Below are 141,693 nucleotides of genomic sequence, written 5' to 3'. Positions count from 1 at the left end.
TTGGCTGTCAGATGCTGCTCCATTAGCGCGCCACACATTTGAATAAAGCTATTAATAAACCCAGCAGCATCAGGTGCATCGTTAAGCTTTATAATAACACCAGAAATGGATTTTTGTGTTGACCACCGTCTGATACGTGGACTGTTATAGTAGCGCTGAAGCCGTAGTCTGTTCTGACACAGAAGGATCACCATGTTTTAGATGAATTAGCCTAATTAATGACCTAATTAGCATAACTGTTATGTTTAATTTATCATGGTGATTACAGTGGGGCATTAGGCAGCTTTATTCACCTCTTGTTTGTGCTTGGCTTAATGAATTTACCCAAACATGGACCTCATATCCGTGTGTTTGTGGGATTTAGAGAGAGGCTCTAAAGTCAGAGCAGGGAGGAGCTCTTTGTGTTTTTCTGCTTTGGTTCTTTTATCTGGAACAACTAATATCCTCTCACTAAATACATCCCATAGTTTATTCGACCTGCAGCAGGATTAGTACTTTCCTTTAAATGTTATTGAATTTTAAACCAATTTATTAAAATCTCTATGTGTCTGCTGCCCTCTGGTGGAAAAACTAAGTACTGCACGTTACAAGTGCAGAACTATAAATAATAAGAAACTATGTAAAGTTAACACATCATACATAATATATGGTTGTAAATTAAACAGTTTATTATTGTCATTAGGTCTTTGATAAACTGTCAGATTTAATATTTACCAAATATTTTAATGTTCAGGTTTAAATGGGGACGTTCTTTTAAAAATGTAATAGATAAACAAGAAATATGGTTGTTATAGTAACATCTGTCCCTGATCATTATCGGAAAATAATGGAAAATGTAATTCCTCTCTTTGCCACGAGATGGCATCATTCCCATCTGAGTGTCTGCCTGAAGCCTTGGTAGTGACTTGGCGACAGTAGTCTTTTATAGACAATGTGAGAGCTCCCAATGAGATTTTCACATAGTTGATCTGATATTTTTATTTCTGAGCCAAATTTCCAGCCTTTTTTAAAATATTTTTAATGTGTTTTATCTTTCCAGCTCATGCTCCCTACGTCTGCCATAGAGCCTGTGCTTATTGTATTCCGTGATGATTCCTGATCCAGGTTTACAGTGTACCCACTAAGAAGAACACAATACTCTTTAGCTCTGAGGACACTCATCTCTAATGAAGGACCCACTCTGTGTAACTCTGAACCTCACACTGTCACTTCACAAGTGTTCACCACCCACTGCATGAGCCTATATGAACATGGCATCTCTCTAATAAAGGTCTAATTAGATGTCCCATTCACTGCGTCAGTTAGCTGCAGAACAGATTTATGTCTTTGGAGGAATAATCGGAGGCCCTTGATAGCATTCATGAGAGGTAAATGTCAGCTGGCAGCAGAACGGTTGAGCTGCTGTTAAAGTCAGCTGGTCTGAAGGACTGGTGATAGTAGACATGACTCGGAAAACGTGAATGATTTCTAAATATTTGACAAATTCCATGAAGCACAGAGTCTGTGTTCTCCTCACCTGCCTGTGGCGTTCAACTGCAGCTTCTTTTTTCAGTTTAAATAATTAAAATACAAAATTCTAAGTTCAAACTTAAATGTCCTCATCTAGTCTCTCCTGTGTTCAACATGCAGGTTTCCTCAGCACTGGAGACCAGTCTGCTAAAGGGAACTACGGCCTGCTGGACCAGATCCAGGCTCTACGTTGGCTCAATGAGAACATCGGTCACTTTGGTGGAGACCCAGAGAGGATCACCATCTTTGGTTCTGGAGCAGGAGCCTCCTGTGTGAACCTCCTTATCCTGTCACACCACTCAGAAGGTCATTAACATGTCCTGTTCTCCTGTTGTGTCTGACCTGTTTACTGGTGCAGGGACTGGTTTAATCTACATGCTGTTTGGTTACTGGATTTCTCTAAATGGAAGAATGCAGTAGAGATTAAGGTCCAAAGAGAGTCCAATAGAACTCTTCCAAGAACCTTCTCATACCCTCGGATATGTCTCCTCTATCCTCAAAGGGAAACCCTGAAGCTCAGAGCTGTGGACTGCAAACCAGGGGTGGTGGACCCTGATCCTCAAGGATCGCTGTCCTGTATGTTTTAGTTGTTTTCTTGCTCCAACACTCCTGATTAAGTGGTTGAATCACCTGTTCAGCAGCTCCCGAAGCTCTGCTGAAGCCTGTTAATCACCTGCTGATTAGAATCAGGTGTGTTGAAGCAGGGAAACAACAAAAACAATTAGATCCTGGAGGAACCAGGATCCCCAACTCCAAGCAATCGTGTCTAATCAGCTGTTCAGGTTTGATCCCATCTCTGTTGCTCTGTGGAGAGCACGTTCACACACTACCTGCTACAGTCGGCGTTGTGTTAACACCTCATTGCTCTAAACCGAGAAGCTCCGCCCTTTTCAGGTCCTTACAGGTGGACAACCTGACTGTCTCCATTACCATGCACCCTGACGGCTAAGAGCTAATGTGGTCCCACCAAAGGCCAGAGGCCCACAAGTCAATCTACTTTGATCTTAACTCAGATCATTGTGGACAAATGGTCACGCACTCACTGCCTTTCATCATGGTGTTCTTGAACGTGTCCTCCTCTGATCGTAACGTCTCTGTTCTCGACTCGAGGACTCGCCTTCCGTGTCTCTCCTCTCTCCCTGTTTCCTGTTTCCTGTCTCACACACAAACTGCAACAGACAGAAGAAAGAGAGATCAGAGAGTGTGCTCATGCAACCATACATCTGTTCCAATTACTGCTGTCTCGCTGTGTGTGTGTGTGTATGTGTGTGTGTGCGTGCGTGCGTGCGTGCATCCTGTGTGGTTGCCACTAGTGTGTGTTATACCTTCATATCAACACACATCCTGTCTTGTTAGCAGGAGAAACCATCTGCTTTTATTCTTATTATTGGGGCAGCTGTAGCTCAGGAAGTAGATTGGGTTGTCCAGTAATCGAAAGGTTGCAGGTTCAATCCCGGCTCACGGCAGAGATTGCTGCCGTTGTGTCCTTGGGCAAGACACTCAGCACACCTTGCCTGCTGGTGGTGGTCAGATGGACCGGTGGTGCCTGCGTCCAGAAGCCTCGCCTCTGTCAGTGCGCCCCAGGGCAGCTGTGGTTACGTTGTAGCTCGTCACCATCAGTGTGTGAATGTGTGTGAATGGATGAATGATACACTGTGGTGTAAAGCGCTTTGGAGTCCTCTGACTCTGAAAGGCATTATTTAAGTGTAGGTCATTTGTCGTTTATTATTTAATTATATTGTACATAAGAACCTTTAATACAATGTTGCAGTAACTCAAAACCAAAAAGTATGGATTCATTAGGTGCCATAGCTGTTGAAGCAGATCCATGTGACTGAACCAACCGGACTTTGTGGTGGTGAGCAATCAGAGGACAGCTGTTGTGGTTGATGTGGCAATACCATGTAATGGTAACATGAGGAACTAGAGAAGGATCAGAGCCTCAAAAAAGAACTTGAGAAAGCCTGGAGAGTGAAGATCGGTGGTGCCCGTGATCATCGGGGCAGTAAACCCCAAACTGGAGGAGTGGCTAAAGCAGATGCCAGGAAAAGCATCAGACATCTCAGTCCAGAAAAGTGCTGTTCTAGGAACAGCTAAGATACTGCAGAACCCTCAAGCTCCCAGGTCTCTGTTAGAGGACCCGAGGTTGGAAGGATGAGAACGCCCACGGAGAGTGAGATGGGAATTTTATCCACAGGTGATGCTCATAAAATTAGAATATCATGACAACATTGATTTATTTCAGTAATTCCTTTCAAAAAGGGAAACTTGTTTGTGAGATTAATTCTTTACACACAGACTGATTTAATTCAAATGTTAATTTCTTTAACTGACAACTAATGAAAATCCCAAAGGCAGTATCGCACAAAATTAGAATATCAATTAAGATCAATGCAAATATAGGAATTTTAGGCATGTTGGCTAACTGAAAAGTGTGAAGATGAAAACCATGAGCATGTACAGCAGTCAGTATTTATTTGGGGCTCCTTTGGCCTGGATTACTGCAGAAATGCAGCGTGGCATGGAGTCCGTCAATCTGTGGCACTACTGAGGTGTCATGAGAGCCCATGTTGCTCTGATAGTGGCCTTCAGCTCTTCTGAGTCTTCTGGCATATTACATCTTCCTCTTCGCAATACCCCATAGATTTTCTATGGGTTAAGGTCAGGTGAGTTTGCCGGCCAATTAAGAACAGGGATGCCATGGTCCTTAAGCCAGGCACTGTCTGCAGGTCCCAAGTCCTGTTGGAAAATCAAATCTGCATCTCCATAAATTTGGTCAGCAGCAGGAAGCACGAAGTGCTCTAAAACGTCCTGGTAGATGGCTGTGTTGACCTTAGATCTCAGAAAACACAGTGGACCAACCATGGACGTAATATTTTTTTTTGGGGGGGGACATGTCCCCCCCACTTTTTCCAAAGTCCAGTTTTGACCCCTGCACTTTTTACCATCCAAAAACAATATCACTTTATATTAAATTGACACTGGTTGAGCTCCAGGACCAAGCAGAAAACAATTGTTTGTGTTGAAGCCGGTTTCCCATTAGAACATACTGTAAAGATACCCCCTGTGTCGTTGTCGTCCCCCCCCCCCCCCCCCCCCCCCCCACACACACACACTTCTAAAGTGAAAATAACGTCCATGGGACCAACACCAGCAGATGACATAGCACCCCAAACCATCATTGGCTGTGGAAACTTCACACTGGACCTCAAGTAACAAGGATTCTGTACCTCTCCTCTCTTCCTCCAGACTCTGGGACCTTGATTTCCAGAGGAAATACAAAACTTGCTTTCATCAGAGATCATAACTTTGGAGCACTCAGCAGCAGTCCAGTCCTGTTTGTCTTTAGCCCAGGAGAGATGCTTCTGATGCTGTCTCTCCTTTAAAAGTGGCTTGACACTAGGAAAGCAACAGCTGAAACCGGGTCCTGCATTCGTCTGTGTGTGGTGGTTCTTGAAGCGCTGACTCTAGCTGCAGTCCACTCTTTGTGAATCTCCCCCACATTTCTGAATGGGTTTTGTTTCCCAATCCTCTCCAGGGTGCGGTTAACCCTACTGTTGCTTGTACGCTTTTTTCTACCACATCTTGTCCTTCTCTTCACCTCTCTATTAATGTGCTTGGACACAGAGCTCTGAACAGCCAGCCTCTTTACTAGCAACCTTTTAGGTGTGTTTCAGTTGAAATTTTTGGAGTTTATGGACTTTGAAAACCACCTTGTGTAAGGTGTCAATGGTCGTCTTTTGGACAACTGTAAAGTTCGCAGTCTTCCCCATGATTGTGTAGCCTACAGAACTAGACTGTGAGACCATTTAAAGGCTTTTGCAGGCGTTTGAGTTAATTAGCTGATTTCAGTGTGGCACCAGGGGGTTTCATTAATGAACGTTTTCATAATTCTAATATTCTGAGATACTAAATTTGGGATTTTCATTAGTTGTCAGTTGTAATCATCAAAACTAAAGATTTTTGTAACTTTATTGAAGCACATTTTATTTATCATTTAAAAACTCCATGTCTGCTTTTGTCTTTTAGAATTAACTCATTCATGTTTGTGCAATTTGCATTCACGCCTCTATCTCGTTTCTTCTCAAATGAATGTTTTTTATTTGTTTGTTTGTTTTATGTTACTAAAAAGCAAAGTGAACATCCTCCCAAAAAAAAAAGAAACCTTCAAAATGAAACTGATATATATTTACTTCTGGGTAAAGATCATATCAGTAAGGTTTGCTTTTGTTTTCTCTGTGCAATCTTTTTTTTCTAAATATTTTAACAAAACAATAAATTATATAGATTAATAATATAAAAGTGTTTTAAGTTCCTATATTTGACTTCCAGCTTCAGGACATGACTAACCCTGCCTTTTACTGAAGGATGAGGCCCTACCCGTTACAGTTTTGGGCTTATATAATGAAAATAAGCAATAATTTGAGCTAAAACCTTAATTATACTAAATATTTTAATAGTTTGAGGTTTATTATTATAGTTTTTATTTAATGGTGTTCATAAACTATTGTGTTCTATTTTAATTAGATTTTAATTAGATAACGATTACTTTATGTCTTTATTTTAGCTGAAAACCAGAACAGATCAGGCTCATTCGTTTGTTTCTAACCATTTTAACCCCTTTGTCCTTTGTTGCTGCACACTGACTCACTCCTCCACTCTGTCGCCTTCCCTCGTCTCTGTTTCCATCGCCCCATCATCTTCTTCCTCTTCATCAGCATCTGTTGGTGTAACATCAACCCACTAGAAGCGACCTGTCTGTCATACTCACCTCCCCTTACCCCTGTCATCCATGCAAGGTAAGGAGTCCCGTCATGTGACCAGCAACACAAATCTAACTGAACAGCAGAGATGTGTAGGAACGGGGTGGTCATTTGAGTGGGAGGGGTTAATGTTCATATGAGAGACGGTGGGCAGGAGATGTTAAAACACCTGGTGAGGACGGAGAGACAGATCTGTAAACGATCAGAGAAGAGAGGAAACCAAATCTAAAGCCATTCCTAAAAGCCCTCTGGAATCGATGAGGAAACCAATCTAGCAGACCAATAAAATCCAGTTATCTTCTTTCTTCTAGTCCCTCTCAGGCAGATATGACTGTAGCTGTTTCCAAGTCTCTTCTCACCATAATTGATCTCCCAGGAAGGGGAGAACCAGTGGTTCTCCTTAATAATTGACTAACCAATTTTCAGCCCAGGAGAGGTAAGAAAAAGGAGCAAAAGGCAGCAGAGAGAGGCAGGAGGCCCCTTAACAAGCTTAGTCCTTGTTCTGCCTCTTTGTTTCAAGCTACACTTAGCTAGCTCTGATTGGGTGCTTTATGATCTGTTCATATAATCTCAACCATGTTGTCTCAAAAGCTCCTAAATTAAAGTTCTTTTCACTAGCTTTGTGTGACAGCTTTGCTTTTCTCCTAAATGTCCATTTAGGTCTGTTCCACCGGGCCGTAGCTCAGAGTGGTACGGCCATTTCCAGTTGGTCCGTCAACTACCAGCCACTGAAGTACACCAAGATCCTGGCCCGGAAGGTGGGCTGCACCTACTCAGAGACAGCCGACCTCGTCGACTGCCTCAGACGCAAGACCTTCAGGGAGCTGGTGGACCAGGACATCCAACCAGCCCGCTACCACATAGCCTTTGGCCCCGTGGTGGATGGAGATGTGGTACCTGATGATCCTGAGATCCTCATGCAGCAGGTGAGAGTCTGATGCTATGACCTCTGTTGGGCTGTAATTTCAGGTATGGTGATGTCACTCCAGATAAAGGAGCTCTTAGCTCTTAAAGAGCAAGTTACCCCCTACCTACTCTTACTCCGCTCCCACTTCATATTTGAAAAATGCAACAAATTATGTTGCCTGATAGACCGAGAGGGCAGAGCTGCCAACAAATACCCACACACAGGCTCACAACAGTGTTGTGACATCATAATGTACCAGCTAACATCATAGTGTACCTCTTAGCCAATAGCAGATTGAAATCAAATGTAGAGCAGAGTTTTTACCTGACGACAGTGCAACACTGATCATTTTAGACAGAATATTTGCATTTTAACTAAGATGCACTAAAGTGCCAAATTATTGACTACACGTGTCTACAGCATGATTAGACACTCGTTTATATAGTTTATCAGCACAAAAGAAGTTGATTTGGGGGTGACTTGCTCTTTAAAGTGGTCCTTCACGCACATTTTTAACGACTTTGCAGTGGTCTCTAGTAGGAATGAATGCTTTGTAAGTCATACTCTGGGATAAAAAAAAAAGCTCCGGTGCACCAGTTTCAACACAGAGCAGCCTCAGATGACAAAATTTGGAATCTTATTTCCTGATAATGTTTGGCTAACAGCAACACGACTTCACCACTCACTCTGCTCTGCAACGTGCATATTTTATCTCCACAAACAACACAAGCCTGAAGGAGTTCTGCTGTGTAATGGAGTAGCTAATGCTAATGGTTAGCTTTTTCTAGCCAAGATGGTCTCCGCGGTTTCCTGGATGCTCAAACAACAGCCTTCCTTGCCGTGAGTCAAGATGGGTGAGTCCATGAATGTTTAGTAGATCTGTCAGGGTTTTCAAAGAGTTTCATCATCTGTTTTCCATCAGAAGCTAATGCAGGAGGTAGGTGTAGGAGACTGTTTTCATGTTCAGCCTGCATGAAAAACATAGAGTGACTGATTTAAAAAAATCCTTCCATCCATTTTCAGCAGGTTTTCCGGAGTCAGATCGTGGGGCAGCAGCCTAAGCAGGGAGGCCCAGACTTTGCTCTCTCCAGCTACTTGGGCCAGCTCCTCTGGGGGAATCCCAAAGCGTTACCTGCCCAGCTGAGAGACATAGACCCTCCAACATATCCTGGGTCTTCCCTTGGGTCTCTTCCCGGTTGGGCGTGCTTGAAAAACCTCACCAAGGAGGCGGTCAGGAGGCATCCTAACTAGATGCCCGAGCCACCTCAACTGGCTCCTCTCGATATGGAGGAGCAACAGATCTACTCTGGGCTCCTCCTAGATGGCAGAGCTTCTCACCCCATCTCTTACGGAGAGCGGAGACAACTAGTTTTGGCCGTTTGTATCTGCAATCTCGTACTTTCGTTCACCACCCAAAGCTCATGACCATAGGTGAGGGTAGGAACGTAGATTGACCGGTAAAACGAGGGCTTTGCCTTCTGGCTCAGCTCCCTCTTCACCACGACAGACCGGTACAATGCCCGCATCACTGCAGAGGCAGCACTAATCTGTCCATCGATCTCATGCTCCAATTTTCCTCCACTCGTTAACAAAACCCTGAGATAGTTAAACTCATCCCCGTTCATTTCATTTATTTAATTTCATTTATTCATTTATAGAGCACCTTCCACAACCCTAGCAGAAGCCCAAGGTGCTGAACACAATAATACAAAAGAATCACAATATTAAATACAATAAAAGATTTAAAAAAAACATACTAAAAACAGCAAAAGTACAGATTAAATAGAAAACAAGTTAAGACAAAGTTGCAAACCCCAAAGGTGAAAACGTAATAATGGGCCTTCAGACGAGACTTAAAAATCTGAAGGGAAAGCACCTGCCTAACAGTCAAAGGGAGACTGTTCCACAGAGTTGGAGCCAAATCTGCAAATGCACGATCTCCCCTTCATCTGCACTTAGAGCGAGGGACCACCACCAACTCCTGGTCAGCAGAACGAAAAGAGTGGGTGCGGACATGTCCAAGGAGTAAAGCCAATACTTGAGGCAGGACCTCGTCTCTGACCTGGAGAAGGCCATGGCCTTGGATTTAGAAGAACTGGTAACACTTTACAATAAGGGTCCCTTTATTAACGTTATTTAGTGCATTATTAAGCATTAATAAACCATTAAATAAAGTATTAAGAACTGATTTTATGAATTACATAGCATTACTAAACACAGTATTTAATGTATTTATAAGCTGTTAACTATTACTAAACCTCAGTTAATGCAGTACTAAGCTTTACATAACACTTGCATTATTTAATTACTTTGCATCATGTGTGTTAATTGCCATGTTAGTTATTGTGTTAGTTAATCCTTAAGAATTATTCAAGTAATTGTTTATTGTGGTTGCGTATTTGCAGCAAATAAGCAATTAGAAACAGCTAACTAATGCATCCATTTATCCTGCCCTGTACCTTGGATGTTACGTGGATGTTACCCTAACCCTTACTAATGCTGTACTGTGTTTATCTTCAGGAAGCCCTTACCTGACCTTAGGTAGGGTGAAAACATTGATCCCATTTGGAAACACTTTCTAAATGCTTAATAGACTCCTAAGCATTACTTAACCATAATTAATCATTAATTAAATGTTGACCCTTATTGTAAAGTGTAAACATTTGTCCATTTATAAACACTTGCTAAATGCTTAATAGATGCCTAAGCATTTCTTAAGCAGAAATACAGTAAACATAAGACAATTATTTTGACTTTAATAAAATCAAGTTACTTTAGTTCATAAAAATCATGTTGAGTCAACATGATTTGTTTAAGCAGTTTCACGTGATAGTTTGACCCCAACAGGATGCAGATGTAGTAAATAACTTGACTCAACCTTGATGAATTTCTTTGGGCCAACACAAGAACTTTAAGTTAGGATAACAGAAATGCATGATGCTGAACTAAAGCTATTTAATCATATGGCAATCCTTTCCATGATCATTCAAAGAGTTATAGTTGTGTGTATTTAAGGAACTGGTACCCCATACTCCCGGAGTACCCACCACCACCACCACAGGCCCCTCCGAGGGATGCTGTCGAACGCCTTTTCCAAATCCAATAAACACGTGATTGGCTGGGCAAACTCCCATACATCCTCCAGGATCCCCCCCAAGGGTATAGAGCTGGTCCAGTGCTCCACAGCCAGGACGAAAACCACATTGTTCCTCCTGAATCTGATGTCCTCTTTTCCAGAACCCCTGAATAGACCTTACCAGAAAGGCTCAGGCGTGCGATTCCCCTGTAGTTGGAACACACCCTGCAGTGCCCCATTTTAAATACGGGGGTCACCACCCCAGCTTGCTAATCCAGTCAAACTGTCCCCGATGTCCACACGATATTGCAGAGCCCTGTCAACCAACACAACCCTACAGCATCCAGAGCCTTAAGGAACTTCGGGCGGATTTCATCCACCCCTGGGACTTTGCTACCGAGGAGTTTTTTACCATGACAGTGCGGTGGCGTGTCCAGATCTTTTAAAATGGGGTGGCCCATGTGAGGCACAACTTTGAGCATGGGTGGCACCAATGGTTATGCTTTTTTTTGTTTTACCCCCAAGCCTTTGTGGACAGTGAAAAGCCTATTTAAAGGTAAATTAGTGTGGTGGCACCTGGAGTGGCCAATCAGATTCCAAGGGTGGCATGTGCTACCCCAGGCCACTCCCTGAACACGCCCCTGTGACAGTGACCTCAGCCAAGTCCAACTCAAAGTCCCCAGACTCTCCTTCCTCACTGGTGGATATATTGGTTGGACTGAGGAGGTTAAAGTTAGGGTTAGTATTCCACCCACGATACACAATGCCCCAAATAGAGGTCAGCAGCACATCGTCCACACTATAAACAGTGTTGGTACCGCATTGCTTTCCCCTCCTGAGACGCCTGATGGTGGACCAGAATCTCGTCGAAGGCACACGGAAGTCTTGCTCCATGGTCTCATCAAACTCCTCCCATGCCCAGGTTTTTTCCTCCGTGACCACCCAAGCCACATTTCGCTTAGACTGCCTCTGCAGGCCCACAGGCAAATAACACCCTTGACAGCATCCGTAATTGCTGATGTTCACCAGCGGGTTCGGGGATTGACACCACAACACTCACCGACGACCCTGCAGCCGCAGCTCCGGTCAGGCACCTCAACAATGGAAGCACGGAACATGGCCCACTCGGACTCAATGTCCCCATGAGCACAAAACACAGTCAGGGCCAGTCCCCCCCCACCCCACCACCACCACCACCACGCACCCCCACCCCCACCCCCACCATAGACAGAGGGAGGCTACCCTCTGATTCACCAAAAGGAGAAAATAACACATTATTTTGGAAAAAGTTTTAGTAAGAGTAAATAAAAAGTGTTGACAGATTTTTTTAAACAAAGAACTGGAAAAAGTGATGCAAAAAGTCAGTTTTCTCACATGAAGACGTGCTGAACTTTTACCAAAAGACCCAAAACTCAAACTGCAGCTCTGACACAATTGTAAAAGGCATGAATATGTTAGAGTTTAATGTATTTTAGAGCCATTTAAATTTTGAATTACATCTCTACATCAAAGCAGAAGCTTAGAAACAGCAAGGAATTGGCTGCATTTAAAGGCTTCTAAAGTCATTACATTGTGTTTTTTTTTTTTTTTTGCAGATTTCTTTGCCATTTGCGTTGCCATGGTAATAGATATAAGCAAGCTGCTTCTGTATGTTAGTGTTCAATGTCTTATTATTTTTCTGTGTTAAAGTGTGTTGATAAAATACGCTCTGGTTTGGAGCAATCTGGTACATGCTGCCAATGGTCGTGTAAAACGAGTTACTTTTGAGTGAAAGAGTACGAAGTAACTATGTTTTGATATACAATTCATGTGTACTCCAAAAAATGGAGGTGTAGCAACCTTTTATTATCTTTAAACAGACCCTTCTCATAATCCAAACATCACAGAACTAAAAAAAGGACTACGGACAAAAACACATCGTGAACGCACAGAAGAGACCGTTCTCATGCTCTGAGGTCATGTGGCCTAGAGCGGGAGAGAAAGAAAAACATCACAGTATAAACTCATCAGTAGCATCATGTTATTAAAATGTTGGTGGCTTCAGATTAGTGGTTTTATGCTGAACTTGTGATTCCTCTCTTTGACCACCAGGGGGAGTTCCTCAACTATGATATCCTTATTGGAGTGAACCAAGGAGAGGGACTGAAGTTTGTGGATGACAGTGAGGATAACGATGGCATCTCTGCAGCAGCTTTTGACTACACCATCTCTAACTTTGTGGACAACCTCTATGGATATCCTGAAGGTGAGCCACACATGCATCTATTTTCTCACATAACCCTAATAACGTTCTCACCAGCTCAGTGGCCTAGAGGTGCAGTGTCAGCCCTGGAACTGAGAGATCAGAGGTCAAATCCCAGTCAGGTCATACCAAAGACTTAATTAAAAAAAAAAAGGTCCCAATTCCTCTCTGATGTTCAGCTTTAAGGGATTGGATTGGGGGATAAGCCACCAAATATTTCCAGAGCGTGGCCGTGTCTGCAGCTCCCCACGGTGCTACTATACCACCAGGGTGCGGTATCTCGACTACACCAGTGTGTGTGTGACAACTACGGGACTTTGATCGAAATCTTTTTTTGCATTAACATTCTCTGCACATAAATAAAAAATAACACACCATCTGTTCTAGAATCCCAGCTTCCTGCTGAAATAAAAGTCTTCAAAACAATATGGGGGAAACTGTGAGGAGATAAAGATGAGTTCAGTGAAGTGTAACAGCCGAGACAGGCCTACTAACGAGCTAGCTAATCATGGAGATCATCTTTCACCGCGGTGGGTCTGTGCTGTGGCCTTTGGGGTTCTGTGGGCTCTAATGCTGTCACTCATCAGCCTCTAGGGTCCAACTCCCAATCGCAGTACCGTTGCTCCTAACAGATCAGCCTGCAAACCCACTCACAGCAGGCTACCGTCAACATACACACATGGTAAAATAATATTGTCACAACCTCTCTCATGTACTTGTTAGACAATCTGTCATCTGAGAGGCTAATTCCTTCTCGGTTATTACATCTCACATTTTTATGTATTTATCCTAAGAATAAATAACTTTAGCCTTTCTCTTCACTCGGTTTCCTTTCTTCCCACAGGTAAAGACATTCTGAGGGAGACCATTAAGTTCATGTACACAGACTGGGCTGACAGGGACAACGGTGACATGAGAAGGAAGACTCTGTTAGCTCTATTCACCGACCACCAGTGGGTTGCACCAGCTGTCGCCACTGCCAAACTCCACGCTGAATTTCAGTCCCCAGTTTATTTCTACACGTTCTACCACCACTGCCAGACTGAGACACGACCCGAGTGGGCTGACGCGGCACATGGAGATGAGATACCGTACGTGTTTGGCGTCCCAATGATCGGTGCAACAGACCTGTTCCCATGCAACTTCTCGAAGAACGACGTGATGCTGAGTGCTGTGGTCATGACTTACTGGACCAATTTTGCCAAGACAGGGTAGGGCTCATTTTAAACTGACCTCTTGTTAATACTAGCATAGAATACTTCTGTTATGACATCAAGTGCCTTTACCTCAAGTTTGTGAGTGAAAGAGTTGCATTCTAATGAGCTTTGAAAGAAAAGCGTCTGGACTTCTTTGAGTTGCTTGAAGACGTTTCACCTCTCATCCGAGAGGCTTCTTCGGTTCTAAGGTCAAATGGTGGAGAGTCCCAGATTTAAACCCAGTGGGAGTTTCCCCCCGAAGAGGGAACAAAAGACCCCCTGATGATCTTCTACATAAACACAGAAAAGAAGACCAGACACCAGCGAGGGAGGATAAGAAAGACAGACGCAACAACCTTGTCATCCCCTATGTAGCCGGTGTATCAGAGAAACTCAGGAGGGTTTTCTCCAAACACAACATACCAGTGTACTTCAGGCCCAGCAACACACTCAGACAGAAACTGGTTCACCCGAAAGACAAAACTCCTAAACACAAACTGAACAATGTGGTGTATGCTGTACAGTGCAGCGAGGAATGCCCAGACCTCTACATCGGAGAAACCAAACAGCCACTTCACAAGCGCATGGCACAACATAGAAGAGCCACCTCCACGGGACAGGACTCAGCAGTCCATTTGCATCTAAAGGACAAAAGTTACTCTTTTGAGGATGCTAACGTTCACATTTTGGACAGAGAGGACAGATTGTTTGAAAGAGGAGTAAAGGAAGCCATTTATGTCCACTGTGAGCAACCATCTTTGAACAGAGGCGGTGGTTTACGACACAGACTGTCTGCCATCTATAATCCAGTTTTGAGATCCCTTCCCAGATGCCTCAACGCCCACGCATATCCTGGGCCATCTGACCTCAGGAATTCACATGATAGGGTGGGGCCAGGCTTCACAATGAGCTCACCCGAAACTCTGGCTGAATAGGACCCACACCCACCCTCACACCTTGGCTCATGTGTTTATGTAGAAGATCATCAGGGGGTCTTTTGTTCCCTCTTCGGGGGGAAACTCCCACTGGGTTTAAATCTGGGACTCTCCACCATTTGACCTTAGAACTGAAGAAGCCTCTCGGATGAGAGGTGAAACGTCTTCAAGCAACTCAAAGAAGTCCAGACGCTTTTCTTTCAAAGCTCCTTAGACTACAATGACCTGGATGACTGAGAACCTTCACAGACAAAGAGTTGCATTGTTTTCTTGGTACATTTATTCACAGCTTAAACTAAGATTTTCCTTCTGTTTTCCATCAGTGACCCCAACCTGCCTGTCCCTCAGGACACCAAGTTTATTCACACTAAGCCTAACCGCTTTGAAGAAGTCATTTGGACAAAGTTTAATCCAAAAGACAAGCAGTATCTCCACATTGGCTTAAAACCTCGAGTTAAGGATAACTACAGGGCGAACAAGGTGGCCTTCTGGTTGGAACTGGTCCCCCATCTCCATAGTCTACATGAGATCTTCCCCACCACTACCCGGCCTCCACTGGGCTCTGGCCCAGGCCCAGGCACCATCAGACCCTGGCCTAGAACTCCAGGCCCTCGAACAACTCGTCACCCCTATCCAACCTTCCCTTCCGAATCTGAGCCTGAGGGCTCAGAGCGTCCACACCAGGACCTCTTTCCTGGAGACACCCGAGACTACTCCACCGAGCTGAGTGTCACAGTTGCCGTGGGAGCTTCTTTGCTCTTCCTCAACATCTTAGCATTTGCTGCCCTTTACTACAAGCGCGATAAGCGGCACGAGATGCGACGACATCGGTTGTCCCCCCAGCGAGGCGTTCCGGCCAATGACCTGGCTCACAGTCAAGAGGAGGAGATCATGTCCCTGCAGATGAAGCATTCGGAGCATGATGCTCACCACGATATGGAGCCCCTCCGTCCGCATGATATCCTCCGACCATCCTGTCCACCTGACTACACCCTGGCACTGCGCCGCGCCCCGGATGATGTACCGCTGATGACACCGAACACCATCACCATGATCCCTAGCACCATCACCAGCATGCAGCCCCTTCATGCCTTCAACACCTTCCCTTCCACTGGCCACAACAACACCCTGCCCCACCCCCACTCCACCACCAGGGTATAGTAGAGACTGCCTCAATGGGGCACCACCTAAGGACCAGGAATACTGGACTTCCTCCTGATCTAGAAGGAAGGCCTCTGGATGTGGGCCTTTATTCTATTTCCTCATACTCTTGTTTCTCTACAAGGTACTCCGCCTTCTCCATCTTGTGCTGTACAACTTAGCAAGTCCCTCCACTGGTGGTGTATGAAGACCTCAATGAACTGCGTGGAGCAGCTGATCAGTTTGGAGGTGACTTAGATTTTTCAAAGATGCTGTTTTCGAAGAGGGTCCACACTTTCTAGTCTAGAGGAACTGTCAAAGAGACTAACGGGTTTTGCCCTTCGGTGTTCTGGTTTGTTTCTTTTTTACTTTGATGTCAAATTTTATCGGTCCTCTAGTGTGTTAAGTAAATTTATTTTGCTTTTCTACATCAGTGTCTTAACTACAACTTTGTTCCTCTCATATTTTAATTGTGATTCTTTTCATGACGCTGTTCTGCTCTTGATGTTCTACAGTGTTGGAAGGGGGTTGGGAGGGTAAATCACACGTATGGTAAACATGGCTATTAAACATTTTTATCTGTAATTTCATTCTACCAGCATTAATGGTGCCAAGTATGTATTAGTGTTTGCTTTCTCATAAAGGGAAGAAAAAAATCTAAAAAATATATCCTTTGTACCACCAACTAAGGGAGGCTGTTCTCATGACCAAGTGCCAAACTGGCTGTCTCGATTGTGGTTTTCTTTTATTCATTTTGTTTTGGTTTTTTATGTACTTGTTTAAATGTGTTATTGTGAAAAGATTTATTTTGCTGGAAATCTAGATCTAGAGAAATGCTACTATATATAGTTCTATAGAAATGTGTACAAAGGAGAAAGTCTATAAAGGGGGTTTCTCAGCAGGGATCTATGCATGAATTATTTTTAACTACGACAAAAAGAGAGGAGGCAGAATTATAGGATGCACGTTTCCCAAAACAAGTCAGATCCTTTTGATCTATTTGGAGTTTTCTCTCAGATAATAAGCACCTCTAAACTTCATAAAATCATTACATTTCCCTTTGCTACAGATTGTGTATCATTTTATTAGATTTCTAATGATTTTCTGGTATTTTACCAAGCAGTTAAAGCAGCAAACGAACAGAAAGCAGCTTCACCCAACTTCTTTATCCATCTGTCTGTATGAGGATGATCAGCTTTAGGCTACATTACATGCTAGCTTAGTTCTTTATTTCATTAAGCAATGAAACTTAAAAAAAATCTCCACCTTCCTCTATTCTTTTCATTGACCTGGTTTGATTTTTTTTTGTTTATTATTATTATTATTATTATTATTATTATTATTATTATTTATAAAAAAACATCAGAATCACTTCCCATTAGCCTCAATTGCCCCAGCTACCACTAATCTGATGAATTAGAGAGTACATCTGTGAATCTGGACCTGACGTAAACTCATTTTACATGTTTTCATTCTGGGTTCAGACCTGTTCTTGTCTCATTCAGGATTAGCTTTATGAGCTGTAGAACACACTGAAGAGGGCCTGTTAGTCGTCACCATCTGCAGAACACTCCTGGAGATAAAACTCATGTGGGGATCTCCTCAGCAGGGTAAACAGCTGTTTCTGATTGTGCTCCTTCTGTTTGGGTAAGAATACTTAGCTCTACAGTTGAGCCTAACCCCTTCGACTTCTCAGCTGAAGATATCAAACATGAATCATGGATAAAATTCAGATGAAACCAGTCTATGAACAGAACTGTTTGTGTCCAAAGGAACACCTGCAGGGTGGGGGAGTTTGTCACATTTGCTGTCTTTGCTTGTGCTCTAGCTTTAGCCTGTTGGTTTTCTATTTTACGGGGTGGGAGAGAACTGGAGCAAGGTGATGGTTTCTAAACCCACTGGAAGGGAGGTGTGCACAACGTAGATGACGGAAAGAGTGACATGAGTGAGCGGAAGGTGGACCCAAGCTGCTGAACAGGACAGCAGCTGAAGAAATGGGAAACTATGAGAGTAGAGAAGACTTTGTAGAGAGATGGAAAAGACTCAGAGCTTTAAAACGAACCATTAGAAACAGGTTCAGAAACATGGCTGCTGTTCTCCCTAGCCAAAAGGAGATCTGTCTACATGGACCTGTAGGTCCATCTGAACCCGTTGGTCCTCCTGTGGAGAAGAAGGTGTTGGGGGGTTCTGAAGTAAACCTAAACACTATCAAATCGCTGGAGACTGTAGACTCTGTTTTATAAGCTAACACTAGAGGGCGCCACTGGAGCAGATTGATTTGCTGTCAGAAGGAAACATGAAGAAGAAGAAACCAGAACAGGAGGTTTGATGGACAAACATCATCTAGATGAGAATCAAAACTGAACATTTTTACGTGTCAGAATCAAACAGATGAAATCTTTGTAAATATTAAGTTTCTTGTTTGTTTGTTTTTCTTTGTCTGTTTGAGGTTTTCTGAGTGAGTGAATGATGATTATTTTAGTCAGAAAAAGACAACAGGTGCAGTTTGAAACAACTAAAAGAAAAGGCAGCTTGATGGGAGCTTTTAAAAATGGTTTTCATTGATGATTTTTGATGACATCAGAAGAAACAGCAGTCATTTTGGTTTGTAGTTATATTATTGCTCATCATGTACCTGCTGTAGCTCCATGATTCCTGATCAGAAAAGTCTCTGAAGCCCTCAGAAGCCCAAAGATACTGGATTGGCATCTAACCCTGTCGCTCAGCTCCTCTAAAACAACTTGTTTCCATCATTTGATCTGAAATCAGCTTTGAAATGTTTCACTTTCCTTTGTGATCCAATTAGAGTCTAAATGACCTTAAGAGTGTTTCTAAGAATCAGAGCTCCTTTCACTGATTTCTGCTCAGAAACATCAAACAAACCTAAACTAAGACAAGTTTGTTGAGTCAAACATGAATGGACTGATCATGTAGCAGAGTTTCCATGTAGCCTTTGATCCACATGTGGGACAGATGTGAGGATTTGACACCAGAAGTGATCTGATGGAGCAGAAAACAGCAGACTGATGCAAACATGTCATCAACTGTTTTCCATGTTTAGCTCAGTTTTCTTTGTAAATCTGCTCCTGTTGTCTGGTTGTTGATCTCCTCTGCTGAATTAAAAAAGCAGAAGCTGAGATGAACAAATGTGTTGAATAATAAAACTTTTAAAATGATTATAAAAAGAAAAGTTAAATCATATAAATGAATGAGGTGATGATATTTCTGTTGCTTTAGAAGTTATTCTACACTGTATGCTGTGATTCTGATCTGGGAAACATTAAAGACATTCATAGTCAGACTGAATTTTGTGTCTTTATTCAGTCAAATGTATGTGACATGATAATATGGGAGTTAAAGGACCTGTATAATACTATTTTAAACCTTTTAGAGCAATGTTAGGCCCAATATTGTTGACACTATATTAAGATCATAATGTAAATTATTTACTTGAGACATTTTATCAACCTGGAAATAAGATGCTTATATTCTATGAAACCATGCCTCCATCTAATTGAATTCCAACTATGACAAATTGCCCATCAGAGAACGGAGACATTTCCCAATAACATGGTTGTCATTAAGTCCTCCCCTCTGGAAATTCTCCATCGGCAAATTGGATTGCTTACACACACTCGGACAGAGAAAAGGCAGCTGGGATGAATTATTGTCCCACTCCATCCCAGTGTTGTTTTTTGGCAGCCGGCTTAGTTTAATTCTTGGTTTATTTTGGACAAAAATGCGTTTTAGTTAACACAAATTTGAGAATTTAGTTTTACAAAAAAATCAAAGACCCCTTATGAAGAAAAACATAAATGTAAACAGTCTTCCCTCACCCGGATGCAGGTCACTGTGGCTCCCCTTAGAGCCAGGCCTGGAGGTGGGGCACGTTGGCGAGCGCCTAGTGACCGGGCTTTCACCTACGAAGTCTGGCTGGGCACAGCCTGAAGTAGAAATATGGGTCCCCCTTCCCATGGGTTCACCACTCGTGGGAGGGGCCAAAGGGGTCGGGTGCAGTGTGTGACGGGTGGTGGCTGCAGGCGGGGACCTTGGCAGTCTGATCCTTGGCTACAGAAGCTGGTTGCTGGCATGTTGAATGTCACCTCTCTGGTGGGGAAGGAGCCTGAGTGTGTGTGTGAGGTTGAGAGCTTCCAACTAGATATAGTCAGACTCACCTCAACGCATAGCTCTGGCTCCGGAATCAGTTTCCTTGAGAGGGGTTGGACTTTCTACCACTCTGGAGTTGCTCCTACTGAGAGGTGCCGAGCAGGGGTGGGCATACCCCCTTATCTGGGTGCTTGTGCGTTGAGGTTTACACCTACGTGTGGGGGGGACGGGTCCTAACTGTGGTTTATGCACCAAAATACAGTTCAGACTACCCACTCTTTCTGGAGACCTTGAAAGAGGTGCTGGAGAGCGCTCCTTCTGGTGACCACCTCGTTCTGTTGGGGGACTTTAACAGTCGTGTGGACAATGACAGTGAGGCCTGGAGAGGTGTGGTTGGGAGGAACGGCCCCCCTGATCTGAATTCGAGCTAGGTTATGTTATCAGAGTTCTGTGCTAGTCATGGATTGTCCATAATGAACACCATGTTCAGACATAAAGGTGTCCATATGTGCTCTTGGCACCAGGATACCTTAGGCCACAGCTCGACTTTGTTATCATTTCATCTAATCTGCAGCCGCATGTCTTGTACACTTAGGTGAAGAGAGGGGCCGAGCTGTCAACTGACCACTACCTGGTGGTGAGTTGGCTCTGATGGTGGATGAGGAAGCTGGTCAGAACTGGCAGGTCCAAACGTATTGTGAGGGTCTGCTAGGAACGTCTGGCAGAGTCTCAGGTCAGAAGGAGCTTCAACTCCCACCTCTGACAGAACTTCCAAAATGTTCTGGGGGAGGCGGCTTCTAGCACTTGGTTCCTCATGTCCGAGGTTAGACCTCCAATCACACAGGTAGGTGGCAGAATGGGGTTAGGTTCCGGATCCTGGTAGGGCAAATGTTGGCGAGATAGGGCATCTGGCTTGGTGTTCTTGGAACCAGGTCTGTAGGAAATGATAAAATTGAATCGTGCATTCAGTCCGAATGCGCCCTGTTCCATGGCTCCATTTTTGAGGCAGTCAACCAGAGCTGTGGCCGCAGGGTCTTCGGTGCCTGTCGAGACAGCAACCCCCAACACCCCCCTGTTGGACACCAGCGGGTAGAGATGCTGTCAAGCTGAAGAAAGCGTACTATCAGGTATTTTTGGCCCGTGGGAGTCCAGAGGCAGCTGATAGATACCAGCAGTCCAAGTGGAATGCAGCTCGGGTGGTTGCGATGACTAAAACCCAGGTGTGGGAGGAGATTGGTGAGACCATGGAGCAAAACTTCCACACGGCTTTGAGGAGATTTTGGTCCACCATCCAGCACCTCAGGAGGGGAAAACAGTGCACTACCAACACTGTTTATAGTGGGGATGGTGTGCTGCTGACCTCTACTCGGGATATTGTGGATTGGTGGGTGGAGTACTTCGAAGACCTCCTCAATCCCACCGGCACATCTTCCAGTGAGGAAGCACAGTCCGGGGACTTTGAGTTGGGCTCTCCAGTCTCTGGGGCTTAGATCACTGAGGTGGTTAAAAAGCTCTACGGTAGCAAGGCTCTGGGGTAGATGAGTTCCTTAAGGCTTTGAATGTTGTGGGGCTGTGTTGGCTGATGTGGCTCTGCAATAATGCGTGGACATCGGGGCAGTTTCTCGGGACTGGCAGTCTGGGATGGTGGTCCCCCTATTTAAAAAGGGGGACCGCAGAGTGTGTTGCAACTACAAGGAGATTGCACTCCTGAACCTCCCTGGTAAGGTCTATTCAGGAATTCTGGAGAAGAGTCCATCAGATGCAGCTCAATGGGGCTCCCCTCTGGATCCAGGCTTGGGAGTGGGGCATGCTGGCAAGTACCTGCTGACTGGGCTTTCACCCATGGCACTAAAGTCTGGCTGGGCACAGCCTAAAGAAGAAACATGAGTCCCCCTTCCCTTGCGTCAGGTGCAAAGTAGTGTGGGCAGAGGCTGAAGGCAGGGACCTTTGCAGTACGATCCTCAGCAACAGAAGTTTGCTCTTGGTACGTGTTTCCTCTATGGTGGGGAAAGAGCCTGAGTTGGTTTCATTTCATCCCATGACTTGGGCTCCTGAACCAGATTCCTGGAGAGGGCTGGGACAGTCTGTTGCTCTGGACTTGCCCCCACTCAGAGGCAGTGTTGGGACCAAAGGTGGCTCATCCATAGGGGGCAGTAGGGCGCCACCCCACCAGTCTAACAGGAGAAGGGAGAAGAAGAGTCTCAAAATATAAAAAAACAAACCATAACATTTTAACTAAACAACCTATACATCATACAAACTTTAAGTTCTGTGAATAATCTGCATTTAAGTGTTGTTTAAAAATGTTATTTACAATTTTAACACTACCAAAGGGTCTTGTGACATATTTCCTGTTATTTTGGGTGCAGCAGTCTCCACCATAAACCCAATCCCAATGCTCCCACTGCACCTTGCAGTCTTCAGCAAAGTGCACTTCAGGTGTGTGGTACACAAGTGTGCAAATAATTACCTAATTGAGACAGGGAGCATTGAGTCATCGAACGTAATGCATGCCAGGATGCTGGTTGCTGTGATACTTTTAAAGACTTCATTAACAATTTTCAAACAAACAATCAAACTATTCGTTGCTGCTTTGCCTAAAAGTTTTAGAGCATCAACTATTTGTCCTAAAATGAACTACTGTCATAGAAAATACATATGTTCAGAAAATTTACTTGAGCCTGTTGATTGACGGTAATGCAGGTTAGACCTATATATATATCCTGTCCACCCTCCAGCATTATACCATAAGCTACATCTCACTCTACTGCCCAGACTCTATTCAGGAGTTCCCTACGGTTCACCACCTGCTCTACAGTTACCCATCTCTGGACCTCACCTACTCTACCACCACTCCAGCTCCACTTCCCTCCCAGAATTCCTATGGGGGAGGTAGGGAAATCCTGAATTGCATGCCCTTTATTGGCAAGCGTTCTCGCGTAACCTTGTCCAACTTCCTTTCCCAGGTAAGTTACGATTGCTTTGACAAACTCACACTACGCAAGGTTGACTATTAAGCCGGCATCTGCCAACCAGCGAAACAAAAGATGCAATGTTTCTAAGTGTGAGGTTCAGGAGGTGGTATGAACAACAATGTCGTCTAAGTATGCACTGTAACTGTTAATGTTACCAAAAATGCTGTTAATTAACCTCTGGAAGGTAGCAGGGGCATTTTGCATGCCAAACGGCATGACGGTCTACTGCAGGAAAGCATCTGGTGTGACAAAAGTGGATATTTCAGATGCCTGCTTTGTTAACGGCACTGTCATGACTGTGGGGAGTTTCCTAACCCAAGAAATGCGGAATCAAGCGAGGAGACGTAGGTAAGGAGAAAAAAGCAAATGTTTATTAAAGGGGTAACTGAGGGTGCATAGCCAGACGTGGTGGTGATGCTGAACACAGCTCCGGGCGGGGTCTGCAGAGATAGACACTGGTGGGGGGTTTGGCAGAGAGAAACAGAACTTAAGACTCAGTCTCTGTGGACCTTACTGTGGACTGACAAGCCTGGGGATTTTGGAAGGGCAGGCAGGACTGGGGTGAGAAGCGTCAGAGGTTATCCAAAATCCAGTGGGGGGTGAGCTTTGGGAGAGCGGGTCGGTCCAGGCGTGGAGGGAGATCAGGCTCGAATGTGTTGTCCAGGTTATTGCAGAGGTGGTCTGAGGTGAGGATAAGGCAAAGTAATTTCAACAGCAAAACAAGTGAGCACAAGACAGGGACAAAGACTATAGTTAACTCTAGTTGGCGAGAGCTACCCAAAGTGAGTAATGATCCGGCAAAGTGAAGTGATCTCTCAGCTCCTTATGAACGCTGGACCGGTTGATTGGCAATAGCTTGCAGTTGGCCGCTCTCCGGAACCGCCCACCTACAGAGACTTGATGCAGAATGAACAGAATGGTGCTAACCCACCCCAGATCCTGACAGTGAGTCGGTTACGTGGACCGTTACCTCGGCCTGGGTCAGTCTTAAGTGCTGTAGCACTTGTGTACGAATGTCCCAGGTCAGGGCCCCGACGATGCAGGAGGGGGGTATGATGGTGGTAGGCTCGAGTTCCTTGTCTGAGGAGAACTGTTGGGAGAGGGCGTCTGGTTTTGTGTTCTTGGCTCCAGGTCTGTAGGAAATAATGAAGTTAAAATGAGAAAAGAACAATGACCAACGGTACTGTCTGAGGTTGAGTCTTTTTGCGTCCTTGAGGTAAGCCAAGTTCTTATGATCAGTCCAGATCACCACCGGAAGCTCCGCCGCCTCGAGCCATTATCTCCACTCCTCCAAAGCGAGCTTCATCGCGAGAAGTTCCCTGTCTCCGACATCATAGTTGCGCTCCGCTGGCAAAAGACGTTGAGAAAAAAAAAGCACAGGGATGGAGGACGTGATCATTAGGGGCTACCTGAGAGAGTACGGCTCCCACTCCAGTGTCAGAGGCATCGACCTCCACTGTGAACTGCCTGGAGGGGTCTGGTCGGATCAACACAGGGGCATGGGTGAACTTAGCTTTGAGCAGGGAGAAGGCGTCCTCGGTCTGGGTGGTCCAAACAAAGGTTTCTGGAAATGGAGGTCAGACTGGTTAGTGGGGCTGCGACCTAGCTGTAGTTACAGATGAAGCGGCGGTAGAAGTTTATGAAGCCCAGGAAGCGCTGAACTTGTTTCCTGGTGGTGGGTGTAGGCCAGTCCAGAATCACCTGGGTTTTCTCCGGGTCTGCCTTCAACTGCCCGTTCTCCAAGAAGAATCCTAGGAATCTAACAGATGGCACATGAAATTCCCACTTCTCAGCTTTCACGAAGAGTCTGCTCTGCAGAAGGTGCTGTTACACAGCCCTAAAATGCTCCTCATGTTCAGTTGCATCCTTTGAGAAGATTAAAATATCATCGAGATAAACAGAGACAAAACGTTTTCTGAAATCACCCAGCATGGAGTTGATGAGAGCCTGCAAAACTGCTGGAGCGTTGGTCAAACCAAACTGCATTACCAGGTACTCGTAGTGCCTGAGGGGGGTTTTGAACATGGTCTTCCATTCGTCCCCCTGCTTGATCCTGACCAGGTGGTATGCATTCCGGAGATCCAGCTTAGTGAAAATGTTGGTGTCCTGTATGGGCTCAAATGTAGAGGAGAGAAGAGGCAGTGCATAATTATTCTTAACTTTAATGAGATTTAGCCCTCGGTAATCAATACAGGGCCGCAGTGTACCATCCTTCTTGGGGACAAAAAAGAACCCTGCCCCCAAGGGTGATGTTGAGGGACAAATGATACTAGCGGCCATCTCTCAGTAATACATTTCTCCATACACTCCCTTTCTAGTCTGGAGAGACTATAAAGGCGGCTGGACAGAAGAGCGGCTCCTAGAAGCAGGTCAATGTCGTCGTCATCTTCCTCCGCTTATCCGGGTCTGGGTTGCGGGGGCAGCATCCCAACTAAGGAGCTCCAGACCGTCCTCTCCCCGGCAACGTCCACCAGCTCCTCTGGCAGGACCCCAACCCTAACCCTAACCCTTCGGTCATTACCCAAAGTTCATGAGCATAGGTGAGGATTGGGACGTAGATGACCAGTAAATTGAGAGCCTGGCTTTCTGGCTCAGCTCCCTCTTCACCACGACAGATCGGCTCAGCGTCCGCATCACTGCAGACACTGAACCAATCTGCCTGTCGATCTTCCGATCCCTCCTACCCTCTCTCGCGAACAAGACCCCGAGATACTTAAACTCCTCCACTTGAGGTAGGACCTCTCCCCCGACCCAGAGTTGGCAAGCCACCCTTTTCCAGTCGAGAACCATAGTCTCAGATTTGGAGGTGCTGATCCTCATCCCAGCCGCTTAACACTCGGCCGCGAACCTACCCAGCAAGAGCTGAAGGTCAGAGCTGGATGAAGCTAGGAGGACCACATCATCCGCAAAAAGCAGAGAAGAGATTCTCCTGCCACCAAACTCGACACACTCCACACCACGGCTGCGCCTAGAAATTCTGTCCATAAAGGTAATGAACAGAACCGGTGACAAAGGGCAGCCCTGGCGGAGTCCAACCCTCACCAGGAACACGTCCGACTTACTACTGGCTATGCGGACCAAACTCACGCTCCTCTGGTAAAGGGACTGAATGGCCCTTAACAGAAAGCCACTCACCCCATACTCCTGGAGCATCCCCCACAGGGTGCCCCTGGGGACACGGTCAAAAGCCTTCTCCAAATCCACAAAACACATGTGGATTGGTTGGGCAAACTCCCATGCCCCTCCGTCACCCTTGCAAGGGTATAGAGCTGGTCCACTGTTCCACGGCCAGGATGAAAACCATATTGCTCCTCCTCAATCTGAGATTCAACTATTGATCGGACCCTCCTCTCCAGTACCTTGGCATAGACCTCTCCAGGGAGACTGAGGAGTGTGATCCCCCTATAGTTGGAACACACCCTCAGGTCACCCTTCTTAAAGATGCGGACCACCACCCCGGTCTGCCACTCCACAGGAACTGCCCCTGATGACCACGCAATTTGGCAGAGACATGTCAACCATGACAGCCCTGAAACATCCATAGCCTTGAGATACCCTGGACGAACCTCATCCGCCCCCGGGGCTCTGCCGCTGTGTAGTTGTTTGACTACTTCAGCAACTTCTGCCCCCAAGATTGGACAGTCCATCCCCAGGTCTCCCGGCTCTGGTTCCTCCTAGGAATGCGCGTAGGTGGGATTGAGGAGCTCCCCAAAATATTCCTTCCACCGTCCGACTATAGCCCCAGTTGACGTCAGCAGCTCTCTATCCCCACTGTAAACAGTGTGAGCGAGTTGCTGCCTTCCTCTCCTGAGGCACCAGACAGTTTGCCATAACCTCTTTGGAGCCAATCGATAGTCTTTCTCCATGGCCTCACCAAACTCCTCCCACACCTGAGCTTTTGCCTCGGCAACTGCCACTGCTGCACCCCGCTTGGCTATCCGGTACCTGTCTGCTGCCTCTGGAGACCCACAGACCAGCCACGCCCTGTAGGCCTCCTTCTCCAGCCTGACGGCTCCCCGAACCTCTGGTGTCCACCAGTGGGTACGGGGGTTGCCACCACGACTGGCACCGGCCACCTTGGGACCACAGCTAGCACCAGCCGCCTCAACAATCGCAGAGTGGAACAAGGCCCACAGGGAGTCAATGTCCCCCACTGCTCTAGGGACGCGGTCAAAGCTCTGCCGGAGGTGGGAGTTGAAGACCATCTTGACAGGTTCTTCTGCCAGGCATTCCCAGCAGACCCTCACTATGCGTTTGGGTCTGCCAGGTCTATGCGGCATCTTCCCCTGCCATCTGATCCAACTCGCCACCAGGTGGTGATCAGTTGACAGCTCCGCTCCTCTCTTCACTCGGGTGTCCAAAACATACGGCCACTGGTCATATGATACGACTACAAAGTCTATCATCGACCTGCGACCTAGGCTGCCCTAGTACCAAGTGTACCGATGGGCATCCTTATGTTCGAACATGGTGTTCGTTATAGCCAAACTGTGGCTTGCACAGAAGTCCAATAATGAAACACCACTCGAGTTCAGATCAGGCGGGCCGGGCCGTTCCTCCCAATCACACCCCTCCAGGTCAAGCTGTCATTGCCCATATAGTGAAATATAGATCGTATATTTATACACTGTAATTAGATCTAAATATTATAATCAGAAGTGGTTGTTTTTATCATCAGGGAGTTTACTTAAACACTCTGTATTGACTGAGAGACAAGAAAAGAGAGAGTTGGGATAAAGAATCTTTAATTTCTATAATTATAAATTCTTACAATCTACCAGGACTAACTCCGTGATGGATGCATATGGATTGGAATGTTTCGTGTTGGTGTGTGTGTGTGTGTGTGTGTGGTTCAGAATCTCTAGGCTGACATAGGCGGATCTGGTTGTTATAACTACAAATCACAAGGCTTCAGAAGCTGATGACATGAGCAGCAATTTTGCCGTAACTACGTACCGTCTGGAGCCTTCCGTGTTAGATCAGGAAATGCCAGGTCCTCGGACCTTCAGATGTACTGGAGCTGGTAGAACAGCGGTCACAGCACGACAAAGCCCGTCGGCGGATCGACTCCCAGTAGTAGCAGCAGGCGTCAGCAAGTTCAGCTCTTATTCTGAAGGGACGTCGTCTTGTTGTTCAAACGACGGAAATCTCCAGCTTGACAGTTCTCAGCTTAAAGTAGGAAAGTGCAGCTGGCCAGCCTGCACCTTTCTTAGCGATGACAAAGTGGAACTCCTTAGGAACTCAGGCCCTGTCCACACGTAGCCGGGGATCTGCCAAAACGTAGATATTTTCCTACGTTTTGGCCTGTCATCCACACGAAAACTGAGTTTTTTTCACACGAAAATGGATCTTTTTAAAAACTCCGGCCAAAGTGAAGATCTGCGTTTTCTCCGTTTTGGGTGTCTGCGTGTGGACGGACAAAACCGGAGTTTTAAGGTCCGCAACGTCACTTTCCGCGACAAAAAATGCTGACATCACGTGTGCGACCTGTGTTTACACTAGCCGGCATCATGGAAGCCTTCAGAGCTGCGCTCTGTCACTACCCGATCCATCAATTGTCCAAGCGCTTTCTGCTTGTTTGTTTTTGCAAGCGGAATTACTGCTCCTTGCGGAAGACCACAGACGAAGGACGAGGTTAAGAACGGGGGAAGTTCTGCTGCCTAAAGGTCTGTCATGTCCTTAACAACGTATTTATCTGGGTACGTGTGGACAGTTTGTTTTTAAAACGCGGTGGTGTGGATGCAAGTTTTTGGAGGGGCGGATATTCGTTTTTAAAAAACCCCGGCTACGTGTGGACTAGGCCTCAGATTGAACAGAGCTGAGGTTAAAATGGAACTGAGGATAAAATGGCGTTGCCTTGTTTTATATCCCCTAGTTGTTTATAAATCTTAGTAAACCGGATTGGACAACTTCATTAAACAACCCAGATTCTGCCCTACGACAGACGAAAGTTCTGATTGGCTGAGAACAATGTGTCATGCGTTTCCATGTTAATGTAGATCAGTCTGTCTGGTGCAGTCCTGTTTATTCATTAAACACATAACTCATGACATCTTTATTTCACAGATCATTCACCTGATTATTATTGATCAACATATGTTTTGACTAGCTTTATCACAAATAAAGTACTTTGATTAATTAAAAGCGTTCTTCTTCTGTTCTTCTTCTTCTTCTGGAATGTAAACATTCTGAAACCAGCACCCGACCTTGGCGATTCTTACATGTTGTTACTGTGTAAAGGGGCAGCTGTTAAGGGCAGACAATTATAATATTCATAACGCTACACCCACGTGAGCATTGAAGTTGTTTGACTACCTCAGCAACTTCTGCCCCCGAGATCGGACAGTCCATCCCCAGGCCTCCCAGCTCTGGTTCCTCCTCGGAATGCGCATTGGTGGGATTGAGGAGCTCCTCAAAGTATTCCTTCCACCGTCCGACTATAGCCTCAGTTGACGTCAGCAGCTCCCCATCCCCACTGTAAACAGTGTGAGCGAGTTGCTGCCTTCCTCTCCTGAGGCGCCGGACAGTTTGCCAGAACCTCTTTGGAGCCGATCGATAGTCTTTCTCCATGGCCTCACCAAACTCCTCCCACGCCCGAGATTTTGCCTCGGCAACTGCCACTGCTGCACCCCGCTTGGCTATCCAGTACCTGTCTGCTGCCTCCGGAGACCCACAGACCAGCCACGCCCTGTAGGCCTCCTTCTTCAGCCTGACGGCTCCCCGAACCTCTGGTGTCCACCAGCGGGTACGGGGGTTGCCAACACGACTGGCACCGGCCACCTTACGACCACAGCTAACAACAGCCGCCTCGACAATCGCAGAGTGGAACAAGGCCCACTCGGACTCAATGTCCCCCACTGCTCTCGGGACGTGGTCAAAGCTCTGCCGGAGGTGGGAGTTGAAGACCGTCTTGACAGGTTCTTCTGCCAGGCGTTCCCAGCAGACCCTCACTATGCGTTTGGGTCTGCCAGGTCTACGCGGCATGTTCCCTTGCCATCTGATCCAACTCACCACCAGGTGGTGATCAGTTGACAGCTCCGCCCCTCTCTTCACTCGGGTGTCCAAAACATACGGCCGCAGGTCAGATGATACGACTACAAAATCTATCATCGACCTGTGACCTAGGCTGCCCTAGTACCAAGTGTACCGGTGGGCATCCTTATGTTCGAACATGGTGTTCGTTATGGCCAAACTGCGGCTTGCACAGAAGTCCAATAACAAAACACCGCTCGAGTTCAGATTAGGTGGGCCGTTCCTCCCAATCACACCCCTCCAGGTCAAGCTGTCATTGCCCACGTGAGCATTGAAGTCCCCCAGCAGGACAATGGAGTCCCCTGATGGAGCACTATCTAGCACTCGTCCCAGGGACTCCAAAAAGGGTGGGTACTCTGAACTGATATTTGGCCCATGAGCACAAACAACGACCCGAAGGTGCAGGGAAGCTACCCTCTCGTCTCCTGGGGTGAACCCCAACACACAGGCAGAGAGTCTCGGGGCTAACAAAAAGCCAACCCCAGCCCTCCCCCTCTCACCCGGAGCAACTCCAGCAAAGGAGAGTGTCCACCCCCTCTCAAGGACTTGGATTCCAGAGCCAATGCTATGTGTCGAGGTGAGTCCGACTATATCTAGCCGGTACTGATCAACCTCTGCCACAAGGTCCTGCTCCTTCCCCGCCGGCAAGATGACGTTCCATGTCCCAAAAACCAGTTTCCTTGTCAGGGGATTGAACCGCAAAGGCTCCCACCTTGTGTGGCCTTGTGATGGCGTTCACAACCCTTGTAGCCAGACGTCTCATTCTGCTCAACTGGAAGCAACCCCACCCACCCTCTCATAACCAGTGGCTTAAAGATGTACTAATACACACAAAATTGGAAAAGATCAGATATTCTCTATCAGGTCGAGTAGGACTGTTTAAGAAAATCTGGCAACCATTTCTTGATCATTTGGAAAGATCTGCGATCATGGCAGAAGAGAATTAACCAAGATGACCAGGATGGGCCAAACAGGGAAAAAACAAAAGGAAAAATAAAGAACAAGAACCAAGAAAGAAAGATTGAAATGGGTGCCCCCCCCCCCCCCACCCACCCACCCACCCACCCTTTTTATATTTTTCTACGTTTTGTTTTGTTTTGTTTAGGTATCTAGGGAAAGGAAGGGGGGAATATGATGTTATTACCGGTAGTTAACTCTGTACGGCTTACTGCAATTTGGACTGCACAATGCATCAACCCAAGGAACATTATCACTGAAGCAATGTGAATATTATGTGCAACAAATGTAAATTGTCATTTATGTGTTGTAAAGCAAAATATCAATAAAAAAAAAGATTTAAAAAAATAAAAGAAAACCACCATTTGTCCATTATTGTTTCACCTGCTCTTCACCTTTTACACTGTCTGATGACCACTGACCTATAAGTCATAGCTTAATTTCTTTTCAAAGACTGCACCAAAATTTGTTGTAATTGTATCTTTCTTTGCCTGACACAATGTACAAGCACAATTAAATAAATAAATAAATAAATAAATGCCATGTTTATGACAGGAGTGAGGATTAATCAGAATAGGAATTTGTAGCATATCATGCAGTTTTCACATTTTCACCAGCTATTACACTGAACCAGTGGTTTTTCTATTATCAATAATAAATTAACAATAGAACAACATACCTTTGCAATAGAACTATCTAAAGGGAGATCAGTTTCCTCACTATGAAGGGGATGCAAGGACAACGTATGAAGCCTCACTATGTCTGCTGTTCTGCTGTGTGAAGTTGTGAGAGAGCATGCTCCTCTTCATTCTGCACATTTTCACTTTCTAAATGACATTCTGCTGAAGCCACTTTTACTTTCTGATTTACAGGAAATCTCATTGTGACCTAGTGGATTGGATGCTTTGATCCTAAACCGTAGGTAGTAACACTTAAAGAGACCATAGCAGAGGCTTGTTCACAAGTTAACAATAATTTTATTAACAAGACACATCGAAAACTACAGATAAGATTTACTAAAAGCAGATAGGGATAAAAGGAGAGGACTAAATCTCTAAAGAGGAAGAGGAGGTAGGAGCTACGACAATGCTGGCCTTGGGAATACACACACACACACACACACACACACACACCAGCCAACTACTGTTTAAAAGCACAAGCTGCTGTAGGGAAAAAACACAAAAGATTGTAAAGGAAAACACCCAGTGCTCCCTTTAACTAAAGCTCATACACATGCCCCCGGAAGTGAGTAAAACCCTCGACAAACCCCTACAGCGGAGACACCAAATGAAGTTAAATACCCTCCCAGAGACAGCAATGTCATCAAGCTAACTACTAGCTTCACAGGATGGTCGTCCGTCCCCCCCCCCCCCCCCCCCCCTCCCTGAAGATAACTACCAGTAAGATAGAAACAAAAGAATAAATAGTAATGAAGGAACTGGAAACCAGTAGCAGGCTAAGATCTGTGAACAAACACACATTGTTTATTCTACAATAAAAATACACAAAAATGCAATAAATACTCTAAACCTCATCGGCATTCAGCTCGCCAAAGTTCATTCCTTGTTTGTTCAACCTTCAGTCCTGCTCACGCTTCACAAAATAGAAATGTTCAATTAAAAATACAACCTTTATTTAAAATGAAGCAAGGCCAAGTCACTCACCACTGTCTTAGCTGCACCCACATCTGCACACAAAGAGAGGCATTCGGCTTTCTGCAGCTTCGACTTCATTGAATTAGGCAGGTTGGACACCTAAAAGGCGTATTGCTGCCACAACAACCACTCCCACCACCGTGTCTGCACAACCCACCACACACAACAAGCACACGGACCCCCCACCCTGTACAGCACCCAACCACCGCCAATACAACCCCCGCACCAACACACACCCTCATAAACACACCCATACCCCACAGGGAGGCTCACCTCACGCTCATTACCCCTCCCTCATCATCATCACCCACCACCTTGGGTGACTTTTGGTTCCCTGTAGGCCTAGAGCACCCAGTCCCCCGCAAGCACGCAGTCCCCCAAACGTCCTCAGGGGATACCTCACTGAAGCCCAGAAAGGCCCCTGCAGCCACAGACACCTCGCGAGCCACATCAGACATGTTTGATGCCACACCCTCCACAATGCCTCCACCAGAAATGCCAGAAACTGTCTCTTATCCCTCACTACCACCACCCCCTCATCCCCACCACCAGTAGACTGAGACTCAGCACAGGTCTCACAACTTCTCAAGCTCCCGGGCCCGGTAGAGCTGGGTCTTCGTCCTACAGGCCACCAAAAACAACCCACCATAAACAACCGTTGCATCTGTCACATCCCCAATCACCCCTCTCAGCTCCTTGGACACCGCCAACGGGTTATTGGTAGGAAAACGTGCCCCACCCACCACACGTACAGTATACGAACCACAAAGCCCTCCTGTGCAGTCCTCAGCTGCTTCAGCTGCGGATCCCCATCACTATCCGAAGCGCCATCACTGCCCCCTCGGTCCCGCTTCGCCGCCCCCGACACAACCGGCTGAAGAGCCTTACTCACTCCCCTCCGCCCCATCCTCTACCACAACTGAGGCCGAAACGAAGCCGGACCGCCGTCTTACAGGGCCCTACAACCTGAACTTCCCCGGGCCTAAACTGAGCTGACAACCACAACCAAACACTCCTCAACTGTACGCACAGCTGCACGCAATCTCAGAGCCTCTCATCCTTTCTGCAGCTAGAGCCCAGCCTTCCCAATTATAGCAGCCTCGTAATGACACACCTGGCTCGGCGGCACAGCACGTCCAACCAGAATTACTTCCGGGATCTAGGGTGACCCGATTACGTCGGCCTTTAAGGTAAATTGCCTGACATCAATCATTACCAGAGTTTTCCAGGCTCTGTTGCAAAGTAAAGACCAAGTTCACTGAGAAACCTTTTTTTTTTACTTGTTAGTTTTGAAATAGGAAAATAGAAAATTAGTTTTTGTAACAAATTACAATTTAACAAACTAAAAAAACGTGATGAAGGAGATGGTTCATAAATAATTGCCTGAAACATATTTTCTGATTCATTTTGTGTTCCTAATCTGCCGTGTCTGACTGAATGAGGAAAATAGAAATTACCAGTTTTTTTAGGTCATTGAATGCAACACAGTGTTATACCCCCCTCAGTGGAACAGCTGTCTGCAATGACACTAATTTGTTTATTCTTCACCGTTGCTTTCCTCCATTATGGTCAAATTTACGAGAATACTAACAGTTTTTATATTATTAGCTGATTCATGTGAGGTTTTCACTGAGAAAAGTCGCTCAAAGAGCCCAGCAGACGGTGGAGTTCACGTCCAGTGTGGAGAAAGCAGAGTGAGAATAACGGTGAAGCGGCAGTTTTTTAAAGAAAGACGCATTCCGTTTAAACCAGAATTCATTCGGCTAGGATTCGATTCCATGCGGAAGAGTTCCTGCGGACCAGAAAGACCGGTATCTCAAATTGAGATGGTTATTTCCACAAGACTTCAGGATTGTGGGTTCGAGTCCAGGGTAAGAATGGCAAAAGATTGTTAGCTTAAAAAATAATCAAATAAAACTGAGGATGAAAGTATTTCTTTAGATGGGACACAGAGTCTAAGGTAAGGGGTATTTTTAGTACATTTTTTAATTTAAATAAACCAAAGCTAGGGGAGAAAATGTCGATATAATGGCAAGCTAAAGGCTAAGCAGTAGTTTCTATTAGCCTGATATTTTGGAAGTATATTCTGTTGTCAAATATTATTTTATACAGTGGTATATAACTTGCTAACCTGGTGTTGATTAGAACTTTTAAATATTATGTAAAAGGAAATTTATGGTTAACCCTCTTATGACCATAATTATAACAGGGCCGCCTGGTATTACATGTAGCACTATACTTCCTGTTCAGAGTTTCAAAATAAAATAACGGGGGAAAAATGTAATATATATTTTTATTGCCTCCACTGCTTGTTTTTAAAATTAATACAACACTGATACCTTTTTAAGCCCTATGCACTCATGACGTTTCTAATCAGCTCAGTAATACTTAAAAACATTTTTTTACTTTTTCTCTAGTAAAATGCAAGATAATTGAATAAAATATTCAAGCATATACATGAAAATGGATGTATGGTTTTTTTGGGTTTTTTTTTTTTTGGGGGGGGGGGTGTTTTGTTTTGCAAAATTAAAGACCAGATGCAACAAATTTTATTGTATTTTCAGGTTCGTGACAAGTGGCTTGTGTACTCCAGTCAGCTGTTGCTGTTTCCTGCTGTGCTTCCCACTTCTACAGGAAGTCTGATAGTTCGAGGAGCAACTACTGTCATTCCTGTTGAGTGTTACTATGAAAGGTGAGGCTGATGTCTATTTACATTGTTCTTTATAAGGTCTGTCCTGTATAAAAATAGTCAACTATTTCCATTGCTTGGTTCTCTTCTAAACACAGTGCAAATAATAAAAAGATATTTAGGACTTAAAGGTAAACACAAATCATTACTACATTGTGTTTAGAAAAGAACCAAGAAATTAAATTTACGGATCACACAGAACAAACATACAGAAGATATAGTCAACAATATTTGTATTTATGACAGGAAACAGACAGTTATTGGAGATCCGGTAGTGCCAACCTGGGTTCCTATGACCTCCACCATGCGTGCCTTTGGCTTTCTGCACTTCTCCATTCATATTATGGCAGGTGAAATTATTTTCTCAGTAATCCACATCGGATGATTGTTCTGACATTACTTTGTAACAAAATGTCCTTGAGGGAACTTTTGTACCTGTGGTTAAAAATGTGTCTGCTCTGATGCAGATGATTGCACGTCCCAACGCAGTTCCTCGGTGTATCAGCAGGGGGCAGCAGTGTTTTTTGAGGCCAGAGTGGAGGCTCCTCTGCACCCTACCCTTACTCTATATGTTGACTCTTGTGTTGCAACGTTAAAGCCTGATGCTTCCTCGGCGCCAAGCTACAAGTTCATCTCCAAACATGGGTTAGTTTAGCTCTGCAACAACAGAAGGTGTGAGATGTTGAAGCAACAGCACTTCCATGTGATGGCTCAATATTCATTCTCTAAAAAAATCATTCCACATTTAGTGTTGAGATTTTAGAATCTAATTTAATGCATGATTAATCTTCTAATCTGAATAAGTTGACCAGTTTCCCTAAAGAGAAGTGACCTTCATTCCAGGTGTCTTATGGATAGTGTATTCCCTGGATCGCCATCCAGATTCCTTCCCAGAAATCAGGATAACAGACTTTGCTTCAGTCTCAGAACGTTCCGCTTCAACCAGACATCCGAGGAGCAGGTCGCCAAACAATTTTTATATTCTAATCTATTTATGCATGTTTTCTAACCAGCTGTGTTCATTAAATCCCAGATCAATGCCTTCTGTGTTTAATCCAGATGTTCATCAGCTGCCATCTGAGAGCTGCTGTGAAACAGAGATCTCACAATCACCTTAATAAAGCCTGCTTCTTTGATAGACGCACGTTTAGGTCAGGATGAGCCACACCCACTAGTGAAGATCAGATTTGTGTTGATAAAGATGCTCCAGGGCTGATTTAAAAACTGTAATTCAGGTGGCGTGCTACAGAGGGCGACAGCGCTCTCTGTGAGTGTTGTGACTCTGACTGCGGGACTGAAGAGAAGAACGTTGGACATCCTGTTGCAGGTTCGGATTTTCCGTGTTCATCTGTTTATGAGTGACCATGAGAACAGCTTGGTGGTGATGCTGTGTGTAAATTACTTTTTTTGTCTTTACAGAAGAAATGTATGAGGCTGATAGAACAGCTGGACCATTTTACACTTGGCATCACTCCAACTGGGCAGGCCGACTGTCAGTCAATTAGGAATATTGTGTCTTTAACATTAGGTGGGTATAAATGCATCCAAGACATTTTAGGGGTTTATTAGTAAAGTTATTGCTATTATTTTTCTCTTTGGTTTTTTTTTTATGTTCATAGTTCTGCAGAGAAAACTGGCTATTTTGAAGCCATGATTTAGAGGTCTTTATCTGTGTTCTAAGACCCTGTTTGTGTTGTTTGCACCTCCTGTCCTGCCTCTGAATGAGAGCATATTTTGTGGATTTTGGGACTTTCTTGCTCAGATCTTGAGGCTTGTTTCTCCATTGGTAATAATTTAGCACCTTTAACGATTCAAATTCACATCCGTTGTCAGTGGTGGGTGCTTCAGCTGTGACGAGCTCATTGGTCAGCATCACATCCCGGCTGTGGGACATTTAAATGGATCATCTCGCTTCAAGCACAGGAAAAAATCAGCCATGCAGATTTTTAACGGTATACATATAATCAAAGCGAAATTTTAAATGTTAACTGTGTGAGAGCAGAAGATCTCTAAAACTGAGAGAAAAAAATACACTTTATTAAAGGAAAGAAACTAATGTCATCCATGCTCAAGAGGAGTGTTGAGGAAAAAACGATTGTTAAACATACATGTAAATGTGAGATGGCAGCCTACATACAGTACAGGCCATAGGTTTGGACACACCTCATTCAATGTGTTGTCTTTATTTTCATGAGCATTTGCATTAGTGGATTCTCACTGAAGGCATCAAAACTATGAATGAACACATGTGAAGTTTTGTACTTAACCAAAAAGGGTGGAATAACTAAAAACATGTTTTATATTCTGTTTTCTTCCAAATTGCCACCCTTTGCTCTGATTACTCTTGGCATTGATGAGCTTCAAGAGGTACTCACCTGAAATGGTTTTCCAAACATCATGAAAGAGATCCCAGAGGTGTTTAGCACTTGTTGGCCTCTTTGTAAATGGTCGTGGTCATTAAAATAAAGAAAACACATTGAATGAGAAAGTGTGTCCAAACTTTTGGCCTGTACTGTATGCCCTATTTTTGACTCTTTTTTTTTTTTTTTTTACACTTTTTTTGTCCCGATTCTTCTGCAAACATTTATCCTAGACTCAACTATTTTTCATCAGTGTCTAAAAAGCAAAATGATCCATATTTACATCAAGTTTCACCATCCATTTCCATTTTCATCCGCTTATCCAGAGTCGGGTCGCGGGGGTAGTAGCCTAAGTCGAGAGGCCCAGACTTCCCTCTCCCCAGCCACTTGAGCCAGCTCCTCCGGGAAAATCCCAAGGCATTCCCTGGCCAGGTGAGAGACAGTCCCTCCACCGTGTCCTGGGTCTACCTTTAGGCCTCCTCCTGGCTGGACGTGTCCAGAAAACCTCACCAGGGTGGCGTCCAGGAGGCATCCTGACCAGATGCCCGAGCCACCTCAACTGACTCCTCTCGATGTGGAGGAGCAGCGGGTCTACTCCGAGCCCCTCCCGGATGACCAAGCTTCTCACCCTATCTCTAAAGGGGAGCCCAGCCACTCTTTGGAGAAAACTCTTTTTGGCCGCTTGTTTCCGTGATCTCGTTCTTTCGGTCACTACCCAAAGCTCATGACCATAGGTGAGGGTAGGAACGTAGATCGACCGGTAAATCGAGAGCTTCACCTTCTGACTCGGCTCTCTCTTCACCACGACAGACCGGTACAACGCCCGCATCACTGCAGAATGATGCAGCACCAATCCGCCTATCGATCTCATGCTCCATCTTTCTCTCACTCGTGAACAAGACCCCGAGATACTTAAACTCCTCCACTTGAGACAGGACCTCATCCCTGACCCGGAGAAGGCATTCTACTCTTTTCCGAATCAAGTTTCACACAGAAATAAATAAAAATGGTTTATTTTAATATTGAGCAATGACTTTCTCTCGTCTGTACATCAGTAACGTTATTAAAGGTAAACATCCAGTGTGACAACATTTCAGTCAGTTCTGAGCTGGTCTCACTTCAGAAATAATAAATATTTGCATTCTCGGCTGAATAAAACATCAGCCCTCATTTAACTGTAATGAGACTAAAAGGATGTTCCTAGAGAAGGATACCAACCACAGTAGGCCTTAAAATAACCTGTAAGTAACAAGCAGTGTTCTGGCATGTCAGTCAACCAACAACCACAATTGTTTTTTCTCCATTAATTAGTTCCAGAGATCAGTAAAGGTCCACATCTGTAGTAGAGTATTTTTCTGAATGGATTGGTCACATTAACCTTTGTTCTTGTTGCACCATGTTGGTTTCTGTGTTGAACAGCTGCAGAATGTTACTCTATTTAACCAACCAGATCAACATCTAAACACTGGCAGATTAAAGCAGGTTTACTGGTGGATGTGGGAAGTTCACATTATTCCAGTTTTATGCTTTTATTCAGGACCATTAGCTGTTTTCTTTTTAAAGATCATTAAATGAGTTCAATATAACAGATAAACACCAATTGCCTTTGTCTGATTGTTTGATTTGTTGACTTTCATGCAAGTGCGGTGGTTACTTGGGTGTTTTTTAGGTCAATGGGCTGCTCAAATCAAGTTTTAATACTTTACCTATTCTTTTGTTAAAGTGTGTGTGTTTGTTCTATTTTAGCCTTGTTATTTTATTTTAGTTTTATTTTACTATCTCCTTACCTGAGCTGTCTTTAATGAGCACAACGTCAATTCCGTTGAACACCTGTGCAATGACAGTAAAATGATCTTAGCCCAGTGTTTGCCAAAACACAAGATCATTAACTGGACTAAGGGTCTCAGGTTGGACTCAAGAAAACCCTGGTATCCCGAGGAGTTTGTAGAAGAAAATAACTTTTCTATAGCATATCTCAAGATTAAAATCACGAGGCGCTTTCACAAAAACAAACCAAAAAAAAAAGTAAAAATCAAAAAAGAATTTAGAAAATGGTTCAAAATATTTTAAATGAGCAAAAAATAGGCAATTGTGATTAAAAAATGTAAAGAGAGTGAGTGAATAGATAAAAGAGAAATCAGTGGATCCTGAGGAAGGTGGAATAGGTGAGAACAGAATAGAGTGAGTGGTGAAGGTCATTCAAAAACCAGCCTGAACAGGTGAATTTTCAGCTGCTTTTTAAAGGAGACCACTGAGTCCACTGATCTCAGGCTCGGGGGAGAGAGTTCCAGAGTCTGGGGGCGACAGCAGCAAATGATCTGTCACCTTTGGTCTTTAGCCTGGTGCTGTACAACCAGTAGGCTTTGATTACTGGACCTCAGGGATCTGCTGGGGGTGTAGGGACTAAGAAGATCACCAATGTAAGATGGTGCTTGTCCATGTAAGGCCCTGTAGACCAGAATCAGGATCTTGAAATGAACCCTGAAGTTGACTGGCAGCCAGTGAAGCTGGAGGAGAAGCGGGGTGATGTGGGTGTGTTTGGAGGACTTGGTCAGAAGCTGAGCACAGGCATTCTGAACCACCTGTAGACGGTTCAGGGAGGTTCTGCTCAGACACGTGAAAAGAGAGTTACAGTAGTCTAAGCGTGAGGAGATGAAGGTGTGGAGAACTGTCTCAAGTTCAGAGCGAGACAGAATGGGACTCAGCTTAGCAATGTTCCTGAGATGGAAGAAGGAAGAGCAAACAAGAGAACTGCCATGAGAATCCAGGGTGAGAGCTGGGTTAAAGGTCACACCAAGATTCCTGATGGAGGGTTTGGTGTGAGAAGCAAGCTGACCAAGAGAGTCTCTGACTTTGGGAACCTGATTGTCTGGGACACAGATGAGGATCTCAGTCTTATCTTCATTCAGCTGTAGAAAGCTCCCAGCCATCCAGGTTTTGATAGAGTCTAAGCAGGTGTGTAACAGCTGCAGCTTAGACATCTCATGGGGCTTAAAGGAGATGTACAGTTGGATGTCATCTGCGTAAAGATGGTAGGAGATTTCTTTGAAGGAACTCAGGATGTGCTGAAGAGGAAGTAGATGGAGGAGGAAGAGCAGTGACCCCCAGCACAGAACCTTGTGGGACACCATGGGTAAAAGAGGAAGGTGGAGGACCTAAACTTGGAGATGGCCACAGAAAAGGAACACTCAAAGATGAGAGGAGAACCACTCCAGAGCAGTTCCTGAAAGGCCTACCCAATCTCTCAGCCTCTCCAGTAGCAGGTGATGGTCAACAGTGTCAAAGGCTGTAGTCAGGTCCAGCAGGACCAGAACAGAACAGTCCCCTGCATCACTGTGATTCAGAAGGTCATTAGAGACCCTAAGAAGAGCTTTTTCAGTACAATGAGCTCTACAAAAACCTGACTGGAAGCTATTATAGATGTTATGTTCATCAAGAGCAGCTGTGAGCTGTTTAGTCACAACCTTTTCCAAGATCTTGGAGATGAACGGAAGTTTAGAGATGGGTCTGAAGCTGCTATGGAGAGAGGCGTCAAGACTCGTTTTTTAAGAAGCAGGTGGATTACAGCGTTCTTAAAGTAAGCAGGGACCTGACCAGAAACCAGAGAAGCATTAATTATAGAGAGCACGCTGGGACCGATGGACTGAAAAGCAATTTTACACAAAGATGAGGGTAAGATGTCGAGGGGGCATGCAGAGGTCTTCATAGAGTTAACTACTTTGGTTAACTCCGCTTTGCTCCTGTTGCTTTGCCTATCTAGGATTATGGGCCTGGTTGGAGTCAGAAGAGGCAGCGATAAGGCTGAAGGAGAGATGCTAGATCTAACCTTATTGACTTCGTCCACAAAGACAGACAGAACGTTCTCACAGTCTGCAACAGAGTGGATGGAAGCTATAGGAGAGGCAGGAGAGACGATGCTGCTGATGGTGTTAAACAGCACCTTGGGGTTCCCTTTGCTCTGGGACACCAGGTTGGAAAAATAGGAAACCCTAGCGTCTCCGACTGCAGAGTTAAAGGATGTCAGAAGATCCTTTAGGTGCTGCAGAAGGACATGGAGTTAGGTTTTCTTCCACAAGCGCTCAATTTTTCTGCATTGACGCTTCAGGCTGCGAAGGCTGTCATTAAACCAGGGAGTAGGGTTCACTGCAGGAACTGATCTGGTTCTGACAGGACAGATGTTGTCCAGAATGGAGAGGCAGTGCTCGTTAAACCGAGAAGTTAAGGAATCTGGGTCATTATCAGAAGAACAGGGTGGATAAAAAGCAGCAGAAAAATTGTTAGCTGTGCTCTCATTAAGAAAACGAGAACTAACCAGATGACGAGCAGGAGGTGGGGATGCAGAAACTGACAAGTTAAAGAAAATGCAGTGGTGATCTGAAATATAAACGTCCTCAGGACAAACTGTCAGCATTTAGACTCGGGGTAAAAACAGGGTCCAGAGTGTGTCCCCTGGTGTGTTTGGGGCCAGAAACATGCTGGGTAAAGCTGAAGGAGTCCATAAGGCTGGAGAAATTCATGGCAAAGTGGTCCAAGGGATCATCAGCGTCAATGTTAAGTCACCAACAATCACCAGTCTGGACAGCTTCACAGTGGAGGACAGAAAGTCACTAAACTCCTGAAGGAAAAAACTGTTTGGACCAGATGGACGATAGACCACAGCACAGTAGAACGGGTCCTTACGCCCGACTTAATCAGCTGCAGTTCAAAGGAGGCAAAGTGACCAGAGGTTGTAGAGCTACATGGGTGATGGTCTCTGAAAACAACAGCTAGGCCTCCACCACGACCAAAACCCTGAGGCTGGCTAAAGAATGAACAACCACTTGGACAGAGTTCAATCAGACCAGAATAATCAGATGTTTGCTGCCAAACTTCAGTCAGAAACAGAAAATCCGGGTTTTTAGAGAGAACTAAATCATTGAGCAGGAAGGACTTATTGTTAACAGAGCGGTTGTTTAATAGAGCCATGCTAAGTGAGGTGGAGGAATCAGAAACTACAGAAACAGCTGGAGTTAGTGGACGTAAATTAGCAGTATTAGATCCACAGTGTTTATAAAAACCACTCATGGAGGGAACAGGAGGGGAAACCACTGAAAAGTAAGGATAAGCAGACCTACTGTTGTACTGTACCTGACTCTGTTATTTCAAGATTCCCAAACCCAGGAGCTACAAAACCATTCTGTCAAGTGTATTAGACAACTGGTATGAAACGCTGTGCGGTTTGGTTTTCGTTGTGCAAAGGAGATGGTTTCTCAAGTCTTCTGATATGTTGGTGTGCATGTGTTTATCTCCTAGTCATGGAGAAGGCACTAACTGTAGTTCTCCTTTTACATTTTAAATTGTGTATTCATTTATTAAATATGTAAGCAAGTTGCAACCCGCTAGCCACTGACTACTAACCAACCATAGCAAACTGCTTTGGACTTAAAAAAAATAACATTTCACATATCAGCCCGATTGCTATAAATAGTTGACTTACATTTAAACTTGAAATTTGCCCCAAAGTAGCTGCCGGCTTCTGATCCGCCATCCTTTTAAAAATACTGCGGTGTATTCTGGGAAATTTTTGACCAAGGCTAAGCTCCAAGGCACCTCCCATGTATCCTTGCTCAGCTAGCTAAACGGCTTATAAACGGAAAACGCACGCCTTGGCGGTTCATGTTGACATATCTCCTAGGCAACCTTGGTGCGACCAAGACTTAAAGGCAAGGTTCCTTGGCATTGAAAAACACCTCATGACTATCCAGATGAACTGGCAGATGGTTGTAGGTTTGAATCTAGGACAAAGTAAATAAAAGAGAAAATGATCTTTTATATAGCATTTTATTTCTTCCTGGATTCAATCCCAACAACCATGTTGCATGGTTTTAGATAATTATTTCACATGAGTTTATTTTTTTGACCAGACTATGCACAAAAACATAAATTTAGGAGGACAAAAATGCTTTAGAACAGGTTTAGCTGAAGCTACTTTCCATCTGCAGTCTCAGGGCGAGTGTGTACAGCTATACAGCACTTTCTAATATAACAAACAATACAGAATAAACACTAGCTCCTAAAAAAATATACATCCAACTGTTGCTAGTTTATATTTAATACAAATACTTTTAAAGGGCAAATGGCCTAGAGTACACATTAAAATCATTAGTACAAATAATTAAAAAGTAGACAATGACTGATAAACGAATTCAGGTGTTGCAGTAGCGTTCCATCCTGTTTAAACAACTGATTGGTACAGGGACGGATCGTGCTGTGGACTCGTGTAGTCAATAATTTGGCACTTTATTGCATCTTAGTTAAAATTAAAATATTCTGCCTAAAACTGTCAGCGATGCACCGTCGTCAGGCAAAAACTCAGCACTGCATTCGAATTTAAATCTGCCATCGCTATTGGCTAAGAGGTACACCATGATGTTAGATGGTACATTATGATGTCACAATGTTGTGAGTGTGTATTTGTTAGTGGCTCTGCCCTCTCGGTCTGCTAGGCAACAGCATTTGTTGTGTTTTTCAAACAGGAAGTGGGAGTTGAGTAAGAATCTGGTAGGGGGTGACTTGCTCTTTAAATGATTAAGCCATCGATTTAGTTTATTCCTCTTTTCTGGTCTAATTTGATTTATTTCTAAAATTCTAACCTCGTCTTGTGTCCTTTAATGTTCGTAATAAAGTGAGTAATCATATGTCCTTGGCATCGAATACCTCAGTTTCCACATGTTGGTTTAATGAATGAGAGGTTTGTCTTTCAATAGCAGCTAGCTCAATGAATCTGCTTACAGGTCAGTTTTAGCTGACTTGTTGAACCAGTTACAGGATTCTGCTGCTCCATTCTGGACCTGTTTACAGCCACATTGTTTACTCACCACTGGAGAATGCAAAGGGCCCTATACCTTCTCCTCTGTGGCATCTGTGGCATCGCCATTTTACTTGGTGATTTTAATATTCATATGGACAATATGGCCCTCCCCCTCAGCAAAGACTTCTCCTCATCTTTGGACAGCCTCAGTTTTCATCAATATGCCAATTTTCCCACTCACATTAAAGGTCACACCCTGGATTTAATCTGCTGCTCCGGCCTGACCCCCTCCAACTGTACAGCTGACCCGCTCCCTTTCACGGACCACTTCCTCATCTCCTTTTCTGTTCCCCTCCGTCTCTCCATCATCAAGTCACCACGTATCATTTCTTTTCGTAATATTAAGGACATTGATCTAGCCTCCCTGTCCTCCAGTTTTGCCACCCTGACCCCTAATTTGTCCTCTACTCCCGATGATCTTGTCATTCAGTACAATAACGGTCTGGTTTCTATCCTTAATTCATTTGCTCCCATCAAATCCCGCTCTGTATATTTTACTCGGTCTGCTCCATGGTTCACCCCTGCCCTACGCTCCTTGAAAGCTACCAACCGGAGGCTTGAAAGACTCTACAAGAAAACCGGTCTCACCATCCATAAAGACTTATATTCTGCTCAGATTTCTCTCTACAAGGACTCCATCTCCCATGCCAAATCTCAGTATTACTCCGGTCTCATCTCGTCCAACTCCAGCAACACTAAGACATTATTTTCCATCATGAACAGCATTTTTCAGCCTCCCGACTCCTTACCCATCCATCTTTACTCTTCAGAAACCTGTAACTCTCTCCTTCAGTTTTTTAATGATAAGGTCAATAGAATCCATCTCTCTTTACCTCATTCCTCCCCTCCCTCTCCTGATTTATTTGAACCTACCATTCAGTTCTCCTCCTTTGAACTTCCCCATCCCTCAGAAATATTAGATTACATTACCAAATCCAAACCTTCCACCTGTCAACTGGACCCTATTCCAACAGTTTTAGTTAAATCGTGCCTTTCTTCTCTGCTCCCTTTTATAACAGCCAATATTCATTCCTCATTATCCTCTGGTACGGTCCCATCCCTATTCAAATCCGCTTCAGTCAGCCCTATTCTAAAAAAACCTGGTTTAGATCCTAATGATTTCAATAACCTCCGTCCCATTTCCCATCTTCCCTTCATTTCCAAAGTCCTAGGGAAAACTGTTGCATCTCAGCTCCATTCCCATCTCACCCGCTATAACCTTTATGAACAGTTTCAGTCTGCCTTCCGTCCCCACCACAGCACAGAAACAGCTCTCATCAAGATCACTAACGACCTACTCATTGCTGCTGATTCTGGTTTAATCTCTATTCTCATTCTCCTCGATCTGAGTGCGGCCTTTGACACCATTTCTCATCCCATCCTCCTTAATAGACTCTCTTCCTTAGGCATCACTCTCACCCCCCTCCGCTGGTTTCAATCTTACCTTACTGGCCGCACTCAGTTCATCCAGTTAAAATCCTTTACCTCAGAACCCTCCCCAGTCAAGTCAGGTGTGCCCCAGGGCTCTGTCCTGGGGCCCCTCCTCTTCATAGTATATCTCCTTCCTATCGGCAAAATCTTCCGCAAATTCAATATCCAGTTTCACTGCTTTGCGGATGACACCCAGCTCTACATTTCCAGTAAGCCCAACTCAACTCTCCCACCATCCTCCCTTACACTCTGCCTCTCTGAAATCAAATCATGGTTCACCTCTAATTTCCTCAAACTCAACGGCAATAAAACTGAACTTCTTCTAGTTGGCACTAACTCCACCCTCTCAACATCTGACAGCTTTTCTTTAACTATTGACAGCGCCATAGTCTCCCCCTCACCTCACGTCAAGAGTCTGGGTGTCATTCTCGACAGCTCACTTTCTTTTCAGGCTCACATTAATAACTAATTCGGTCAGCATACTTCCATCTACGTTCCATAAACCGTCTCCGTCCCTCACTGACCCCTCACACTGCCGCCATTCTCGTCCACCGACTCGTCACCTCCCGTATCGACTATTGCAATTCACTTCTTTATGGTCTCCCCAACAAACTCCTTCATAAACTGCAACTGGTCCAGAATTCAGCAGCCCGTATTATCACCAGAATCCCTTCCTTTCACCACATCACCCCGGTTCTCCAGCAGCTTCACTGGCTCCCAGTTAAATTCAGGTCCATCTTCAAAATTCTCCTTCATACCTTCAAAGCAATCCACAACCTCTCTCCTCCATATATCTCAGACCTTATAAGTATTCACACCCCATCCCGTTCACTCAGATCTTCTTCTTCCATCCATCTTGCGGTTCCCTCTGCCCGTCTCGCTACCATGGGGAGCAGAGCTTTCAGTCGCTCTGCTCCTCGACTCTGGAACTCACTTCCACCAGACATCAGGAACATCGACAGTTTTACCCTTTTCAAAACAAAACACATATGTTTAAATCTGCCTACAACCTCTGATTTTATTGAACTGTTTCTCTCTTTGTTTTTTCTTCTTTGGGTTTTATTATTGTTTTATTGTATTTTATTACGTGTTTTGTGTAAAGTGACCTTGGGTGTCCTGAAAGGCGCTTTTAAATGTATTATTATTATTATTATTATCGCAGCTAATCATGATTGTTGTCAGAGGGGACGCCTGCTAACTGAAACAATAACTTCCAACCTCTTCGCTGTCTACTGTCTTGGCTCCTGCGCCGGCTCCTACGTCGCTTGTCGTCGGTCCCCCCATTCTTTTATGTCAGCTTCCTGTCTTGTGTCGCACCAGAAGAGGAAATCTAGCTGGCTGTGAGCCCAAAACCTAGATATGAAACCAATGCAAACAAACATATCTACACTGCTTATCATTACTTGTACTACCTTACACCCTCTATATGGTAGTTTTTTAATCTCTGATCATCTTTGTCAACCAAGATCACAATCTAATCCCATTTTTCCATCTTTATTTATCATCCTAAATTAAGTACTGGTCTAATTCTTAACCAGGAGTCACTGTGACTGTAAAGGGCCCTATACCTTCTCCTCTGTGGCATCACAGCTAATCATGATTGTTGTCAGAGGGGACGCCTGCTAACTGAAACAATAACTTCCGACCTCTTTGCTGTCTACTGTCTTGGCTCCTGCGCCGGCTCCTACGTCGCTTGTCGTCGGTCCCCCCATTCTTTCATGTCAGCTCCTGTCTTGTGTCGCACCAGAAGAGGAAATATAGCTGGCTGTGAGCCTAAAACCTAGATATGAAACCAATGCAAACAAACATACACTGCTTATCATTACTTGTACTACATTACACCCTCTATATGGTAGTTTTTTAATCTCTGATCATATTTGTCAACCAAGATCACAATCTAATCCCAGTTTTCGATCTTCATGATCCTAAATTAAGTACTGGTCTAATTCTTAACCAGGAGTCACTGTGACTGGACACCCCCGCACTGCCCCCACACATCCCTCACCTCCCACCTTGAACCTCTGCTCTGGTCATGAAGCATGGCTAAAAGCACGTACCTCGTCTCCCTCTTTCTCTCTCATGTTGGCTCAGACATAAGCAAACAGTCCTCTAAGCAAACAGAGCAACAAAGCTGTCAACACTCTTCATTTTAGCACAAGTGACACTGTGGTGCTGAGCTGACTCACAGCAGAGAACTGGGTGGTAATTCTATTGTGTGCATTTTTATTCACAGTTGTGGATTAAAAAAATGGGTTAAAATATTAAAATAGCATGGCTGCTAATTAAAAGGCAAAATTTTTAATTTTGTTAAAATTGTAAAATTTTAACTTAAAATTTAGATACTTTTTCCTCTTTTTTTACATTTTTATTTCTTTTGGGGCTTCTGTTTTGTTTCTTTTTGTGCAACACACAACTTTGGCTTACTTATGAAACTTTGTGATGCAAACATGGTAGCTTTAACTTGTCAGAATACCCAACTATTTGTTAGTAAATGTGAGTCACAACACATGCAAACATTCATTTACTTCCTCTGTCTCATAGAAAAGCTTTATATTGACATTGAGAAGACACCCACTGCTGTGACACACACACACACACACACACACACATATGCATGCACACGCGCCTTTCCAGGAAGCTTTGGTATGTATCCTTTACTCTAGCCCCACAAGCAGTGGCAGATTTAGCAATTTGGAGGCCCAAGGTGAACACAGACATGGGGCCCCTTTAAACTAAATTTTTGACAATCTTGTCTTTAACTGGATTTGCAAAACCCTACCCTCGTCTGACATGAGTTACTTTCACTTTTTATTAGTCCTCTTTTTTTCCTGTCTCTCTCCCTTTTGAGTGCCTTCAATATTTGCTCTGCTTTCTTCTTTCTGTTAGTGCTCCTGTGCTTTTGCCTTTTTTTTTCTATTTTCCATTTTGGTCTGTTTCCCTCCCTTTAAACATTTTCCATTGTCTTTCCTTTTCTGCTTCCTTTTGATGTTTACATCGAAAAATGACGTCACTTTTGAAAGTGAAGATAAAAGCTTTTTTAAAGCATGCTGCTGCTTTCTCTTACTAGAGCCTAGCCTAGTGAACTAGACCAAATTCTTGCTTTGCAAAGTTTGGTCTAGGAATGCTCCACTGGAACCTCTGCAGCCCCAACAGCATTCTGGCTGGCCAATCACAGCTCTCTAGAGGGGTTTCAAACAGAGCTGTGATTGGTCCATAATGGTGGGCCAATCATAGTGCTCTATCTGCTTAGTGAACAAATCACAGAGCTTTATCCGCTTTGTGAGCCAATCAGAGCACTCTATATGCCTGGTGGGTGGGATGATGCAACAGAGTGAAACAAGAGTATGTCACATTCATTTTCCAGTAGCATGCAGAGATCATTTGAAAGACAACGGTAGAACCCGCCCCACAACCGAGAGCCGTCAATGGAGCGTTGCCAGACTAATTAGAGCCACTAGGATAACTCCATTTCATGCTTAATGTTTTGACTACTTCTTCGAGTTTGTAGTGAACGCTCCTGCCTCTCTTCTTATTATTATTTGTGGTCTTATGGCACTTGGCAAACAACAATTTGGTGTGTTACTGCCACCAACTGGATTGGAGTGGAATGACTACCAATCACTTCCTGTTTGTGCATTGGCATCTTAAATGAAAAGTCCATCGTGGCATTAACAGAGGGGTGCCAGCAGTCAGGGCTAGGGGGCCCCCAAACATAAGGGGGCCCCGGGCGGCCGCCGACCTATGCCTAATGGTAAAACCGCCACTGCCCAGGAGGACTGGCGTGGTGAGGATATTGTTTGGTAAGCATTAATGTGTAAGGTGAAGATGATATTTGCTCTTGTATATTTATGTAACATCTTCACTAATCTAAATATTTTAATGTTTCATTTTAAATCTAAAATCTGACCTATGCACAAAATCATGGTGCCATCTTGTAACAACTTCAGTCCTCTTGAGAGAAAATCATTCTAACTGTGCCATAATGAATAAAGTCTAAAATTTGTTTTAAAATATCTTCTTTTGCAGAAGCTTTGGGTCCGTTTGTTTTGATGATGGATGAAGATTAGTTTCAAGGACCTACACAAGTACAGTTGTTAATTTATGATCAAAGTAAAGCATTCCCACAACCACAGGTTATTTGGCATCAATATTTTTTTCAGGTGATTCATACAATCAACATGCTGGATTTTGAAAGACTTGTTTGCTTTGCACATGTTGCCAGAGAAGCTTAAAAATGTACAAACCAGAAATGTGATTTTGATCATTTGTAATGTCTGAAAAAGCAAATGTCTAAACAAAATAATGAAATCAATGTATTAATGGCAACTTGGTAGCAAAATAAATCATTTTTTAAATCCGGTTTCCCTGGTTTAGTATAGAAGCTTAATGTGTGGAACATATGTTTAAATAAAAATATTGTTATTGTTTGTGCTGTCGTTTTTTTAAATTATGCAAGTGTTATGAATCAAAAGGGTCAACTTTCACCATCGAATTGACACAGCATAACTTTTCATACATGCCAGAGCTGCAAAGTCAAGGTTGCACCATCTGGAGGATCCAGACGCAAATCAATCTTTTAAATAAACTGTCAAGGTCTCCCGCAAAAGCTCTTCGCTCTCTGCCCAGACTGCTAGATACCTCACTCTGACTAAAAGTGAACCTACATGAATCCTACAAGGCTTTACATCTTATAAGTTAAATAATCATATGTGATGAATGAACAAGATGTTTAAATCAAATGTTTGAATAACCTGTGCTTAAATCAGTGAATTTTAAATGAATATTGTTCTTACAATGATCCATTTATATCACAAATCACTGTGTTTTAACAAGTTAATCATCTAAACTCATACACATCTTCATAAGATACAAATTAAGGTTAAGGTTCACCTCACATAAGTATTTTAAACCCTTCTCATTCACAGTGTTACAAACATTTTTGTATCTGAGGAGGATGTGGCTTTCTGAGGGATGTTGGTAAATACTCAAACGTGTCAAATTCTGATTGGCCAAACTTGGCCGGAAATCATAACAAAGTAGTTTAATAAAACAAGAATAACTTGCAGAATAATTCAGTTTCTAGCAGAGTTCTGAACCGGCCAATTCGGAACAAGCATCCTTGAGACCTATTTTGACATAAAGTCAAAACCTGTTTGCACGCTGCAAGCTGACACAGCCAGGCGGCTCCTTAAGAGCCACATCCACTTTGGATGCAAACAAGCATTCCAGCTACTGTTGTGACCTGGAGACATCTCAAGACTGAATGGGTCATATCGGAGTTAATCTATGCAATCCTGGTGCTGTGAGGTCCACCCGACTTCTGACAGTCCGGATCTGCTGGGTGTCTCCGCCAGAGTTTGTAGACACAACAGATTGTGTCTGATGCTGTTTTATTAATCAGCTCTCTAGTTTATAGCAGACAAATTATACCCAGATTTCACAATTTCTTTTAGATACAAAGATTCTGATAAACGTCTAACTTGCATCACACCACCTACACATCACATTCCATCACCGCATATCCAATCCATCGCATCTCATTTTTATCTTGTCATGTATAATCATTAGATTAGAAAAGAATAAAATGTCTTTTTAACTAAATGCTTGACTCTGTCTGAATTAATACGAAGTGTGTTTATGGTCCCTGACCAAGTAAAAGTAACTATAATCTTCTGATTGAACATTCAAAGATCAATCAGATTGATATTTCATATTTATATGGAATCATCACATTTTATTGGTCATAATTTAATTTGTAGTCGTTGCTCTATAAAGTGTGACCGCTACACAAGTTATACATTGTTTTTGCTGCGTGGCTGAGTTTTAAAGGCTCAGATGTACTTGATGTGAACTGTCAGCAGGGGCGAGGAACCCTGGTCCATTAAGGCCGCTATCCAGCATATTTCAGTTTCTGCCCTGCTTTATTTAACACACCTGGTTTCAATCAGCAGGTGATTAACAGGCTTCTGCAGAGCTTGATGCTGAACAGGTGATTCAACCACTGAATTAGAAGTGTTGGAGCAAAGACATGCAGGATACCGGCCCTCAAGGACCAGAGTTCACCACGCCTGACTTAACCCATTTTTACAAGACACACCATGCCGGCAAATCGGCATAATATTACCGCAATGGTATGTCTATAAATGCTCCATGCCAGCATGGTGTTGCGCAAATTTTGCGGCCTTCGTTCCGCCTCGCTTGGTAGTAATATTGCAGTAATGGTCTGTTGCATGCGCCCTGGCGCAACAGAGGCAGATTTAGGTCTCCCTACTTTGTTTTTGTTTTTATGTGCTTGTTGAATGCCTTGTGATTTGTCTTTGAAGACACTATACAAATAAACATTTCTTTGACAATCTTTGTTAAAACAAAATAACAGGTATTTTGTGCTGCATTTGCAGACATATCAGCCCATCTAGATCTTATATAATTGATTACTTAAATGCTTTCCCCTGCTGGCCTTGTTGTTCTGACTTCTGACTTTTTTTCAAGGATTATTTATTTGGATGGATTTTGACTATTCTTTCTGTACTAAAATGAGTGAACAAGACTGCAATAGTGTGTCTTATAGATGCCTAAAACAAACCACAAATCCCTCTGCTTATTTAGCATTTTGTTGTTTATATTAGTCTAATTTAGCAAAAAAAAAAGTTTCATTTTACAAAATTCTTGTACTGAGCCATAAATTGAAGGGAATGATGTAATACTTGAACTCTTCAAATTTAACATTTAATGCCATGTGATGTAAGAGTTCAGAACTGTCCAGCAGCAAGTTTGACAAAGTAAAAAGAAAACCCAAAGTGTTTCTGAGAGGAATCAAGTGTTTGAACATAACAGTCGCTGACAGCCCCCTCCCCTTTACCATCACTGAACACTCAGACCAGTTGTATACATGAACAATAGAATTGGCTTTAAAGACACCAGCTAAGAAGGACCCGTGGACTTCATGGACCAAGGAAACACGGATAGGCCTGCGTCAGAGCCTTTTTGGATCTGAGTATCATCGGTAAGTTAATGAGTTGCTTTACACTATATTCAGTCAAATGTGGAGTTAGGTTTCCATTGCTGTTCTGCTGACACTGAGCTGTGACTGAGCTTTGTTCTTGGGAAACCAGGCCAGTTTTAATCAACGAGTGAGTAAAGTCATAACATTTAACTCCAAACATGATTATTCTTGAGCTTTTCAGCAAAATGAACGTCCCAAGGAATTTTCGTTGAATAATAGCTGCTTTTTATTCCTGTGGTCTTCACTGAGCATCCTCTTCTTTGGATCTAAGTGTGACTGATCTTTTCAGAGGACAGCAGCTGCCTGGAAGCCACTGAACAACAATGAGCTGGAAGATGAGGACACTCGCAAAGGTGACCAGAGAGGTAGGCTATTTTTAAATGAGTGAAAACTTGATTTGTAGCTGACTGGAAACATCTTTATGATCAGGTAATAACTAAACTTAGCCATGTGGAAGGGGAGGGGTCTAAGTTTTCAATAATTTGCTTTGGTGAGACTGAGTTTTAAGCATTTCAGGACATGTGTCACTATATGATCTGATTAACAGGACAGGTACATGATGATTCTCTCATTCTGCTCATTGATCAGAACAGATTCTGTAACATGGGGCTCAGTGCCAGTCCCTGCCCTCTCTGATTTATGAATGAATCATACGTTTGCACATCTGATGGATGGTTTTCTGTTATTTCTCAAAATCGTGATAGAAAATAAACCCAATTCCCCCTCAGACGATGATGTTGAATGACGTTGCTTTAAGCCCCTTTTGAGGGAGGAGGGCGACTTCATTTAGTTTTGATCTGAAGGTTGATAAACAAATGATTTGGACAACAATAAAAGACAAGATGTTGCCCTAAGGGAGGAGTTATCATTGTCAAGGAGACAATGCAACCTTATTTTTAAAGTCATTATTAAACAAATAAAACTGCGGGAGTTTGTAGAAACACCTACCGGATAAGTGCACATGCGATCCACAAAAGAGCTGGTTTCTAATTAATGGGGAATAGACGGACCTGTTGGCCGGACGGCGCGGACCCTGACAGGGGGCTATGCGGACTCCGCTATGGACCGACCCCGTGAGTTCTGACATGCCTTCGCTGGTTTTCCCCTCTACTCTGCCTTTTGCTAGTTAGTCTATTTTCATGCTTTACGCGGTGGGGGTGCAGCGTCACGGGTTGATGTTTAATCGCGCAGAGAGGCGCGTGCTCGCTCGCGTTATCACCGTCCGGCTCCTCAGGGAGGTAAATAAAAGCTTTTCCCTGCACGCAGCAGTGATGAAAGTCCGGTAGGTGAGCTGAGCGCTCTCTCGTCCTGTTTGGATACCGGTCTGCTGTCCCGAACCGAACCGACGCTCCGTTTGTTCAGTTTTACCACGATGTTTGAAAAAGATGCTGATCTTTTTTGCGAATGTTGCGGAAAACTTGTAAAGGTAAGAGCGCAGATTTGCAGGTGTGAGCCACGTGCAGCAGAGCTCAGATTACCATGCTGGATATGAATGAACGCACGTATACTTTAGGGAGATGTGTATTAATGCAGATTGTTGGTCTCCTGAACGAGAACACTTGCACCAAAAGTCAGGTGATTGTTTACCGAGGTTAAATGCACGTGACCTCCAACTTTTATCTCTAAAAATAGATGTGAGTAGTAAATAATATACCTGAAACATTTTGCACAAAGAGGCGAGTCAAGAGAAGAAAAGCTTGAAATAGTTTCACAACACTGTTAAGATGGTTTTTAATATGCTGTTTTTGTACAAGAAATAGGACCAGATTTCCTCTTTGTATCAAAGTCTTCAGGATTGATCTTCTAAAACGTGAGAATGACTTTTGATAAATGAAGGAAACTGTTATGGGGTGGATCAGTCCGAGGAGATTCAACTGTAGTAACTATATACATTCAGATATACCCGTTCAATAATCTTATGTTGAAATAAATTGACTGCTAGTTGTAATGGCAGCAGAAGTGTGCATGGCAGGTCTCCCACGTGGAGTTGGCATTAGCATAAATTTTAGGCCTGAAAGGTTGTTTTAAATGCCTGTTGTGTGATTTTTTTTCTTTCCTTTTTTAAAAGTCGTCAAACTTGAGTTGGCAATGTTTCGCAGTAAAGATACTACGGTTTGAACTTTATTTCTCCTTCCATTCGTCATTCTTAATAATGCCAAGAGTTCAAAGGGATGAGGAATAGAATGGGGCAGCGAATGAAACTAAATCAGCTGGACTGTTTTCTGGGTCACCGTGCATCCAGTCATCCATTTTTCCATCGTCTTTACCTGCTTGATGTGGTAAAAGGTCACAGGGAGCTAATTCTTGTCTTCAGTATCAATTGGCGAACTCCTTGACCGGTCACCAGTCAATCACATGTCCAACTAATTAATTCATGGGAAAAAGTGAAATATTTCAGGTCAGTATAGCTTTCAAAACTTGGACTCTTTATGAATTTCACTCAAATTCTCCATGAAAGCTACAATGTCAGATATGCTAAACAAGCTAACTTAAACATTTTTTTCATGCATATTGACATTTTAACATTGTATAGCTATAAATATTTTGTGCAGTTGGAAATAATGAGGTGTTCTCTTGCATTTGTCTAAATACCTCTGCCAATAACACAACACGGCCTGAAAGCAACTATTGGACCACTCATTACACATTTGCATATTTTGCAACAGAACACCACTGGTATGAGAGGTACTCCACTCAATATCAGAGAAGGAAAAACAGCTTTAGAACACACTACCAGAGTCCCAAACAGAAAAACATCATTTGAAATCATGTTCAACAAAAGGCTTTTGGACCTAGAAAATGGCGACTGGTGTTTAGCACTCTCTCGGTTATTCTAAACGATTTCATAAGACACACCACGCCATCAAATCAAAGTAATACTGCCGCCACAGTGGGCCTTATGAAAGCGCTATGGCATCATGACGAAGCATGAACTTTGTTGCCACCAAGCTTGGTTGTAATATTACATTAACTCTGGACGTGTGAATGAAGATTTTGAAGATTAGCCATGGTGCAACAGAGGGTGGTGTCATGATCACGTGTGGAATGTCCGCAGAGCTGCTGCCGGCAACTATATTGAAAAGGAAATTACACATGGGCAGTCAATTTTACTTTTGTTAATAGAATCAGCTGAGACGGTAAACTGGAGCAGTGCAGAGCACCTGGAGCTTTTCTCCATTACAGCTGGAGCTCAGATCACCAAACAGTTCACAGGGTGGAGGATAGATTCCTTTAGAAGCGGCTTGTCAAAAAAAAAACTTAAGCAGCCGAAAATTGATGAATTCTGATCTTATCAGGGGTTGGGTCGCGGGGGCAGTAGCCTAAAGGTTGGTTTATGCTTGACGCGTCCGCGAGGTCCACACGGCTCTGCTCGGAAAAGTTGCGTCATTTTGCATCATCTTAACAACCACGCCCCTCCACCGCACCACCGCACGGCCCAAAATTTCCGCAACACGCACCTAGGAAATTTTCTAACCACGCGGACGGTCGGACACGGAAAAACATGGCGGACCGGCAAGAACTACTGTAGTATGGCAGAGGTTCGTAAATACAGACATTTGTATGATTCAGCTCTCAGAGATCACCGTGATCAACATGTTGTTAATAATTCTTGGAGAGAAAAAGCTCGCACTGACGGAAAAGACGAGGACGCTGTTAAAAATGCTGGAATGCCATGTTGTAAACAGTAATTTCTACTTCTACTATGGTGTAGTGTTGGATGCATGCTGTAGAGCTCCATGCTGCCCCCTACAGTTTGGGAGAATATTGGCTCACCGCAGAGACAAGCCGCACGAACCATAAACGCTGCGAGTTGTGAAGCGCGTTCCAGCCGCGAGCCGCATCACCAAGTGGAAAGTGAATGCGTCAAGCATAAACCAAGCTTAAGCAGGAGGCTCAGACTTCCCTCTCCCCATCCACTTGGACCAGCTCCTCTGGGGGAATCCTAAGGCGTTCCCTGGCCAGCTGAGACGTGGTCCCTCCAGTGTGTCCTGGGTCTTCCTTTAGACCTCCTCCTGGTTGAACGTGCCCAGAAAACCCCACTAAGGAGACGTCAAGAAGGCATCCTAACTTGATGCCCAAGCCACCTCAACTGGCTCCTCTTGATGAGGAGGAGCAGCAGATCTATTCTTAGCCCCTCCCCAGATGACTTTGATTCTCACCCTATCTCTAAGGGAGAGCCCAGCCACCCTGTGGAGAAAATCATTTCCGCCACTTGTATCCGTTATCTTGTTCTTTTGGTCACTACCCAAATCTCGTGACCATAGGTGAGAGTTGGAATGTAGATCGACTGGTAAATCACCACGACAGATCAATACAGAGCCCGCATCACTGCAGACACAGCACCTATCTGCCTGTCGATCTTGGAATGTCATTTGGACTTGAAGTGTGGTCGGATGGTGACAAAAAAAAGGGAAGGTATTCCACACAGCCTGTTGGTATTGCGCTCCATCTGTGACCGTTTTTAAATTTAAAAGCTAGCTTGTTCTGGGCTGCTTGGTGGTGCGGTTGTTAGCACTGTTGCCTCGCAGCAAGAAGGTTGCAGGTTCGAAACTCGTCTGCAGCCTTTCTGCCTGGAATAGCACGTTCTTCCCATGCATGCGTGGGTTTCCTCCAGTGTACTCCAGGTTCCCCTACAGATCACAACATGCCATATAGGTTAACAATTGTACGTCGCGTTGGATAAAAGTGTCCGCCAAATAAATAAACATAAACCTAAATTTGCTGAAGCAGCTTTAAAGGTCTCATTTACTCGTTTTTCTTTTTCCAATAACTTTGTTTTCAGTATGAATGCCTGGAGTAATTTTCTGTGGAAAAACTGCTCTTGTGCTCCTGCTTGAAGGGGTAGAAGTTTGTCAGAAGAATCGACTGGCAGAAAATGCCAGGATTACAAGTTTTACTCATTAATGTTCTTTATACGCAATAGCCTGTAGCCTCTATTTGGCCAACAACACTGCAGCTCTTACTCAACAATACTCAACTCTGCTGTTCGTTCTTTATTGTTGGCTGGGATGTTTTAACTCCACAAATAACGCAAGCTCAAATGTGTTCTGCCATGTTGTGGAGCTGCTAATGCTAATTGTTAGCTTCTATTAGCTGAGGCGTGTTCTGCTTTCCCCTGGCTGTAAAATCACCCACAAGCTAAGGTCGGCTTGACCATGAATATTAATGTTCTTTTGTTTTCCCATGTATTTTCTGTCTGTGGCTAATGCAGACGATAGGGCTTGAACATTTTCACATTCATCATGCACACTCAAGGACGTAATTTTCACTTTAGAAGTGGGGGGGGACACGGGGGGGGAGGGGTGGTATCTTTACAGTTTGTCCTAATGGGAAACAGGCTTCAACACAAACGGTTGTTTTCCGCTTTGTCCTAGAGCTCAACCAGTGTCAATTTAATATAGCGTAATATTGTTTTTGGATGGTAAAAAGTGCAGGGGTCAAAACTTGACTTTGGAAAAACTGGGGGGACATGTCCCCCCTGTCCCCCCCCAAAAATTACGTCCATGTGCACACTCAACTCTGCGACCAATCATATTTCAAAAAGAACAAGTATTACAGTTTCACCGTGAATGAGACCTTTAACATCTGGACATATTCTCTAGTGTGGGGAACAGGGTGGGATTCCATTTACCTTTTTGAAGCAAAGGGATCACATACTAGAAGAGGCAGTATGTGAAAGTTCACATACTGACCTCTAAAGCCACTTGACAATAACCTCTTGACATATGTTAAATCTGACACTTCCTGGAATGCTGCCAAATATTAGCTCATGTCGCAAAAATACAGAAGTCACACTGGTAATGGGTTGGGTCTTCACACTACCGATGCTTGATCTGCAGGTTTATTTTCAGTTTCTGGAAGTCACATCAGCAAGCATAATCACATGGGGAGATGCATTGATGACCATTGTTTTAATCAGTCTCGTTCACAAGGGAAAATTACAGATCTGTTTTTAAAGCATGACGAAGCAAACAGAAAAAATTAGGCCGCTCAATGTAAGAGCTGATTCTGCAGGTTTCAGCACAGCCTTCGCGTACTTCTGTCACCATAAAAGTGCAAGAGGTTATCAGAAACTGGCCGTTCTAAAGGATTCCTGCTGAGAAACACAGGAAATTATGTCACTTGTCATCTGATGACTGCTTTTTGTTTTAAAAACTGGATTTTTACATAAAACACCTATTTAAATTTCACAAAAGCCTTCAGAAATGTTGATAAAATAGGCAACCTGTGCTGATCTCCTGTGCTCTGTGTTGTTGAACTAGTCCCATGGTTGAAATGGCACATATCAAAAGTGTGTGCTAACGTGAGAAGCCAGCCCACCTTTCCAAAGCATCTGTCACATACCTGGAGGGAAGCTTACCATTGTCCAAAGTGGGACCACTTGTAGTCTACTCCTAATCTAAAATAGCAGCATTGCTTTTAAGGCATCTGATATTGGCAGACTAAGTGGTTTTATTGTTTCTGGCTACAGTCCTGGGCTGCAAATTCCACCACTGTGGTGAGAAAGTCACAACAAAGTGAATGTGTGAATCCACGTTTTGAATTGATGCATTCTCACGTAGGCAGTGGCCATGGTGGAAAGGTCACAGATAATCCTCCAGCTGAGTCACAGCACGTGGATAAAAAGTCATTCATTGGTCTGTGCAGTTACCATTGATCGTTTTATATGATCTGAATGAATCAGTAATTACTTCACTTAAAAAATATGACGATTTTTTTTTGAAGGGCAAAATTAAAACAAAGTTGTTGGTAGCTTATGGTCTAGCATTCCGTGAAGGACTGGATATCACTTGCCTAACTTTTATGCTACAGTTCAGTTAAAATTTTGCATGAAACATTTCTTTATTCAAGCTAATTTGGATGGGACCTCTGAATGAATAAATAAAGTCTTGTGTGATCTGCAAGAAATCTGAGATTGTATTACTAACTCTCAGCTTTTGACACATATTTCAGCTCAATGAACGTAAAAATAACACATTTCAAGCCGTTTCTGTATTGACTACAGTAGGGCTGCGGGTATCAAATATTTTAGTATTTGAATATTCTATCGAACCCTCTGTCGAATAGTTTAGTTTTATAGTTAATATTTTATGAAAGAAATTTGACCTACATTTTAACATTTTGGTTTGTATTAATATCACTCCTACTTGTCAAGATAACATCTAAACATTGCCAGTTACCATACCACATTATTTATGTAGCACATTTAAAATACAGCGTTAAAGCTGACCAAAGTGCTGCACAGACTGGTTCATTAAAAGCAAAATAAGGCACAAAAAGCAATGAAAGTAAACTGTGTTAAAATTGGATCAGTGGAAATTTTATTTATTTCATTATTATTTTAAACTGCTGAGTAGTAAGCTACTGGAAGTGCTAAAAACATTTAATTTCTACCGCTAATAATGTAATGGTGGCATATCTATTTTATTATGTACGGGCTGGTAATAATCTAATCTAAATTATATTCAAAGATAGAAGTGTTTGTGAATTACATGCTACAACGGCTTGCTATAGTTACAGTTGTATCCATTTTTGCATTTCTTAAGGTCAGTTAAGTGTAGCAGCATCAAATATTCAAATATTGATTGGTTGTTCTGATGTGTTGTCAAAAAATAATCCGAGTTTCATTAAAGTCCATGCAGTGGTTCATGAGAGATTTCACTAGCAAACATCCCCTTTGTTTTTGTGGTAGATTATTATTAATGTAATGACACTGTCCCAACAATGACACCAGATAGAGTTGTGCTGGAGATGCATTTTATAAACATAACCACACCTTTCACTTCTTCTTTACTTTTATCTGCACAAATTAACCTGCTTGTAGACTCATCCAGTAATTAAAGCTGTTATAGTGAATCTACAGTACAAGCTAGGGTTTGAACGCGGCAATCTTGCATTGCTGGACAAAACGTGATGGTGCTAAACACCAGTCGCTGTTTTCCAGGTCCAAACGTCTGTTACTGTCTGTGACTTCAAATGTTTTTTTTTCTCTTTGGGTCTCTGGTAGTTTGTCCTAAAGCTGAAGTGGTAGCAGCCATCTGTTTCTCCTTCTCTGATATAACTGAGCGGAGAGCCTCTCACACCAGTGTTCTGTTGCTAAACAAGCAAGTGCGTAATGAATGGAGGATCCAGGTAAATGTGGGAGTGAGGCAATTCAGACTGACATCTGGATGGTCCAGTAGTTGCTTTCAGTCTGAAGCATGTTATTGGAAAAGGTTTTTAGACAAACGCGAGAAAACCATTTCATAATTTAAGAGGCATGAAAAAATGTTTAAAGCTAATTTGTTTTCCAAAGTTGCTGCTGCAACTTTAAATGGATTGGTAGTTGTCATCGCAACAATGAAATAATCATAAATTGAGTTAACCCCAATACTGCAGATATTCTTGCCTTCTCTGCTCATGCTAGCATCGTGCACGTGTGTCCTTGAGTTGGTTAATCTTCACCCCTCCAATCTCGAGTAAGTTCACGTGAACACTTTTTTCTATTTGTACTACTTTGCAAGGATTCAATAACTATCATCACTTGTTTGGGGAAGATTCTGATTTATATAATTTATGTTAAATATTTATATATCTTGGTAGTTATGGTTATTGATTACTTTGGGACTATGTACACAGAGTGTCTCTGGTAAATGTTCTATAGACTCAGACCAATAAGTCACTTACAATCCCCTTCCTGACACAGGCGTTGCAGAAAAGGCAACATGGAGGTTAAGCTGATTGTACCTTTGACCCTTGAAGGATCAATGGTCATTAGCTACTTTTTATTGCAAACATTCATTATGCATCAAAATTTGAGGTTGAATTTCTTTTATACAAGTTACTTAAGAGTCTGGGAGCATTATCTGACCTGTTTCTGCTTCTGTCTGCTTGGGAAGATCATTTGAACGATTTATCATTCTTTTGCGTCACACATCCAGGCTGCTGTGAAAGAGTGCATTCAGCATGTAGCAGAGAGGAGTGCCCACATGACACGCAGTAGTGATGCTGTTGGCAGAATGTGTTAAGACTCAAGTGGATGCTAAAAGTATCTTTCATCCTTTCTAAGATAAGGTTTGGAATGACACTTATCTAAATGGCACTGACTTTTTAAATCATGATCCCAACGAGTACTTCAATGTCCTTCCTTCACCTTCATGATATTTGCAGGTTTCTACTCATAAATCAAGCGATCACGTGGTTTCTTTGACGGAAACTACTTTGTCATGCTGAATCATTCCTTCATGCTGACTTCACATGTCTTAGAAATCCCCTGTTGCAAATGCAACATTTGTTTGGGGGGGGGGGGGGGTGATTCTGATGGCTACATAATTCCTGGTGCTACTGTTTGAAAGACTGATCTTTGAGCAGCTATTGGACTATTTATCACTGAACTATTTCTTTCCCTCTTCCATTTTATTGCAGTCATTGAACAATAGGGTTGTTTCAAAGTTCAATTCAATTCTGTTTATTTATATAGCGCCAAATCACAACAACAGTCCCCTCAAGGCACGTCACAAAGTAAAACATTCCAACACAGTTCAGTTCATTATGCCAGTTAAGTTTAATATAAGGAACCCGGCAGATTGCATCGAGTCACTCACTAGTGTCGGTGTCTTTACAGCCATTCTCATACTAAGCACAGTGATGCAGATGACTGTTCTGTTCTGGTCCTGCTGGACCTGACTACAGCCTTTGACACCATCACCTGCTACTGGATAGGCTGAGACACTGGGTAGGCCTATCAGGATCTGTTCTGGAGTGGTTCTCTTCTTATCTGTCTAAGCAATCCTTTTATGTGTTTGTTTCCATGTTTAGGTCCTCTACCACCTTCCTCACCCATGGTGTCCCACAAGGTTCTGTGCTGGGACCTCTACTGTTCCTCCTCTATCTGCTTCCTCTTCAGCACATCCTGAGCTCCTTTAAAGGAATCTCCTACCATCTTTACGCAGATGACATCCAACTGTATATCTCCTTTAAGTCTAAGCTGCAGCTGTTACACACCTGCTGAGACTCTATTAAAACCTGCATGGCTGGGAACTTACTACAGCTGGATGAAGATAAGACTGAGATCCTCATCTGTGCCCCAGACAAGCTGGTTCCCAAAGTCAAAGACTCTCTTAGTCAGCTTGCTTCTCACACCAAACCCTGTCAGGAATCTTGGTGTGACCTTTGACCCAGCTCTCACCCTGGATTCTCATGTCAGTTTTCTTGTTCGCTCTTCCTTCTTCCATCTCAGGAACGTTGCTAAGCTGAGTCCCATTCTGTCTCGCTCTGAACTTGAGACAGTTATCCACTCCTTCATCTCCTCACGCTTAGACTACTGTAACTCTCTTTTCACGTGTCTGAGCAGAACCTCCCTGAACCGTCTACAGGTGGTTCAGAATGCCTGTGCTCGGCTTCTGACCAAGTCCTCCAAACACACCCACATCACCCCGCTTCTCCTCCAGCTTCACTGGCTGCCAGTCAACTTCAGGGTTCATTTCAAGATCCTGGTTCTAGTCTATAGGGCCTTACATGGACAAGCACCATCTTACATTGGTGATCTTCTAAAGGTTGGTTTATGCTTGACGCGTCCGCGAGGTCCGCACGGCTCCGCGCGGAAAAGTTGCGTCATTTTGCGTCCTTTTAACAACCACGCCCCTCCACCGCATCTCCGCACGGCCCAGAATTTCCGCAACGCGCACCTCGGAAAATTTCTAACCACGCGGATGGACGGACGCGGAAAAACATGGCGGACCGGCAAGAACTAGTATGGCAGAGGTTCGTAAATACAGACATTTGTATGATTCAGTTCTCAAAGATCACCGTGATCAACATATAGTTAATAATTCTTGGAGAGAAATAGCTCGCACTGTCGGAAAAGACAAGAACGCTGTTAAAAATGCTGAAATGCCGTGTTGTAAACAGTAATCTCTTCTTCTGCTATGGTTTAGTGTTGGGTGCATGCCGTAGAGCTCCATGCTGCCCCGTTCAGTTTGGGAGAATATTGGCTCACCGCAGAGGCGAGCTGCATGAACCATAAAAGCTGCGTGTTGTGAAGCGCGTTCCATCCGCGAGCCACATCACCGCGCGGAAAGTGAATGCGTCAAGCATAAAGCAAGCTTTAGTCCCTACACCCCCAGCAGGTCCCTAAGGTCCAGTGATCAATGCCTACTGGTTGTGCAGCACCAGGCTAAAGACCAAAGGTGACAGATCATTTGCTGCTGTGGCCCCCAGACTCTGGAACTCTCTCCCCCTGAGCCTGAGATCAGTGGACTCAGTGGTCTCCTTTAAAAAGCAGCTGAAGACTCACTTGTTCAAGCTGGCTTTTGCGTGACCTTCCTCCCCATTCAGCTGCTTTTCTCATATGACATAACTGCTTGCTACTAGGCAATTGAAAACAATTATTTTGATAATCTACTAGTGAATAACTATTTTGCCAGTTTGTCAACTAGTTGGACCATGTTTAAATTGTAGCTTATTGCACTGATGTGCTACTGCTCTACCATCAGGAGTCAGGACATCTGCTTGCTGAGGTGTTTCTGTGTTTGCCTTGGTACCACTCATTATTGAAGAGTAATGTTTTTTAAATATTGTAACACAGTGTCATAAAATAAAACATTAGAATTTATGTTACATCAAACACATGACGTGTGCTTACTGTCTATGTTAATGTCAGCAGCTAAATTAGTTGTCGCTCTATCTCGTCAACAGCAACAACGTGCTTTCTTTTAAGATGATCTTGCATCAGTGTTTTGCTGCCATGAAAGGCAAGTTCTACCTTGCAGAGTTTGCATTGCGCATGCTTTTCCTAAATTTGAATAAAAATACTCCCAAACTTTCCAGCTTCAACCCAAACTTGCCATGGAACTTTTGTTTGGGTTTTTCCAGTGACACCATGGATGACACCGTATGCCACTAAAATAAATAATAATAAAATGTGTGTTTGATTTAGTAGTGTGATGATTAACTGTGATTTGTGTACTTAAATCTTCCAGTGCCAAATGACTGTACTGTGATGGTTTAGTGTGAGATAACACAGCTAAGTCCTTCTCAAATGAGTACTTGTCAATTATTTTATTTAAGTTTCAAACAAATCATTACAATTACTTTACATACCGTAGATATTGTATATAACCATGTTTTAGTAGTTAGCAGATTCTGTAGTTTAAATGTTTATGTAGAGATCTGTAGTTCTGACATTTCTTGTTTTATGAGCACTTACACAACACACCGGATACAAAATCATATCAGAGGTGTTTTACGTTTAGAGCCACTTATGGTCATCAACCCTTTTATTAACAATGTTGTGGTTTCAAAATCTCCATTCAAAACGCTGACTTTAGTAATATCGCTCTTCTTTTCAAGTTTTCTCTCCATGTCTAGTATCTTTGGGAACTACATCTTCTCTCTGGCAGTAGCTTCCTGCTGGCTCAGGCATGAACTACAATGTAATACTATGTGCTGATAAGAGTCTTAAACCATCCCTACTGGGAGAATGAAAATCATTCTTAGAGGCCTCAAGCTTTTGTCTACTCAGAGTATGGCTGGTTCAAATTCAAATTTATAAGGTCCTTTTTATCTGTCTCCATAATAATGAAGTATGACACGTACAGCTAAAAGGAGACCTAAACACTCACTCATAGCTGCCGTGTCATTATGTTTAATTGCTCACAAATGCTTGAGTAACTGTTTGTGTGTCTGTGAACAGGACTGATTGCCTTGCTGTTAATAGTGTTGGAGTGGACCTGTCCAGGCCTACCATCCCCACCAAGGCCAATCTGTGACCTGCGGGTCCTGAACCATTTCATCCAGGAAGCACGAGACGCAGAAGTTGCAATGGTGAGAGGAAAATGTTTGCAACTCATGCACTGAAACCTGATTAGATGCATGGAAAGGCTGGTGCAGTTAGTGAGATTCTGGGATAACCCTTGTTAATGGTTTAGATAGAGTTATAACCGATTGCTCTAAATTTGATGCGTGTTATTTTTCACTAGAAGTCTTGTAGGGACGGATGTGGCCTGACAGAGTTGGTCTCTGTTCCCCAAACCACTGTTAACTTTGATGACTGGGAAAGGAAAAATGTAAGTGACCGCTGAAACTTTAAATTAAGTGCCCAATTACTCATTTATATCAACTTTAATGTGTAATGTAAATATGTAGAGATTTAATTTGTTGTATGTACTCCTTTATGTCCAAATGTTACTTTTTAGGGATTTCTAGAAATCATTGGCATTGCTTGATTGTTTTTCTTTTCCTTGACCCACAACCCCAGTAAATTCCTAACGGAAGACCTGATTACTTCCTACATCCTATGATCCTTATCATTTCCTAAATCAGACCCAAATATTTTTTGCTTCTGTTTATCTTTTGGAAAGGCAACGGAGCAAGCCCAGGAAGTCCAGACTGGCTTGTGGCTTTTACATCAGGCCCTCGGCTTACTACAGGCATCGATGACGGATGTAGACCTAAACAATCACATAGACAACAGTATAAGAAACCTGCTTAGCATTAACGCTGTGCTGCGAAGCCTAAACATTCAGGTGAGTCAACACGTGTCACTAATGTCTTCCAGCTGTCAAGCCCCCGTGCATTTATAATTTACTTCAACAGTTAAGCAATATTAACAATAATATGAATTTGGAAAAACCAATAAAACCACTTAATGTGCTTCACTTGCCTAAAAAATAAGTTGTATCATTCAAAAGTAGTGGTTCGGATCATATCACAGTTTAAAGTCACAGATCGGATCATTTTTTTGGATCAGCAGAAAGAAAAGATAAAGAATAAACAAATAGCTTTGCTCTCTCCCTTTATTTTGTAGAACGCTTAGTGCAACATTTTCTGCTCAATTGGCAACTTGCTATAAAAGCTGGAGTTAGAGAGATCTGATTGCTGATTAAATGTTAAAACGACTTGCTCTATTTAAACACGCTTTCCCTTCACGTCCAGCTTTCACTCATCTCACCTTTCTGATGCGCTGTTTATTTTTCTTTTGTCCTCTTTTAAAGATTTGTCCCCAACGACATTTACAGGTCCGACCACATTTGTAATATCCATGCTTTGCTGCTCTCACGTTGCTGGGGATGGAGATGGCCATTCCAGAATGTTCTGCTTGTTCCTCTGCATGAATGCCTCAGTAGATGTTGAGCAGTGTTTAGGGTCGTTGTCTTGTTGAAAGATCCAGCCCCGGTGCAGCTTCAGCTTTGTCACGGATTCCTGGACATTGGTCTCCAGAATCTGCTGATATTGAGTGGAATCCATGCGTCCCTCAACTTTAACAAGATTCTCAATCCCTGCACTGGCCACACAGCCCACAGCATGAAGGAACCACCACCATGTTTTACTGTAGGTCGCATGTGTTTTATTGGAATGCTGTGTTCTCTTTCCTCCATGCATAACGCCGCTTGTTACGCCCAAATAACTCCGTTTTAGTTTCTTCAGTCCACAGAGCCTTATTCTAGAATTAAGCTGGCTTGTTTAAATGTGCTTTAGCATACCTAAAGCAGCTCTGGTTGTGCTGTAGGCAGAGAAAATACTTTCTCTGCATCACTCTCACGTGCAGCATCTCCTTGTGTAAAGTGCACTCAATAGTTGAACGATGCAGAGTGACTCCATCTGCAGCAAGATAATGTTGTAGGTCTTTGTACTGGTCTTTGGGCTGACTCTGACTGTTCTCATCATTCTACTCTTCTGTTTATCCCAGAATTTTTTTGGTCTGCCACTTCGAGCCTTAGCTTGAACTGTGCCTGTGGTCTTCCATTTGTAGCTTAATTATTCCTAATTACCCTCTTCTAGGCTCAGCACAGTTCCTTCCAAATTGAGGGCTTCTTTGTATTCTAATCTGAAGACTCTGTCCCAGATTCTAATCCTTCTCTGCATTTCTGTAATCTGTGGCTTTTGATTTGCCTAGTTGATTTAGGTTTTTATGAGTGTTATCACTCATGCAATTCTCTATGTAAACTATGTCATTGCCAGTGAATTCACTGATGCCAATCTGAAGAGCACCGTGTGTGGCAGTCTCTCCAATCATGCTCCAGTTAGGGGTTGCAAAGCAAGTCATGATGTACTTCAAATGAATCTGTTGGCCATCTTCGTTTGAGCTCGGCATCAACGGATGTGCTGGAAAATTGTTTTATGTTTGTCTACACCAAGTCTTGTAAACTGTGAGTTTATGATAAATGTCTGTTGTTGCATCACATGTTGTTGATGTGCACGTTAAGTCAATCTCCTTATTGTCAATCCAGCCTTTTGTTGCAGAGGCAGAGATGTTGTATTGGAGCAAAGTTCTTGTCAAAACAACACAGTCTCTTACTTTGTGTTGCCTGTGTAATTGCATTCATAAGTAATCCTCCATGGGTGTCCACCCTTTCTAATATTTAGAGGGCACTTCAGGTCTCAGCAGAAGGAATGACCACAAGGGGAAAACGACTAACCCTATCTAAACTTTAGTTTCAGGCTCTTTTTCTTTCTTGGTAAACAAGCATTACCTTAAAACAGCGTTAGTTATGTGTCATCTTGTTGGTCTTAAAATCTGGTTATTTTTCCTAACCATTATATAGATGTGCATAAGAAGTTCCAAATTACTTTCATTTCGCACTCTTTTTTTATAAGGCTATCTTGGAAAGTTGCACGTTTACCAGAGAAGATGAAATGAGTTCTCTTGCTGCTTATTTTTTAAGTGATGAAACAGTTTGATTAGGTTATGTTGCTAGGAAGAATATAGATGTGGTGAGAGTTTTAGATTAAAAGCTGTGCAGGAACTTGACACTAAGCATAAAGCACCAATTTCATTGACTACAATTTTTTAATTCTTATTAAGTTTTAAAGTTTTCATTGAATCAGATTTTATTTGTGAGAGACCTGGTTTTGTTTTCTTAAGTATAGTGATCCTACTTTGGCTTAAATTTGAATTGAAAATAGATTTTGAATTATGGGCACTTTTACCTGTTAAAGTTGTTTTAACAAATTAAATCTTTTTTGTGGACATTTCTTTTATTAATTTGGCTTTTAAGTATTTAAATGATCTAAGCCACTGTTCTTCAGTAGGGATGTAATAATACCACTTTTTCCCAAACCGATACGATACCGATACTTGGATCTGAGTACTCGCCGATAGCGATCACAGATACCGATACTTCTACCACACAAAAATGCAATGAATACAGGTTTTATTTTCTTCTCTGCCTTCAACAGGAAAAGACTGACATAGATAAAAAGTAAAATATATGAATAGAAATGATCGCAAAACTAAATTATTAAGTGAACAGATATGACAAGTTACAGTGAAGCCACTTTCAAGCAACTGCATTGGTTACGGTTCCTGGTATAGGTTAACTTTTTTCATCCCTGTTCTTCAGCATGAGGTATTGAGGTTTGAGTATGAGATCATGTGAAGAACGTATGAAGGGTGTCAGATGTGTGTGTCTCATGCTCAATGCGTGAGAGTTGACAGTCCAGCTCATTGAGCTCAGGAGGTTGCTGAGTCTGCGCCAAGCTAATGCCGCTAATGCAGCACTGGCATTTGTAATTTGACACCGGCGGACAAAAAAACTCCAGAGGTTTATGCAGTCTAAAGCCAGTAAATCAGGGCGACCCAGAAATTATTTCTTACACCCCTAAGAAGCCATGGCATCTTTTTGTTTTACTCTAATATAAAGATTAAAATATAAAGCAGGCTATGGCTAACGTTCTGCTAACAATGCTAACTGTGAGTTAAAAGCAACTAGATGGTCAATGAAGAAGTAGCTTGAGATATTTTTAGAGCCAACAACTTAATATTACAGTGAAATGTTTTGTGAGGCTGCGCAGTGGCGTAGTGGTTAGGGCTATTGCCTTGCAGCGAGAAGGTTCTGGGTTCGCTTTCCGGCCTGGAGTCTTTCTGCATGGAGTTTGCATGTTATCCCTGTGCATACGTGGGTTCTCTCCAGGTACTCCAGCTTCCTCCCACAGTCCAAAAATATGACTGTTAGGTTAATTGGTCTGTCTAAATTGTCCTTAGGTGTGTGTGTGTGCCAAGCCCCCACAATACGGCTCAAAAATTGAGGCCAACCCGGAAGTACCAAAAATTGCAGTTCCACCATCATCCGCTGGTAAAAACACCCAAACTTGCTAACACAAGATAAAGTCAAGGCCATAAATATTGGGACATCGACACAACTTTGGACCTTTTATCTGAACATTGTAATTGGGATAATGAGGGAGGATATTACAACTGGCCATGGAACAGCTGAGAAGCCAATTGTCCCATTAGTTTTTTGGTCCCTTAACAAGTAGAAGGCACATATGCAAACTGTTGTAATTCCTACACCGTTCACCTGATTTGGATGTAAATGCCGTCAAAATAAAGCTGACAGTTTAGTCTGTTTCATTTCAAATCCATTGTGTTAGTGTATAGAGCCAAAACCGTTGATGTCCCAATATTTATGGACTGGACTGTATGTATTTATCCACTTATCAACTTACTGTGTGCGACCAGTCTTTGCTTGTCATCTCTTGGTGCTGATCCATAGTGAGAAAGAGACATGTAGAACGACGCTTAGAAAAATAAACTGGTGTTACTAAATTTAACCACAAAATGTCATTCTTAATTCGGTATTTCATATTGCATCTTTAACCAACAAGAGACATTGTGGAACTGAATAAGATCAATGTTCTAAAGTAGAGTTTATTCACAAATACTTTAGATTGTTGATTACCTGACGACATCACATGAAGAAAAACCAAAAATCATTACAGAAAAAAAAGAACTAGTCAGTTTTAACAAGTGCTTTATTAAATTCAAAAGAGGATATCTGTGTTTTCTTAGACAACATCATGAGATGTGTCTGAACTGTGGGCCTTTCATGATGATGCTATTGGTACTGATATGACTGTGCAAGCTTGTTCCTAGAGTGCATGTGACAATACAACCTTTGAAGTCCTTCCAGTGAAGGCCGAGCCCCAGTAGCTAGACAAACTGAATGAACTGCCTGTCTCTGGGCCCGTGTGTAATGTCAACGTGTTTCTCTGTGTGCTGTTCCAGGAATACACCCCACCGACCAGCGCAGTGGGACTGGAGGGAACGTGGAAGGTGTCCTCGGTGGCAGAAGTCCTCCAAGTTCATGTGAACTTTCTGCGAGGCAAAGTGCGCCTTCTCCTTGTGGGTGCAGAGGCTTGTCAGCAAGATGTCAGCTGATGAGCTTGTTCAGCTACTTCAGGCAAAAGCAACTTGTGTTTCCAAAGGCACGGGGATGAACTTTACACTGTTAACCTACAGGTTGAATACTGTAGGATGGTCCTCACATTTAAGGAGGAAGCTCAAAGGAAAGGAGTCTTGGAAGAGCTTTGGATGGACGGGAGGCGGCGGCACCTTGGATTGTAGATGTGTTGAAGCACATAGTGACCAAATGATGCCTCTGGAAAGCACTGCGCCAACTGCTGTTCTACTGGCACTCTGTTGCACTTTCTGTGTGGATGTGTGTGTGTGTATGTGTGTGTGTGTGAGTTGATACAGGACGTTTCAGTGAGTTTGACCTCTACACTTGTCTTTGTAGAGTGAATAGTGGAGTGAAACGCAAAGAAAATATTGATTGCACCTGGAAATTGGAAGACTGTGGTTGCAAAGAGGCAAAAGTGGGACCTCACACAACAAGCCTTTAACTCATTTCTAACTACGCCTCAGAAACTTTAGTCTTGGAATTGGTCAGTGATTATTTTATTTGTGAGTTGTGTAAAAAAAAACTATTTATACATATTTTTCTACTTTCAGGCTCTAGTCTATACATTAGTGATAGGCCCTCTACTGGTTTCTGTCATGTTCACGTTTTGTACCACTGAACATTTGCACATACACAAAAATACCAAGCTGCTCTTGTTATAAAGTTTGTATCTCACTCCGAGAACAGAGGCCTTCATCGCTGATTGTCACCTCAGCTGTTGTGTGAGAGCGAGAGCTCGCTGTGGAGGGTTACATGAGAACTCAGAAGCTGTTATCTATGTTTCAGTCTCTCTAACACCAACATTCATCCCGTCTCCATACGCTGATAGCCAGACTGCCTGGAAAAATTTACAATTAACATCCTGTGGAGCTGTGATTGCAAATAGCTTTCCAGAGCCTGACGCTAGCACTGTTTTTCCCCTTCCTCTGTTTTTCGTCACCAAACTGAAAACAGGCAGTTCTCAGAACTTTTTAATTTAAAAGGGATGCTCTACTGTTCACAATAATTGTTTGTTTTTGTTGTCTTTCCTTGTTTTTATATTTTGCTGTTTTTAAGAAGTTTTCGAGGATGTTTATCTATTTTCTTTCCTGTTTTTTGTATTGTTTTGTCCCATCACTGCAGAATTCACTATTTAAATACAAAATATCATGTTTGGATAAAGAGAGGATGGCTGGATGGAAACACAACGGGAAGTCTGTTCATTTCATTCTTTATCTCGGAGTGGTGGAAGTAAAAAGCAAACTTCTCAGAAAGCAGACGTTCAGAACAAGTAATTAATGCATGACGCACACGCTGCACAGATGCTTTTCCCCTAAAATGTTTGAGGAACTGGTATACAAAGATGTACTGATTCAAGTAACTTTATCAAATACATAATCAAGTACATCAGCTTTGACCAAATAAACACCAGAAACCCTTCAAAGATCAGATAAATAAATACTTCTGAAGTCTTCCTGACCCACAGCTGACCGACACTGTAAACAGCTGTTGGTAAATGCTGCCATTGAAGTTTTAAATATCCATTACAAGATAAATACTGACACCTAGTGGACATTTACAATAACTACACCCACATGATAAACTGATTTCTGTTCTCTATAATCAAGAACAATCTGGTGGAAGTAAAATTAAATAAAAGTACAGCTGTATGTGAAACATCAGATCTAAATAAAGTTTTACGTGGTGAACAACACTTAAAGCACAACAAGGATGATGACTATGAAATGTTCTGAATACTTCGTTGTGAAGACTCCAGGTGATGTTGATGGGTTGCTACACGAAGATGTCTCAGGAGACCTTTTTTTTGTTTGTGGAATTATTGGAGAACAAAAAGGAGTTTCTGTTGAATGCAACAGTCACTTAAGGTTCAGGATAAAAAACTTTAATATGAATGGCTGAGTTGTTGCGTGTACGTGTCATTGGCTCCCCAGCCTCATCAGGATCTTCAGGCTCCAGGTCATCCACCAGCTCCACCGTGGACGTGTTGGCAGCCAGCTGCAGGGCTCCTTGACTACTGGTCTGCAGCTGGAGGGCAATATTAATCGCCCTGTTGATGGCGAGCCCCAAACCGTGGATGCAGATCTCCCTGTGACCGCCGCCCTCCAGGAGCTTCTGACAGCGAGCTAACTGGGCCCTGAAATCCGTTTTCATGTTCACGTAGACATCGTTCCTCCTCTTGGGGAGTTTGCGAGGAAGACGCTTCCTCAGGGTGTACTCCACCGGATCCATCTCTACAGCTGGAGAGCTGGACTCAGCGTGTGCTGGGTTCACCTGAGGGGCGGAGGACATCCCAGGGTTTCGTGGCTCAGTCATGTTTGTCCTTGTCTGTAGAATAAAGGTCCAAATGAGAGAACTTCAGAAGTAAGCAAGGAAATAAAACAAAACATTACATCGTTTCACCTATTCACTTTAAGTAAAAAATTAAAAAAGGGTTTTCATAAATTAGTTATGTGACAAAACAGATAGCCCTTATTAGCAGAAATAAAACAATAGACATTTCGGATAGTGCATTTGATAGATGATTATGACGAAACCACCTACAACGCAGCTGGGACTTTCAGCTGGTAGAATATTACATAGATCATGGTTACTTCTGCATGACTTACAGAAACATTTTGTGAAAGGAAAATGGTAAATCAAAGCCGTTTGGAACATCAACAAGACTAAATTTACTAATCTTTATAGCATTTCGTGAAACAAAGTACAATAAAAACAAGGTTCAACATTCTATTTTTCTATTTGACCTTTCCACAAAAATGGTTAGATATCCAGTAATTGCTAAAACGTCTCAACAAATGTGTTAGTCATGAATATCACTCTCTGTTCATTTATTTTTATTGATGCAAACCCGAATCCAAGACTGAGAACGCTTAATATCTCATTTAGGACTAAGTATCGGTTCTGGTTAACCCGATAGAAAAACGAAATAACTAATCGAGTAAGCGTGAGTAATTTTTCTAACTTACATTTAAATTTTCATCATAAAAGGCCAACTTACCTGCAGATAACGAGTTACACTCTGAAATTAGCTTCAGCACGTCGCTGACATTTTTTCCAGAACGCTAGCAAAACAGGAAGTAGATTTGCTACACGTGTTGTGCCGACAAACGTAGCCGGAAGTAAAAGAACCAGTTCGCGGAATTTACAGCAGTTTAAATCAAATCGATATTATAAACGAGTTTATGTTTACTCATCACAGTTAGGAACATGAATATATTAATGTATTTATTTTGGTGTACATGTTGGCTAAATAGTCATTGGCGTGAAGACTGAAAGGTTAACCCCATAACATGTAATTGCGCAGAGAAAGTCACAAAGATAACTTTATATCTTTGTGTTTGAAATATTTATTTCGATTGGTTTATTGGCGAAAACAAGTTCTACTTGTTTTGGGGTTCGCCTTACGAAGGGGTTGCAGTTTTCGGCACAACACCGGAAGTAGATTAGTAGCGTCATTAAAAACACTAAGACGGAACCCTCATTCGAGCATATGGACATTGGGGAATGTTGTTTTAGTTACACTAGATGGCTGCCGCATAAACACAACTTTGGACATTTAATTAATTAAAACTTTGTTTGTGGTTGATGAAAATAGTTTTTAAAAATGGCGCGCGAGGGAAAAATTGACTGGGGTATGTGTGACGTAGAGGAGATTAATATGAAGACTGAAACCTTGTTAAAGAACGTACAGACTGGACTTCCTGTGCCACTTCCTGGCCCTGTGAAACGTTCATTGATCAAAGGAGATTTTCTCTACTTCTATTATGGCTGCGATGGACAAGATGACAGAGGCTGGGGGTGTGGTTATCGTACCCTTCAGACAATGGCTTCCTGGATTTACTTTAACTGCTCTCCTCATAAGGACCATAACAAAATTGCTCCAAGCCTCCCAGAAATCCAACAAGCCTTGGTTTCAGTGGGGGACAAGCCAGCCTCCTTCTCTGGATCCAAGGAGTGGATTGGAACGTTTGAAGCCTCTCTGGTTCTGGACTATCTCTATGATGTTCCCTGTAAGCTGGTGCATGTTAGAGGTGGAGGAGCAGAGCTGGAGCAGGTCGCTGTAGAAGAACTCCATCGACACTTTGAAAAGCACGGTTCTCCGGTCATGATGGGGGGAGACAGGGACAACTCCTCTAAGGGCATACTGGGGGTGTGCACTGGGACCAATGGGAGCTACCTACTGGTTGTTGACCCTCACTACTTTGGATCCAAACTGGAGAAGACAGAGCTGCAGATGAGAGGATGGGTGGCATGGAAACCAGTATCGTCTCTGGATCGGTCTTCATTTTATAACCTGTGTATGCCTCAGACGGACAGAAAGAGGACATGATAGAAATATTCTATCTGTAAACATGGTGCCCAATTCTGTTGGTTGAGTAAAACTGAATAAATGTAATGACTTTTCTTTTCAAACACTGTGTTTCTCCACAAAACGCAATATGGTAAAAGAAAAAAAAAACAAGAGAAAAACCAAAGAAAGAACCATCTGACATTCAAACAGAAGGAAGGAAGAAGCAAATGCTCACCATGGTCTCTCATTGGTCAAACATTGTGGTTAAAATGTTATTATACAACTTATTATTGTCCACAATCCAGCTAATGGAATTATGCTAAAAAGTAGAATTGTCTTAAATAAAAATGTTTGCATTATGTATAACTGTTGTATTTGTAGGATAACAAGTGACAGGACTGTTTGGTTATCCTGGTTTTACTAGTGCTTGCCTTCATTTGAACCTTTTTGGATTACCATGACCTGGATGACTCAGAGCCTTCACTAGCATACCCGTTCTGTGTTTAACTGTATTTTATGGATTTCTTATTTAACTTGATCTGCATTTCACCTAATAGGCCACGCCTAAATGAAAACCATTTTCCAGTCTATGTCTTTGATGAGTCTTTTATTTTTCTCTCAGTAGGAATGTTTCAGTGCATCTGGCACTGCTGAGGCTCTGCCTGATTTCAACAGATAACAAGCAAAGAGAAAGACGGCAGCACGTATCCAAAAAGGTCTGATTTATTTTCTGTTTACATCGGCGACCGAGGCGTCACAGGTAATGATTTTACTGCTGACGATTTTTTCCTGATGATTTTTTTAATTCTGAAAGGAGCTGTTGTTGCCGCTGGTTGTTGTAGCGACTGGATTTTTCAGCTTGTCGTGGTTCTTTCGGTTGAAGAGTTAAAGGTCAGATTGGCCACTCCGACGCTTGCTCTAGAACGCTTTTGAACTGGCGTTGGAGCTGACGTGGCATAGTTTTATACCTCGGATGTTATGGTTTATTGCCGAATGAAAATTACCAAACACCGTCAGAAGCACGCCTCCGTCAGATCTGTAAGGTTCTGATTGGATCAGTTAAAAAAATGTGTTATGTCTCTTTAACACTACGTGAAATGAGTCCTGTTGGAATTTTTAAAGTCACAGACTTATCATTTCTAAGATCATAATAAAGTAATTAATATTTTAATTTCACAGGTCGGTCACATCTTATTATTGACCAACACTTTGATGGATTAGCTTTATTAAAATAGAGTTCTTTGATTAATTAAAAGAAAAGAGTTCATTCTTCGTTCTTCTGTCTTCATCGCTGGAACGTAAACAGTTTAGAAGCGAATGCATGACCTTGAGGCTGTTTCATGCACTCTGGCACTGTGTCAAAAGGAAACAGCTGCTAGAGGGTAGAAATGACTCCTTCATCACGTTACATAATTAATGATGAGTATCATAAGATTTTACAGATGCTACACCTGGAACATGCTCAGACTGAGTTTTCCCAAAAAAAACACTTTTTTTAAGTTATAATTTTTATTGCAATAACCTTACATTTCTTGGTCTCAACCCCTAGATTTCCACCATGTTTTATTATTAATGATGTGTCCTAGTTGTCTGGCACACAGTCATTATAGAAAATCTGGTAGTTCATGTCCACATCCATTCTGCCTTTGAGGAACTTCTCCAAGTTCTTCAGAGGAACTTCCACCATCTGGTTGTTGATGCGATCATTGAGCCCATAAGCTCCAAACACGGGAAACTTGTAACGCACAAAGTACGGTGCATTTTGATCAAACTCTGTGCAGCAGTAAGCAGACCACATGTACTCTGGAACAGCCACACGGTCCATGTTGTTGCGGCGGATCGTGTGGCCCGAGGTCGTGACCCCAGTGATGACAAAGGCAGTAGTTGTTGAGGCGTTTGCGGATGATGTCTTGGTGTTCAGCCCAGGGACCCATGTTGAACTCTCTGATCTGAGGCACCACATTTGTCAGGCTATAGGTAGAAGCTTTGTCCAGAGGATCAGCCTGGTGCTCGTCGGGATTTAACTGGCCACGTTCGTATAGAACCACATCAGCGTAGTCTTCCAGGACCGTTTGGCTGTCCTCAAAGTTCATGTGCATGCTTGTAGATTGGGGGAAGGGCTCCATGTTGCGGCTGCTCTTCTCTGAAGCCAACTGATAGACAAAGAAACAGTTGGAACAATAAATTGGATGATGCAGTTGACCGTGTAGTCAACACTTGTGCTAGATTTGACTGTGGTAGTGGCTACCTTATCTCACTATGACATCCACTCCCAGTCAAAAAGCTTATCTTAAGAAGTCCTTAGCAAGACAAGGAAGTCATTATCTCTAAGCATGATTAGGTGTGTGGATACCTAGATGGTCGTTGGTATTTGTTTGCTTCATTATCTAGCTTCAGAGCCAAGAAAGTAAACAATCCTGAATGAAAAATGACTCAACTTAGACTTACCTGAGGCTCAAACATCCAGGGGAAGTCCACCTTCTTCTCTCCGTCTGACTTTTTGAACGTGTATGCAGAGTAGACAGGGATGTGTTAGTGGTGGTCATACAGTGTGGCGTATCGAGGCTTGTCCTCATACCTTTGGCAGATCTTCTTGTAGGAGCTGCTCAGGTAGCCTCTTGGTGGAGTGCCCATAAACAGCGAGTCCTTGCAGCGCTCTGCATGGTTAAAGTCCCCCACTACACCTGCATGGACCACCTGCAGCAACACACAGGTCAGCACAGTTACCAGAGAAACTGCTTGGTTTGCAGATGTAGGTTTCATCGCTTATGCTTCTTTTTCTTTCCACGTCTTTTGGACTGTTCTCTTCCTGCTCCTGGAAACCCACGACTGTCTAATGGGTACCGCCTCCGTCTCGGCTCTATCACACTCAACATTTCCCTTCCTTTCTCACCTTTCCTTTGAGCTAACTGATCTCCTTTTGTGAAACCTTTTTCCATATATTCAAATCACTACAAGTGTTCTAGCAGTAGCTTAGAAAAGTGAATGTTATCAGTCAGCGAGAGGACTTTATCATCACTGGTCTGCACAACACTGACATGTCATGTATGGCCTTTAAGGTTTTTCCTCATGGAAAATAAACATTGTTAATTAACTAATCAGTCTGCAGGGTAGAAATATGTCAGGACTACATGTTTGCAAATTAAGTGTTTATTTTTTTTAAGAAGGTCTTTTTAACAAGATGCCTCATCTCAAGGGGTTTTATCCTCCAACAACACAAGTTAAATTAATAAATAAAATAAGCTGTTTTAAGGTCACTAGAGAAAAAGATGGATGGACAGTCCACATAGTTGTATTAACTTCAACAAAATATCAGAAATAATTTCTTTGGAAGGATTTACATTTATAAACTAAATTTTGCAAGTTATATTTTCTTTGAGTATTTTATTAGTTTGGTTGCTTATTTCTTTATCTTATTATATTTATTTTTGTACCGCAGAAACATTTTATAAGGTTAACTTGACTTCAGGTTTCTCCTGTAGATAATAATAATAATAATAATAATAATAATAATAATAATAATAATGGACTGGATTTATATAGCACTATTCTAGGCACTCAAAGTGCTTTCCATTATTCCATTTTTTTAATAAGTAAAAAAATTATTTTAAATAATTTTCAAATAAGTAAAATAAAGTCTGACTGGTGAAGGCCTTTACTACTGAGTCTAATATATGCTATTGCACATTTAAACATTTTTCAGTTTGAATGACAAAAATATACCACTAATGTTAAAAAAAAAGGTATTTTTCTGTTAAATTTTTTCCATGTGCTTCTAATTCTTGAATAGCATCAGTTTGGAGAAACAGAGATTTGTTCTGATAGACAGTCGAGCTAATGGCTAATGGGGCTAGTTACAAACTATTTCTTCTGTCCTAACCACACCTGCTGGCTTGCTACTGGTGGCTGTTTAGTGGGGTCTAGGTCCCTAGGCTTTGTTGGGTCTCTGCCGGGGTTGGGTGCCCTTGGGTCTCGGGTCGTTGAGTTCCGAGCTTGGCCTACCATGGAGTGGGCAGCTGCGGGCAGACCTGGGGACTTGCCGTTATTATCTCCTGGGCCTCTGGCACACCTGCTAATTGACCCCCCCAGGGTGATCCTTCGCGCTTCTTGGGAGGGAGGTTGGGGCTTCTCTGGCGGCAGTCTCCCTGGAGTGTCAGCGCTCCGGGTAAGACCTCTGGATCTCTGGGGCTTGGAACTGCTCCATCTTCTGTGGATCTTTAGGGGCAGATCTGTGGCCCCTCACACTCACAATTGGACACTCCAATAGAGAAACCTTACATACACAAGTGCTTGTACGCACACAGGTACTCACATGGTGCTCTCACAAGTATGGACTTGGGCATTTTGGACACATAGCTTAGGGCTGTGGTTGGCACTAAATGCACTAAGAATTATTGCTGTGTGATTTTTCAGCTAAAATTGTTCTTGTTATATATCCTCGTGCTGTTGGCGCAGTGACATTTTGGATGTGTTGTATTTTTGTGTGTCCCCCTTTTTACTTTTTTTCTTCTTTTTCTGCAGGTCTATAAACAGATTCTTGTACATCTCTTATTTTTTTATTTTTGTGAACTTTCCCCTACCTCTTCCATTCCCCCCTTCCCTTTCAATTCTGTCTCTGTGTCGGTTGGGATTTAAAGCAGCCAAAAATATTTCTAATAAAGTTTTTGTATCAGGCCAGGCATTAAAGATGAAGCTCGACTGCTCCACCTGTGACAGCAAACCCGGATAACTCTGTATGATTTTTGGCCGTCCCACAGGATTGTTCATGTCACACTGTGAGAACTCCAGAAAGGTGTCGCGCTGTACAAAAAAAGATTCCAGTAAGGCAGACTGCACCACGTCTCGCTTCTGCAGGACACGCAACGTCATGAGCGCACCTCCTGAAAGCATACGTCAGCAGACCGCTAACCAAAACAAAGCTGGAAAGATAAAAAACGTATTTCTTCCTCAAAGAGGAAGCTTCGTTTTTAAAACCCTCGCTTTGGCGTCAGACTCCGGCTGCAGGTCCCCTTTTCCTGTCTTCCAGCTACACAGCTTGTTTTATATCTTTCTATTTCATAACCATGACATCTGAAATTTATGTTAAGATCAAAAAATTGCATAAACGGCTATGAAATAATTTTGTAACAGGCCCCACTGTGATTAGTCGTTAGCTTGTATGTCCAAGATGAGTTATTCTCCGAAGAAATGCGAAGGCTGTTTGTTTTCTTATCTCTTCATTTACTCAAGGCATTTACAAACAATTGAATGTGAAACTTGAATGATGATAATATTGTCGGACATTTGTTTCCATTGTTTATAGTCCAAACCTACATGTATAGGTCTCATGAGCTAGTTACAGAAGAGTGTTAGCTTTGACTTGCTGAATGAGATAAAATAGATCGTTGCTCCCTTTCATTTAAACTTGTTCTTTATTATTACTGGATGATGGGGGCATGCAGTCCCCCGCAAAGATCTGAAAACTCTGGTTCACAAATGCAGTCTTCTTCAGGAACTCCTTCAGCTTCTGGACAGAGAGCTCCACCACCTCGTTGCTCTCGTCCTCGTTGAGGCTGTAATGAGCAAAAGATGGAAACTTATAACGTTCAGTATAAGGTGTGTTGTGGTCGTAGTGGATGCAGCAATAGGCCGACCACAGGTAGGTGGGAACTGCGATGCGGTTCATGTTGTCCCTGCGGATCATATTCCCTGAGTTGGTGATACCCGTCACGATGTAAGCCTTTCCTCTGCAGTAGTTGTTGAGCCGTTTGCGGACGACGTGCTCCTGTTTGTTCCAGATTCTGTTGTAGACATCAGGCACCATAGGCACAACATTCGTGAGCGTGTAGGTGGAGGCCTTGTCGTCTGGTTCGTCCTGGTGCTCGTCTGGGTTGAGGGTGCCGCGCTCGTACTGGACGGCGTTAGTGTAGTCGTCCAGTGTAGCTTGGGCATCTTTGAAATTCATGTGCATGTAGCCACTAGGGAAGGGCTGCATTTCGTGCGTGCCAGAAGAGGTGGACAGCTACGCCAAAACATAGACCCAAGTGAGTAAATAAATGATCAGAAAGTAAAAAGGACACAGACAGTTCCTTTTACCTGTGGCTCATACATCCAGGGGACGTCCACACATTTCTCCCCATCTGAGCGTTTGAAGGTGTAGGCAGAGTAGATGGGTATGTGATCCACAGTGTTGTACAACGTCATGTAGCGTGGTCTCTTGTTGTAAAACTGACAAATGAACTTGACAGAGTGGTGTTCCAGACCTGTCGGGGGTGTTTCCATGTAGAGGAACTCTCTGCACTCTGGAGAAAGCTCTTTTTCCACTCTGCCTCTCACTGGTGACGGCAGTAAAAGGATTCCCACCAAGATGCACATCTGGAACCAGAATGCCATCATCAAGAAGGATCTCTGGTGTGGAGCCGATGGATGTCAGGTGGAAGGTAACAGCAGGAATGTTTCTCAGGATGTCGTGTGGAGCTCAGACAGCTAACTCAGGTGTAATGTGTTCCTCTTTGTAATCTAGGATCAGTATGCAAACCAACGGCCACACCATGCTGTCGCAGATCCACCCACAGGAAGTCAGAGCACCCAGACACAAATGTGTCTCTTACTGGAGAGAAAAACACCCAACCAGGTAGTCAGGCAGCCCTCAAATACACAACCTAAGCCTTTCCATTGGCCTCATGTAACATACTGCAGAATCACACATTCTACTATAATTACAAAAATTTCAGTAGCACATATAGATAATGTACTATCAATCAATCCAGGTAGTAAAATCTACTTTGAGATGTACTTTCACTGTACTTTTATCTCCACTATTGTTTAAGGCTTTAAAGCCTGACACATGAATTGTAGTCATGAGTTTTTACAGGAAACTGTTTAATAGACACCTTTGCTACGTTTGTTCTGTGTTGTTTTTCAGACTCCATTATTTGGTTCTTTTCTGCACACAGCGTAATAAAGATTAGTTTAACCTATTAAGGTTGTCCTGGGTCCACGTCTCCTTATTTCTATCACTTCCTTAATCCATCAATGAACAGGGAGGAATGAGTGTACACACTGGGCCGTTCATGGGACAGGTTCATCTGTGAGGAGGGCGCGTGCAGCAGAGGGCGACATCGTCCTCTGCTGCACGCAGATAAACGGAGGTGAGTAACAATCAGTGTTGCTCTGAGGAAGGCTACAGAGTTAGCATAAACTTGTCAACAAAAAAGGTAAAAACAAATATATGATGTGTGCAGAAAAGAATCAAATAATGGATTTTAATAGATAATTGTTTTAAAATAGCATTTTATTACAGTATGATTTCATATAAACATAAGTAAGGTTGTGGTGAATTGGTGTCTTCCCTAACCCTAATACCATTCTCAATCTGTTGGGATTATTTATTTATTAGTAAATTATTTCTGTATGTTTGCCTAAAGTATCAGTGGGGAGTAGTGACCAGATCCTAGCAGCCAGACACCCACTCGTATAAATATGTTTCTGCTTAAAACATGACTGATGGCTGACTACGGCCCGTCCTTGTCCGGATCACTTGTTGAGATAAAACTGGGATTTGAATCAGCTGAACAACCAGTTATGAAGCAACTCTTGATGATGGTTGTTCACAAGTCATTATTGGAAGTTACTGCCAGTTTAGACCATTTGGCCTGTCTTTTGTGTGTGTGTGTGTGTGTGTGTGTGTGTGTGTGTGTGTGTGTGTGTGTGTGTGTGTGTGTGTGTGTGTGTGTGTGTGTGTGTGTGTGTGTGTGTGTGTGTGTGTGTGTGTGTGTGTGTGTGTGTGTGTGTGTGTGTGGATTCTGGTGTTACAAATACTCTTAGAAAATATTTCACAACAATCGTAGAATCCTCTGAAATCCTTCTCATTTTAAATTTGTTTATTAAAACTTGTGTTTTTACTTAAAAAAAAAGCTGAACTCTAGTCCACTTCCATGCTCTTATGAGATAATGGTGACCAATAAAAATAAATCAAGTACAACTTTAACATTTTAAAGGAACATTGTGTAGAAATGACACCCTGTGGTAAAATGTGGTTACTGCAGCCACTTAAAGCAACTCTGGAGCTTTTTGCTGACCGTCGTCAAATTACAATAGTGGCGCTGCAATATTATACCTGGAACACACCAGACGCGGAAGCGCAACGATGCACCGCAAAGCATCGTGGAACAACAAGCGCTTCTAATCGGCGCCCTTGTTAAACTACGCTCTTGGTCACATCAGCTGCAAAGCGCCACAAAGGCTTGCGACATGCAGAGCTTGTTACGGCGTGAGCTCTAATTTTTTCGCAAGCCGTGAGTAAGCCAAGTCAATTCTGGCCGGAAGTCAAACCAAAACAGAAGAGGCAGGCCGGTAAATTTAACAAAATAAAGAAATATTTCAAAATAAAACAAAGTCTGGAAAACGGTGTGAGCAGAACCGCTCATAGGAAATTCTCGGCTGATGTGAACAGAGTAATGGGCAGCGCGCAAATTTCGTGAGCGATCCGCTTCGTGGCGCTTCGCAGCTGGTGTGTTCCGGGCATTAGCTTGGTAGAGACATGGCAACCCCGCACTCACTGATGGTAGTAGCAGTAGTTACGTCCCTCCTTCTTTTGTTTTGAAAGGAGAAAAATTGACAACCCAGCAGCCAACTGGATATGAAACATGTTTCAGTATAACCTTCCTTCCTAAATGACTGAAACATTAGACTCTTGTGGATTTTTTTCACTGTAAAATTCTCACTAACACACTGCACCTTTAATTGCGAAGAAAAGATCAATTTATTTCACGCTCTTGTTTTATCTTTGGGATATGATTATGTGATTGTTTCAAAGAGAGAGAACACACCAACCATGTATTTTTATATTTCATATTTAGATACAAGTGATTACTGCCTTCTTAAATTACAAGTTTACCGTTTACCGAACACATTTCCAGGCAGGCTGAAGTCTTGTTGTTGTTCTGTTGTGTGATATGCTCCAGACACGATTTTCCATGATTTTATCAAACATTTAACAGTTTAAGTTGCAAGTTTCAAACAAAATCAGTTATCAGATGTCATTGAATTTAATGTGAAGATGCAAAATTGACTTAAGACTGTAACAGTTAACGTTTGAGAGATATAACATCTCAGCAGGTGCTTCTTCTGTTACTCCACCTGCAGGTCTCTCCTCGTTTACTCTAAGGGGTTCTCCGACACACAGCCTTTATAAAAAACAGCCAGGTCTCTGTATATGTCTGCCTGGCTCCTCAGGAAGCTCTCCAGAGTCTTTAGAGGGACCTCCATCACACTGTTGCCCGTCTGTTCATTCAGGGCGTAGCCTCCATAGCTGGGGAACATAAACCTCACCTCTTATGGTGAGTTACGATCATACAGCGGGCAGCAGTACGCCAGCCATAAGTGTTTGGGTATCACGAGGCGGTCCCTGTTATCACGCTTGATAGCTGCCCCTGAAAAAGTTACCCCGGTCACGATGAATGATTTACTGTGGCAGAAGTTGTTCAGACGTTGGCGGATGAGGTTTAAATATGGGTTCCAGGAGGAGTCCAGGAAGTCTGTGACGAGTGGAACGGTGTTGGTCAACATGTAGGTGGAGGACTTGTGTTCTGGGTCTGCTTGGTGCTGATCTGGAGTCAGAGGACCTCGCCTGTAGTCTACGGCATCGATGTAGTCATCCAACACAGTCTGGCTGTCCTCAATCAGAGGGGGGGTGTCGTCGCTTAGAGGAAGGACCTTCATGTTACCGCCGTCATCATCAGACACCAGCTGTGGGAAAAGAAAGGAAATAAATCCCTTTATTCAACAGGGTTTAATGCTAAAGCTAGTTAGCTTAGCTTTAATGCTCAGGCACAAGTTATACTTTATCCAGCATGTTTTTCTCCTTATGTCTGGTTAGAAAAGAATGACTTATAAAAAGTAATTAATTGAACTCTCTTATTGAAGGTTAAATGAAATTTTTTTGTACTGGAGTCACCAAACATATTCATTGGTGTCCTGACAGGTCTGTGATCTCTTATTGTAGAGAACCTACAACAGAATGTCAAAACCCATTCAGTAGTCCAGCAGAATGCAATTGCAACATAAATGTTCTGTTATTCATTGGCCATCTGTATGTAAGCCTTACTAATTGAAACAACATAATAAGACATAACTGTTCTGCAGTGAATTAAAATGATAAATGTATGTACATGAAAATACATTTCCCCCTCTATTTTATCAAATTGTTTCATATGTTTAGCTTAAAATTAATCAACTTTTTTTTAATAGAAAAGGTCAATGCAGCATCCACCTCACCTCTGAAAAATTAAAACTGCCTAAATATGACTGTTTCTTTTTTGGAGGGATAAATTATTTTATCTTCCTTAAAATTACTTTAAAAATTACTTTCCTTTTTTATTGAATTTATTCTATAAAATAAATTAAGATAATTTATTCTTTTTTGTAAATAAAAATCCCATTGTTGGATTTTTGCTATAGTTGGCAGACCTGCACTGAAAACCATGGCTACCCAACTCTGCTGTACTTTAACGTTAGCAAAGGGGGAAACAGTCTTCTTCTCTTTTTAGTTATTTAAATGCACAATTAAAATCTTAGTTATGCCAGTGTTAAACACAATGGTTGTGGGAAGTAAAAGTGCCCAGCTCGCTACAGTGCTACAGACTCAGTTTTTAATTGACTGTGGTTTAACAGGAAGGGGAATTGTCGTCCTCTGGTGATGACCATTTATAACTACACTTTGGTTCTAGTAAACCCTTTAGCCTCTTTATCTCACTAAGGCTGATAACAAACATTCGTATGAAGGTGGAGTGGGAGGACAAGAGGGATTTATACTTATGACAATAAAATATTTATCTAATAAAAACAATTCCTGTAAGTTCTTTCAAAATAAAAAAAATTGGAATTTTGGATTTGGCAACTGGGAACTCGTATTTTAAGTATTTTTTATTTCTTCTTTTTTGCTGAAACACAATAAACTGTATTTATGTAGCAGTGTGAGATTGTGCTCAACACTTCTCAAAGTGCTAAACCCAGGTAGCTACTGCGCTACAAACTCGGTGTTTTTATTGACTTAATTTTGAATTTAGAGGGGAACTGGCGCCCTCCAAAGGCGAGACAACCTGAACTACACTTTTGGCAACCCGTAGTACAGAACATTTTTGCTTCCATGTCTCAGCAAAGCTGGAAAAAATATTTTTCCCCCTCTGGAAAACAATAATATGAAGAGGAAAGAGAATAAAGAAGGCAACATTGTAAAGTGACGAGTTACTAAGTAGACACATTTCCTGTAAATCTTTTCAAAAATAAAACACTGAGACATTTTGACTTTAGCAACAGGGAAACCCGTTCTAACCATTTTTCTCTAATTATTTAGCTAAAATCACAAATGAAGTGCATTAATGTAAGAGTCAAAGTGCTAAATGTAGCATGCAACAGCCTACAAACTCAAAAGGTTTGATGGCGTTTATTATAAACATAGAGGGTATTTGTCGTCCTCTAGTGGCGACATGTTAGAACTAAACTATGAGCCAGTTGATCACATTTTAGCTTCCTAATCTCAGTAAAACGGGGAAACCAGTTGGCTTTTTCCAAACTCATGATTTGTCCCCTGCAATTTTTACCGTCTAAAAACAATATTACGCAATTTTAGATAGACACTGGCTGAGCACGAGGACCAAGCGGAAAACAACTTCTTGTGTTGAAGCTGTTTCCCATTTGAACCGTCATCTCATCTATTGGCTCTGCTGATACTTGCTAACGTGTGATTGGCCGTTCCTGCATTCTGTGTATTTGACCATATGACGCTTCTGCATTCCTGACATTTCATAAAAGAACCTCTAGGCTGTAGTTTTATACACATTTTTGTATAATTACTGCAAAGATACAGTGGTTTAGCTTTAGGAACATATTGAGCCTAATTGTTTAATTTAATTGTTTAAAAATCCAGGCTAATAATTTGATTTTTTTAAACATGAGCTGCTGAATTTCAGGTCACACCTTTGTCTGATCTTTACTTCTAAATAAATTGAACTCAAATTACCTCAATATAAAAAATGGGAGCCTTTTGTTATAAATGGCATTTGGACTTCATTACATTCTGCAAAATACATAAACAAAAAAAAATATATATACATATACACACACACACACACACACACACACACATATATATATATATATATATATATATATATATATATATTCATACATCCAGGGTGTGTCTGCCCTCCTCTTCCCATTGGACTTCTTAAAAATGTACGCTGAGTAGAGAGGCAGGTGGTGGCTGCTGTCGTACAACGTGGCATAGCGGAGTTTGTCTACATACTTCTGGCATATATGCTTCGGGTTTGACCCCTTGATACCTGTAGGAGGTGTTTGCATGTAGAAAAACTGGCTGCAGTCTCTGAAGCTGTTAGACACTGTGGCCCTCACCAGGTAGAACACCATCAGCAGGAAGAAGGAGAGGGTGCAAAACATATGCATCCTTAAAGCTGGAGCTACTGAAGAACTAGAAGACTGTCCATTGGAAAATGTAGGTCATATATGAATAAAAAATAACTCAATTACACAATAAAGGTTTTTCTATACAGCCTATCCTGTATGTGTGTTTCTCTCCATCTAGTGAAACGCAGCTGCAGTCAGACACAGACAGTATAAGCAGCAGAGGAGCAGAGTGGATCTATTGGCTGGTTACTGAACTTATCTGATCCAACAGTTTGTGCAGCCACACGTCTCCTAGATTGGTTATAGTAATGGAAAAACTTCTAAAACCTTAATATATCTCCCAGTGGTTGCTAGGGTTTGCATAAGGGCTCTACTGTGGGTCACAGAATAGGAGGTTTTACATTTAAGATAATATCCTGAAAAGAGAGTTTCTTGATGCATATTTTTCACCAAAATTGATGTAAAATCTAAAGAAATTGCATAATTAGGGTTAGGATATTAGGGCTGTAAACATTCACAAAAAGTAAAAATGCTTGAGATTTATGTTTTATTTTTAAAAATTAAATCTCTAACATTTAATTTTGGGGATCAAAGTCTAAATCATCTGGGCAACACAGGACATGTTAGGTATTTCCAGTGATGTGGATGAAAACTGTTCATAATGTTTATATACTTCAATTTCAGTATTTGTTCTTATTACTTGTGGACTTCACTGACATAATTTTTTTTCTTAAATAAGTTTTTAAAAATCACCTTTTTTTGACTGTATAGCATGATATTAAAAATGCAAACGATTGGATCCTGCACAAGGTTCGAGCTGCACAAGGGTCTTATAATAGTCATTTTCTTTTTCACATTCACTTTTAGAAAATAAAAGTCACAACATTTTACAATAAATTAGGGTTGAATGCATTATGCTTTTACTTCATTTTAAACCATTACTTTTTGCATTATTATTTTACTGCCAAACTGCGCTCTCTTGTGTACAAAGAGTGGATCACACTGCACATGCACAGTTCGGTGAGCTGTAAAACTTGCAGAAACCTCATAAATTATTAAAATATTATATTGTTTATTACAGTCGTGACGCTTCTTGGTAAAATAGTTTGTTATTACAAAAATACATTTGTTAATTATGTTTATTCCAGTGTTCCAAAACTGTCTCAGGAGCGTGTTTATTATAAAGCAACGCGGCCCCACTTTATTGCACGCGCTCATTAAACTGGCTAATTAAGCCACGTCGAGCTAAAACGGAACAGGAGAGTCCTCGCTGGTAAAAATAGGGGTGTGTTTGCTCTGCTCCTGCATTGGTTGCCCGCTTGGCAATGCGCGGTCACGTGGTATCACAAGGACGGCCATGTTTCCGAAACACAAACAACAAGAAGAGAAGGAGCGACTCGGAGCAGCAGACACACATTGATACGCAGCAGCGACCGTTGGAGGAGAAGAGTGAGCGCGAGAGGAAACCTAATAACCACACCGCAGATTTTCCTGAAAGTACTATTCTGTCGAATGAATACGTTTACAGTGTTTAAAGAGACCAATGCATACCATATATTGGCTGTAGGCACGCCGTGCGGACATAAACACAAGGTAAGCGAGCAAGGGTTCCTCTTTGCAGCTGGCTAGCGTACGAGCTAACATGCTAATCTCGGCTCGTTTAGCTCGATTCGTCCACGGTGAAAAAAAAACAACGGTTAAATAACCGTTTTACAACTAAAAACTACACCAATTTATGGATTTACTCGTCTTGTTCCAAATGCATTAAACTAAAGTATTTCATAGTGAGGACAGCCGCGGTGGTGGTAGTCCGCTCAACGGTGGAGCAGGCCGGGGAGTCTCCTTCCCAACCATCCGCCCCCTCCGCCATCATATCTGGTGTCACTTGAACCATCACGCCAAGGCCTTAGCGATCCAGCGCATACCTGAGTGCTAGTTTAGGTGGTAAACCGTGTCTGTTGAGCAACTGAATCATGTTTACAGACGCCTCTAACAGTTAGCTGTACGCCTACTACGGAGAAATCTGCTGCTATTAGCTTATAACAGCAACAGTAGCGCAAATGTAGCTTGTTAGCTTCCACTTAAGCTTTTCAGTGTTTTTCAGTTTTAGGTTGTTCTCGGTGAAAGCTGCTTGTAGCCGAGGTTCATTTAAAGAATATAAAGGGTTTTAGCAGATAACATGTGCAGTGTGTTCACTCTGCTTGATGACCTTGCTTTAGCTTTATTGTTAAACTTTTTATCTCTGATATGAGTTGACCTCAATGTGGTGAATGGGTTTTATGGTTGTGTGTTTAAAATTTGGTTTGCAGCTTTAAAAGCTGGATTTTATTGTAATGTTTCTGCTTTAAATCATGATAATTTGTTATTTAATTTGCTACCGTTAAGCACTTAGCAAATACCAATTTTCACAAGTGGACAATTATTTTTTTATGTGTCTGGTATTAATGGGGTTTGATTCATTTTAAGCTTGTTTTACTATCATGTTCTTTATCATATTTTGTACTCTGTATTGGGTCTTTTGACCTTTCCCACACATTTATTACAAATAACATCACATCCAAAGTTGTTACATGAGGACACCTCACAGATTTGGTTGCAGAAAGCTGGTGTGGATCTCCTTCAAATTTAAGTCACTCTGGTCACGTAAATATTAACCAGCTTTTAAATCCGTATTTGGTTATTTAAACTATTTTTAGAGGATTTCTTTCATATATATAAGCAATATTTAAAACTTAATTTTGTATTTTTACTGAATAAATAATAAATAAATCACAAAAAATTGCTACTTCCACGTAACGAGGGAATTATTTTTGTTTGGAAAAGTCCCAAAGAAGACAGTTTGTCTTTATTAACACTATTAAACACTAGGAATAATATAAGGGTAGAACAAGTTCTGAATCTTTTTGTATTAGTCTCGTAGGATTTAAAGCTTCTTTCCGGAGTATTTCTCTTATCCGATGGCACCATCTAGTGGCTGACAAGCACATCACACAAAAACTCTGTTCCTCTTTGTTTTTTTTAAAGATGGCGGCTTCACGTTTCTGTTTATAAATGTGTTTCTGTAGCCGACAAGCAGAGCTAAACACGTTGTTTTACGAGTATCATTCTCATGTCATGTTGTGTTCTCATACATTTATATTTTAGAGACGTAATTGTCCGTGAAAAGTTCATCAACTCAAAAAATTTAAAGGACGTATTGCTTACATTATATCACAGTACATGATAAGACAATCACTTTCACGGATTTCTGACAAATCATACATAATTTCTGAAAGGGGGAAAACTCCGGAAAGCAGCTTTAAGGTCAGAATTAGCTGGAAATTATGATTTGAAATGGTTGAATGAAGCCGCAGGGGTGGACATTAACTTCAAAACCAACCGGCCAGCCGGGCCGGTAACTCTGAATATTTACCGGCCCTGCCAAGAATCTACCGGCCCCACTGGTCAGCCGCCAAAACGAGTCAAAATAACAACTGAACCGTTTTAAATGTAACAAACCTTTATTTTGTACACATTCACAAACATAATAACGTATTCAAGTTTGAATTTGTTTGTTCCCTCAACAAAACACGATTTTGTCGTCGCATACTTCTGGCATACAACGCAGTACATCACCAACGCCGCTTTGCTGTATTCAAGCCATTGACTGTGTTCGAGATGAGCCAGTTCTGCGCAGAGTAGACCAGCAGTGATCGGCGAGCGGTGCATGCCGGTTAGATTTGTGTCCGAATTGACCTGACTTGCTCTGACGTCATGCATACGTAGGCATCGATAACCTCGTGAGATCAAGGCGGTCGCAGATTTTGGAGCAAGGCGCTGCAGTTGCTCTCTACCGGCTGCAAAACCTAGAGGATGATGGGAAACGCCTGGCTCTCACCTGATCTAAGATCTGATTGGTTCACATTTTGATCCAAACATCCGGTGGTAGAACATGAAATGTTAGTTGTTCACATGTATTATGTAAATCATGTTATGTTGATGATGACAACTATATAGGCCATAAGGAGAAATGTGTTTTGTGTTCTTTTGTCACGTTTCCTATGAGCACACTGAACAGCTGATAACCTTTACTTATTATTACAGTCATGTTTTCATATAGAATATATGATATCCACAAGCGCGTGAGGATGTGTTTCAGCTGCTAACAGGCATCAGAATTAAAATTGAAAATTGAACAAGTGTGAATGCTAACGCGATATCTTCATCCATCGTCACCCCCGAGCTACACATGTAGGGAAGTCCAAGAGATTCAACTGGCAGAAACAACTGGTTCACACCACACACTCTCACTCACACACACACACACACACACACACACACACACACACACACACACACACACACACACACACACACACACAGGAAAAGAGCTGAGGAAATGGAGGACACCAAGTAATTAAAAGAAAAACTACAGCTGAGCCGAGGCGCGCCTCGAATGGGGCGCGTCTGATCTGAACTGAGGAGCGGCGAGCAGCGGCCGGACTTCGTGAGCGATTCGCTTCGGGCGCTTCCGCGGCCGGTGTGTCCCCGGCGTTAAACGCCGGCTTTCAGCCACTCCCCCTGCTGCTTCCGTCTGCTCTCGTCTGTTTTCCAGGCGAGCCGCTACTCAACTCAAATACGGCCGTTCTCCGCGCCTCCCGTCTTCTTTAAACCTCCAAGAATCATTCCACCTACGCACACGCTTCTCTGCTTCATACCGTTTCGAACTGTCTCGCTTCTCCTCACCAGTTTTAAAGCGTTTTGCCGGAGATTTCATCAAGAAATCCAATCCCTGTGGTGGCGCGATCTTCCTGCGTGCTTGTGTGTTTCTAGCGTGGTTCCACTTCGTCTTTAATAGTGAACTTATAGTTCACGTGACAATAACTAGGATCGTGCAGGACGTGCACGAATCGTACAAGTGCAGTACGTGGCTAGAGGCGCGCAGGTTCACGCGCGCGAAACGAAAACGGCAGCTTCCTACAGGGCGGGGCCATGACGTAGGTGAAAGCCGGTGTGTAAATGACAAATAAAGCTTGGGCGCCACCCGGGCAGTAAGTCGTCAAGTATTTACCGCCCGACGAGAAAATTTAGCGCCATTGGCGCTCGGGCGCTTTAAAGGTCCACCCCTGGAAGGCTAAATGTTGGTATTCTGATTTAACTAACAGGTTTCAAATAAATCAGGAAGTAAAGGTTGTTTTTCTTGTTTTGTTGAGACTTTACACAACCAGATACATGCTTATTTGGATGCAGTGTCACCAACATTTGTTGCCCACATAACGGGCTCTGTTCCAAGTCATTGTACAAGTTGACATATCTAAAGTTTGCAAAACACACAGTCGTCTACACCAATTGCAGAAGTACTTGTAAATGTCAGTTAGTGGTCAAATAATGAAATTATGTTTTAAAACAATACTTAGCTTAACTTTAACTCATTATGGAGCTGCTACAGCGAGGAGCAATAAGCGACACATTAATGAACACCAGAAGTAAATATTGTTCTATGAAATGCTCTGTTAATAATTGATGTTGTGGAGCACCACAGTATTATGTAGATCTTATGTTTTCAGTTACCTGCATCATGTGAGCTGATGAAATCTGACAAATGTAATAAAAATATGGCTCAACATAAATGATTTTTAGGGGTTTTAGGAAAAGGTCACACAACTGAGTATCAAAAATTACGTGTTCATTAATTCTAGTTTAATATAGACAGTTGTTGACATTTGAAGCCCACCAGCCCTGCCTCTTATCAGTAACCTACCGTATGTAGAACACGTCAGCCTAACGTTCTCACGCTGGGGCAGTTCAGATGACTGGTTTTAGTTAGAAAGGTGGCCCCAGACACATTTGTTTAACCAAATCCTTTAAATTAAATGTACAGGTAGCATGCATTGTTTCACATTAAAGCTGTTGCTAAAGACAAAAATAAAAGGGTGTTTCTATTTTGTTATGAAGTTGGTCAGCTTCTGTAAAAGACCATCATCCTTATTCAATCAATCAAAGCTTTATTTATAAAGTGCCTTCCGCAACCCTGTCAGGAAGCCCAAGGCGCTGAACATGGTACAGTAGAAGTACAAATATAGTGAATAAATCAAAAATAAAAGCAATTCAAATTACATATTACAAATTACAAAAAAAAGGTGAAACATTCTAGTACAGGACAGATGGGTAAAACAAGGGATAGAGTGAACCAATGAAAACTGTGAAAGAAATTCAGCGTAAAAGAGAGCCGAATCAAACATGTTCAGGAAACGCCAAGCGGAGAAGGTGTGTTTTTAGGCTGGCAGAGATGGGGACAGCCTAACTGAGGGTGGCAACTGGTTCCAGAGAGACGGTGCTAGGACTGAGAAAGCCCGGTCCCCATGAGTACGACACCTAGAACGAGGGACAGCAAGCAGGCCTTGTTCAGAGGAGCGCAGAGCGTGTGATGGGGAATGTGTTCAGGAGTGTGGCCAGATAGGGGAAACATCACCCTGGAAGAAATTGTAAACAAAGACGAGGATTTTGAATTGTGCACGATAGCAAACCGGAAGCCAGTGCAGGGAGGCCAGAACCGGACTGATGTGGTCCCGTTTCCTGGTCCCAGTCAGGAACCTTGCTGCGCTGTTCTGCACAACCTGTAGGCGACGCAGTGATGACTGACACAACCCTGAATAAAGAGAGTTGCAGTAATCAAGCCTAGAAATTACAAAGGCATGCAGTACCCGCTAGGGCTGCTCAATTAATCGAATTTTAATCACGATTACGATTTGAGTTTTGAACGATTATAAAAAACAAAACAAGCCGATTATTTGCTCCTCCCGCTTGCGCTGCCCTGAGTTGCAAATGAAGCGCTCCTCCCACAGTGTTGCCAACTTGGTGACTTTGACGCTATTTCTAGCAGCTTTTCAGACCCCCTTCTTGGCTTTTTAACTTAAAAGTACCTAGCGAACACCTCAGAAACATCTCTGGTAACCCTTAGCTACTTTCTGGATAACTGTCGTCGACATTTCCTGCAGGTTAGCTAAACACTCCGCCTGCGCTCCGGACCGTTCTTCAGGACATTAGGAAAGGGAATGATGTAGTGATGTGTCGGTCGCTAAAGACAGCTCTCGGAGCTGGCTCCTTGTTGGATTAACCAGAGTGAGTGACACACACACCGCACCTGCGGACTCATGAGCCACTAAAAAACGGCTAAATGTGTGCGTGCGGCATGCTAAACACACGTGCAGCTTGCCCCGGATTGCTGTGAGACCGGGTTGGGGGGTGGGGGTGCAGCTGTGGTTGGGACAATTATTACATTAACTGATGGACTTGTAAATAAATAGTTTATAAATAAGGTAGAAATAAGTTCCTCACGCTGATAAATAATAACTAATCTCTCTTGAGGACACGGTGCTAGTGCACTCTCCAACAACACCTTGACACGACTCAATAAATGTTTCGCAACATTTTGTGAACATCAATTTATTTGCATTTATTTGTTATAAATGCCACTGTATAATTCTTGCTGTCAGTATTTGCAAGATATTGGTATTTGGGTCAGGGGCGGCGTTAGGCCCGGCTACTTGGGCTGAAGCCCCGGATCTTTCATGTTAAGCCCCGGATCTAAATCGCGGAAGTAACATGCAGTACCAAAGTCCAACAGAGAGGGCGCAGCTGGCAGTAGTTTGTATACAGCCTGCCTGAGCCTCCACCACTGAAGAAGTCCTTCAGCAGCCGGCTTCTTCTACAGTCTCTGTCTGAAACGCATGAGTGAAGATGGACATGAGGACGTTTTTTAGACAAAAAGTACGGCAACAGAAGCCCAGCTTTGATGATACTGGTGTTGACTCAGGTTTGTGAGTCTTATTTGAAAATATTTGTTGTGCTGCTGGTTTGCCTAAAGTTAGCTTACTATCAGGTAAAGTTGATGGAGAAAGAAAGGGAATATTTACTATCATCTCACACTAAACACTTACAGGAACAATACTCTGCCCTGAATATGCTGAATTTATAGCTTCAGATTAAAAATTATGTGGTACAAGTTATATATGATGTTGACTAGTGCGTGTCACGTGTTTGCGCCCGCACGTGCGTGCGCGTGTTGAGCCCCGGATCTTCTTCAGTCCTAAATCCGCCCCTGATTTGGGGTCTGTACTGGTTAGACTTAAATGAGTTAAACCAAGGTCTATAGACCTTGGGTTATAAACTATGAGCTATAAGTATATTGGTCTTTTTATACTGGGAATCAGGAGTTATTTTAGTGATCATCTTGTTTCTTATTTTTGTCCTGATTGTGCCCTGAGCAATTTTATGACTGAATAAAAACAAATAAAATCAACATAAATTGAAAAATCGTCCTAAATAATCGTGATCTCAATTTCAGTCACCATAATCGTGATTATTATTTTTGCCATAATCGAGCAGCCCTAGTACCCGCTCCAGTTGGGCTCTCGACAGCATAGGCTTGATATTTGCAAGGCGTCCAGGGGTGGACATTAACTTCAAAACCAACCGGCCAGCCGGGCCGGTAACTCTGAATATTTACCGGCCCCGCCAAGAATCTACCGGCCCCACTGGTCAGCTGCCAAAACGAGTCAAAATAACAACTGAACCATTTTAAATGTAATAAACCTTTATTTTGTACACATTCACAAACATAATAACGTATTCAAGTTTGAATTTGTTTGTTCCCTCAACAAAACTCGATTTTGTCGTCACATACTTCCGGCATACAACGTTGGTTTAAGTACCTGATATGAAGTGGTCGCTGCATAAGCGAAATCCTTTACTCTCGGGTTCCCACAGTTTCATTTTATCCCGGTCACTAGCGCGTTTTATTACAATGATCCAACGTTTGCGGCGCTCCGGATCTTGGGGAATCCTGTAGATGGCTCATTCCTTATGTCGTCCGTGTCTGTTCTGCATCCTGGGGCACAACAGGAATCTACCATATTTCCTGTCTGATTGAGTTTTCTGACAATAACAAATAGTCCAGCTGCGGGCTTCTGCCTGCCTTATGGCGCTGTTTCGATTTGAACTGTTGCATGCCGGGAAACGTGACGTCAACTCCCGGAGCTCTATGGAACCTCCACAGCTCCTAGCTACATTCTGGCTGGCCAATCACAGCACTCTATCCTTTTTGTGGGCCAATCAGGGCCCTCTATTTGTCTAGGGGGCAGGGATGATGCAACAAGTGGAACAAGATGGCGATAGCTTGTTTCAAACATTTTACATCGTTTTTGGACTATTTGGACTTGAGCTTTATTAGAATCAGGAGCAGATAGATGCAATTAAGTCCTTTTTGTTTAGTAAAATTATGTATTTTTGCAGTCTTCAACAACGGACTGTCTCATTTACTGATATCCGTTGCTGTGAGTATGTCGCGTTGTTGTCCAGTAGCATGCACAGATCGTTTGAAAGACAACGGTAGAACCTGCTCCACGACCGGGAACTCAGTGGAGCGTTGCTGGCCAGGCTAGGACACTGGGACATAGGGCTGAACGATTTATCGTTTTGGGACCGGAATTGTGATTTCAAACAGCACGAGCACGTGACCGTCCAAGCTGTGGTTTAGCAATTTTGACTGATCCAGGATGAGTTGTGTAACTTCATTTTAACCCTCGTGTAACGGCGGTGGCAACAGCCAGAATGGGGGAGGGGGGTGCGGTGTACCGTCCATAGCCGAGCCCAGTTCCACAGCTGACAGAGCTGCACATTTAGGTGTTTTTCCCTGTTTTATGTTTCCACACATAGAGCCGATGATAATGGCTCCGCAGGTGAGTGAGTTGGAGAGGGAGAGAGACCGTAGGTGAGTTGGGGAGGGAGAGAGACCGTAGTTGGGGAGGGAGAGAGAGAAAGAGACTTCTCCCGCATCTGAGCAGGTTCAGGCTGATTTCTAAAGCTTGGTTTCTGCGTCATCAGCGCGAGTGCAGTGTCGCGCACTTTAGTTGACTTTGAAAGTTCAGCTTCTCTTTTAAAAGGAGTTTGGATTTTTCTTTTGCTTTTGTTCTGAAAGAAACATAATAACTGTTGCCAAGTAAACAGTCTTTGTGATTTAAAAAAAATACTAACTTGTCCTTGATGTGCAGTTCTCTATTAGTGTAACAGTTTTTTTTTCTAAACCCAACCAACAAATTCTTGTGTTCTTAAACTGGCAATTAACTTTACCAAAGACTGTTAAAAAATGGCCGCCTCAGTGAGGTGGCTTTTTACCCCATCTGGTGAAAATGTTTAACTATACTGATGTAAACTGACCGACCCCCCCCCCAATTAAAGAAACGGAATAACTTATGTGCTAGCATGCAAAGCAAATGTAGCTTCATGATGCAACACAAGGTGCTAAACCAACTACATAATGATGACACAATGTTTGAAGAGGAAGAGACAAACGAGTGCACTCGTCAATGCTCCTCGTCTTATTTATGGTGCCAAGGCCAGCTCAACTTGAACTTTAAACATTATCTGTGCAAAATATGACGAATACTTTGATACGAGTTAGGTCTGTTGGGGCAAACTAGCTAAATGTCTCCAAAACTGAACCTCTGATCTGTAATACTGCGACATTTTGAGTGAGAAGGGTAGCTGAAGAGTTTGATGCAGAACGTGTGCCTGGGTTGTTCCAGTTGTGTCACTAAGGGTTTAAAACGATACATTTATTACATTTATATCATCAGAAGTAGGGCTGAAACGATTCCTCGAGTACCTCGAATAATTCGAGTACAAAAAATCCTCGAGTCAAATTCTCTGCCTCGAGGATTCGTTTAATTCATATTTAATTAATTCATGGCTTTGCAAACGCACAGGGTCATGTTTCATCCGGACCGAAATAAGTGACTCACATGCCCACTGGACTATGCACATGCGAGTATCGAATGTAACTTAACTTTCTCTTAAGCCATGGCGGACAACTTGAACCCCGGTGGAGTGCGAAAAAGACACAAAATGTCAAAGGTGTGGGACCATTTTTCACGTCGTGAGGCCGAAGACATAGTCCAGTGTAAATACTGTAAAATGGTCCTGCAGCACCTGTAAATGTCACTTCTGCAAGCGGACTCGGAGCCTCTGCAAGATAATGCATTTTAGCCTGTATTTCTATATATTCTGCAGATGCTGTGCGACTTTTTCGTTTGTAGCACTCAGTTTCAGCTCACACCGTACGTCTGGTAGCAACACGTCAGACTTAAAATGTGCTAAAAAATAGCAGTTTTTACACAATATGTCGGACTTTTTATTGTGTTGTTATTGAGATTTGTTGTCCCTCGGGATCGCTGCAGGAGGACACGGGTATTTATGAGGAAAACGAAAGAAAGTAAATAAATGTTTTGTGATCAGTATAATTTGACAAAACCACAGCAAACATGCTTTCTCGACAATCCCTGTTATTGTGTGAGAAAAAAAGTGTAGAAATTAAAACGGACGTGTGTTAAAAGGGAAACAGCCGGCGAGCTGTTTGCGCCGTGAGCGGTTCTGGTTCTGTTTGGGCCGCAGCCGCTCGCAGCGCTACTTCAACAGTTATCCTCCTAGTTTCTGTCTGGCTTGCAGGCTAGCAGATTCTCGCACGAGGGGAAAATCGGCTCAGGTTGTTTACTTATTTTTTGCACACGCATTTGTTTACTGTGAAGTAAAGTTGAAGAGCTGAAGTTTTGCAAACTTAATTTTGAATAAAACTTGAAGAATAACTGGCAATTGCTTGTTCCTTTTAAGAGGTCTTTCATATTTTATAACATGCTATTTGATATAATGGTTTACAAACACAAAAGGGTAATTTATTAGAGTACTTGATTAATCGAAAAAAAGATTCGATAGAGTACTCGATTACAAAAATATTCGATAGCTGCAGCCCTAATCAGAAGCAAATGAAACAAAACCCAGGCTGTCACCAGGAGGATCCATCACTCAGATCTAATAACACACCTTTTAAATGAGCCTGCCTGGATGTTTTTTGTTTCCGTGACATTTTCAGGACTTATCCCTAGCCAGCTGTGTGGCTTAAGCAGCAGCTGGAGTTCAAGACGAGAAATGGTCCCGCAATTTATTCAGCTCTCGGCGCGCTGCAACAACCTTTCAGTGGACCTGAGACTCAGCGTGAACACTGTGTCACGGCTCTGTGGTGGAAATAAATCACATGACACCACCTCTGTTCCCATTATGGAGGTGGACCGCTGGTTGTTGGAGCAGCAGCTCATTAACTTGTGACTTTAGTCTGCATTTAAAGGTTGGTTTCACTGAACATGTCTGTGTGTGTTCCAGTGGTGCAAAGGGAGGAGAACAGGAAGTTAAGGAGTTACCTGGAGGGTCTCCGTCATCCACATTTCAGCTGGAGCGAGAGAAACGGCACAGAGGGGAGAGAAAGGAGAGGAGAGTGGTGTCTGCTGTCGGCAGCTGTTCCAGCAGCCCATCCTGTTGTCTCCGCTGTCATTTAGACTTTTTTTTTCCTTTTTTGGATGAGTCTGTTTATATTTTAACTTTAATGTGAGATACAACTGCTGTAAAACAACAGAAAAGAACATCATTACTTCTATAGTGTTTTATTTTTGTTCCACTGTTGGTTTCTGAGGTTTTTTTGTTTTTTATTATATTTTTTGGTCTTTTTTTGTTTTTTTTGTTTCGGGGCTGTGAGTAGCAGGAGCTTCCATTGTCCAAACGAATGATCAGAACCCTTCCTGTACCTAGTTAGGACCTGATAACCTGCTAACCCTCAAGCACCTGAACCTGGCAGCTATTATCTCTGTGACCACAGCTTAAGCACCACTCAGCCTTCTAGTCACCTACGCCTAACTAAAGCCAGCTCAGTCCAGCCTGCTCCGATCACCTGGACCGGGTAAGGTCTTCCATCACTCTTACTCCTGTGTGTGTGTCTTTATGATCAGAATAAATATTTACACTGCAAACCCGTTTCCTTCTCAGATACTCAGTTCTGTGTGGACGTGAGGAATATGACTGCTGAGACTCTTAACTTCGGCCCAGAATGGTAAGTGATTTGATTTTCCTTTTTTATTTTTGGGAGGTTTTAGGACTTTAGTTGAGTTTACATGTTTGGTTTTAGTACTTTTGATAAATTCCTTCATTATTCTGGTCATTTATTTGCTGACTCGTGCCTCACCTGCCTGAGTCCTTGAAGCGTCTCCATGAACTCACCAGAACATCTCAGTAAGTTAAAACAACGGCCGGTTGATCAAACCCATTTAAAACCAGCTAAATGTTGGTTAGAGGAGGTTTACAGAAACAACTAAAAACTCGACACTGACTCGCTCACACCTGGTGAGATGCTTCATCACAGCTCCAGGGTGGTGGTGTTCCAGATGTTTGTTGTGCTGCTGGATTCTACTTTGTTTATTTTTAGACAAACGCTCCCACTCTTTAGAAAATCTCTCGCCTAAGAAAGTACTGACTTGAGCTTTCTTTCCTTCTCCAGTGTCTGATTCTCTGAGTTTGTGTTCATGCTCTCCTCCTGTGGTTGGGCTGTTGTCGGTCTTAAACAATAATACACCTCGCTGTCTGTGGATGTTGATGTGCTACATTACAAGAATGTAATACGTGTTTCTTTACATGTATTAAAAGCTTTGTTTGTGATGTGTTTACATGACAAATCTTTGTTGACCATTTTTAGAGTTGACATCACTGAGTCTGACTAATATGGGAGTGGCCTGATGCCATCAGTGTGGCACACCAAATAACTCATCAGCTAATCTGTAGTAATCATTTCATCAAACTTTAAAGAATGTGTACACGTATAACAGAGAGCTGCCCTGATTGGTTTAACCCTGCGTCCACCTATCAGGACATTGGCTACTTCCATCCATCCATTTTCTGTACCTGCTCATCTACGCAGGGTCTCAGGGGGGGCTGTATCTCCATCAGTCTCCAGGCTAACGGGTGGGGTTCACCCAGGACAGGTTCCCAGTCCATCATAGGGCAACACTGAGACCCAACACACATGCACTCACACTGAGAGAGAACCCACATGCACACACACTGAGAGAGAACCCACATGCACACACACTGAGAGAGAACCCACATGCACACACACAGAGAGAGAACCCACATGCACACACACTGAGAGAGAACCCACATGCACACACACTGAGAGAGAACCCACATGCACACACACAGAGAGAGAACCCACATGCACACACACTGAGAGAGAACCCACATGCACACACACTGAGAGAGAACCCACATGCACACACACTGAGAGAGAACCCACATGCACACACACTGAGAGAGAACCCACATGTGCACACACTGAGAGAGAACCCACATGCACACACACTGAGAAAGAACCCACATGCACACACACAGAGAGAGAACCCACATGCACACACACTGAGAGAGAACCCACATGTGCACACACTGAGAGAGAACCCACATGCACACACACTGAGAAAGAACCCACATGCACACACACTGAGAGAGAACCCACATGCACACACACTGAGAGAGAACCCACATGTGCACTTGCAGGAAGACCCCAGGCTGGGATTTGAAGCTGGGACCTTCTTGCTGCAAGGAAACTGCGCTAACCACTGTGCAGCCCCATTATTGGCTCCTTGCACCATAATATTTTATTCTCGTCTACTTAAATGATTTTGGGTTCAGCCACTTCTCTTTTTAATTTCCTTTTTTTAGGAAGTTTGTCAATATTTGTATTTAATTTTACTTTACATCACACCAAATCCAGATTTGGGTCTCGAGGTTAGTTTAGAAGGTTACATGGATGACCACCAGTGTGGCACAGATTCAATGTAACTCTATTAAACAAGCAGCATGAGACCAGAGGGGTTACAGGAAATGTGTGTTTATATGATGTTGACTAAACATCTGAATCTGAAGCTCTGAATTATAATAAATAAGTTGTTTTAGTTGGAACCACATCACTGGTAAAAGGGACCAGAGATTCAGGTGGGCTATCAACTTTAGCTTATTGGTAAGAAAGTTGTCCAGAATCATCCATCCATCCATTGTCTGAACCCGTGTTGTCCACGTAGGGTCGCGGGGGGGCTGGTGCCTATCTCCAGCGGTCAATGGGCAATCAGGCAGGGTACACCCTGGACAGAGAGCCAGTCCAATGCCCAGAATCACACAATCCGAATGTTTTGAGACTTTTAGAAACCAGTCACAGCCCAGCGAGATGCAGGTTTAACGTCAGCATCCTAATTCACTTAGTTTTATCAGTTTTAATGTCGTTTTAATCCCAGCAGCACCAAAGTTCATCTACCACACGGTGCTGATGAGCAGCTACCAAACTGTTTCAGGTACTTTTACCTTTTAGGCCCAGCTGTTGCAAACAAAATGTTTTCATTTCACAGCTGCTTTTATCTTTGTAACCATTTTTTAAAACAGTTGAAGCAGAAACTGCTGATTTAGCTCGAGACTCGTCCTTATCTGACCTTCCTGTGGAGTTTTATACCAGCACCGATCACGATCCTGACAACAGTCATAAAGAGCTCAGCGCTGAAGCCTGCTGTAGCTGCAGCCTGCTTTCTGTTTCACTGACTGGATGTTTATGCAGCCATTACTGGGGGGGGAGGGGTGACTTCTGTGTGCATTCTTGGTCCAGCGCCAACCTCTCATGGGTACTCCCCTCTGCATCTGCAGCAGCGCTCCTGTAATAACATAGCTGCACCACCACCATGTTTACGGCCGCTGGTGGTTCTAAACCATGTGGATGTTTGGGTTTAGCCGGTGGAGGGGTCGGAGCGTGTCGGGCTGTTGTGGTTGAACACAAAGTCGAAGCAAGCTGCTGGTTTGGCGCAGCGGAGATTTATAAGATGATAAATTCATGGATTTAGAGTTCCACATTCCAGACGTTTCCTGTTCCCCTCCTCCTCGTTTATGCAGATGAGCCTGTGCTTTACTCGATGCGTTGTAGGGCCTGTAGCTGGTGTTTCTGGACTCTCTGCTTTACCTTTACCCCTCCACCTCCCAGAGCTGCATATGGTTCTGATGTGTGGCTGTTAATCAATGACACACTTTGTAGAGGCCGTGAATGGAGCCATTGTTGAGCGGCGGGTCTTGGACGCCGGCCGGAGAGTAATAGCTTATTAAAATGAAATCTGCAGATGTGAGCGCTGCTATATCATCTGTGTGAGTCCAGAGCCTTTAGAGGAACTTGTCTCGTAGGCTGTAAATGAGGCAATTTCTCTTCCCTCTGCTGCAAGATGGATGGGACTGTTTTTGTTCTGCAGCCAGGAATTAAAGGAACAGACAAAAGCTTCGAGTAGTGACCGAGAATTTGTTCTTTTGAATATAAACACGCTGAGCTGTGTGGTTTCTGTGCTTTTCCTCACCCAGGCTTCGTGCACTGTCCAGTGGGGGGAGTGTAACGTCTCCCCCTCCTTCCCCCGCCATGCCAAAGTACAAGCTGGCCGAGTACCGCTACGGCCGAGAGGAGATGTTAGCACTTTATATCAAAGACAACAAGGTCAGTGGGGAATTCTGAGCCTTTTATCCCAGCACAGCCTGGATGTGAGGCGTCTGAATGTTAGGTGTGTGTATGAGTGTGTGTGTGCTTTTGTGTCTTCAGGTCCCAGAGGACATGCAGGATAAGGAGTTTGCTGCTATTTTGCAAGATGAGCCCATGCAGCCGCTGGCACTGGTGCCTCTGACCGAGGAGGAGCAGGTCCGTCTTATCACACACCTGCTGCTGCGAATGTTCCACCTCCTCACGTAAAAACCTCACTCACACTGTTCTTTCTGCAGAGGAACTTCTCCATGTCTGTGAACAGCGCAGCGGTTCTAAGGCTTATGGGAAAGGGAGTGGTTGGTGCTGCACCAGCCGGGGTTGTCCGTGGACGAGGGGCCGCGCGAGGTGGTCGAGGTAAATCATCTGTTCATCCTGTTCCTCAGACAGCTGCTCAAGTGTTTGTTTCCTCTCTTTGTCCCTCCTCCTAGACTCCTCTCACTTCCTGTCTAATTAATCCTCCTCTAGTCCAGCCTCACCTGTCCCAAACTACTCGGGCCAGAGCAAAGGTCCGAGCTGGTGTGCAGGAGACCTAATGAGGAAGTTGTGTGGTTAGTTGTGAGCTGTGTTCAAGTTAACCTCAAAGCGGGCTTCTTAAAGGGATGTTTCGGCCATTTAAATTCTGTTTCTGGGTCAAAGTTAAATATAATCATGCTGTTGGTCGTTCAACACAACCTCTGTCCATAGAAATGGTTTGGTTTGTCCAAGACTGAAGAGCTAATCCCAAACTTCAGTGTGGACTGTGCAGTTTTTATTATCAACAACTTTTATGTTATGCTGTTAACTACATAAAATTAGTTTTAATCTAAAAGGTTATAAAGTAAAGGTTGCTGTGAAACACAGGTGTGAGACCACAGAACACACCTGCACAGACTAGCTGTTAATCCTGTTGGATAAACAAATTATTTCTCATTGATGAGATGGTTTGAGATTATGGTTAGGATGGTACATTTTTAAAATATCCCTTTAAAAAGCAATAAAGATGTTTTGAACCACCCAACCAGGAACATAAGTACTACACGACAGTGACTGATGAGGAGAATAAAATCTGCTTTATTTCCCTGTGAGTAAGGGTGAGTTAACTACGGCAGGAGGTTTCGCCACCTGAAGCAGAGGCTTTGTTGTTTTTAGGCCCGCCTGTCCTTTGAAACGCGAGTCTTTATTAAACCTAGCCTGATAGCTGCGGAGGCTGTTTATAGCTCCTCATCAGCGAGTCTCTTTGCTAAATAAATCCACTTTTTCCTCTCTTGTGGTTTCCTGGAAAACTAAAAATGGAACAGTGAGCTTTTCTAGAAAAGCAGCAGTTGTATCAGAAGTGAGTTTTTCCATTTAGATTCACTTTGTGGTTCAGAATGAGCCCCCCACTCATTAAAACACTCTTTTGTATACGTTATCTTTTTAAATAGGGATGGACAATACAGAAAAAAGTTTATGGATTAAAAAAAATCATATTGATCGATATTTTTTATTGAAACTATATGAAAAATGTAGAAAATATATTTTAAGTGTAGCCCTGACCGTTTGTATAATAAAACAAGTTGGTTGTGTTATCAGACTTAGTTTTTATTGATTCTCTGCCATTTTTGCAACCCACTGTTTATTTTTTGTCAGACTTGTAAGTGTGAACATATCGCCACGCTGGTGAAGGGCTGTAACCTTTTTTGAGACAATTTCTTCCACCTGTCCTTGCTGCAACATCTTGTTTAAGTCACACTGCTGTCTGTTTAGGTTTGGGAGGGGAGGCCTGGTGACAGAGCGTGCTTGGGTCTGTGTTTCCATTGGTTGGGTGTAAGGAATGACGTCCAGTATGAACCTACCCAGTAGGCTACAGTGGAAAAAGGGAAATTGTTATTGAAGTTTTTATTCGTCCATCTTTTCCTATTGAACCACGTGTCTATTGATCTATATCGTTATTCAGTTATTGTCCAGTCCGAATTGTAAATATGATCAGTGATGTCATCTCATCCTAAACCCGTGCTGCTCCTCAGGCCGAGGCCGTGGAGAGAGTGGATTCTACCAAAGAAGTATTGAGGAGGCTGAAGTGGGATTTGGTCGCAGCGTCAGAGAGATCCACCGCAGCCAGAGCTGGGACGACCGGTCAGTGTGTGTGTGTGTGTGTGTGTGTGTGTGTGTGTGTGTGTGTGTGTGTGTGTGTGTGTGTGTGTGTGTGTGTGTGTGTGTGTGTGTGTGTGTGTGTGTGTGTGTGTGTGTGTGTGTGTGTGTGTGTGTGTGTGTGTGTGTGTGTGTGTGTGTGTGTGTGTGTGTGTGTGTGTGTGTGTGTGTGTGTGTGTGTGTGTGTGTGTGTGTGTGTGTGTGTTTGATATAAGCTGTTATTGGTGCTGCTAAGAGAATCTGTCATTTGGGCCATTCCCATCTGTACCTGGTCGGCCCGGCCCGGATAGCATAGCTTGCTTACATATCTTGGTGGCCTGCCATTTTTCAGGGTGCCACAAGACTGTTTTTCAGCCCTCTTTCTGAGGGGGTCTGCTTCAGGCTGACCAGGGCCAACACACCCACTGCTGACAGCAAATTCACACCTTCCATTACAGCAAGCCTCTAGTTGGTGGGTAGAATCAGCCCACATGGGCTTAAGGCATGCTCAATTCATTATCATTCATTATCATGCTGATTACCTAGAAGCTGAAAATGTTTCTGACGGCATTCCTTGCATACCTAAGCAAGGATATGTGGAATCAACCGGGCCAGGCTGGGGCCGACTGGAGCTATCCGGGCAGGGCCGACCAGGTACAGATGGGAATGGCCCAAATGTGTCTGAACTCTAATCTCATCTCTTTGTCATGTGTTTTGTAAATCTCCCAAATTTAGCTCACATTTAAACAAGTATTTATTAATATTTACGTCGTATATTTTCTTCCTTGGTTCTTAAACTAGTCAAACTTCTTATCCAGGAGAAACTCACATTTTTAAACCTGGATGAAAGGGATTTAATCTACTCACTTGTATCATTCTGCCCCTTATTCCCCTCATTTCCTGCCTTGCCTCAGGGGTGAGCGTCGGTTCGAGAAGCCTCTGCGGCGGGAGGTGGGGCGTCCTGGCTTTGAAGAAGCCGTGGGTCCCGGGGGTCCTGCCAGGAAGGAGTACACAAGGGCTGACAGCGATAACTGGCGCACGCTCCGCGAGGAGCAGGAGGAGGAAGAGGGGGAGCCGGGCAGCAACTGGAGACACTCTGCACCCCGCAGGGATGGTAGGATAAACACGCGTGTTTGTTTGTTTGTGTTTGTCGAGACTCGGCCTGGTTAGACGAACCAAAAACAAGATTTATTCAGTCGTTATAACCGTTACATAGACGAGAGTTTAAAATGTTGCGTAAAATATGATTATTTTTATGCGTTTATTTGTTTCAAAACATAAAACTCCTGAAAAGGAAATGATTTAAGTTAAATACATCTAGTAACAAAATAACTTCTAATAAAAACTGACTTTTCTATTTTAGTGGGCCTTCAGTGAATGTTTGCTATTGCAGAGGGGCGGTTCTTAAAGTGTCTCCATTGACATCTAGTGGTAGAAAGGGGAATTTTAACAGTCTGAACTCACCACAGGTGTTTTTTAAACTCTAAATCACAAATGACCCCCGACATCTTCAGATCTTCACCTTTCCAGGATGATTCTCATGTCCTTTGTCTCCGATAGATGGTGGTCCTCGCTCAGCAGGCTGGCGGGACCACGCCGGTCCAGGAGAAGGCCGTCGCAGGAAGTTTGACTTTGACTTCCGGGAATCGGATGGTCACGGTGCTGGGCGCCGACGCGCAGGTAGTGAAGGGCTGGAGGATGACCGGGACGGTCTGCCGGAGTGGTGCACGGACGAGGAGGATGGAGAGATGGGGACGTTTGACTCCTCTGGAGCCTTCATGCCTCTGAAGGTACGGAAACATCCGACTTTATTTATATTGGTAGAAAAACCTGAAAAGATTTACTTCCATTAAATTCTGAAAATCTCAGTTTCTGTGATTTAACAATAAAACTGTTGTGTCTATGTGCCAGAAGGGCGGTAAGGAGACAATCCTGGAGGAGGAGTTGGACTTCAAGGGCATCGAGGAGGAGGAGGAGGAGGAGGAAGAGGAGGAGATGCTGCCTGATGTAGATGGAAAGAGCGCAGAAGGAGACAAAGACAAGGGTGAGGAGACGCCTCTGAGATTATTCTGGATGAAGGATTACGACTAACAGCTGTTGTGGTCTTTCAGAGAGTAAAGACGCCATGTTTGCTGCAGGAGACGACAAGATGAAGCCAGCATCACCCCCTTTCTCTTCCTCGTCATCCCCCACAACCCACTGTGCCCCTCCATCACTGGTGTCCCAACCTGGAACTGCTGGTGCGCTGATGGAGATGTCGCAGCTGAGCACCAGCCACGCTCTGAAGGCCAGCAGCTCTCCTGCTGATGGTCAGTGTCATGAATAAATAAATAATTAAAGCTCAGGTCAGCTGTGTTAATAAAACAACGCTTTTAGTGTTTATTCAAATATAAACGCTTCGCGTGTGTGTGTGTGTGTGTGTGTGTGTGTGTGTGTGTGTGTGTGTGTGTGTGTGTGTGTGTGTGTGTGTGTGTGTGTGTGTGTGTGTGTGTGTGTGTGTGTGTGTGTGTGTGTGTGTGTGTGTGTGTGTGTGTGTGTGTGTGTGTGTGTGTGTGTGTGTGTGTGTGTGTGTGTGTGTGTGTGTGTGTGTGTGTGTGTGTGTGTGTGAGATACAGAATACATTTCTAATATCTTGTTTACTGAACCCGCTGCTGTTGGACCAGAACCAGCAGGCGGCTCTGGTTCTGCTCCATAAACACGACTCCAGGAATAGAACCATTGTTTTATTCGTCTATCGTGTCGTTTCTGTGTCAGACTTGGCTCCCATCGGGGGCTCCAAGGTCCAGCTGAGCCCCCCGACCTCCACCTCCAGCCTACCTCCCCCACCCTCTTCCTCTGCTGCTCCTCTCCTCCCTCCCTCCGGGGGAGATGCGGAGGACGATGAAGGCATGAAGCACCTGCAACAGGTAAGCATCGCAGCTGTGTGAATGTGTCTAAAATATAAATGATGTTCGCTAGTCTTAAATCATTTAGGCACAAATTAAAATGATTTCTCACCTGTTTTAAGTGTTTTCCATTGTAGGTAGCTTCCTGAAGGACTTTATTTTTATAGAAATGGCGTTCAAGTCCCATGAGCTAACGGCTCGTCCACGTTTATCCTAAATGTCAGTCTGTGTGAATATTTCTTATTCTGTAAACTAGCTTCAGGTTCACACGACAGTTGTTTTAAATCCACAGCAGAGCTGATTTATTAAGTGTTTATTTATTCACTAAAGATCTTCCAGGTCAGCTTCATGACCGCAGTTCATGAGGAACGTTCTCACTAGTGGTGCAACGGATCAAAATCTGGATGGGATCACGGTCTTCAGTCACAAATCGGATTTTGTTTCGGATCAGCAAATCTCTTTATGTTGTAGAACACTTGTGCAACATTTTTTTGCACAATATGTAACTTTCTATAGGTCTTATAGATCGCTGATTAAATAACAAAATGGCTTGAAATAGGACAGCTCACTCACTGCGTGTCCAGGAATAAATCTCCTTAGCTTTCTGAAGCGTTTGTTTTTTTTTTCCTCTTTTACAGATTTTTCCCCACAAATAATTCAGGTCCCACCACATTAATGTAATAACTGTCTGAGCATTTTATGCGCACCAACTCCCTCCCTCCTTTCACAGCGATCGGAGGTCGGTGTAAGCGGACATTTCTGGACAAAGATCCAGAGGCTGGTAGATTTTTTTTAAAGATCCAGTAAACAGAATGCTATGAAAAGCTCTTTTGCTCTGGTAAAAACTTAGAATACAAGTTAGAAAATAAACTTAAAAGAAAAACATGAAAACAATACCAGAAGCCGTTCTGGGATGTAGCACCTACGACGCAGCTCTAAATGGTTTTAGTCTAGGTCACACCCTTCTGCATCTAATCAAAACAGCATTGTAACACAATGGGACATAATGACTTCAACAACTGCTCAGGGGGTGGGGTGTTCATAGGTAGTATCTGCTCGTTAAACAACAATAGACAGCTACAGTTTATACGCTTGACCCTTCCATATTCCAGTCAGAACTGACCAAGCTCCTCGGATGAGAAGTGAAGCTGCTGAATACTGGTGTAATGTGTGCTTATGTAGGAGGCAGAGAAGATGGTGGCGTCGCTGCAGGACACCTCCTTGGAGGAGGAGTGTTTCACCCAGGCTCTGCAGCAACAGGAGAGCAGGAACACAGCCGCTGCTCTGCCACTCACCCACGAGGCGGCCATGAAGTGGTTCTACAAAGACCCTCAGGGGGAGATCCAGGGTACGCCTGATTCCTGAGTGGGGTTAGGGTGATGGTTGGGTCAGAAGTGCTGATGGTTGTCTGTGTTCTGGGTCTGCAGGTCCATTCACCACAGTGGAGATGTGTGAGTGGTTCCAGGCTGGTTATTTCACCATGACCCTGCTGGTGAAGCGGGGCTGCGACGAGGGCTTTCAGCCCCTGGGAGACGTCATCAAGATGTGGGGCCGCGTGCCCTTCGCCCCGGGCCCCTCCCCACCCCCCCTGCTGGTGAGACAACACCCACCGACGCAGCGCCCGCAGCCCAACCGGGGGCCCGCCGGGACTGTGAGTCAGACTTCTGCAGAGCCGCAAGATGGGGAGGTGGACATCAGAGGGGGCATGAGGAGACAGGCTGTAATGAGATATTTACTTCTAATCTACATTCATGTCTTCTGTTGGTTTTACTTATAAATGTCTCTGAAACGCATCACAACCACTTTTGTGTCAGCTGTCGTTCAGTCATGTGACCTCCATGACGTCATTAAGTTTGTTATAATTTGATGACAAAAGCTACATCAAACCAAATTGCTGCAGGTTGGGTTTTACCAAACTGAGGATGTCTTGTGTCCCGTTTCCAGGGAAACCTGGACCAGGAGCGTCTGAAGAAGCAGCAGCAAGAGCTGGCAGCAGCAGCTCTTTATCAGCAGCTCCAACAGCAGCAGCTATTCCAGCTCATCAATAGGTACACACACACACACACACACACACACACCTGTGTAATCCATCAACAAATTACAGCCCACATGCTCCGTGGCACAGATTGCTAGCACACCGGTGCGTCTCAGCTTCAGCAGCTGTTGTCTGCTTTATTAAACTCTCACATTTATTAAACAGTAAAAAGCTCAACTCTGCCACCCTCTGGTGTGAATTGGTAACTTCAGTCTTTTGAAAATATGATCTCAATATTTTCTAAACTAAAAAAAATAGCACAACTGGCTATTGAAGAGTGTAACGTTTATTTTAATTCTGTTGCCTTTTTAATCACACTTGAACTGATGCAGGGTTAGAAATGTAAATGTTTTGATGAAGCATAAAAATGTTTATTATACAAGAAGTTTAGGTAAACTGATCTGTAATAGTTCAAAGGTCCCTTATAGTTTAGAGATTTTTAATGATTCTATAACAGTTTAATTATCACTAAGTGTTTAATATATATTAATTAAAGGACAGAAAGGCCCAAATCTCATTGGTTTCTTGCAAAATGAACCAAATCTGTTTTCTTCTTTCCCTTATTTAATGCATAATAAGAACTTATGGTTTTATACAGTGTTACTGATTAATTAGTACATCTATGAATGAGTTATTAGCCATTTACAAGGTGTGCATTGTTGTAAAGTGGTACCCAGTGGTCACACATCAAACATTTATATGACATTTGCTACAAAAAAAGGTGGTTTGAAGCCTAAACTTACAGGTGATCAAGGTTTATTCTGAAGGTATTAAATGTATCGAGTCATAATAAAAGATCTGAGGTTCTTGGTTATTTTGGCGGGCCACACTGGAGCGTTCCTGGAGTATTTTGGGCTAAAGCTGATTAATAAATGCCCGCTGTACCTATTTTGTCATCATTTTGACCTCGTGATGAACCTGTGACTGTAATGGTCGTTCCCTCTGTGTCCCAGGTGCAGTGAGCAGGGTATAATGCCTTCGATGAACAGGTCGATGTCAGTGCCAGATACAGGGTCCATGTGGGACATGCATACCTCAGCTTCACAGCCGTCAGGTCGGTTCCTCTCAGCATGACCAATCAAACTCCTCAGCAGAACCTAACCATCTCATTGTCTCCATGCAGGCGGTGAAGCCAGTCTTTGGGACTTAACAATGAATCCTTCTACTCAGGGTCCAACTCTTGAACAGCTTCAGAAGGTCAGTTTAGTCCTGATGTTACTTTGCTCTCTGCTGCTGTTTGACTCACGCCGCTGACCTGCTCTCATCAGCTCCAGCAGGAGAGGAGAGACGCTGAACTCAGGGCGAAGCGGGAAGAGGAGGAGCGCAAACGAAGGGAGGAGAAGAGGAGGCAGCAGGAGGAGCAGAAGAGGAGGGAGGAGGAGGAGCTCTTCAGACGCAAACAGGTGGGGCGATTGAAGGAATCTGGAGCGTCTAGTTTTTGTGATGGGAGGAAAGCCCAGCGTGATGGTGTTGTGTGTGCAGTGTCGTCAGCAGCAGGAGCTGATCATGAAGCTGCTGCAGCAGACCCCCCAGCAGCAGGGCCAGGGGGGCGGCGGCTCCAGCTGGAGCAGCGCTTCTTCATCCGGGCTATCAAAGGCAGCAAAGTCCCAGGCTCTGACTCTGCTGGAGATGCAGCAGCAGAGAGCCCAGCAGCAGAGAGTGAGTCCTGACCCCAGTGCATGATGGGATGTTGTAGGTAACTGTAAACAACCTGTCTCTCCTCTTCCAGCACTCCAGCATGTCCATGGGGAGCTCCTCCATGAGCGGGCAGTTGGCCGAGGGTATGGGCATGTGGGGCAGTCCCGGTCTGGAGGGGAAGGCTGGGAGCGGAAGCTCTTCTGGGAGCATGGGGATGTGGGACGAGGCTGTGAAGAGCCAGGCTGGTCTCCGTGGCAACAACAACCTGGGTCTGAAGAACAGCCGCAGCAGCCCGTCTCTCAGGTGTGGACCTGCTTTATGTATGTGTTGTCCTCCTGTCGTCACAGAGACTAAAGGTTGTTTTTCCGCTGCAGCGATCAGTACTTGATGCGTCGTAAGCGGACGGAGGAGGAGGATAAGCTGCTGAAGCTGCTGCAGGGCATGAAGCCTCAGGACGGCTTCACCACCTGGTGTGAACAGATGCTGCACGCTCTCAACACCTCCGCCAACAACTCCTCCTCTCTGGATGGTAGGAAGCTCTACCTCTAAATGTTAAACCCTGAGCTCTGCTGTGGATGGATGGACAGATGTTTTATCTTGTTCTGATGATAAAAACTAGCATGACTTTGTTTTCCTTCCCTCCCCTCTGAAGTTGCCACCATCGTGGCGTACCTGAAGGAGGTGGAGTCTCCCTATGCAGTGCTGGATTTCATCCGGTCCTACCTTGGGGACACAGTGGAAGCCAAAGAGTTCGCCAAACAGTTTCTTGAGCGACGTGCCAAACAGAAAGCCAACCAACAGAGACAGCAGCAGCAGGTGGGCGTCGGCTGTCAGCCTCCATCATAATTAGGGCTGCAACTAACGATTATTTTCATAATCGATTAATCTGTCGATTATTTTTTTGATTAATCGGTTTGTTATTGTTTAGCTATTTAACCTATACAAGTAATGAATACATTTCAGTTAAGAAAAAGAAAAACATAAGAGAATTGTGCAGTTGACTGCAATCTATTTTATTGCACATGAACACAGTCAGCGGTGTAAAATGAGCTAAACTGCAAAATATCAGTCCAGAATAATTTTTTGGCATCAAAATATAAGAGGTAAATTCCATAAAAATAATGTAGTACATGTTAACAAAAATATCTCTGCCCTTTTAACAAATTGTCCATTGGGGGTGAGTGTCTTGTCCCCCATGTAGTTGTCCATCGTTGCTTGTTTTTTTCTGCATAAGAAACACAAATAGACTGAAATAAGTACACATATAAAATAAAGCAGCACACACACTACAACACTAAATCAATATTATATTATTTGAATTAATTAACAATATACAGTGATCATTTATTTTAATAAAAATGTGTTGTGAGGCGTTTTACGGCGTTCGATAGTAAAACAGCCTTTTAAAAGTAAAAAAATGACTTTCTGAATTTCTCCTGTATTTAAAAATTGAAAGCGTACAACTATGCTGCGTTATATTCACCTGGACACAGCTCGTCTGTATATTTTTCCCCGCGGAGTTGTCCTTTTTTGAATGAGGAACACAGTTATGGGTTTGTGCCGTTTTTCTCTTAACGAGAACATTCTTATAAACAGAAATTTGGCAAGAGCATGATACACAACACGGAGGAGATTCACGATTGCATCTAGTCAATCAGAAGTAGAACGCCGTAGACTGACGCGGCAAAAAACATGTTTAACATCCACTATAACGAACTCAGCTAAAACACTAAGTCCCAAATTTGATCTGCATGTAGTGATGGACCACTATATTTAGCTTGTTTATTTTCTGTTACTTACCGGGCTGGCGTTTCCTCTGCTGCATCAGCCCCCACATGTTTTCGTCTCAAATGTTCACTTAGGGACGTCGTGCTTCCGTGTCACGCTAGATGGTTTTTGCATATTTTGCAGGTCACCCGTCATTTCATGGCATCTAGAGTGAAGTGCTCCCATACTCGTGAGGTTGTTGTCCGGGGTTTCTCTTCAGTATTGTCGCTTCTATTTTTCTTCCGTATTTCTTCTTGTTCCGCCATCTCTCACAGCAAGATGCACGTCAGTAACGTGTTACGTCATGAAAACCGAGGGCACTTATTGGCTCGTTTCTTCTTCTACGGGTCCACTGGTAGATCAGTGGCTCATTACTGCCACACACTGGTGGCAAATTTAACAGATTGTAACCGATGTCAGATTGTGGTAAAAAAAAAGACTTAATGCGGTAAAATGTGATTATCAGACAACTAATCGATGACTAAAAAAGTTGTTAACTATTTTAATAATCGATTATAATCGATTAAATCGATTAAAATCGATTAGTTGTTTCAGCTCTAATCATAATGCCTCATTTAAAATCGTTACTGTTAGATTTGCTGACTCGACTGCTCTGATCTGTGTTTTAGGACATAATATGAAGATTTAAAAATATTTGTTACAGCTTTATAAAGTGTTGAATGACCAGATCATTATGGGATAAATCTGACTTATGGGACCTGTCTACATGCTGTTAAAGAGCTCAAATGACTGTTTTTTTTACAGTTATCAAAGGAAGTGGGTGGATTGAACATGAACTTCCCTCTGCAGGTAAGTCTGTGACTTTTAGTCAACATCTATCAATGATGGAGATTAGATTAAACTTAATCTGTTTAAATCTGGTGGAGCCACTGAAGGTCGCGTTTAAACACACATCCATCTTTCTCTGTTTAACTCAGGACTCGATGCGAGGTATGAACCCAAGCACGCTGCAGTCCATGTTTCAGGCCAACCACATGGGCAAAGCTGGTCTCTATGACAACCAGGGGGTGAAGATGAAGAAGAAACAGCCCATGATGCTGCACTCTGACCCCAGCATCTTAGGTAAATGGTTTAGGGAGTTGGCTATCAGACTTGGTAACACTCTTGTCTCGTCACATCCTCTGGTCTTACAGTTTTTTCTCTCTCTCTCGCTCTCCCTCTCTGTCCCCCCACCCTAACAGGGTACTCATTCCACAACCCAGGCGAGTGTCTGAGCTTGAATGAGATGGAGATGCTGGAGGATTACTGATGTGACGCAGCGCAGCAGCAATAGCTACCTGAGGCCTTTCTGTCTTTTAATCAGACAAACCTGATGACGAATGTGCACTGCTGGGGGAACCTAGGGGGTGGGGGGGTTTGGGAGTGAAGGGGGAGGGAAGGTGAAGGGTGGAGGGGGTAGATTCCAGCCTCCGTCTCTTTATCTCCCTCTGGTTAGATAACAAGGGCTTCCTGCTGCACCGGTTGATCACTAGAGCGGGGGAGGAGGGTGAGTGGTGGTTTGTTAGGACGAGGATCCTCTGGCACTCAAAAGATTAAGCACCTTACTCTAAACTAATGCACTTTATTGAGATGGGATTTGATTAGTTGTTTTTTATTTTTATTTTATTTTTTTTTCAATGTGTGTAAACGTGTGTGTTTGGAATCGGTGAGCGCACACATCTGGTGTGTGTGTGTTTGTAGCTGACCCAGACGGGGGGGCGGTGAATGCGGGGTGAACGGTCGGTTTTCAAAGTCAGGGGGACCTTTATCAGAGAGCAAATCCTTTCTCAAAAGACAAACACTGTTGATATTTCTCTTGTTGAGCATTTTTTTACATTTATATAAAAAGTTAAAGCTATTGAAAAAAAATGGAGTATAAAAACTTGAAGATTTGCACTTGCCTAAAAAAAGAAATAAGAAAAACAACAAAAAAAATCCAACAAGTGGGGTTAGATATAGAAGTGAATATTTTTGTGAATGTGTGTGTGTGTGTGTGTGTGTGTGTGTGTGTGTGTGTGTGTGTGTGTGTGTGTGTGTTGTTGATACAGTCTGCACAATGTTATTTTTTTCTTTTAGTTGCTTACCAAGGTGTATGAAACATAAGAGGCCATTTTTGTCTTATTTTTTCAGTGGAGACGGTGATTTTCTCTTCATGTTCAGCTTATTTGTCCCTTTTTCCAGACAGGGATTTGGTTTGAGAGTGTGACTGAATGAGAGAGAGGGTAAATCGCACAAACATCCTTTCTCTCACCAGCTCTTCATCCCCAGATTTAGAAAAACAACAACAAACCCAACTTTCATATTTGTAAATGGTAGCTTTGTTCGTTTCCCTCAGCTTTGTTTTATGGAGTCCTGTAAGGATCGGCAGATGTGATGAGTCATGGGGGTTATTCGTGTGCGTGCGTGCGTGCGTGTGTGTGTGTGTGCGTGCGTGCGTGCGTGTGAGAATGGAAGACATGTTCATTACTGTTCATAGAAGTGAGTTAAGACTACAGGTACTCGTTTTGTTTGTGCTTTTTTGTTTTCTATGTGTATGAATGCACATTTGTGCCTAAGAACTTTGGTAGGGTGCATGGCCATTGAGACATTAACTCTTTTTTTTTAAGAGCGGATGCGATGTGTGTCGGTGCTCAGCACATTGTATGTAAAGTATGTAAGTTTATATCGTAAATATTTCTAGTTCAGTTCGTCGGGGAGGGGAGGGCGGGGTTTGAGCAATCCATCGGAAGGTTAGTCCAGTTCGATTTCCCGGGGTGTGATCACGTTGCCTTTTGTCAGCTCTCGATCTTGTGAATGAAAGGTGTCGAGTTTCTGACTGGATTTAAAACAAAACAAACAAAAAAAAAACAAGAAAAAAATCTAGCATCTTAATGTGCAAGTGCACATCAAGGTGCATGACATGTTAGCATATTGTGTTACTTATTCGTTGTTGCAATTTGATAATGACGAGTTCGTTTTTTTAATAAAAAAAATATATGGAATATATACATTATATACAAAGTTTAAAAAGTATTTCGACTAAGATAATGAGCACTTGGGGCTGCTATTTTTGTTGTGTGTATTTTTATTTTTTTTCTTATTTTTTTATTTCATTATTGCCATGTGAAGTGTGTATTTTCTTTCTTTCTTAAGAAAACATTGAATGTATTCCAAAAAATTTACAAACCCGTGCTGATAACAGAGTTCTTTTGTTGTTTTTCTTCGGAAGATTTCAAAAAATGGAAACAAAATACAAAAAATACCTTCAAAGAGGTTTTCATTTACACAGTGGGGAAGAAAAACAAATGGGGAAAAAAATAAAACTCGGGATGGAAACAGTTGAACACACTGCCTCTACAATCCTGGTTGTAGTGACTCAGAATTTAAAAAAGAAAGGACTTTTTTCTATTCCATACTGGAGCTTTGGTTGTTTACAAGCCACGTGGATTTAACTGTGGGTGCAGTTTATTTTATTTTTTTAGTTCCCACATTAAGACAGGTGGGGTTTGCAAGTGCGCTTCTGCCATACGGACAATGAGTGGTGTTGGGCTTTGTTTTTGTTTTTTTGTTGTTTTTTTTTTCTCGATGAGCGGCGAGCATCAACGGACAACGTCCTCTAATTTTCTGCCTCGTTTTGTGGAAAACTAACTTTGTTAGGGGAGGCTGCATAAAGCTGGATGGAACTGAAGCGTTTGTGCGCTCGTCTTCACCTCGAGCCTTGTGAGCGCTCACACCCTGCCCTCACCAACTCACCTATGCACTTTTGTTCATTCAAGCTGTGAGGTACAATTCTGGGGATGGGAGCACAAATACAACAGGAGGAATGCTACGACTTGGACTGAGTCACAGGAAACTGGTTCCAAAACTGAAACGAGAGACTTTGAGAAGCCTGTCTCCTCCCACCTCCTGTATATAAGCATATTTTTGTATTACCTTTCAGAGTAGAAAAGAGAAATTTTCAAATGGATGAAGGAAAACTGGTGGGACATTGACTATATGGAGTGAATGTTCTTGATGAAAACCAATCTTTTTGGATATAGTTTTAAATGGACTCTGTGAGTTTCCCTTTGTATGCCAGTAATCTAAGAAAACAAAAAAGCAGAAATGTGGATGGAAGGGAAACACGTGTGGACTGAGGCTCCAAGACTCGTGGTTACTTCTAACAATGGATGCAGTGGCCACATAATAAGCCCAAGAGTTTAATCAACATGAGGCGGACTTGGGTCGGAGAGTGGATGGTGAAGATGCTTCCACCTGGTCCACCAATCTGAGAGCTGCGCTCAGGACTTCAGGAGGAGAAAGGCATGGTAAGCTGTTTTATTTTGTTACCGCAATCTGGAATCTCACTTGCTTTTTTTACCCTACACCTGCCTCCTATTGTCTCCTTGGTCCTTGCTTTGAAATGAGTAGTCAACTGTGTTTCTTAACCATCCGTTCCTATAATGCGAATGGTGCAGTATTTTTTCATTGGTGGTTTTTGGGGTCTTCTGTAAAAAATTTGAACTTTGTCTCACCAGAAGTTTTTTTTTTTTTTGTCAGTTTTTTTTAAAGGGTGGGAGTGTTAAAGCTGTAATTAAAAAAGAAACGACAACCCTTCGGTCTAAAAGTTTTAGGCATCTTTCTTATGCAGGATTTTAAATTGATAATTCTTCAAAACAAGATAACATGCAGTTAAAAAAAATCACTATTTTAAAAATTTTGGTCAGTTTCACACAAAAACATTCCTCGGTCAGAAGAGAAACCTTGCAAGTACAAACACAATTAAAGTAAACAAACATGGTGGAGGAAGAGTGTGCAGGTTGCTTCGGTGTACTTGATTTCTGATTGGCTACACATCACATTCAACAAGCAGCACGCTTGTTTGTCCCTGTAAATGAGACCAACCGGTTTGATAACCTGGATTTTTGTGGTCCTGACATGCCTTTGAGAAGACCAGACCACTCATAACACACCTCACACGGTAGAAAGTTAAGACTTTCTTCATAGACAAAATAATCTGTTGCCTTAAGATTGTCTAAGGGGTGATTCTGGTAAATAATCAGCATAATTATCTTGCCATGTAAACTCGGCTTATGACAAGTATTGTTAAAAAAAAATCTGTTAAGTACTTTTTAGTCATTTTGAAGTGTTTTTTTTTTACAGCAGAATTTTGCCTCCCAGGTAAGGTAGATACAGGAGTTCTAGAGAGGAATGTCCATTGGATTTTCAAACCTTGGATTCAGGAGAAGCAATGTGGTTTTCACCTTGGCTGTGGAACACTGGACCAGCTCTTTATCCTTAGGGGGATCCAAGAGGGTGTGTGGGAGTTCACCCAACCAATCTACATATGTGTTGAGGATTTGGAGAAGGCATTCGACTAAGTCTCCAGTAATATGGGGTACCTGGCCACTTGATACGGGCTATTATGCTGCATGCACATTACCGTCGGTATGGGACAGGAATTTGGTTTCACACATGTCTGATGTGTGTTTTCGGTTCCAAGGTGACTTTTATTTATTTTTTCCAGAGATTTATGAGGTAACACAAATTAATAAAATAATGTGGTTCACAGTCTCTCAAAGCAACACATCTAGCCCGTCTTTATTTATCTTATTATGGAGGATACCACAGACTTTCCCGTGTGTCTTAAATGCTGCCCACGGACTTGAGGATTTCCGCATTCCTGAGAAGTCCTTCAGAGATCGAAGTGACTCTATCCTCCCCTGTCCGTACCTACGCTAATGTGATAGCGACATTAGGGCCCTGTATGACTGGTCTGCATTAAGTCACACTTGTTCCTAGCGAGAGTTGGACTCCGCCAAGGCTGCCCTTTGTCACTAATTCTGTTCACAACTTTTATGGACAGGATTTCTAGGCGCAGTCGAGATGTTGAGATCCATTTTGGTGGTCTAAGGATCAGGTCTCTGCTTTTTGCAGATAATGTGGTCCTGATGGCTTCATCAGAACGTGATCTCCAGGTTTTGCTGGAGCTGTTAGTAGCCAAGTGAGCAGCAGCTGGGATGAGAATCAGCTCCTCTAAATCCAAGACCATGGTCTTGAGTCAGAAAAGGGTAGAATGCCTTCTCCAGGTCAGGAATAAGGTCCTGCCTCAAGTGAAAGAGTTAAAGTATCTCGAGGTCTTGTTCACGAGTGAGGAAAAGACTGAGCACGAGAGAGATAAACAGATTAGTACTGCGTCTGCAGTGATGCGGGCATTGTACAGGTCTGTCGTGGTGAAGAGAGAGCTGAGCCGAAAAGCGAAGCTCTCAATTTATCGGTAGATCGACGTTCCAACTAGGGCTGCCCCAAATGATTGTTTAAATAGTCGAATAATCACTAGTTTGTTTTGACAAATGGTTGACTAAGCATGTCATGCATAAAGTATAGCTTATTGCACCAGGATGCAGCTGTTCTGATATACCCATCATTAGCTTATAGTTTGAAGTGTTATCCTTTATGTGCCATCTAAACATAAAGACAAGATGATAGCTTGTCAAACAACTGGGCTCTCGTGTCCTTGACCAACAAGTTCAAAATGGCCCTGATCAGAAAGTTTTTTTGCTGAGGTGTGGATGTTGGGTTTGTAACACACTTGTCCATTGAAGGGGAGCACTTTTATTTAACACTGACGAAGCGGTATACAATAAAGCATTAGCGTTTGTAACGTTAGAGCAAATACGTGGCATATGTGATCTAAATGTAAGAAAATCGCCATCACTAATGTTGCAAAAGCTATAACTACAAGTAACTCCCTGTTGATGTTAGCAGCTAACAAAAGCTTACAGAGGTGACTGTCCTGCTTCCCTTTTAAGGTATTCATGCATCACCGTTGTGCTCCCGGGAAAGGAGGGTTCACTTTGCAGTTTTTGCACTGTACATGCTTCTCTTTTCTCTCTGCAAAATGCTCTGAAACGTTTGAGCTACAGTGGCAGCTTGCCATTTCTTGTTTGTTCCGGTGATGTGACGCTGACTCTGATGGCCACTACTGCGCATGTGCCTCGAGCAGGACAGAAAGCAGCAGTTTTGTTGCAGCAGGCAAGATGCAAAAAACATGCTTCATATAATAAACGAGATCAGCTATTAAATGTATTGACCTTTTTTGTTTGTCAACATCGTGACGAATCGACTAATCGAGGCAGCACCCTCATCTATGGTCACGAACTTTGGATAGTGACCAAAAGAACATGATCGCAGATACAAGCAGCTGAAATTAGTTTGTTCTGCTGGGTGTCTGCGCTCTCTTTTAGAGAGTGAGAAGCTCAGTCATCCGAGAGGCGCTCGGAGTAGATCCGCTGTTCCTCCATTACAAGAGGAAACATTTGAGGTGGCTTGGGCATCTGGTTAGGATGCCTCCCGGCCACCCCCCAACTGGGAGGAGACCCAAAGGAAGACCCAGGACACAATGTGAGACCTTGTTTCTTGGCTGGCCAGGCAAGGCCTTGGGATTTCTCTGGAGCTGGCCCAAGTGGCTCAGGGAAGGGAAGTCTGGGCCTCTCTGCTCAGGCCCAAACCCAAATAAGCAGAAGAGGATATTGTTTCAATTGTCTCCCACAAAAGTGGTCTCCAACCCTGGTCTTTGAGGGCCCTTGTTCAGAATCTTTTAAGTGTTTTTCCCGCTCCAACATGCGCGGTTCAGTGGTTGAATCACCTGTTCAGAAGCTCATCAAACTGGTCCTCAGGGAAGGGAGTTGGAAATCACTGTTGTACAATGCATAACCAGGTTTCCATGGTCTGCAGACCTTGGTGGTCTGACTGGTGTGTTGCAGACTAACATGTCTCTTATGCATTGTGGTGCCAAGCTATTAAGTTTTTTTAATACAAGCAGTGTGATTCTGGTATGATTTCTTTGTTCCTTTAAGAGCAGCATGTTGGGAGCTGGAACTGTGTACTTTGGGAGGCCTCTGAAGAGGCCATTGCAGTAATCTAAGCTACTGGTTATGAATAAATGAGTTTGTTATTCCGATGTCAATTCTTGATACAAAGTGTTCAACTTACTGCTTAATTCAGGTGTCTTGGAGCAGAGAAACGACTAAAACATGTTGCGTGGTGGCCTCAGAGTACCAGGATTAGTCACCACTCCCCTAAAACTAATGGACCCTAAAAGCACTACTCCTCTACCTCATGTCATTAAAACCAAGTCCTAACGTTGATACATTCTCGTTTAAACTTGCGCTGTTTCTTTTTTCTCTCTGTCTTCCATCAGGAGCTCGGCTTTGCTTTATTTGCTGCCCTCTGCGAGGAGGATTTAATCTACAGCCGATCCGTGAGTCAGTTTGAGTAAAGCTGCCCTTTAAACCTCCCAAAGACTCTGGTCTTGGCCTCGGACTGAGCAGGCTGTCATCGGTCGGATACCAACCATCAGTCCCATCTGCGTTGGAAGTCTGGAGCTCTGGATTTGATTAGATGCTCTCCAGTGAGGAAGAGGACAAATAGGCACGCGTTGCCATGGTGATCATAGCTCATCTCTGCCCGAAGCTCCTGGATGGTTGCGTAGAGGTCTTCTAAAACCCACCCTCCTGCCTAGAAATCAAAGACAAAATAATGTAGAGGAGTTGCTGTAGGTCTGGGCTGGTGGAAACTCCTACAGCGGTGGAACTGGATGGAATCCAAAAAATAAGTTTTGTACAAAAAAAAAGACTCAAACACATGACAGGTTACACAACGCAGAAATTCTCAAGTCCAAAGGAGTTGCAAACAGACTACATGCACACTTACAGCTAACGTTCCAGTGGCTCCTCTAGAACCATCTACACACACACACATCAACTCATCAATATACACGATGAGCTTTGTAAATAGTGTACTATACCTTTTGTTTCTTCTCATAGAGGGTTTTGGCTTTATTTGTTTGTTCAACATGCCTTATTTTGTATAGTTAAGTCTCGAATGGCTAACTGAAAATGTTCTCAACAATGAGTGTTAGTTGGAAACCACCTTGTTAACTGTTTTCTGTTGGCTTAAAGAGCTGCGATGCATAAACCTCATCCATCCACTCACCTTTAGTTCTACACACACAGAGCAGGAAGTGTTGACTTTCTTTTTTTTTTAAATCTTTTTGCTGGTGGTAGGCTTTTGTTTTCACTAAAATGGAGAGTGAATTTGTTCAGATTTAGGTGATTTTTGATGGTGCAGGCTCAAAAAGAGCTGGAGTCTGTGCAGTGGAGCTGAGCTGATCGGGGCAAATTGGTGTCTAATTAGGATCCTAGTTAAAAAGGCAGTTGGGGTAAATAAGTTTCCTTTTTGTTTAACACTCCAGAAGATTTGGTAAGAGATGCATATATTGTCCTATAAGGACAAGCTTTATATATTAATCACATGAATTTTGACAGATTAATTGGGTGGTGAACATCTTCAATAGCACTGAATAGGAGTTAACCAGTCCATTGTGTAAGCCTGAACTATGTTTGTCAAATTACATTTTAAAAAAAGGGTTTTTTGGTCACGTATTAGGTTTTTGTGACATTTATAGCCACACAATTGGCTGTTTCTACCACCTATTAACCTTCTAATAAATGCCCATGGAGGTCAAACTCATCCCAGCAAGACTTTGGTACGCCGCGACACTTTGAGATTATAAACAAATCTTGGACAAGCTTTTAACTATGCAATAAAGTCTAATTTGCCTACAAACCCCTGTTTTTAAGCTGAATATGTGAGCTTAATCATTGCTCAGTCTGCTTTTCTATTTTACTGCACTACAAAGGCTTTTATTATCACGTTCACTAGTTTCTGGTTCAAACACAACTCACTGATTGGTGCACGGGTGGATATGAATTTGCAGAATGGTTTGATGATAATTTTACTCCGGTCAGCTCAGCTCCTCTCTAACAAGTCTGTAATTGTTGTTGGATATAACAGCATACTTTATATTTGATGAAACTGTTTCAGAGAAGAACAACAGAGCTGTGTAAATAGTTTGACTCATGTTTGAAGAACAAAATAAATACTAAATAAACCACATTTATCTGTCAGAACTGTTTATTTAAAGATTTAATTCTTGCGAAATATTTGCATATCAAAATGTATGAAAAAAAATGTTAGAGGAAAAAGTCAGATTTTTTGTCTTGTTTATTTTATTTTTTGAATGTCATTTAGTTTATTAAAACGTATCACATTCACATTAGGTGTTCCTAACATCCGTAAAACAACTAAATTGAGCGTTTTCTTAAGCGAATATAGTCTAAACATGATTCATTCTCCTTTAGGAAGTCCACTAATTATGTAACCTGCTCTAGCAACGTTCTAAAACGGAAGTCTCGCGATACTTTAGGACACATGGCCGCCTACGGTGTTTACAACTTCTCGCAATGAGCTGCTGAACTGACAACTAAGTTATCTACCTCTGAGACCTCGTCTAGTTTTGTAGAATTTGTTTTCGTCTAAAATTAAAAACCGCTGAGTGGAAAACAGCGAAGCATCAACGCTCAGGCGAAGCACAACGCAGGTAGGTAGCAACAACCCGTTAGCTCGGTCAATGCTAACCTGAGCAAACACAGTGTAGCGGTCTCTGTTAGTGGTCCAAAACGTGACTCAAAGGTGTTTTTACTTTATTTACATGAATGTTGTGGACTTGAAGTTAAATAGACGACGGCTGTTGTAACAAGTTGTCGGGTTTGCTAAAAATGAACACGAAGGCTCGTTAAAGTAGCTACAGGTGTTGGAACATCCGTGTTTATGCCTCTTTAATTTTATAATTATTATAATTAAGGTGCACTAATGATGAAACTTTGTATAAAAGTTAAAACTTAAAATTTAAGTAGTTGTAGTCGTCACAAACTTCACATACGTTCAACCCGACCTTTCCATGCATTTTGCTATAGTAACAGATTACGTTTCTAAAATGTTAGCTGGTCTTTTAAAGTTAAAATAATTGTATAAAAAATAGCCTTTCTCACGCTCTTATTTTGAAATGGTCAGTTTTCTAGAATCTGGTCTGGAATCACAATCCTGTTACCTGTTTATCTCAGGTGGGTGATGTCATCAAACCCCGACAGACTCAATCGTCCACACTGCAGGAAGAAGCACTATCCTAGTAGCACCTACCTCACCCACGTCTGACAGCACTCTCCCAGCAGGACAAAAAGACACCAGACAGAGGAGGACAGAGACACAGCCATGTCTGACTCAGCCGGAGGTGGGGAGGGTGGAGGCCTGGCGGGTGCAGACTCTGAAGCAGACAGCGAGCCCCCTCCACAGGCCTCACTGAGACGTTGTGAGTCTGTAGAAGTCGGAGAGACTTCAGAGGAGGGGTTCCCACCTTCTGCCAAACGGTCCAGGAGGAGTGAGGAGGAGCTGGGACAAGATGCGGTCCCATCACAAGGTGGTGTGTTAGAAAACCCTGCTGCATCTGCACAAAGTAAAGTCCTGTTCATATGAAGTTATACACATTAGAGTTGAAACTTACATATATCATTTATATAGTTTCTTCTGTTCTGTTTAAAGCAACAATAGAACAAAGGTGTGAGGAGGAAGAGGGGGCTGAGGAAGACGTGGCAGCAGGTCATCTGAATGGAGCCAAAGCTCCTGATGATGCAGAGGAAACTGAGACAAAACCAGAAGAGGAGGAGGCGCTCAACGAGAATGAATCTGTAGGCAGCCCTGCTGCAGGACAGCAGTGAGTTCAAATAATGTTTTATTTTTCTGTTTTCTTAAAGCGAGGGTAACGATACAGCAGACTAGGGCTGAAACGATTCCTCGAGTACCTCGAATAATTGGAGTACAAAAATCCTCGAGTCAAATTCTCTGCCTCGAGGCTTCGTTTCATTCATGTTTAATTAATTCATGGCTTTGCAATCGCCCGGGGTCATGTTTCACCCAGACCGAAATAAGTGACGCACATACATACTGCACTGAATGCACACGCGAGTAGCGGACGCTACTGAACTTTCTTTTAAGCCATGGCGAACAACGTGGACCCCGGTGGAGTGCGAAAAAGACAGAAAATGTCAAAGGTGTGGGACCATTTTTCACGTCGTAAGGCGGAAAACGTACTCTAGTTTAAAAACTGTAAAATGGATTTAGCCTACCACAACACCACATCCTCGATGCTGCAGCACCTGACCAGGAAACATCCACATGTAAATGTCACTTCTGCAAGCGGACTCGGAGCCTCTACAAGATAATGCATTTTAGCCTGTATTTCTATATATTCTGCAGACACTGTGACTTTTTCGTTTGTAGCACTCAGTTTCAGCTCACACCGTGCGTCTGGTAGCAACACGTCGGTCTTAAAATGTGCTAAAAATAGCAGTTTTTACAACACGTCGGACTTTTTATTGTGTTGTTATTGATGTCCGTTGTCCCTCAGGATTGCTGCAGGAGGACACGGGTATTTATGAGTGGCGGAGGAAAACGAAAGAAAGTAAATAAATGTTTTGTGAACAGTATAATTTGACATAACAACGGCAAACATGCTTTCGACAATCCTTGTTATTGTGTGAGACAAAAAAGTGTAGAAATTAAAACGGACGGGTGTTAATAGGGAAACAGCTGGCGAGCCATGTTTGCGCATGCGCCGTGAGCGGTTCTGGTTCTGTTTGGGCCGCAGCCGCTCTCATTTGTTTACAGTTGAAGTGCTGAAGTTTTGAAAACTAAATTTGAATAAAACTTGAAGAATAACTGGCAATTGCGGGCTCATTTTAAGAGGTCTTTCATATTTTATAACATGCTGTTTGATATAATGGTTTACAAACGCAAAAGGGTAATTTATTAGAGTACTCGATTAATCGATAAAATATTCGATAGAGTACTCGATTACAAAAATATTCGATAGCTGCAGGGCCCTACAGCAGACCCCAAAAGGTTAGATAAAAACATTTGACTGGAAAAAGCTCACAAAATGTCTGAGAGAAATAATTAAATTGGTCGTTCAAGAAAATATTTCAGAATTATGTTATTTTTTTAAGCAAATCTAATAAAAATGTGTTTTTAAGCAGAATTTTGAAGTTAGTGTTTTTGTTTTTAACAGGGTATCTGCAGGTCCTTAAAAAGTCTTAAATTTGCTTTTCTACATTTAAGGCCTTAAAAATCCTTAAAAATGACAAATAATCCTTAAATACAGTTTCCAAAGGTCTTAAATTACCAAAGACCCAATGAACAGGAATTTCTAGTTAGTCTTCAGCATTTTTTGTGTATGATGTTGGCGTAAGCGGAACCGTACACATTCAGTTGGTTGTGAAAGGGGGCCATTTTTGGATGAGCACATTAGCTGGTTAAGCTAGTGGGAGTTTGTGCCACGGGGAAGTGCAAGTTTAATGGTAACTGGGTGGGTAATCCCACGTTTACAACGTGGTTAGCACTGGTTCCAGACAATAGCTGGAAATTATAGCTTAAATTTAATTTTAAAAAAATTGCTTAAATTTGGTCAAAGTTTAAAAAGGTCTTAAAAAGTCTTAAATTTGGCTCCCTTAAACCTGCAGATACCCTGTTTTAACCTGCTTAGTTGTAGCGCACCCATTAGGCCGCAGTGAAGATTTGTAGTACGTTTGTGAACAAAGCCATAAAAAGTTGAGTCAAAAACATCACAGAGCAAATAAAAAATACAGGCAAACATATATAATCAAATAAAAATGTTGGAGATGAGAAGTACATTTTTTGACTAAATAAAACAAACTTTAGTAACACATGTTTATTATTGTTTAATGTATTTCTGTTTCTAAATGCTCTTATTTTGAAAGGGCATTTGTTAAAGCGGTTGTTTTCTACAAGATGCAGCTCTTTTTTTCATGAGTAACAGAAAATCAAACAAAGTGCGAGTACTGGTTTCCAGCTGAACGGATGACTTTCCCCTGGATCATTCGTTCCACTCAGTTTCTGCTCGCTCTCGTCTCTGTTCTGCTTCCAGCCTGGGTTTGGACTTCACCCAGAACCCCACCATGCTGACGGGCTCCTGGAACGAGTACTCCAACTTTCCAGAGAATTACCTCAAAGGCTGCAAATGGTAACCTCACTGGTGTTTAATTACTAAATCACACGAGTAAAAGTTCATATTTGTATAAAATCGGGTTTATTTTGGTTGTAGCTGCATTATCCCTGAGCTTTGTTCTCTGCTTGTGTCATCCCCCCCTCCTCTTCCATCATCAGGGCTCCTGATGGCTCCTGTATCCTAACGAACAGCGCAGACAACGTCCTCCGTGTTTACAACCTCCCGCCAGAGATCTACAGCTACAGCTGGGACCTCCTCCCTGAGATGGTGAGCTGGGTTTCTGGGTAGAGAGCTTTAACTTCTGCAGAAGCCTGTTGAACACCTGCTGTTTTACATCAGGTGTGCTGGAGCAAAGTCGCATCTAACACATGGAGAGCAGCAGCTGTCGAGGGCTAAGATTGGTCAAACCCTTGAGGAAATGTGTGGCAGAAAGCAGTTCTTACATCTCAGTAGAAACACGGAGGCTGTGCTTTGGTAGTTTAGGATCGCTGAGCAGGAATAATTGACATGTAATCCATTTTCTTCCATCCCAGAGACTTCAGATCCTGTATTATAAGGGTGGAAAACGTATTTCTCTACCAGCCCTTTTGGGTTTTACTCTTATTAAAAATCTGTTATGTTGTCTTTAAACTGCTGCTTGAAAAATTTACAACCCTTCATCTCTTTTAAGGATTTGGTTTCCTGGCAAGGACGGGATGTAAATCATCAGCTTTTCCTGCCCAGAAAATGATTTATGACGTGTCAGCTGATGGTTATTTAGGGGAAAAGATCCAATAATACGAAACCTTAAATGGATCATTAACTCCACATAAAACACCAAAAAACTCTGGACTCTTGGTTCTGTGATTGTATTAAAGACGTTTCTAACTGGTCTCCAGTTTGACCAGTCGAGTTCTGACTGTGGTGCGTTTAAGGAAGCAGATTTCCATAATGTGCTTCTCTGTGAGTTACCTATGAGCAACTTAGCTTATCTGATTATTAGGCATGTTCCGATCCGATCATGTGATTGGACCTGATTTCCGAGCACGTTTTTTAATGGATCGGAATCGGGTTGGAAAAATTGGATTTAACCAAGTAAAAAAAACAAACATTCATCCATCCGTCCATCCATTTTCTTATGATTATCCGGAGTCGGGTCGCAGGGGCAGTAGCCTAAGTCAAGAGGCCTAGACCTCCCTCTTCCCAGCCATTTAGTCCAGCTCCTCCGGGGGAATCCCAAGGCGCAAGGAGCAGCGGGTCTACTCCGAGCCCCTCCCGGATGACCGAGCTTCTCGCCCTATCTCTAAAGGAGAGATATAACAAACATCACTTTTTAAATTCATCCCAAGAAAGAGATTTTCAATTAAAAAAAAACAATGAATAGTTTCAATTCAACAAGTTCCTTTTACATCAGTATTTTTGTTCCACAGACAACAATGCTGTAAAGTCCCACAATTTAAGGTAGCCCAGGAATTCATGCTCCATAACATGTAGCAGTTAGCTAACACAGAGCATACTCGTCGTCTCAAGAGACAAAAAATGTCTGTAATTTGGATGATAACACTGACAGCAAAGGGAGTGTAATAGACACGTGTAATATGTGAAAACTGGGCATTTAGCGTGGTGGAAAAGGTAGTGCTGCCACCTTAAAAAACCGAACCCTTCTCAGTTTGCTGCAACAAACACGAATAAAAGATATGTTAAGAAGAAAAAATAGTCTACGGACTGCAAAAAATGGGACGATATTTATCACATTGGATGAGTGTTTGTGGTTTTGCACTCTTGTTGAGTCACGGTATGATCTGCTTTCTCTTAACTTTACATCACTTCAGCACTACAGGTGTTTTGTAGAAATGGGTGACCCTACTGCTGCCGTCACCGTGCCGTCGCTCAAAACAGCCACACTGAGTAAACAATTTGAAATATGAGCAACAAGGCTACTTTTACATATATTCTTAATATTAGCAAGTTTCTTAATAATGTACTTCATAAACAAGGGATAATTTGTGGCAGATAAACATAAGAAATGACATAAATAAAGAAAAGCATTAATGATTAAAAAAGAAAAAACTTGGAGAACGCTAGTGTGTTCTCCATTTTTCTAAATGCATTTCTAAAGTATCAGACTGGGACTCGGTATCAGCAGATTCTTAAAATCAAATGACTCTGAATCAGATTGGGAGCAAAAACCATGATCATGACGTCTCTACTGATTGTCCTTCATTTATTGAGTTTGAGTTGATTTTTGAATCTATATTAAGGTTTTTATGCTGTTGTCGACAAGCTGTTGTTGATTTTTTTCCTCCAAACTGAGCGTTAAACATTTGTAGTAGGACTTTAATAACAGTTAATAATGAAATAGTGCAATGTTATTTTTTTTCTTCATTAGAATAATGTGTAAATAGGAAAACAACTTCATCCCGGACAAGCCCCCACTTCTTACCCTGGCTGATCAGCAATGACAAAAACTGGGATAAATGCAGGATTGAAGGAAAAAACATCTTCTTCACAATGAAGATATGTCAAAAAATGAAAAATAATACTTTGTGACTCTAGCGCTGGCTTTCCGCCATACTCGTAAGCAGTGTGTGACTGTTGGTGTGCTTTGGACACATCTCTGTTGAGTTTTGAGTTGCTTTTATGCCCCAGGTCTATTTTCTTTATGCTATGCTTTCACCCGAGTCAAGATCAGTAGTTCAGATTGGGCCAGACAGGAAGTGAAATACAGAGCAGTGTAGCATCTGACAGATTTCAAAATAAAAGTCACAAGCACATTTCCAGTTGCTTTACTAGTTAAAAAAAAACATCTCATTACCTGTACTTCTGTAGCTGAGGTAAAAGAACAGAAAATGAACCAGACCTTTTGGATACTTGCTGCCATCTTTATGCTCACTGGAACTAAACAGCTGGAATCACACGCAACTCTCCAGACATTTGTGATCTCATAGGATCAGCTGCACGAAACACTTTTGCTGCGACTAAGCATCAGAAACGTTTCTGGTAGGAATGGACACGCTACTGATGTTGTGGTTAAAACGTGTCTTAACAATACACACCCAGTGGAAAACCCGGGTGTGTTCTGGTGCCTCAGACCAGCCCATCTGTGACAAGCTGCTGAAACATAGAAGTAGAATAATAGATCAGCCTCACACACTGACTGTTTACCAGTGTGCTGGGCTTTAGGATGGTTGTTTTCTGAAGCTAAGAAGAAACACATCTGTTTCCTTCAAAGTGAGCTTTAGATAAATAATGTGTCTGTGATGCCCTCAGAACTGAGATTTTATTTGTTTAGCACATTTGAATAAAACAACTGAAGAGCAGCAAAGAACCTTAGAGTCGAGGCAGACGAGAACAGTGCAGCATAAAATAGAAACAACAAAAGCAGAATAAAATATACGTACAGAACCCATGCTCTTTCAGTCAGAACCCAGAGAGAGGTGTAACCTAAACTTTAAACATGTAGGACTGCTTTACTTTTTAAAGCTCAGAACCTTTGTTGTAATTTTCCTTACAAATAAATAAACAGCAACACCAGCCTTCTGATTTAGGTGTTTTTAATATTTAAATGCGTTTTCTGAGATTACATCCAAAGATGATTCAGCACTCGCTGCTCCTGTGACCCTATGTTCCTGTTCTTGTCTCCCTCCTGTTCCAGAGTCCGGTTCTGAGGATGGCTGAAGGAGACACCGTCTACGACTACTGCTGGTACCCCAAGATGAGCTCGCTGGAGCCGGACACGTGTTTGTGAGTGAAGTCCAGAACTTTTCTTTAATATTATTAGTTTCTCTGACCTCATTTCATCTTTGCTTATGTCATAAAAGTTGATTTTTGTGGGAAAGCGTATCTGATTGGTCCGGGAGACACCCAAACATCCACTCAGGTCTCTGATCTGAGCGTCTTTTTGTTGTAATGGTGACATCAGTGGTTCTGGTTCAGCATCACCACCCGTCGCTGGAGATCATATGTGGTAAAAGGACCGCTCTAATGAGCCGGGGTCAAGCTGCCAGTAGCTTTCAGCTCGTTTCCTCCTCGTCCCTCGGCTCCCGCCGTGTCTCAGTAACAACCTCCATCCACCCTGCGGCGGTTTCCTCTGATCAAACTCCGGCTCTGATGCCGCTCCACTGTGGCAACCCCAACCAGGGAGTGGGGGGCAGAGCTGGAGCCGGGAGATGGAGAGATGAAAGCTCAGTAAACAGGATCAACAGACGTCTCATGTGGATGGAGTGGAGAGGTGTTGATGCCAGTCATGCTGAGGCGCGGAGCGGCCAGCAGGAGGCGACATGCTCATCCTCAGATCATCTCATACAGGTGGTGGGATGTTGCAAGGGTTTATTAAAGACATCAAAAACCACGTCAGCTTCTCTCATCAGCATCCCTCCACCCTCCTTGAGCTCAGCCGAAGCTTCGTGTTTCCCCCTGTAGAGCGGGAATATTGGTCTCTGTTACGGCTCGGTTAAGTCGCCCTGACTTCCAGGAAGCGCTCCAAGCTAGCAGCAGTCTAGCATTATAATTGGACTTTTCCCAGCTCTGGAATAAAGCCTCGGCATGGTGGGGGGGGGGGGGGGGGGGGCATGATTTTGGCATAACTGAACAGCAGGAGCTAATTTCCTTTGTCTGTTTAAGCCACACCGATGTTTAGTGTCGGGTGCTCAGTAACCGGACTTAAACAGGCTCAGACTCCAGCCCTGATTCATAAGGACCAGCTCTCAGCTGGTGGGTTTGTTTTGATGCCCTGCTACGCTCAGGCAGGTGGGGAACATTTATCTGTCAGAAGTTGTTTCAAAAGGGATGCTGACATTTTGTTTTACCAGCTCCTTCTGCTTTATTCCTCCCCAGTCTGGCCAGCAGTAGCCGTGACAACCCCGTGCACGTGTGGGACGCCTTCTACGGCGACGTGAGAGCCAGCTTCCGACCCTACAACCATCTGGATGAGCTGACGGCAGCGCACTCGCTCTGCTTCTCGCCAGACGGAGCTCAGCTCTACTGCGGATTTGAGAAAATGGTGCGGGTGTTTTACACGGAGCGTCCCGGGAGAGACTGCGAGGAGCGGCCCACCGTAGGTCAGTCTCCTGGGTTTTAGTCTAAACTGTGTAAACGGGCTGTCACGTACACAGCCGATGCCATTTAATGCTCTCATGTGTGTAATTACTTTAATATTATTTCCAGTAAAGTGCAAGTGACTTACAGGCAAATAAAGTTCACGGAGAACAAAACTTCTGACAGATAAAGGCTGAGTTACGGAGTCAGCTGTCTGGTCTTTTCAGTGAGCTGCCGCGGCCCGACAGCCCACCGTCTCGTCTCCTTGAAACAAATCAACACAACGACATTTTATTATGTTTCTCAGACAAAAACTAAGGAGACGTGTGTTGGCTGTGATGAATTCCTTCTGTCTGTCACACATTTCTAACCGTTTCTGTTTGCTCAAAGTGTTTTTAGTTGTTCTGACATTAACAGAGCTGCTCTGCGTGCACCGACTGTTACTTCTTTTTGTTATTGGAGTTCCTACGCCTGAATCAAGAATAATAACTTTTGAAAATGTCACCAAGTGAACTTTTATTTTTCTTCTTAAAGGTTGCTTTTTGTTCTCTTGAGTTTTGTCATTATTTATAGCATCAATGATAAAAGAAAGAAGTGACGGAAGTACAAAACGTGTAGTTTATGTAAAACATATTCAGCGTGATGCGAAACTTTACTGATTACATCGTAGCTGCAGACGTCCGAACTTCACCCGCCTTCAGATTCCTTTTTTACGTGGAAACTTCTCCAGCAGGCTCAGTGTTTATCAGGAGAGAGAGGACGGTAATAACACAACAGAAGTAAGTTAGCTAGCATTCAGAGAGTGACTTTTAAATGTAAACAACTTGTTTCTGAAAGATCATCAACCATTTTAAATCATCACGCTAACATGCTAGCATTTATGCTAACTTACTTTCCCTCCTACTGGTTGAAAGCGGAATTACAACTATCGTAAACAACACTGCCACAGCCTGCTGTAGCTAGCGCTAACAACAAGCTAACGCTTACATGAACCAGCTGATACTAAATAAGCCACAAAGTAAAAATATCCACACCAAATTGTAATAATTACACATAAACTACATACCAAATATAATCTTATCAATCAGATGGACCCCTAGGTCCCCTCAGGTTTAGGTTGTGGAGTCCGAGCAGAACAAAACAGTGGATTTAAACTTATAAACGTGTAATACATGGTGTCAGGAGGGATGTGAGAGCGGCTGAAGCAGCTCGTTTCAGTGCAGCTGAACAGAAAGTTGTGTAAATCATTAATCGTGTCTCTGTTGTCAGTGAAGAAACGAGGCCAGAGCGGCATCATCTCCTGCTTCAGCTTCAGCCCGTGTCTGTCCGTTTACGCCTGTGGCTCCTACTCCCGCTGCGCCGGGATCTACTCCTGTCAGGACGGCACCCTGCTGGCTCTACTGCCCACCCACCACCACGGAGGCCTCACCCATCTCCTCTTCTCCCCCGACGGAAACTACTTGTACACCGGCGGGCGCAAGGTCACGGGTCTCGGAAGCATCGGGGCACGAGCCTGTGTCCCAGAATCTGTGTAACAAACAGCTGTCCTTTTGTGTTTTTATGTAGGATCCAGAGATTCTGTGTTGGGACCTGAGAGAGCCGGGGAAAGTTGTGTTTTCCCTGAAGAGGAACGTGGCCACCAACCAACGAATCTACTTTGATCTGGACCGGTGAGTGGACTTGTGCTCTGTTTGTGGAAGGTAGGATGTTACAGGCTAGTTCTAGAGAGTTGCACTGTTCTCTTTGTCTGGTTTGTGATGCCAACAGGTTAGCAGTTACACACACACACACACACGCACACACACACACACACACACACACACTCCTCAGGTGTATGAAAAGGACAGAGACACCTGTTTTGGGGATTCGTTGGGTGTCACAGGCCACGGATTGAAGGAAGCAGGAAGGATGCCTGCTCCCGGAGGCATCACTTAACCCTTTAAGTGCCAAAATCGCAGAATTGCGACAAGCAGCAATGTTGGATTTAAAGCCACAGCAGCAGAATTGAGCCCTCGTGCAGTTAATACGTTACGCTGCGGGGTGGCAGACACCTGTAACTTCAATCCAAGCAGCATTTGCGGGTGTGTTACTATTGAAACTTTTCGAGTATTTAGCGCTTGAACCCCGCCCACCAGTCGCAGAGTCGCGGAGGTTGTAAGAGCGAGCGAGTGGTAGAGGAAAAAACAATGCTGAGAGGAATGTTCAGTGCTGACGAAGCTCTTCGTCTAGTACTGGCAGATTCGGATGATCTGCGGTCTTATAGCGAGACGAAAAGCGTGGCTTCAGAGCGCAGCAACAGGAAGTCTGTCAGCGATGACGCGGTTACACAAGCAGCCCATCCAGCCCTTACCTTGTCCGATGTCCCGCACCACCTCCGTGGGGAGGGATGTGGTGGTGGTGATCGGGCCGGTGAAAACTACACTGGTGATCGATTCAGCCCCAGGGGTGTAAACCGCGGGAATTGCAGCAGGAGGGGGAGGAACCGCGGGAAAAAAAAAAATCACTGCTAGCAGGGGGGTGGCCCAACACAGCCTCAGTGACGATAATAATGATGATGGCTGGGTTAGTTTGGGAGAAGAGGAACAGTATTCCAAGTGGATCAGGCATTTTGATGAGCCAGTTGGATAATGTGGAGACAGGGATCTGTCAAATTCAGAACATGTTGATTTTCTGTCAGTTTTTTTGGATGAGGAATTCTGGACCCTCATCACAACTGAAACTAACCGATATGCTCACCGGTATTTAGAGAGGGAGGAACTGAAATCTAGCTCCAGATATAATGACTGGTACGATGTAACTGTCCCAGAAATTAAAGCGTTCATTGACATTCAGTTCTGCATGGGGCTTGTGGAAAAGCATGAGATTGTGGACTATATATATATATATATATATATATATATATATATATATATATAATTATATATAATTATAAACAAAATAAACCAAAGAAGGGATGAGTGAAATGTGTTCATGACGCTGAAGCACCAAAATCAGTGTTCTTGATTGATATGCAGTAAACATAACAAAATACCAATAAAGTAATAAATATTATATATATACATACATAGTTATATATGTCTACATAGGAATATGTCTATATGTATCATAAACAATAACAACACTAAGAAAATAAGACAAAAACATACAAAAAAAATCTGCAAATGTGATGCAATCCAATATGGCTGCCACCTGATGACGTCACAATATGCATATTATGTGAGTGAATTAGTTCCTATCACAGAATTTGGCTCATACAGAAGATTTTTCTAATTTACAATATTCCTCTATCTCTAACCTGATTTAAGCTACAAGCTCTTTAAATAGTGATATAAAAAATTCATATTTTACTGAAAAAAACTAAAGGGTTAAATCAAGTTTACCATCTATGGCACCACTTGTCCCTATTAGCCAAAATCAGATAGGTGTGTGTGTGTGTGTGTGTGTGTGTGTGTGTGTGTGCGTGTGTGTGTGTGACCTCGTGGGGCAGGCATGTCCAAAGTGTGGCTCGGGGGCTGTTTACGGCCCTTAGAGTGATTCCATGTGCCTCTAACTGCATCTTTAGAAAGTGGATTTCTATCTTTCCAGCAAGCTGCTGGTGGGAGATCCAGTTTTTGACATGTTAAGGTGCAGTGTGTAAGAAAATGATCCAAAAACAGAAACATTTCTGCTGGAAGGAAGGTTGTCCTGGATCATCTTTCTTTCTCAGCCAGCTGGGAAGGTTGTCAGTTTTCCCCCCTTTCAAAATAAAGGGTGTGTGTGTGTCAGGTCTGGCAGGTACCTCCTCAGTGGGGACACAGAAGGAGTGGTGTCCGTCTGGGACAGTCGGACGGCGCCCCCTGATGGTAACGAAGAGCTGCTGCAGCCCGAGCTGAGATTCCATGCCCACTGGGACTGCACCAACGGCGTCAGGTAGAACCACTTTACACACACCTGGAGAGATTTCCGAGCATTCTCTGCAACAAAACTCAAGTCTTTAACTGGTTTTCTTTGACACAACCAGAATTGTCTTCTCCTCAGTGTTCATCCCTTCATGCCCCTGGTGGCGACGTCCAGCGGTCAGCGTCAGTTCCCGTGGCCCGGTGACAGCGATGGCGACTCTGCCTCAGAAGCCGAGGGAGACGGAGCTGTGACGCCGCAGCAGGAGAGCCGGCAAGACAACGCTCTGACCCTGTGGTGGGCTGGACCACTGGGGCCTCCTGCTGAGGAGAACCAGAACGCAGCGGTCGTGGAGGCCTGAAACCGTTCCGCCAGAGCACCATCCCCTTTAGTTTACTTTGAGTTTAGCATTAGAGCTTCAGTGGGTCATTTCTAAACAGAGTTCTCCCATTTTGGCTCTGATAATGGGAGTGGGGCCCAGTTTAGTTTTAGATCCATCCCGGAGAAAACTACGAGAAGCTCCCTCATAAGTCTAGTTTACACATTTGCTTTGGTTGATTAATCTGCTGCCTGAACCGTCTGAATCTGCCGTAAACGCTTTTGTGTGTGTGTTGTGTATCCAGTGTGTGTGTGTGTGTGTGTTGGCTGTAACGCTGCCCTGGAGACTCCGCTCTGCTAAAATAACAAGAAGTGCCATTTGTTCCCCAGCTTTGCTTGTGTAAACACAGGCTCTCCCGTTTTTTTTACCGGGTCTTTTTAAAGCATTCGCGCCCACAGATGTATATTTTTGTAAAGCCAGGATGAGTTAGTGAATGTTTCCTGTGAAAGCAGCGAGCTTAAACGCTGCTACGCGCTGTGTGTGTTGTTTTTTCTACTGTTTGTATTGTGCGACTGGTGATGGAGCAACAAGACTGATGATGTCTAGAGAACTATGTTGCCAGTAGGTGGGGTGGCTTTGCTTTGGAGCATCCGACACAAACCTTTTATTTTAATGTACTTAGAAACTAAAACTTTTCCAAAAGCCTCAGCAATCGTTGGAACTCATATTGGTTGCCAAGTGATATAATGTCCCATAAGGGTGATCTACGCTCCAACAGGAAGTGTTTAGAACCAAGAAAGCATCAAATAAGTCTTCAGGTAGACATCTCTGTCTGCAGCAGGTGACTTTTATCCACGTTGGAGTGAATTAAAATCAAATATTACAACATTTATTGGCTTGTTTTTGTATTTTTTTGTTTAAACTCTTTCAGAGCCTCTGCCCTTTCGATCCTAGATGAATGTGTTGTGTTTCTCCTTAAGGGACTTTCTTTCTGGTTTCACCTTCCACACACACACACTGGTGTGTCTTGATTGTCTAAAACCGCAGGGACACACCGAGTGGAGAGCCAAGATGCAGAGCAGCGCTGTTGTGTTGTGCCGGTTGCTTAGCAACTACCTCCACCCCCAGGAGAGGGAAGTAGGTAGAAAGAAGATGGAAAAAATGGAGGCACAAAGAGAAAAATGCCAAACAAGTGTAATCCAGAGGCACAGCGGCTGCTGCTTGCTCCTCTGATGTTTGGGACTGAGATTCTAATGTCAGCCCTGCTGGAGGAGGAAAAGTATGTGTGTGTGTGTGTGTAATTGTGTTTGTTCAGTTTATGAACACTTATTCAATGTGAAGTATAGTTTAACCTAATGCATCTCCTTTTGGTCTGTGGGGCGAAACCCACGCATGCATGAAAACATGTTAACTACAGGCAGCTGGGATTTGAACCTGCAACCTGATCCTGTGAGGCAAACTTGCTACCATCATGCAGTTTTAATTACAGAAAGAAAAGCTCTGCTTTTATTCCCTTAAATGCTGGCACATAAAAACAATAAGGGATTTTTTTTTCATCTATTTAGTGAATTTTTACATAAATAATACTAATAAGGTTGCAGAAAACCGTTTTATGGATTAAACCTGGCATTTATGGAATGTACTAATCATGTTAAAGAGGTATAGCTCTTGGAAATAGATGGCTTTAAGGTTCATTGTTGTGGAGCAAAGCATCAAGCTGTTTGGGGGTTTTTAGTTCTGAAATACATTTAAAATTTTTGTTCAATACATTTTTGTTTTAACTGAAACTATTCTAACCAGCGGGGAGCTGCTAAAAGATTCAAATCTAGAAAGTTTGAACAGTTTAAGTTTCACAGGAAAGCAATGTTTTAGATGTTTTGTATACTGAGCGTGTTTGAGATTCTTATTTTGAAAGAAATTTCTTGAGTTTCATGGTGAACGCTGCTAGAAGAGGCCAACAGACGGCTCCTCATATTTAATCATTATTTCAGAACCCCTGATTGCAATGTTCATTAAAACAGCCTGTGCATCTGGTGTAGCTTGAATTTAAAAGTACAATAAGTTAGAATTCTACTACAGTGAAATAAATAAACCGTTTAATGTTCATGTTGGGAGCGTGGCAAGGTGTAGAAACCATCGACATATAAATATGTGGGTTGTGCCCCAGGATGCAGAACAGACGTGGACGACATAAGGAATGAGCCATCTACAGGATTCCCCAAGATCTGGAGCGCCGCAAACGTTGGATCATTGTAATAAAACGCGCTAGTGACCGGGCTGAAATGAAGCTGTGGGATCCCGAGAGTAAAGGTTTTCGCTTATGCAGCGACCACTTCATATCAGGTTAGAGGGTTAGGGTTAGGTTTCCCTTGGCGTTCAGTTTATACATTCAAACAGCACAGCACTCTAAACTTCTCACATGTAAATCTATGTTATTTGTCCATTCATCCATTTTCATCCGCTTATCCAGAGTCGGGTTACGGGGGCAGTAGCGTCGAGAGGCCCAGACTTCCCTCTCCCCAGCCACCTGAGCCAGCTCCTCCGAGGAAATCCCAAGGCGTTCCCCGGCCAGGTCCGGTAAGAAGTCCGCTCCGACAGCTTCTGGCGTTTTAAAAAAGTATCCCAGGGGCACGGTGAGGGTCGGAGATGTTTAGTCTATTTAATTTCTGACTATATAAAACCATTTCTTCGGTTTTAAAGTGTGAAGTAAACTCCAAGCCGACCCCATTCATTTTGTTTACATTTGTTGCCTGCCAACATGGCGTCTACTCTGTGAGAGTCACGTGACGTCCGGAGCTCTATTCCAGTTAGAATTGACAAAGCTCCTCAGATGAGAAGCAAAACATCTTTAAGAAACCAAAGAAGTCCAGTTGCCTTCATTTGAACCCTTTTATATTACCGTGACCTGGACGACTGAGAACCTTCACCAGCAATCTGTGAAACATATTTTTCTATTTATCAACTTACTGCACATGACTCATCTTTGCTTATGTGGACTTGTTTGAGGCATGACTGCAGTACCCAATTTTGACCACAGGATGGGATTCTTTCTTTACTCACCTTTAAGTATCCTGAACATCTCCATTTTATTTAAAACAAAAATTACTCCCATGATAAATGTTCGCAGAACAACTTTCAGTTACCGATACAATACAGTCATTGCTTATCGTGATGTCTTATCGTGATACTTGATAAAATCATAAAAACGTCTTGTGGTTTGTAACAAATTCATACATTCGAGCTGGTTTGAGTGATAACAAATTAGTTATGGACAGAGGTGGAAAGAGTACTAAAATTTCCTACTTAAGTACGAGTACCCATACTTTGATAATTTTTTTTACCCAAGTACAAATAAAAGTACTTTCCTAAATTTTTACTCAAGTAAAAGTAAAAAGTATCGTAAATAAAATGTATTCAAAGTAGAAGTTACTTAGTTACATTTTTGTTAGCGTAAGGATGGCTACATCTAAGTAGTGCAAAATCACAACGCCAGTTCACAATACACACACACACACACACACACACACACACACACACACACTGCAGCATGTTAGAATCATTTGAATGACTAATTTAACTACATTGAACTGCTTTTGTCATATTTTAATCTCTTATTCTGGAGTAAAATAAAGAAACAATCTAAATCATCACATATTGTGGCATCAAGAAGCAGAGTTCAAACACAGGGAGGAAGCACAATGTTTACAACTGAAACAGTATCAGGATGTTTTAACTCACAGAGGCCTGCAGGTCTTCTCTTTTATGTGCAAAGAGCCGACAACCCGCTTGTAATGAGCGCTAAACGTTATTTTGCCGCTTCCGTGCAGAGCGGTAGGGAAACACTTGCTACTGAACCGAGCATAACTCTGATGACATCACACCGGTGCACGAAGGTACATGTTCCAACCCACAGGAGAGGAGGGAGAGAGGAGGTAAACAGCGAGTGGATCACAGGGACTGAACTGATGTTTTTGAGCAAAACTGCAGTAAAAATGGCTGTTTGCCCTCATTATCAAGAGTGTATCCCCCCACTCCCACGGTTTAACGCTCACGCAGGTGTCTCTCTCTGTTGTGACGCTGCTACAAGCAGTATTT

At 43.0% G+C, this 141,693-nt stretch overlaps 9 protein-coding genes, 1 long non-coding RNA gene and 1 pseudogene across 19 annotated transcripts in view; 6 read left to right on the top strand and 5 right to left on the bottom strand.

The window, feature by feature from the left end:
- nlgn2a (neuroligin 2a) overlaps positions 1-19,074 on the top strand; it is a 356,614-nt gene extending 337,540 nt beyond the window's left edge. For both annotated transcript variants that reach the window (XM_015946254.3, XM_015946252.3), the window contains 5 exons: positions 1,630-1,815; positions 6,933-7,198; positions 12,347-12,500; positions 13,342-13,708; positions 14,952-19,074. In XM_015946254.3, the coding sequence (XP_015801740.1) occupies positions 1,630-1,815; positions 6,933-7,198; positions 12,347-12,500; positions 13,342-13,708; positions 14,952-15,789 (1,811 nt within the window). In that variant the 3' untranslated portion in view covers positions 15,790-19,074. The remainder of the gene's footprint in view (positions 1-1,629; positions 1,816-6,932; positions 7,199-12,346; positions 12,501-13,341; positions 13,709-14,951) is intronic.
- Positions 19,075-23,370: 4,296 nt separating this feature from the next.
- Positions 23,371-25,722, bottom strand: LOC139066124 (uncharacterized). The gene is made up of 4 exons (XR_011519095.1): positions 24,552-25,722; positions 23,821-24,414; positions 23,628-23,737; positions 23,371-23,531 (listed from the first exon to the last, which is right to left on the bottom strand). It is a non-coding gene; the product is annotated as an uncharacterized lncRNA (long non-coding RNA).
- An 8,288-nt stretch (positions 25,723-34,010) lies between these two features.
- LOC107376928 (zona pellucida sperm-binding protein 3) lies at positions 34,011-50,249 on the top strand. Of its 2 annotated transcripts, XM_054747391.2 has the most exons (10): positions 34,073-34,188; positions 34,262-34,365; positions 35,059-35,186; positions 35,430-35,533; positions 35,651-35,828; positions 36,027-36,144; positions 36,243-36,334; positions 36,419-36,510; positions 36,603-36,711; positions 49,851-50,249. In XM_054747391.2, exons 2-9 carry the CDS (start codon positions 34,273-34,275, stop codon positions 36,686-36,688), a joined length of 891 nt encoding a protein of 296 aa, XP_054603366.2. In that variant the 5' UTR covers positions 34,073-34,188; positions 34,262-34,272; the 3' UTR covers positions 36,689-36,711; positions 49,851-50,249. The 2 variants fall into 2 exon arrangements, with proteins under 2 accessions (XP_015801741.3, XP_054603366.2); XM_015946255.3 differs by having other exon boundaries at positions 34,011-34,365.
- Positions 50,250-51,367: 1,118 nt separating this feature from the next.
- On the top strand, positions 51,368-72,175 carry epoa (erythropoietin a). 3 transcript variants are annotated; one of them, XM_054747393.2, is made up of 5 exons: positions 51,368-53,900; positions 65,501-65,631; positions 65,787-65,873; positions 66,168-66,332; positions 70,814-72,175. In XM_054747393.2, the coding sequence occupies exons 1-5, from the start codon at positions 53,888-53,890 to the stop codon at positions 70,964-70,966; spliced, it is 549 nt and encodes a 182-aa protein (XP_054603368.1). In that variant the 5' UTR covers positions 51,368-53,887; the 3' UTR covers positions 70,967-72,175. The 3 variants fall into 3 exon arrangements, with proteins under 3 accessions (XP_054603368.1, XP_054603367.1, XP_015801743.1); XM_054747392.2 differs by lacking the exon at positions 51,368-53,900 and adding an exon at positions 53,960-54,253 and having other exon boundaries at positions 65,790-65,873; XM_015946257.3 differs by lacking the exon at positions 51,368-53,900 and adding an exon at positions 53,964-54,253.
- Positions 72,176-72,181: 6 nt separating this feature from the next.
- On the bottom strand, positions 72,182-74,099 carry pop7 (POP7 homolog, ribonuclease P/MRP subunit). Its single transcript, XM_015946259.3, has 2 exons — positions 73,987-74,099; positions 72,182-73,313 (listed from the first exon to the last, which is right to left on the bottom strand). Exon 2 carries the CDS (start codon positions 73,299-73,301, stop codon positions 72,849-72,851), a length of 453 nt encoding a protein of 150 aa, XP_015801745.1. The 5' UTR covers positions 73,302-73,313; positions 73,987-74,099; the 3' UTR covers positions 72,182-72,848.
- Positions 74,100-74,468: 369 nt separating this feature from the next.
- ufsp1 (UFM1-specific peptidase 1) lies at positions 74,469-75,867 on the top strand. The gene has a single exon (XM_015946256.3). It carries the CDS (start codon positions 74,593-74,595, stop codon positions 75,316-75,318), a length of 726 nt encoding a protein of 241 aa, XP_015801742.3. The 5' UTR covers positions 74,469-74,592; the 3' UTR covers positions 75,319-75,867.
- An 879-nt stretch (positions 75,868-76,746) lies between these two features.
- On the bottom strand, positions 76,747-77,742 carry LOC129152231 (endonuclease domain-containing 1 protein-like; annotated as a pseudogene).
- A 2,796-nt stretch (positions 77,743-80,538) lies between these two features.
- Positions 80,539-81,704, bottom strand: LOC107376881 (endonuclease domain-containing 1 protein-like). The gene is made up of 2 exons (XM_015946196.3): positions 81,355-81,704; positions 80,539-81,280 (listed from the first exon to the last, which is right to left on the bottom strand). Exons 1-2 carry the CDS (start codon positions 81,652-81,654, stop codon positions 80,678-80,680), a joined length of 903 nt encoding a protein of 300 aa, XP_015801682.2. The 5' UTR covers positions 81,655-81,704; the 3' UTR covers positions 80,539-80,677.
- Positions 81,705-84,145: 2,441 nt separating this feature from the next.
- LOC107377107 (uncharacterized) lies at positions 84,146-85,040 on the bottom strand. The gene has a single exon (XM_015946532.3). It carries the CDS (start codon positions 84,979-84,981, stop codon positions 84,595-84,597), a length of 387 nt encoding a protein of 128 aa, XP_015802018.3. The 5' UTR covers positions 84,982-85,040; the 3' UTR covers positions 84,146-84,594.
- A 3,960-nt stretch (positions 85,041-89,000) lies between these two features.
- gigyf1a (GRB10 interacting GYF protein 1a) lies at positions 89,001-124,423 on the top strand. 5 transcript variants are annotated; one of them, XM_015946261.3, is made up of 26 exons: positions 89,001-89,277; positions 99,877-100,447; positions 100,534-100,597; positions 103,921-104,050; positions 104,153-104,248; positions 104,329-104,446; positions 106,078-106,186; positions 107,095-107,294; positions 107,741-107,970; positions 108,095-108,224; positions 108,292-108,489; positions 108,935-109,086; positions 110,248-110,413; positions 110,493-110,785; positions 111,010-111,113; positions 112,054-112,154; positions 112,224-112,297; positions 112,369-112,503; positions 112,583-112,759; positions 112,830-113,041; positions 113,113-113,267; positions 113,391-113,554; positions 115,271-115,315; positions 115,444-115,588; positions 115,708-118,791; positions 122,667-124,423. In XM_015946261.3, exons 3-25 carry the CDS (start codon positions 100,563-100,565, stop codon positions 115,773-115,775), a joined length of 3,237 nt encoding a protein of 1,078 aa, XP_015801747.3. In that variant the 5' UTR covers positions 89,001-89,277; positions 99,877-100,447; positions 100,534-100,562; the 3' UTR covers positions 115,776-118,791; positions 122,667-124,423. The 5 variants fall into 5 exon arrangements, with proteins under 5 accessions (XP_015801747.3, XP_015801746.3, XP_015801748.3 ...); XM_015946260.3 differs by having other exon boundaries at positions 89,003-89,277; positions 108,092-108,224; XM_015946262.3 differs by having other exon boundaries at positions 89,004-89,277; positions 108,092-108,224; positions 110,493-110,716.
- A 272-nt stretch (positions 124,424-124,695) lies between these two features.
- Positions 124,696-138,490, top strand: wrap53 (WD repeat containing, antisense to TP53). Of its 2 annotated transcripts, none has more exons than XM_054747398.2 (11): positions 124,696-124,907; positions 125,539-125,819; positions 125,906-126,077; positions 128,307-128,402; positions 128,546-128,654; positions 132,022-132,110; positions 133,203-133,426; positions 134,673-134,884; positions 134,970-135,073; positions 137,169-137,312; positions 137,421-138,490. In XM_054747398.2, the coding sequence occupies exons 2-11, from the start codon at positions 125,579-125,581 to the stop codon at positions 137,638-137,640; spliced, it is 1,611 nt and encodes a 536-aa protein (XP_054603373.2). In that variant the 5' UTR covers positions 124,696-124,907; positions 125,539-125,578; the 3' UTR covers positions 137,641-138,490. The 2 variants fall into 2 exon arrangements, with proteins under 2 accessions (XP_054603373.2, XP_015801749.3); XM_015946263.3 differs by having other exon boundaries at positions 124,697-124,907; positions 125,431-125,819.
- Positions 138,491-141,693: the final 3,203 nt, after the last annotated feature.

This window comes from Nothobranchius furzeri, chromosome 2 (genome assembly GCF_043380555.1).
Source record: "Nothobranchius furzeri strain GRZ-AD chromosome 2, NfurGRZ-RIMD1, whole genome shotgun sequence".
NCBI classification, from domain to species: domain Eukaryota; kingdom Metazoa; phylum Chordata; class Actinopteri; order Cyprinodontiformes; family Nothobranchiidae; genus Nothobranchius; species Nothobranchius furzeri.
The sequence above is the reverse complement of the archived record's forward strand: the minus strand, read 5'-3'. Positions and strand labels throughout refer to the sequence as shown.

Bases quoted from the DNA above. Each gene is read 5' to 3' on its own strand.
- ufsp1 (XM_015946256.3), top strand. From the start codon at position 74,593: ATGGCGCGCGAGGGAAAAATTGACTGGGGTATGTGTGACGTAGAGGAG.
- pop7 (XM_015946259.3), bottom strand. From the start codon at position 73,301: ATGACTGAGCCACGAAACCCTGGGATGTCCTCCGCCCCTCAGGTGAAC.
- LOC107376881 (XM_015946196.3), bottom strand. From the start codon at position 81,654: ATGATGGCATTCTGGTTCCAGATGTGCATCTTGGTGGGAATCCTTTTA. The intron at 81,281-81,354 runs GTAAAAGGAACT...GTTTTGGCGTAG, and splicing joins CCTGGATGTATGAGCCACAG to CTGTCCACCTCTTCTGGCAC.
- LOC107376928 (XM_015946255.3), top strand. From the start codon at position 34,060: ATGGTCAAATTTACGAGAATACTAACAGTTTTTATATTATTAGCTGAT. The intron at 34,366-35,058 runs GTAAGAATGGCA...TTGTATTTTCAG, and splicing joins ATTGTGGGTTCGAGTCCAGG to GTTCGTGACAAGTGGCTTGT. The intron at 35,187-35,429 runs GTGAGGCTGATG...TATTTATGACAG, and splicing joins GTTGAGTGTTACTATGAAAG to GAAACAGACAGTTATTGGAG.
- LOC107377107 (XM_015946532.3), bottom strand. From the start codon at position 84,981: ATGAAGGTCCTTCCTCTAAGCGACGACACCCCCCCTCTGATTGAGGAC.
- gigyf1a (XM_015946260.3), top strand. From the start codon at position 100,563: ATGACTGCTGAGACTCTTAACTTCGGCCCAGAATG. The intron at 108,490-108,934 runs GTCAGTGTCATG...TTTCTGTGTCAG, and splicing joins CAGCAGCTCTCCTGCTGATG to ACTTGGCTCCCATCGGGGGC. The intron at 110,786-111,009 runs GTAATGAGATAT...TCCCGTTTCCAG, and splicing joins GGGGCATGAGGAGACAGGCT to GGAAACCTGGACCAGGAGCG.
- wrap53 (XM_054747398.2), top strand. From the start codon at position 125,579: ATGTCTGACTCAGCCGGAGGTGGGGAGGGTGGAGGCCTGGCGGGTGCA. The intron at 128,403-128,545 runs GTAACCTCACTG...TTCCATCATCAG, and splicing joins TACCTCAAAGGCTGCAAATG to GGCTCCTGATGGCTCCTGTA. The intron at 133,427-134,672 runs GTCAGTCTCCTG...CTCTGTTGTCAG, and splicing joins CGAGGAGCGGCCCACCGTAG to TGAAGAAACGAGGCCAGAGC.
- epoa (XM_015946257.3), top strand. From the start codon at position 54,232: ATGTTGCGGAAAACTTGTAAAG. The intron at 65,632-65,786 runs GTGAGAGGAAAA...ATTTTTCACTAG, and splicing joins GAGACGCAGAAGTTGCAATG to AAGTCTTGTAGGGACGGATG. The intron at 65,874-66,167 runs GTAAGTGACCGC...TCTTTTGGAAAG, and splicing joins ATGACTGGGAAAGGAAAAAT to GCAACGGAGCAAGCCCAGGA.